The 144179-nt window shown below is 43.8% G+C and overlaps 7 protein-coding genes, 1 long non-coding RNA gene and 2 pseudogenes across 9 annotated transcripts; 7 read left to right on the top strand and 3 right to left on the bottom strand.

The window, feature by feature from the left end:
- Positions 1 to 13006: 13006 nt before the first annotated feature.
- LOC140223567 (uncharacterized) lies at positions 13007 to 15603 on the top strand (annotated as a pseudogene).
- A 9361-nt stretch (positions 15604 to 24964) lies between these two features.
- On the top strand, positions 24965 to 31654 carry LOC117834409 (disease resistance protein Pik-2). Its single transcript, XM_072290274.1, is given in 5 exon segments — positions 24965 to 26459; positions 27971 to 28053; positions 30205 to 30240; positions 30383 to 30549; positions 30552 to 31654. Coding segments are annotated over 5 exon segments (2235 nt in total). The 5' UTR covers positions 24965 to 25613.
- A 20465-nt stretch (positions 31655 to 52119) lies between these two features.
- LOC117866751 (disease resistance protein RGA5) lies at positions 52120 to 59680 on the top strand. Of its 2 annotated transcripts, none has more exons than XM_034751032.2 (5): positions 52120 to 53240; positions 55741 to 57727; positions 58411 to 58686; positions 59171 to 59238; positions 59333 to 59680. In XM_034751032.2, exons 1-4 carry the CDS (start codon positions 52384 to 52386, stop codon positions 59201 to 59203), a joined length of 3153 nt encoding a protein of 1050 aa, XP_034606923.1. In that variant the 5' UTR covers positions 52120 to 52383; the 3' UTR covers positions 59204 to 59238; positions 59333 to 59680. The 2 variants fall into 2 exon arrangements, with proteins under 2 accessions (XP_034606923.1, XP_034606922.1); XM_034751031.2 differs by having other exon boundaries at positions 52121 to 53240; positions 59330 to 59680.
- A 22581-nt stretch (positions 59681 to 82261) lies between these two features.
- On the top strand, positions 82262 to 84586 carry LOC117866587 (bidirectional sugar transporter SWEET14). The gene is made up of 6 exons (XM_034750829.2): positions 82262 to 82483; positions 82989 to 83025; positions 83121 to 83331; positions 83441 to 83602; positions 83731 to 83850; positions 83988 to 84586. The coding sequence occupies exons 1-6, from the start codon at positions 82432 to 82434 to the stop codon at positions 84294 to 84296; spliced, it is 891 nt and encodes a 296-aa protein (XP_034606720.1). The 5' UTR covers positions 82262 to 82431; the 3' UTR covers positions 84297 to 84586.
- A 16004-nt stretch (positions 84587 to 100590) lies between these two features.
- LOC117866586 (bidirectional sugar transporter SWEET14) lies at positions 100591 to 102699 on the top strand. The gene is made up of 6 exons (XM_034750828.2): positions 100591 to 100825; positions 101174 to 101210; positions 101328 to 101538; positions 101654 to 101815; positions 101908 to 102027; positions 102116 to 102699. The coding sequence occupies exons 1-6, from the start codon at positions 100774 to 100776 to the stop codon at positions 102431 to 102433; spliced, it is 900 nt and encodes a 299-aa protein (XP_034606719.1). The 5' UTR covers positions 100591 to 100773; the 3' UTR covers positions 102434 to 102699.
- A 12055-nt stretch (positions 102700 to 114754) lies between these two features.
- LOC140220260 (uncharacterized) lies at positions 114755 to 118442 on the bottom strand (annotated as a pseudogene).
- Positions 118443 to 122580: 4138 nt separating this feature from the next.
- LOC117866595 (zinc finger BED domain-containing protein RICESLEEPER 2-like) lies at positions 122581 to 127797 on the bottom strand. Its single transcript, XM_034750841.2, has 7 exons — positions 127082 to 127797; positions 126448 to 126529; positions 124138 to 126085; positions 123975 to 124061; positions 123779 to 123861; positions 123535 to 123638; positions 122581 to 123164 (listed from the first exon to the last, which is right to left on the bottom strand). The coding sequence occupies exons 3-5, from the start codon at positions 125308 to 125310 to the stop codon at positions 123781 to 123783; spliced, it is 1341 nt and encodes a 446-aa protein (XP_034606732.1). The 5' UTR covers positions 125311 to 126085; positions 126448 to 126529; positions 127082 to 127797; the 3' UTR covers positions 122581 to 123164; positions 123535 to 123638; positions 123779 to 123780.
- Positions 127798 to 127813: 16 nt separating this feature from the next.
- LOC117866597 (probable serine/threonine-protein kinase PBL7) lies at positions 127814 to 129500 on the top strand. Its single transcript, XM_034750844.2, has 2 exons — positions 127814 to 127982; positions 128128 to 129500. Exons 1-2 carry the CDS (start codon positions 127953 to 127955, stop codon positions 129325 to 129327), a joined length of 1230 nt encoding a protein of 409 aa, XP_034606735.1. The 5' UTR covers positions 127814 to 127952; the 3' UTR covers positions 129328 to 129500.
- Positions 129501 to 133950: 4450 nt separating this feature from the next.
- On the top strand, positions 133951 to 135886 carry LOC117866270 (receptor-like cytoplasmic kinase 176). The gene is made up of 2 exons (XM_034750436.2): positions 133951 to 134606; positions 134752 to 135886. The coding sequence occupies exons 1-2, from the start codon at positions 134109 to 134111 to the stop codon at positions 135811 to 135813; spliced, it is 1560 nt and encodes a 519-aa protein (XP_034606327.1). The 5' UTR covers positions 133951 to 134108; the 3' UTR covers positions 135814 to 135886.
- Positions 135887 to 136136: 250 nt separating this feature from the next.
- On the bottom strand, positions 136137 to 140348 carry LOC117866271 (uncharacterized). Its single transcript, XR_011898884.1, has 3 exons — positions 139929 to 140348; positions 139077 to 139142; positions 136137 to 138802 (listed from the first exon to the last, which is right to left on the bottom strand). It is a non-coding gene; the product is annotated as an uncharacterized lncRNA (long non-coding RNA).
- Between the last annotated feature and the right edge of the window lie 3831 nt (positions 140349 to 144179).

Below are 144179 nucleotides of genomic sequence, written 5' to 3'. Positions count from 1 at the left end.
CTTCCATGCGCCCCCTTTTGTCTCGGTTTAAAGTTGGTCCGGGACAAAAGGGGACGCGCCACGGTAGGCTGGAATGGAGCGGAGCTTTACTCTTGGTTGGTGTTTGCAACTGGGACTAAAGGGGTTGTAACGGTCAGAGTCCAGGTGTCGGTGGTGTGCCCCTTTTATCCCGGTTGGAGCCTCCAACCGGGACAAAAGGTGTTCCCTTTTGTCCCCGTTGGTGTTACCAACCGGGACAAAAAGTTTAGTCCTAGTTTGTAATTCCAATCGGGATAAAAAGCCACCATTTTATCCCGGTTGGATTTACCAACCGGGAGTAAATTTCAACCGGGACAAAAGGTGTTCCTTTTTGTCCTAGTTGGAGTTTTTAACTGGGATAAAAACTCATCTCCCATTAAATCCCAAGACAGAGGCCTTTCTTCCTCCTCCAGCCAGAGCCAGTCCACTCCACAAAGACAGAGAGCTTCACCTACTCTCCGGTGGTGCCAAAGCTAGCCTAGGGGAGGTGCTGCCCGAATTTTTTTTCCCCTCATTTCCATGGGAATTTCACTCATCCAAAGTGTTGTGAATGTTAGCTACTTCATCCTCTTGTTATGCTTTGATTTATGCTTTATAGATGGAGAAAAATGAGTTTGTTTGTTAGAAAGAGGGAGAATGAAGAGAATTTGTATTTATACATATTTTTGAGCTAGAATGTGATGGATAGTTTTCTTGTTATATACGATTCGTATTAGTTAAAACAACTTGATGTGTAGAATGGAGATAGATAGTTTATTTGCTAGAATGTGAAGTAGAAAATGGAGAGGATTTTGAGCTAGAATGTGAGGGAGATTGGAGTGTAAATGTGAGGTAGAATTGAGAGGATTTCAATATTAATTATGAGGACAAAATTAGTATGTCATATGTGTCATATGTGTCATATATAGTATGTATTCTTACAGCGGTTTAAGAATGATGCTACCCTTGTTTAGACGGTTTATCTTGTCAAATTGAATATGGTTTTCAAATTTGTACTTGTTGAACTTGCATACCGTGTTCATCCCGGTAAGCGTGTTCTCCGCCGAGCAGCAACGGACGTCAAGGAGGAGCTCCGATTCTACAAGGAAGAGCGGCAATGGACATCATGGAAGACCGTAGAATCGAAGCTCTTCCATTGCGAAGTACGGTGCCGCCCAGTGGAGAACATGCTCGCCGAGATGATCACGGTCTTCAAGTTCAACAAGTTCTGCAGTGCTAAGGTATGAATTTTTGTATATAGAGATGGCTTCTGCTGCTGGAGGTAGTGGCGATGGTGGGGGCGATCGTCGTTCCTCTCATGGCAAGAGGAAAACCATAGTTGGCCCTCAAGATAAGCTGAAGAAAATGAGCACGTGGGAGAAATCAATGCTTTGTTTTTTTCAAAGACGTCATGAAGATGCTGCTGTGGTGGGTCAGGAACCTCCTTTTGGTGGTCGTTATGCTCCACCGTCAGTCCCGGGTGTTTCATGTCCACTTAGTACTACCGTTATAGGAGGTACAAATAAATCATAAGATGAGGCTGGGTCAACGAAAGCATCGTCTTCGCCGCCCAAAAATGCTTAAAGTCCTCCTAGATAATACTCAGTTGATGGCTTGTCATAGTGTATCATGTCGTTTGGATCTGAAATTTAAATATGTGTATTTCTATCTATATCTAAACTTTCAGCATTGTTTGCACTACAAAGTTTGACATGCTTTCAATCGTGAATAGCATGTAGATAAGTTGTAAAGCGTATAAAAAAAGGAAAAAAAAATCATAATCCATTTTCATGCATAATCCATTTTCAAGTGTAATCCATTTTCATGCGTAATACGATGCAGATGGACCATTAAGTTGTAAAGCGTGTAAAAAAAGGAAAAAAAAATCGTAATCCATTTTCATGCGTAATCCATTTTCATGCGTAATCCATTTTCAAGTGTAATCCATGTTCATCCGTAATACGATGCAGATGGACTAGCAATGGATGTGTAATCCATTTTCAGGTGTTTATTGATGGCTTGCATTATTTTCTCAAAGTGGCCAAAGTGAACAAGCCAGAGAATGGGTTCGTATTTTGTCCATGTTTTCAATGTAGTAACAAGAAGGACTATTCAAAGGATTCCTGGGGGACTATTCACAGCCACTTGTTTAGATACGGTTTCATGCCTAACTATTTGGTTTGGACCAACCACGGCGAAAAGGGGATTGTAATGGAAGACAGCAAAGAGGAGGAGGATGATGACAATATTCCGAACTGGGCTGCAGGCCAAGCTTTTGCAGATACTACAATGCGCGAGGCTGATGAAGATGAGTTTGCAGAAGATAGCCCTACTGATGACCTTGGTCAGGTGCTACGAGATGCACACGAAGATTGCGAAACTGAGAAGGAAGCAACAAAGTTGCAGCGCATGATAGATGATCACCAAAAATCGTTGTACCTAGATTGCCAGTAGGGCCATAAAAAACTGGGTACCACACTAGAATTTGTACAATGGAAGGCCAAAAATGGTGTGTTCGATAAGGCATTTCAGGGGATGTTGAAAATTGTCAAGAAGATTCTTCCCGGGAATAATGAATTGCCATCCACAACATATGAAGCTAAACAGATTATTTGCCCTCTGGGATTGGAGGTTCAGAAAATACACACATGCCCTAATGACTGTATCCTCTATCGTGGTGCTGAATACAAGAAAATGGATGCTTGTTCCGTGTGCGAAGCGCTGCGGCATAAGATCAGGCGAGATGATGATCCTGGTGATGTTGAGGGGCAGCCTCCTAAGAAGAGAATTCCCGCGAAGGTGATGTGGTATTTCCCTATAATACCACGCTTGAAGCGCTTGTTCAGGAACAAGGCGAATGCTAAGTTGATGCGATGGCACAAAGAAGAATGTAAGGAAGATGAGATGATGAGACACCCTGCAGATGGGGCATTACTGGAATTTGAAAGTGATGCAAGGAACATAAGGTTTGGTTTAAGTATTAATGGATTCAATCCATTCGGTGAATTGAGTAGTGGCCATAGTACTTGGCCTGTGACCCTATGTACGTTCAACCTTCCTCCTTGGCTGTGCATGAAGCGGAAGTTCATTATGATGCCGGCGCTTATCCAAGGTCCAAAAACAACCCGGCAACGACATTGACGTGTACCTAAGACCGTTGGTTGATGAACTTTTATAGTTCTAGAAGGAAGAAGGTGTACGTGTGTGGGATGAGGATAAACAAGAGATCTTTAATCTACGAGAATTGTTGTTCGTAACCATCAATGATTGGCCTGCACTGAGTAACCTTTCGGGACAGACAAATAAGGGATATCGGGCGTGCACCACTGTTTAGATGACACAGACAGCATGCATTTGAAGCACTGTAAGAAGGTCGTCTATATGGGTCATCGTCCATATGGGTCATCATCAATTTCTCCCTGCTCACCGCTAGTTGAGAAAGAGCGGAATGCATTTTCAAAGAAATGACAGATGATCGTAAAAAACCTGCACACCGTAATAGAAAATGTGTCTTTGAGATGATAAAGGATGTAATGGTAGTCTTTGGAAAGGGTCTTATTAGCCAACCTGTTCTGTTGGGAGTTACCTTATTGGGAAATCCTAGAGGTCCGTAACGCAATAGACGTGATGCACTTGACGAAGAATATTTGCGTGAACGTGCTAAGCTTCATGGGTGTTTACGGACCTCAAAAGATACATTGGAAGCACGACAGGACCTGAAAGCTATGGGACAACAAGATGATCTACATCCGAAAAAGAGAGATAACAGACAGCACTACTTACATCCTGCCAGTTACACTCTCAGCAAGGAAGAGTACGAAGGTCCCATCTGGATACTCCTCGAATAAACTGATGTGACCGACTTGGCTTGTCGATCGCTAGACTGTCCATCTTTATCTCGGACTGTCTACTTGAGTTCATCGCCGAACCCACGTGTAATCATCGAATCATCTAACGCCAAGTCGAACCTCCACCAAACTATTATACCTAGCCAGCTACCTTGTAGTCATCGATCGGTCGCCCAGCCATAACCCTGAACACTTTCGAGACCAAACACAAAAGCACGCAAGCATCCGCCGAGCAAACAAAAAATTAAAACAAGCCATGTACCAGAGAGATTGGCCACCGGCCAACATCCTCCTGCGTGAAAGCTCCTGCTCATTTTTTTTTACTTGATCTCAACTCCATGCATGCCTACCAGTCTCCACCCGTGACAAGGATATCCATGAGTCCTTTCCACCGCACGTGCCCAACACTCAAGCTGGGCTCCTCGGTCACGCCTCCACGTAAGACTCCGGCATGGTATCCAAGCAGGCAGCATGGTATCCAAGCAGGCAGACTCCACAAAAACCATCCGACTGCCTCACAAGTCACGACCACCACAAGTCCCGCTCGCTTCCCGAGGCCGTGACTTGCCCAGCCTCGTATATGGTACTCGACTTTCCTTTTGCGCGAACCCGCGCCAGCACATGCAGCTGCCCACCACCGGGATCCTTTCCATCGCGTGTCTACGCAATAGTCATGTCCCTCCACGACACGTGCTTCTGCACCTCGCGACGTCGATCCTGTCCGCAGCCCGTGACGATGCCTCCATAGCCACTACGGGATACATGAGCTCTACCGAGTGTTTCGACAAAGCTTCAAAAACATTCAGCAAAAAGTTTGCCGAGTGTAATACTCAGCAAATGACACTTGGCACCGATTTACTCGGCAAACACTTTTTGCCGAGTGTTTTTTATCGGACACTTGGCAAAAAAATTTTCGAATGCCAAAAACACTCGGCAAAGATTTTTCAGAAAAAATAAAAAAAACAAGTCGCCAGCACGCGTCGCCGTTGCTCATGTCGCTGCTGCTCGCCGTTGTCACCTCCTCGACCTCCCTGTGGCACCTCCACCACGTCCACGTGCTCATCTTCCACCTACCTGTCTCGCCGCCCAGCGTCGCGCTCCTCCTCTCCCGCCTGCTCCGTCGTCTCGCCACGCTCCCGCTCCGACCCTCGCGCATGCCGCTCCGCTACGCGGCCACTCTCTTCTCCTCCCTCTCACTGGCCGACCCCTTCCTTGCCATCGCGCTCCTCCACTTCGCGCACCTCACGCAGCCACCCCTGGAAAGGAGGGGAGGGGCGGAGCCGACGGGAGGAGGGGAGGGGGGCGGCTAGGGAAGGAGAGGAGGGGGCGGCACCAGTGAGAGGAATGAGGCGGCAGATCCGGGGCGGCGCGGCGGATTCAGGGTGGTGCGGGGCAGGGAGTGCGGGGCAAGGAGGGAAGGGGAGGCGCCGGCCGCCAGCAGGAGGAGGGGAGGGGGCGACGCCGACGAGAGGAGGGAGGTGGCAGATTCGAGGCGGCGCAGGGCAGGGAAGGGAGGGGCTGGGGCCATTCGCCGGTGGGAGGAGGGGAGGGAGGGGCCGGCTGCTTGCGGGAGGGGAGGAGGGGAGGGGCTGGGGCCATCCGCTGACGGGAGGCAGTGAGAGGGAGCGGGGGCAGGGAGAGGGCGTGCGTGTGAGCGGGGGAAGGAGAGAGCAGCCGCAGGTGCATGATTTTAGGGCGTGGGTGCGGGGCTTTACCGAGTGCTAGATCCAGGACACTCGGCAAAGTTTTTTTCTCATTTTTTTCCCTTCCCCTTCTTTTTCAGGAATTTTTTTTATTTCTTTCCCGAGTGCGAAAGAACACTCGGCAAACCCCTTGTTTGCTGAGTGTTTTTTTTGACACTTGGCAAACCCTTTGTTTGCCGAGTGTTTTTTTTTTTCCGAGTATTTTTAGCTCAGCACTCAGTAAAAAGCTTGTTTGCCGAGTGTCCGAGGGAATACACTCAGCAAATATAAAAACACTCGGCAAATTTGAGGATTCTGGTAGCGAGCATTGCATGTGGCGTCATGTTCTTGACTCTTCGATGATAATACCTGGCTAAAAGTCGAGCCGCCGCTGATGCCAACGCCCCACCACAGCTCTAGCCACAGCCATGCTCCATCTTGCGCCGTATCCGCTCTGCACCAATTGTGCATTGCAACGACGCCTTGTAGATCTTCCAGGTGATCTTCCGCACAGCCTCTAGATCCAATCCAAACTGATGAGGACATCCCTCCATTAGATACAATCCCTGTTGCAAATCGTACACCAACATTAGAAGGACCAATTATAAGAGCACATGTTCATCGCTTGAATTATGAGTTGCACTCGTTCCTGATCGCACATGCTAATATTTGTGAGGATGGGATGCTACTAAAATTTTGTGATGCTTTTTTCTTAGGAACATGGGCTCAGCCGCTCAGCAACAATTACATGCAACCAACCCCTGCTTGCAGTATCAAGTTCTACTTCAAGAAACAACATCTACGCACACAAAGACTTAGTGTACATCAGAACTGCCTCAGCTTTCCGTGCAATCCAGTACGAACCTGTGACGTTTCATGGTGCATGTTATACATTGCTGAAAAGGATATGAAATCTATTTTTCAATGCAACAAACGGAGTATCAATTGGATTTCCTAATAAAGTGTTATGGCTGAATTACTGAAGACTGCACAGAAGGCAAGAAGACACGCGAGAACTCAAACAGACTTCATGAACGCAGGAACCAGTTGAACTTCCAACTCCCATCGTGGTGGCCTGCGCCCATAACTGATCTAGGAGGGTTGTTCCTAATATAAGTACCACCTATATACTGCTCAAACATTTGGGTTTTACTTAGAGTGCAACTGCACACTTTGTCTGTGAGATTTCGCCTATGTACCGGACCGACTAGGCTGCTACTTTGGTTTGTGATACCCCAACTTGCAATTTCAGATTGCCTTTGGTTTGTGATACCCCAACTTGCAATTTCAGATTGCCTTTACTGTTCTTGCTTGTGTTCTCGATTCACTTGCAGGAATTAGCCATCTTGGCAAAGTCTTCGGGTTACTTGCTTGGCTGATAACCATTGGAGCTATAGTGTTGTGATTGCAAGGGTATTGATCTGTTTGGTCGGAGCCCTAGATCATCTTTGTCGAGATCTCCACAATCAACTTATCATCTACCTATCAGAAGATCAGGTCTAAATTCCCCGAACCATAGCTGTTGATACCAATTGTTAGAAATTAGCTCTCTGCAACGACGAGTCGCCCACTAATCTCAACAAACTTGCACGATCACAGATGACAATGGAGACACGATCTTTGTTAATAAGGTTCGGCCGAAGCCTACTTCCCCGGGGCATGACTACAAGTGCTCCTCCCCAATACCGCAACACCAGTCACTGTGCGGTCCCGGCATCGTGCCGCCTCTCCCCTGCGAGCCTGTCGCTATGTCATCATGATTACAACAGTAATGCTCCTCTCATATTTATGACGAGGCTCGGATTATAGAGTATGACACGGACTCTATCATATATTGCTACATACAACACAAGTCCCATCATAACCGGACTCGTACAATTGTTCGACACAACATCTAATAAACTCCACCTTGGTGAATATTTCGGCATCTTGAAGCCGTCATGCACAAACCTCCATGTACACCGTACTTGAATTATCACATCTGCCGCTCTCGCAAGAGCCGCCAAAGAAACATTGCTCTCCATTCAATTCCCAACTTCGTGACTCCACCTGCAACTGTTCACCCTTCTCTTCTATCACCACAATCTCTACCAAGCAAAATTAGATTCATCTCCAACCAAATAGCAACTAAATCTAATACCTTGCTCAAGCTGACAGCACAAATGATATGGAGAACCTCACAGTCGTTACCGAGTCACATATCGAAATTACCACACTAGCATTGCTCTTCCGTCACTGCTGCCGAAACTTCTTCACACCCTTCGATCCATGCTTCAGAAACCCGTACATACATCTTGAATCGATCCACGCCTTTGCTGATTTGGAAGCACGCAAACTCCTATACGCAAACCTTTATTTTGAGATCGCATCGCGTCATGCCATAGAGAACAACAACCCCATCAGCCATCATGTTCCTATGTCGTCATCGCTGATCCTGTCGTCACCATTGACCCGCGGTCTGACTAGCTTGTTGTCGCCAGTCTCTCTGCCGTGCACCATGGTATGTTCGCCCTCCAGGTGAACTGTCTGCCAGCCATCCTCAACTGTCCGCTATGTGCCCCGCGAACTGTTCGGCACAGTCTATCCATCGTAGATAGACCACCAATGAGCTGCTCCATAGCTCGACCATGTCAGCCTATCACTGACCCGTCACTCCTAAGCACTAAAATGGAATTTAAAGGAGTAACTTGAAAATTGAATCATGAAACAGGAATAAAATCATGAACATGAATTTCATAGACACGTGATCAAAGAACAGTAGCTCAGAAAACTGCCGACAAGCAACAGACAAGTTCGTCATGCACTTGGCTTAACCTTGACGAGAACCTGGTGTATCACGCTCGGCTTTAGAGCTCCCCAAACCTGCGGAGCAAAACCACACTTAGGCACTAGTCCAAATTGATCACAAGTCTAAATACTCGAAGAGATTGCTTGCCTAAACCCCAAGGCGTCTCTTCACTGATATTCTGAAATTTCGACTAAATTAATGCAGGACCTACTGTTTTGATCATAACTTTTGATCTGCTTAACCAAATGCAGCAAATAAATACACCTTGGATCTCTACAAGGAATTTGCAACAACTTTTCTATGGACAAGCAGGACGAATTATGGCCTAGCATGGACGAACACAACTAAACAGATTCCTGCGCGCAGTTTTTTCCTAACAAGACAGCATCACAGTTTTGGACATATCTCCGAAACTGCTAATCCGATTGGAGTGAAACAGGTGCCGTTAGAAACCGCTAATCGTATCCACAAAATAATGAAATCTATACAGATTAAATGATTAATGCCAGAATTTGAATTAACACTGCTGTCCAGAAATTCAGTTTATCGATTACGAAAATCAGTGGCAAATCGAACTCCCTAAACCATCTACAAGCATCAGCGGACTAACTGAGAAGATCTGGATTTGAGAGGAGATTAATTAATTTCTTTTCTCCTTCCTAAGCCCTGGCTGTCCCCTTTCCTCTCTCTCCCCTTCGTGCTCCCTGTCTCTGTCCCTGTCCTGCTACTCGTCAGGCACCCAGCAGCAACTGCATGCATGGTCCCAGCACCAGCAGATCACGCACAGCACAAGCGGCAACACCAGCCCATCAACAGCAAAGGGAATCACCTGTACAAAAAGCTAAGCCGGTGCTACGGGACAGCAACGGAGTGCGGATTGGCATGGAAAAACAGCAGCAAACCGCGGATGATGGAGCAGCAACCCGCAGTTGACGACCGCAAAGAGGAACTTATCACACCCGGTTTTAAAACAAAATCGAGTGCCAGCTATATATATATATATATATGCTAGGATCTAATTTCATACATACAGTGACATTATTAGTGAATAATAGCAATAATATCATGTAAAGGAAACAAATAAAGAGTTACGAGACTATATGAGATACACAGCTTAAATATTGGAAATGGAGGCTCCAAACTTCACAGGCAGTCGACTGGGGTTGCGTACGCCTTAAACTCAGCATCATCTTCTCAACAAATTTGTAACAGCTTTTTCTTCTGAGCAACGTTGGTTATAGCAAAGGTGAGCACATGTCGTAGTCAGCAAGTGTGTGAAAAATAATAATGCAAGGCTTAAACATGAAAAGGCTGACTGGTTGACTGTATTAAGTATTTTTAGTTGATCAAATTTTATTAGCACCTGATTACTAAGGTATAAGTATATACCAACTCACATTTAACATTAACATAAACATAAGCCATAAGCATATGACACAACTATAACCACGATTTAAGTCCATCTTCAAGTATATTAATCATGTGAGGGTTCAGGTCGCTCTTGATCGTGAGCACGGCTGATCGATCAGTTTTTCACTCTGCAGAGGTTGCACATCTTTACCCACAAGTCGCGTAAAAGTTCAAAGAACTTTGGATCCAACCATGCTGTGTTGATCAGGCACTCATCACACTACCGAGGTGTGACTACATAGGGACACTACAAGGCCTTTTACAAAGATTCACTAGTAAGTGGTAACCCGCTAAGATTTCCGGATCAGTAGTAGGGCATAAAGCTCCCTAGTGGGCATAGTGTCTTAGCAAAACCCACTTCTCAATAGGACAAGTCTATACCCCATCTGCCGCCGACCCTTTTGCCCTTTTGGTTAGGGCTAAAGAGCGTACTAAAGGTTAGGGCTCGATTCTAAGATTGCGCGAACGTAAGGAACGCTTGAAACGAAACTATGGTTGAATAGATAAAGCTATCGAGAGATTTGAATTGTAAAAGAAAAGTCAAGAGCTACATGCTTCCTTTATTTTAGTTGAGAAAAACAATGTAGAAATATCCTTAGTTGGAATTAATCAAGTAATATTTATATTTTCAATAGAAAAGACGATGTAAAACTTAGTCCAATTTTTTTTATAAATATTTAAATACAATTTATGTAAATTAACATTTGAGTTTAAAAAGCATGTAAAAGTATCTAAGCGTATAACTTTATATTTCGAGTTCAACTAAGCAGATTATATTAAAAGCACATTTGTATTTATATTAGCCAAATTAACATTTAATTATGAAAATCAAGATATAACCTTTGTAGCTTTTATTTAGAAGACAATTTGAATTTAATTTATGAAAAACCGAGGTATCTCTCTAATTACCTTTTAATTGGGAGAATTATTTAGATAAAGCATTAATCATATTAACTTTAGTTTATGAAAAACTAACATATAACCTAACTGGCGTTTATTTAGAAAAGGATATGAAGTAAGCATTAATCAAATTGATATTTATTATGAAAAGCGGTGTATAACTCTGAGTAGATTTTATTTAGAGAAGAAACACGTTTATCAGGCATTAATCAAATTAATACCAAATTTATTTTCAAAAACATGCATGAAGAAAAACATCACCACTAACGTATAATTTATGTTATCGTGAACCTGACGCAACTTGAACAAGGTTAAACGGAGCTTAAACGTAGAATATATGAGCTAAACAAGATTGCAAGGACCTAATCGTGATTAACTGTAGAGTTCAGGGCAAGCAAGGAAGATTCCCGAGACACATGAAATAGTGCTCGCGAATAGATCTATGCTCAGGGTTAGATCTGCAAAAGATGATGGCTTGGGCTGGTTGCAGGGACCTAATAGATCTAGGGGCTTATCTACAAGTTCGCCAAAACAAAGAAAAGAGAAAACATTACAGGGTTCTCTAGGGGGCTAGCCGCAAAACTGGCGGCCTTCTTCTTCCTCTCGTCGGTGTCTCTGGCCGGTTCAAATCGGCGGCGCTCTAGCGAGATGGAGGCTTCGGTGGGTGGCGCAAGGGAGAGAGGAGGTCAAGGGGATGGCGCGCATGTGCTTACTGGCGGCGGAGAGGTGCGGTAGCTGCTGGAATTCGGTCGGCAGCGAAATAACACGGCGAATGACTTCCTTATGCCGCGGTGGAGCTCTAGTGGACGGCCAGCACCAGGAACCGATGGCGAACCTGCGACTCGGCGAGGGGAATTCGCGGGTGCTGCTGGCTCACTCCAGTTGAGGAAGGAGGCGGCGAACGGATGAAAACCGGCGGCGGCGGCGGCAGCTCGGCAGGCAGGGCGTGCAGGAGCTCGGGCGACGCCTCAAATACGCGTAGGGCTGCGCTGCCCTCGGTGTGCACGCCAAGGAAAGCCGGCGGCCAGGAGCTCCGGCGTACGGGACCCGATGGGCCTTGGCCGGGCCAAGCAGGCTGGCTGGGCGGGCCGAAGAGGGTCGGACCCCAAGGGCTCGGCCGAAAGGATAGGGTTTATTATTTCTTTTCTAGAATTCATTTCCCCTGTAACGATAAATCTAGATAAATCAATTAAGCCACGAAAAATACTCTACAAATTTTAAAAATTGCAAGAAAAATCCCAGAGATAGTTTGGGACACGAGGAGTCCAAATAAAATACTTGAAGATCGTGAAAAAGATCCTAGAGTTTTTCAAAAATTGGAGTTAGCTCTAGGAAAAAGAAGAATAAATTATAGAAAAACTAGAAAATTCTGAAAAGGATCTGGAAATCGTTTAAACGCATTTTAAAACTTTTGCACTTAAGAAACACCAAAATGCATCAGCATGAATACACAGACACAGAACAACCTTATTTAATTTAAAAAAACAAACAATTATTTTTTCTATACTAAATTTCCTGTAAAGAAAAATAAATGTTGGTAAAATTTTTAAAATTATGAGAAAATCATTGTTTATTTATTCTTTTTTATCACATCTTGAAATTTCAAATTTTCATGGTGTGACAGAACTGCAGGGACTCGTGGCAGCAATAAGGTAGAGTAGAGTTGAGGACCAAGCAGCCCAGCAGGACTCCAAGACAGGGGCGGACCCACAGGGTATGCTGGGTGGGCCACGGCATACCCTGAGGCCCAGCACTTACCTGGTAAGTAGAGGTCAACGGGAGATGATTCTGCTACTTTGACGCTTGATTGCAATGATTCAAGCATTCAGCTACCTGCGAGACAGTGAGAGACGGCCAAACGGGCGATGATTCAGCTACGCCTGCGAGGCCGCAAGTCCACCACAGCCCACCAGCCCACGAGGTCCATGATCCCGTCCTCCGACGCGGCGCGCAGCTATACGTGCCCGAGTGCCTGGTAATCTGGTATACGAATACGATTTGCCCACGATTCGACGCGCCGCACGCGAGTCAGGCGACGTCTTGAGTTCTCGACGATCCCTCCGCCCGTCCGCCGCCACGATTCCTCCGCCCGCCACACACCACGATTCCTACGCCGCCGCACCAGGCCTAGCGCGTCTGTGCGTGGTCAGAGTCTTCTTCCGCGGACTGCGGCAACCAAAAGCTAACGCCAGAGCTTCGTCCACAAGGAGGTTTAAGATTAATATGTCTTCTATTTTTTTTGTTATTTGAAAAAAATTATGGTCTTAAATATTTTTATTTATTTATGTATGAGTGCTTTTTTATTTGTTTTGCTATACTGTCTAGGTAGTTGTCGTACTTACATTACATAGACATTGTTTTTTTTTCAGAACGGTTAGATTATGAAGAGAGGCGGAGATATTGCATCTCTTTTTCAGAAACACGCAGCAAAGAAGGCAGCAGCTGCTGCTTCAAACACTATCACATCTCAGTTTGAAAATTTTGCGGAAGAACAGAATCAAGAACATGATGGAGTGGTAGTTGAAAAAATTATGGATCCTGTGCCCTCACCTCCGCCATTGCAACCAGCCGCATCACAGCTGCCGGTTTATGACATCAATCGCCCTCCACGTGATCCAAGTGAAAGGCATCCCATTGAAAGTTATCATGTTAATGATCAAGATGCAATTCGAAGAGCATATATTATTAAAGGTCCATTCAAACCTATTAATCATGATTTTCCATCAAGAAAAATTGGAGATAGGGATCGCCAATTCAATTTTGTATGGATGTATATTTATGAGTGGCTTGAATATAGTATCAAGAAGGATTCTGCGTTTTGCTTTATATGATACTTGTTCAAGAAGGGTACTGGGTCAAATACATTTATTGTTGGTGGATGGAATAATTGGAATATAGGAAACAAAGCACTTCTCAAACATAGTGGTTCTATGGCACACAATGCAGCTCAGGAGAGATACATTGGTTTTATGAATCCCAAGGTAGCAATTGATTATCGCATTGAGAAGTGGACTAATGAGGATCTTCGTCTTTATAAGAAAAGGTTGACATGTTCACTTAGATGTATCAAGTTCCTTTTGCATCAAGGATTGGCATTTCGTGGACATGATGAAAATGAAGAGTCTAGCAACAGAGGAAATTTCATTGAACTTTTGAAGTTTCTTGCAGGAAATAGTGATGAAGTGAACAAGTATGTCTTGAATAATGCTCCAGGTAATTGCACCTTAACTAGCCCAAAGATACAAAAGCAAATTATTCATTGTTGTGCCATAGAAACTAGAAAGAAAATAATTGAAGAACTTGGTGATGAGCCCTATGCAATTTTAGCTGATGAGTCTAGTGACATATCACATAAAGAACAACTAGCTCTTTGTTTACATTATGTTGATAAACTTGGAAGGCCTTGTGAACACTTTATTGGAGTTGTTCATGTAGATGATACTACCTCTTTGTCACTTAAGGAAGCTATTAGGGTTTACTTATTAGTCATGGATTGACTATGACTCAAATTAGAGGTCAAAGTTATGATGGGGCCAGCAATATGAAAGGAGATATCAAAGGGCTAAAAACATTGATCTTGCAAGAATCACCTTCTGCGTATTATATTCATTGCTTTGCACATCAACTCCAACTAGTTCTTGTTGCTGTTGCCAAGAGAAATACTGATTGCAAGAGCTTTTTTGATCAAGTATCTATCTTATTGAATATTATTGGAGTTTCTTGCAAGCGTCATGGTATGCTTCGAAATACTATGCTTGAGAATATCAAGAAAGCACTTGAGTGTGGTGAGCTTGAATCAGGGAGTGGATTAAATCAAGAGATGAGTTTGCCTAGGCCTGGTGAAACTCGATGGGGCTCTCTATACAAAACTATATGCAACATCATTACTATGTATTCCTCAATCCATGATGCTCTCATTGATCTTGGTGATGATATTTCACATAAGGATGATTGGACAAAGATACATTTTGTGCTTGGAGCATTTGAAACCTTTGAGTTCATTTTCTTTGTGCACTTAATGTTTGTTATTCTTGGATACACAAATGAGTTATCCGAGTATTTGCAGAGAAGGGATCAACATATTCTTAATGCAATCTCCCTTGTTAATGTGGCAAAGAATAAAATGCAACAGTTAAGGTCTGATGGTTGGGACCACTTCTTTGAGAGGGTCACTTCTTTTTGCATTAAACGGTGATGTTGAAGTTCCTGCTATGGATGGTGATTATGTGCCGTATGGAAAATCAGCGAGGTATGCCCGAGCTCGAAACCAAACAAATGATGATCATTTTAGAAGAGAAGTATATATTGGTGTCATTGATCAAATTAGTCAAGAGCTTCATAATCGGTTTGATGAAATCAATATGGAGCTACTTTCTTGTATGTCAGCCTTCAGTCCTTCCAATTCATTTGCTTCGTTTGATGCACAGAAGATACGTAGATTGGCTGAATTTTATCCTAAGGACTTCTCCAACAATGATTTGCTAAAACTTGAATTGCAACTTGATAATTATATTAATGACATGCGACGAGATGATAGCCTCAAGGGTCTAGACAACATCGTTGATCTCTCAGTTAAGCTTGTTCAAACACGGAGGCACAAAGTATATGATATGGTTTACTTGCTTCTCAAATTGATATTGCTTTTACCAGTGGCAACGGCGAGTGTTGAAAGAGTATTTTCTGCAATGGTTAAAGTGAAAACAAAATCAAGGAATAAGCTCGGTGATAGTGTTTTGGATGATTGTCTAGTCACATTCATTGAGCGGGATATTTTCTTCCAAGTCGACGAAGAAGATACAATCAAGACATTCATGTCATTCAAAAAATGGCGGGTAAATAAAGCAGATAAGTAATATTGTAAGTTTCTTTTATGCTATATTTCGAACTATTTATATTGTGATTTGTTATTGTTTCTAGCTTAATCTTTGAATTTATCAAATTGTAAATGATTTTATCGAATTGCATAAAAAAAATTTCGGCATACCCTGTGGTAAAATCCTAGGTCCGCCACTGCTCCAAGAAGGGAGTGGTGGCACTGTTCAGTCCGGGGAAAATTGAGTCGGATAAAAGGAAGATAGCAGGAAACCTAACTCATATCCGATGGCTTAGAATTATCGGCTTCCCACGAGTTCACACGATATCCTAATGTGACATGTGAGTAGTCGAATAGATTCGTTTCGCCGAGCTCTACATATCCACAGTCTCCGATCATCTATCAGGACTACGGTTCAAAAAGTCAACTTCTTGCCTACACACTAATTGATTGGTCAACACTAAGAACCGGTACGACCAATGCCTAGGAATTCTACCTTTGATTAGTAATGACTGAAACTAGCCTGTCAATCCTGACAAATATGTACTCTAGAGTAATGATTCTTTTTTATTCGCACCAAAAGGTTGTTTACTAACAATCTAAAAACTAAAAAAATCTAGTAGTTCAGTGGTTGATGATAGATAAGATTCTACGCTGTTGATGTCCGTTTGAGCATAACTACTTTCCGTTGATATCCACGTTGCATGTAGCCATGTACGCATGCAGTCTGCAATAGTATAAACTTCACTTGACATACCTTGCTCTTCATATTGTGATATATTTTTGTATGGCTCTTTGAAACCCTGACCCAGCCGGAGTTCTCGTTGAGGTTGTGTTCGTGGCCCTTCGGCGTATGCTCGAAGCCGTGGTTGCATGGGATCAAATCAGTGGCGGATCCAGAAATTTTCTAGAGCCTAGGCGAACATTGCAATTAGCAACTGATAGTTTGGTTTGGTTTTGAAACTAAAATCATCATTGAGTAGACTCAGATTTGCACTCCTAACCTGCTCTTGAATTTTGGGAGCATAGTCATAGATTTGCTTCCTACCCGTCGATCAAGTATAACCATTCAGTAAAAATCAAGTGCAAGAAATTAAGTATTCAGTTTGTTTGTCTGAGTTTCTGCATGACGCAAACGTGAGTTGGTGCTCGCCATCGCTTCGTCTTTTCGTCTCGTGGTTTCTTTGCTGTCGTGACCGTGGCAAGTACCTCTCCTCTTTGCGTACAAATACCCCTTCTCAGGAACCGACCTACTCAAGCCCTGGTAGTCGATGAGTTTGCACCCTGAAGTAGATGGCATAACTAATGCTCTGGTCACTTGGTAGATAGGGAGAATCTAGTTCCCCATTCAAGTACCCTCTCTACCCTCGTATCATCTCTCTCTCTCTCTCTCTCTCTCTCTCTCTCTCTCTCTTATTCATGGTCACTCCACTCCATCCGGATGTATTGCTAGCTATTGCAAATTATAATATAAATTAAATTAAACACACAAGATTAATGACCATGTGAACCGGATACTAACGTATTTATTTTATATGGCGAATAAAGTATTTATTCGAGTCATGATGATATCCTAGACTTGAGATACCAATCCACTAGTGTATGATTTGATATGACTTAAATCTACAAATAATTATTAAAGTGACTCACCAAATCCAAATCTTAGATACCAAAAATACTTTTGCAAACTAGTGCATACAGGAGACATGAAGTTTGATACGACACATTTATTCCAGACGAGGTATTCTTCTATAAAAGCACCTTCTCCGCCTCGCAAGAAGGAAACTAGGGAAGGGTACAAATATTCCTTGTTGTACATCAAGACCAGCATGGGAGGGATTGCATTCCTGATGGCTAGTTCCTTCTCTGTTCTTCTGATCATTTCTTCTCTCTCTCCGTCCTGCCATGCGTCATGTACGTTCCCTTACTTTGAATCCCACAGCTTTTCAGATTTCAATATTATACTGACAAAATTAAATCCTGTTTAGCTGATAATACATTGTATATGTAGGCATCGGCCGCCTGTGTCCACCTTGCATCAAGCCTCCGAGTTACAGAGACTGTAACAAACATTACTGCCAGATTCTTTGCCAAATGATGCGTATGCCGTCGGATCATGCCTACTGCCGAAATCTTTTAGTTCATTGGACGTGCTGCTGCCCACAGCCTTAACTGATGCAACAATGCAGCCATCCTGTCTGATGGAAATTAAATAAAATTTGTTTGTCAGTTTGGAAGTGCCTGTCCCAATCTGTAATATACAGCGTTTTCCACGCCTATAGCAACCTACGTATAGTACTACAAGAAATCTGTTAATCTGTGATGAATTTTCTATGACATTTACAGAAAATGTCATAGATTTGCCAATGATCCATTCGAGCTCCAATTTGGGTCCATTTTCTATGACGACATGTGAATTTTCATCACAGATCTGCAAATGGCCCGTTCAGGCTCAAATTCGGGTCCAGTTTCTGTGACGAACATCGGTAACCATCATATATTGAGGAAAATTGTTACAGATTTGAAGCTACAATTTTAACAAAACAAATGTGTCACTTACTTTAAAGAAAATAAGATGCATTGCTATTTTTCTTATAAAACACGGGTGTTATGCTAGGTAGGGAAAAAGAAAAAAAAAGAAAAATGAGCTTCCATCTATCCAGAAAAAAAGAGCTCGGGTATTAGATTTGTTTTAAAGTAAAAATGAGAAAAAACCAAAAATAAAAAAATAGTGGGAAAGGGATCAAACCTCTGATCTCTAGGAAGAGAGGAACAAGTCTTCACCATTGAGCTATTGTTGCACTTGTGGTTGTTGTGGGTATTTTCTCAATTTTGTTTATTTCTTGTGTGGCATGCATAAGACAAGTAATCCAAAAAAGTGGAGGTGAGGAGGATTTAAACCTGCAACCTGTCACTAAAGATGAGCATGCCTTACCACCACACCATGGTTGCGTTTGTGATTTTTTTTTTGGCATGTTTCCTTATACAAACAATCCAATCATTTGAAATTCAAAGCCGAAAAAAATATGGACTGGGCTGCACGCTTGCGCCTCGTCCGAGCATGGCCTAGCTCTCACTCGGTCCGCTTCCTCCCCTGCGGACCAGCAAGCAGGCCACGTGAAAAGGGCCGCTCCGCGTGAGCTGGACTGCTTCGCCTGGTGCACGGCCCAGCTCTCGCTCGACCCGCTTCCTCCCCTGCAAACCAGCAAGCAGGCCACGCGTCGCATGGCCTAGCCCTCGCTCGGTCCGCTTCCTCCCCTGCGGACCAGCAAGCAGGCCACGTGAAAAGGGCCGCTCCGCGTGAGCTGGCCTGCTTCACCTGGTGCACGGCCCAGCTCTCGCTCGACCCGCTTCCTCCCCTGCAAACCACCAAGCAGGCTGGTACTTGCCTTGTAATACATGCACTCAATCGGCTCGTCAGCAGGGCCCTGGTAGCAGACGGGGCTGTCACTGCAAAAGGTGAGGCACACCGTGGAGAGGTAGAGCGTGCCGATGACGGGGCCCGAGGAGGTGGATATGTAGCAGGCGTAAGCCTTGCGGAGCTGCTACCCGGGCATGGCGCCGAACGTCTGATAGAAGACCCGGTCGTGGCCGCCCTCAGCGTACACCTTGGTCCCCTGTGACAGCCGTGCCACCGCCGCGGCGCGGATCCGGTGCGGAGAGGTCTGGAACTGGTGGATCCGACGTGTGGAGCTTTAGAGGCGGTGGATCCGGCGTGTGGAGCTTCGGGGGTGGCCGCCGGCGTGGAGGGGGGAGAAGTGAGCGGTGGGGGGCTTGTGAGGGGGAGAGTGGTGGTGGGGTAGGAGGACGCGGCTGCCGGCGTGGGGTGGGGGGAGCGAGCGGCGGGGGGCGTGCGAGGGAAGACTGGCGGTGGGGGGCGTGCGAGGGAAGACTGGCGGTGGGGGTAGGAGGGCGCGGGGTGAGGGTGCAGGGAGTAATGGGTGTCCACAGAAGATTTTAGTTGGTTTTAGGAGGAGGTAGGAGAGCTAGAAAATTTTAGTCACCTAAAATATTGTAGTTACCTTTTAATCAGGGTGTTTAAATTTTTAGTCACCATTTAGTCGAGATTTTAGTCCTGGAAAGGAACAAACACCCCTAATGAATGGCGGCATGCTTTGACACGGCGGGAAGCTCCCGGATTCATCCTCCCTCGACATCTCCGACATTTGGAGCTGCCACGTATTGAATTCTAAAGTTTGCCAATGTGGATCCACTCCTCCTATCTTGCAAGGCTCACCACCTTGTCACTGAAGGTCCAATATTTAAACTGCAGTGATATGAGAACCCTTGGGAGGTTGCCAGAACTCTACTTCCTCAAATTGAACCTTTATTCCAATCTACAAGTGTATGGAGGTGACGGCTACTTCCAGAAGCTGTGGTATTTCTCTCTGTACTGTCACCTAATCATGTTTAGGAGGGACAAGATCCGGAGCACCAGTTATGCCAAGCCTAGAAACTCTTAACTGGACTTCCGTGTTCGGGAATCCATGGATACTTGCTTTCCGCCTAGGTCAGGACATATCAGTCTCTCCTAATATTTAGGGATTCAGATTTATTTTAAACTCTCATAGGAGGTAACCGGAGTACCTTGGCACGCACCCTCAGCTCGCTTCGTCAGGCTTTCTTTGCGGAAAGATAAAGTTATTTCAAAGGCTTGGTGTTGTCCTTCGGCAAGCATCTCCAGCGCTGGGCAAGTTTTGCTTCAAGTTGATGTCATGTATGAGGGTAACTCCTGCATGATAATTGTTCGAAGGACGTTTGGTTAGACACTCCCTCAAACGATTTAAGCCGGATGGGATCGTTACCCCTTGGGAAAGAATATACTGGACTATTGTCACGAAGTCCTTCGTCTCCTCCGACGAGTGAGGCGACCTCGCAACTGCCTCCTCCGGCAGGCGGGGCGGTGGTGCCCGCAGCTCAGCTAGCTCGTGAGTCGTGATGCACCGCCGACGCTAATCGCTACAGCTGGAAGCTTCTCCGCTGAGAGAGAGATAATAAACGTGGAAAATGGATTGTCTTTGACTCACGCGAATGGACAAGAACAGTGAACCTGCTTTCAATCAGTGAAGGCTTGGAGGCCACAATAATCAAGAGCAGTGAGCAGAACTGTACAAGTAGACCGACCATGCAAGCAGCTAGATCATGTGGCAGCATTTAATTTATTTTAGAAACCAGCTTTTGGGAACTGTGGGAAGAGGAGGGTTTTTTATCCTCCCAATAATTTTTGGCAGTACCCAAAATCAGTTATTTTGCACTTTATTTTTTAGGCATTCTTGGAGGTGCTAGGTAACCGCAGAACCTTAGCATGCGTGGTGGGCCGGGTGAAGAGAGTCCGAGAGGACCGCGATGCCTTGGCACGCACTCGCTTGGTCGTAAAAAAATTAGGTGCAGGAGTCCTGCAGACCCCCGCGATGCAGAATGGTTTCAGATGTGCGACACGTCGATCAAAAAAATACCTGCCGCCGTTGCCGCTCGCTCGCGTCCTGCGTGACAGCCCCGCTCGGCTCGCAGGAGGCCCGGTACCTGCATTAGTTAGGGCAAAGTTAGAATCCACTAGCCGTAAACTAGTGCGAATGCAATGTTATTAAATTCGATTTGCATAATGTATATTTCTAAGTTGATATATATGAATGGCGACCTGGCACGAACAAGCCCCTTGCGCGCGTGCCCCTCGAACCGACGGAAGACGAGCCCGCACCAACGACTCGATTTCCTAGTCAGCAAACAGTGATGTGGGATATTCTATAATCTGAAAAAGGGTTAAATCTAAAGAGTGCTATGTGGAAGTGATTTGTACAAAATAATGACAGGTCTATAAATTGTGATGTGATTGTTATCAAACAATATAAATGAGTTACATGGTACCAATTGACATAATACAAATCCAAATAAAATTATGTGTAATACGACAAAGGTTACATGTTTTCTTGATTTTGCATTCCACCAAAATTTAATTTCTTAAAAGCCGACTGTAATGTGGCAGCTCAATCAACTCCAATTAAGAGATTTGTATATCCTCCTTGGATATAAGGAGCACCCACGGTAGAAGAATCTCTGTACATATTAAATTGTGGTATTATGACATTAGCATATCCACCTTGGATCAATGGAGCAGCCATGGACGAAGATTGTCCATACACATCATTTGCAGAGTTTGGCATCATACTGTTAACATTCTAAATTGATCTAGATCAGCGCCTTCGTATACTTCGTATCTATTTTCTTCTGCAGTTGTTGAATCTTGTCCTATATTCAAACATATCAAGTTAACTATCCTCGCATATAATAGATAAAAACATGTAGAATTGATATGATTAGTACCTTTCTTTTTACACTTTTCTTTTTTTCCCCTTTATTCTTTTCAAGGGAGATGGTCCCTCGTTAACTCTTTGGACCTTTTATCACCCGAGGAATTCTAAAAGATATTTTACCTCTTAACATGTCTGTAACACAATTAGTTGAAACTAGAGGGATCTCACTGGCTTTTTGTTGCATCATGCTTAGAGAATTATCTGCTTCCAAGTCCAACTTATCTATGGCATTCTCCAAATCAACAAGAAGTTCTTTGGACAATGAACACTTCAATGCAATGGATGTCGCCTTTCATGCAATACGTGCAGCATGCGTTTTCAAGCTTTCCTTCTCAAATCCTTATTTCTCAATATAGAATCCTCTCTTTGCATATTTTGTCCATGTGTTCAATATGTATTGAGATGGCAACAAGAAAACATCGTTTGCATTGAAGACTTTGAGGGCATGCTTGGATAGTAGACCTATATGTGGATATCATATTTCATTAATTTGTATAATAAACTATACTATTGCAATAAAAAATGTTGTATGTACATATGGATTCGTATTTTCTGCAAGCACATGTAATGGTAATATCTGCTTTGTTGAATACAACCGTTGCTCCATAATCAGAGTACATATGTGTAACCGTATATGTCAAAATCGACCCCTCCGTGTGTAACAATTTATAAGAGAATGAAAATTGTTCATTAAATTCTTCCTGAGACTCTTTATACATCCGGCTTGTATATGAATCGGTCGCGGTCTTCAATAAAGGTATGTGTGCAACTGGGCTCTTTCGACGTGATTGGAAATCTTCATCCAACTCATTATTACGAAGACTACAACAAATCTTGTCACATTCTTCAAGTAGTTCAAAATACCCAGTTTCCTACGAAATCTTTTCTTGAATACGTTATTCATACATTTGCTTCTTTGAGTGGAGTTCATATCAGCTGTAAATGAGTCACGGTATACAGCAGCCCACTTTGTCCTCAAATCATATAGGTTTAACATCCATTCGTTATCCTTAAGGTTGTACTCACACAACAATTTATCCCACTTCTTGTTGAAGTAAAATTCAGATCTATCTTCATAGACACATCCCTTAAAATCATGAACAAAATTCTCTAGATCCTGCTGGATTACATGACCAAGATGTTTAGCAGCATTTAGATAAATATGCCACAAACAAAGACGATGGCTTGTGTTTGGAAATACATAAGCAATTGCACCTGCCATGGCCGCATCTTGATCAGTGAAAATTGTGCTGGGATGCTTACCTGACATTGCTGTTAAAAAGATTTCAAATAGCCAAACAAATGATTCAATAGTCTCATTAAACAATAATGCAGCCCCAAAAATTATAGTCTGCTTGTGATGGTTGGTTCTCAGGAGTGGAGCAGAAAGCATTTCAAACTTATTAGTCTGAAACGTGGTGTCAAAAGATACGGCATCACCAAAAACATGTGTAATCCATGATAGATTGACCATCCGCCCAAAAGAAGTTAGCCATCCTGCCATCTTCTTCATCTATTTGAATGGCATAAAAAAATGTTGGATCCTCTATCTGCTTATTTTTTAAGTATTCCAACAATATTTGTGCGTCATTGGATTCTAAGTACTTTCTACCCTGCTGACCAATCTCATTGTTACAATCAATCTGTGAGAATGGCACTTTGTCAGCTCCTCCATAAAATTGCACCATAAACTCAAACACCTGGGCTGGCTTCATCCCGCCCTCCCTCATCTGATCAATTAGCTTCTTGTCTGCTTCTTGAACACGTCGTTGGGACCTAAGCTTCTGTTTTTTATTTGGACTTGCAAGGTAATAGTTGTGATCAAGCACTACCTTCTGCACCGACCAAACCCCCTCCTTGCTGACACTAAACTGAATACGAGCATCGCAACCTGTCCTTGTAGTGTCCTTTGATGACTCAATTTGTCGATGACCTTGACTACTGCAAACTATATATTTGAGATAGATACTGCCATCTCTCCGATACTTTGTGTCGCTCTTTCTAATACTGAACCCAACCTTGCCTGCATAGGTGTTGTACATATCATAAGCTTCCTCCTTGGATTGAAAAGACATTCCAACTTTAGGAACGATGAAATAATTTTCCGCAACTTCATCAACCACCTATTGTACAATGAGTCGAGAATTAAAGGTGTCTTACAACAATACATACTATTATAGTATCACTTCAATTTGTTATTCACATTCCTTCAATTACCTCATCTTGCCCTTGTTGTACAATGAGTCAAGAATTAAAGGTGCCTTACAACAATACATACTATTATAGTATCACTTCAATTTGTTATTCACATTCCTTCAATTACCTCATCTTGCCCTTGATCACCGCTATTGTTCATCGCTCCGTCCTGCCGGCACCGCTACTGTCGATCGCTCCGTCACCGCCGCCCGGCAGGGCATGCTCCAACGACTCCGCCTCCAGACCCGACGCGCCATATGGATCGCTCCGTCACCGCGACTTGATTCTGCACGCCCCTGTCATCGTCGTCTCCGTTCGGCGCTGCCGACAGCCTCTACGCGTCGCCCAGCCTCTACGCAGCACGGCGCCGATGACGGCCTCTACGCGTCGCCCGGCCTCTACGCAGCACGGTACCTACGAGGCCTCTACGCATCGCCCGACCTCTACGCAGCACGGTGCCTACGACGGCCTCTACGCGTCGCCCGGGTCGTCGTCTCCGTCCTGGGATTATGGAAGGCCCCAGATTCTGCATCTAACTACCCTAACTAATGCAGGTACCGAGCCTCCTGCAAGTCTTGCGAAGCCTACGAGCCGAGCTGAGCCGAGCGGGGCTGTCACGCAGGGCGTGAGTGAGCAGTAGGGCCCGGGCGCGCTTGCGAGAGCAGGACGCGAGCGAGCGGCAACGGCGGCGGATATTTTTTCGATCGACGTGTCGCACATCCGGAGCCATCCTGCACCGCGGGGTTCTGCAGGACTCCTGCACCTAATTTTTTTTCGCTTGGTCAGGCTTTCTTTTCGGAAAGATCAAATTATTTCAAAGGCTTGGTGTTGTCCTCCGGCAAGCATCTCCAGCGCTGGGCAAGTTTTGCTTGAAGCTGATGTCATGTATTAGGGTAACTCCTGCATGATTATTGTCTAGAACTTTGCATTTTTAGTCATGACCCTTCTTACGGGAAAACGGAAAACCACGTGCAGATTCCTAAATTCTCGAAGTAACAATAGCGTGGCGTGGAGCAGATGACCACTATGACCTGTTAACACAATAGACTAGACCAGCTCTTGGCAGGCACGTGGTGCGCCGGGTGAATGAAGCCGGAGAGGTTGATGCCATGGCGTGGAGCGGCCGTCGCTTTGTTCGTCAGGCATCCTAGTGGTCCGTGACACGCACTCGCTTCCGCTTTCAACATGATTAATGCACGGTGTGTTTGCAGTTGGCCCAAGAGCCAAGTCAATATTCGCCACCAGCAGGTTTTAGTCTTGTGTCTCCACGGCGTCTTCCACCCCCAGTCACCAGGAGCAAGCTATCATTTGGCTTCTCCCACTTGTTTCTCCCATTGTTCCTTGAAGCTCCCACCTCCAGCTCCATCTCCGCCGGTACCTTGCTCCTCCACCATCACCTCCAAGTCCATCGATCCCTTCTTTTCTCCACGGCAGCCGAGGGTGCCTCCCATCACAGTCGCCATCACCTTCCATTACTCGCCATCGATCCCTTCTTTTCTCCACAGCAGAGCTCAGATGTAGTACTGCAGCAGTATCAAACTCTAATTAAACCCCATCTGGTTCGCTCGGTGCGGTGGTTTGTTTTTGCCTGGGGAACTCGCTCAGCTTAAAAGGCGAGGAACAGGAGTCTACCTCAGAGATTTAGCTGACAAGGCAGGCTGATCATATATGAACTTCGGAACGGGGGCAATCAGTGCCCTCATCCCCAAGCTTTGCGAGCTCCTAAAAGATGAGTATGACCTACAGAAGAGCGTGAAGGGAAGAATCAAGTTCCTCAGGTCTGAGCTCGAGAGCATGCAGGCTGCCCTCAAGAAGGTGTCCGGCATACCTGCACAGCAGCTTGATGAGAACACCAGACTTTGGGCCAGGGATGTCCGGGAGCTGTCCTACGACATCGAGGACAGTATCGACAGATTCCTATTGCGTGTGGAGAGCAAGAAGCCAGGGAAACCACACGGGATCAAAGAGTTGGTTGAAAGGATCTTCGGCTCACTTTCCAATATCAAGAGACGCCACAAAATGGCCACCGACATCAAGGACTTCGAGTGCCTCGTCAAGGTGGTGAAGGAACGGCACGACAGGTACAATGTTAACAGCGCTGTTGCTAGTCCTGTGGTAACACCTGTTGATCCCCGCCTACACTCTCTTTACAAAAAGGTGACTGAGCTTATTGGTATCGACGAGACAAGTGCTGAGCTCATAAACTTACTTAATAATGGGGATGACATGTCAAAGAAACACCTCAAGATCGTCTCTTTTGTTGGAGTTGGGGGATTAGGTAAGACAACTCTTGCCAAAGCAGTGTATGAGAAGCTTAAAGTGGAATTCGAGTGTTGTGCTTTTGTTTCGGTGGGTCAATATCCAGATGTGAAGAAAGTTCTCAAGGATATTCTCCTTGAGCTTGACAAGCACTACGGGAAAGCTAAAAATTGCCGAGTGTATTTTTTTTGCCGAGTGTTTTTTTGCGAGCACTCAGCAAACAAGCTTTTTGCCGAGTGCCAAGCCAAAAACACTCGGCAAAAAAAATACACTCGGCAAATCGGGGCTTTGCCGAGTGTCAAATAAAAAATACTCGGCAAAGCTCCCTCTTTGCCGAGTGTCAAAATAACCACTCGGCAAAGAGGGGGGTTTGCCTAGTGTTTTTTTTGACACTCGGCAAAAAAATAATTTTTTTTCCTCTTTTCACCATGAAATTTTTTCTAATCCCCACATACAACATGTGGTACTCCATGTTAAAATTTGGTATATTTTTGGATTTATTTGCTATATTTATTTAATTAATTGCATTTCAAGGAAATTTTTGGTATAAGTCAAATTTGAACTGCAAGTGATTCAAATTATGGAACAAAATGAGTAGAAAAATGATGTTCATGTTATTCGGCCCAATTTGAGACCTGACCTATGAAATGACAAGAAATTTCGAACATCTTGTTCAGGAAACACGACCACGAACGTGTGACAGTGGTATTTTTAAATTATAAAGAAAATAAGGAAAGTCTGAAAATCATGAGATTTGTCATGATGTGATGATATCATAGGTGGAGGCTGTGGAAAAAAATTGAGAATGTTTTGCACATTTCGTCACGTACGATGTTTACAAACCGAAGCATTTCAGAAGAAGAATAGTAACGTTGAGAAGGATTGCATAAGATTTAGAGTCAAAATGACGGTCGAGTTTTGATTTGACTACAAAACTTTTTGTACAGTCAATAGAGAATATATATTATTTCATGTAAATTTTTGACAATTTTTTAAAACTGTTAGATATTTTTTAAATTTTTTTTAAAATATCTTTGCCGAGTGTTCTAGGTTAGACACTCGGCAAACAACCGTTCACTGAGTGTCACCCTAGGACACTCGGCGACCGTTCTTTTTTCCCACCCGGCCGCAAGCCTTATCCCGGCCTTATCTCCTCCTCACATCTTTCTCTCTCCCCCCCGCCCCCGGCCCCGCCGGCCGCCGCCCGGCGCCCAGCGCCCAGTCCCCGTCCTCGGCGCCGCCCGACGCCCGGCCCCCGGCCCCGCCGCCGCCCCCTTCTTCCCCGGCTACCTCCCCTCCGGCCGGATCCGCGCCCCCTTCTTCCCCTCCGGCGCGGATCTGGCGGCCCCCACCTCTCTCCCCTCCGGATCTGGCGCGTGGCGGCGGGTGGCGGCGGGCGGGCGGCGGCGGGCGGGCGGCAGCGGGCGGGCGGCGGCAGCGGGCGAGCGGCGGCAGGCGGGCGGCAGCGGGCGAGCGGCGGCGGGCGGCAGCGGCGTGGTGGCCGTGGCCGTGGCTGGCGGGCGACGGCCGGTGGTCTGTTTTTTTTTTATTTTTTCCGAAAATGTTTGCCGAGTGCTTTTTGACGCTCGGCAAATCATTTGCCGAGTGCTCGATGTTCGACACTCGGCAACTCCACGTTTGCCGTAGGAAAGTTTGCCGAGTGCCGTTCGCCGAGTGTTACACTCGGCGAACTCTTTGTCGAGAGTTTTTCGGCCTTTGCCGAGTGCCTCAGGCACTTGGCAACCTTATTGTTTCCGGTAGTGAAGGAAAAGTATAAGGACATCCACAACTTAAAAAGGGATGAAAAACAACTGATTGACTTGATCTTGGAGTTCCTTGACAACAAGAGGTATTAACTACACATCAATTATACTTGTCTGATACTCATTCAATTATGGTAGTTATATAATAAGTAAACAAAAAAGCTGTAGGCTTTTAAAGCAACAAATTCTTTGCAAGCTATACCTGCCTTTTTACGCCTACTGCATATGTCGGTGTTTAGCATTCTGCAATGGTCCACCTCTTTTCAAATTGACTGAGTTACTTTCCGATTGCATTAAATTAAATTGCCAGTATATCTTTCTGCGAGTCACTTAAAATTAGGATTTTATGTGAACAATGCTGTTTTTTCCAGTTCTTTGGTGGTAGTTGGTTCCTAAACAGGTGCCCAATGTTCTCCTCAAAACTAAGAATGTAATAGAAATAATAATAATTATATTTGTAGGAATTCACAAATAAAATTAATCTAATCTTGTGTATTAATGGTAAATTTTAATGCATACTTCAACTCATAACTAAACTAAAGTTTAGCATACAACAAAATTTTAATGTATAGTGCCACATCATTCTTCCCCGGTCATAGGAATAGTTTATATTGGTGCATGGCTGTGGCTGGAATTGTCTTGAACTTGAGATGACCCTAAATTGTGTTAAACTCATCAGCGTGCTGTTCACCCTTCATTCTTGGGTCCAAGCTAGATGCCCTGGTGTATTTGTAATTGGACCTTTTATCTCTCTCTTGATACATAATACACAGCTCTTCGGTGTATTTCAGACGAAATCAAAATATTTTTTGATTCTCAGATGTGAGTTGTTTTAAGTAAACTAAATAATTGTTCTAGGTTTTAAATGCTACAAATTCTGTGCAACCTATATATGCCCTTTTACCTCAACTACACATTACTTTGTTTTTCATGATACAATGGTTTACCTCTTCCTGAATTGATCGAGTTATTTATTGATTGCTTTGTCCATGTAGAATTTATCAATTGCTTTATGGATCAAATTGTTTTTTTATGTGCTTGCATATCTTTCAGTGAGGCACTTAAAATTAGGATTTAGGTGACTAATGCATAATGTTTTGAATTTTGAGATGAAAACGTAACTTAATCCTATCTGTATACATTATTTTCATGTTAGTTGGTTCTTCAACATGTGCTTAAAGTTCTCCACCTTTAATTCCTTTAAAAATAATTAATTTGGGACAAATATGAGTTGCAACTAATAATGTAAAAAATTAATATATAAATAAATTTGTACAAAATCAGAAAATAAATTACTCTGATCTTCTGTATTAATGGCAATTCTTATCTCACACAACAAGTCCAAAAGTAAATTGCACTTCAGCACAAATAAAATTTAACATATCATGTCATATTGTCTTCCCATTCATAGGAGTTGTTTGCATCGGTGCATGAGTGTGGTTCCACTTGTCTTGAGAGATAAGTTGACCTACATTACATGTGCGGGTTATATTTGATTGTTTGATTGATACTTGAGTTGACCCTGATTCAACTAGCGAGTTGCTCACCTACCTTTTCCTTGAAACAAGATTGTATTTCTTATTTTACAAGTATTGAATCAGAATATATTAAATCAATCCATTTTTGTAAATTAGTAAAACATTGATACGTTCAATAACACTTAATAGTCCTGAAAATTGGATTTTGGGAAGAGCGCGTATATTCAATTCAGACGGAAAAAATTATACTCATGGTCTTCAGACTGTTGGGTAACCTCAAAGGAAGTTTGGAGGATAAGAATGTTTCATTTGCGTTTTGGTATATTGAAACATGAGGTATAACCCCGTGTTTCATATCTATGCAATTTGGATAAATTGTAACATGCAGTCAGACCCTGTGTTTCCAATTCCTTTGAGAATTCAATGCATTTTCTCTCTCTTTTCTCTCCCTTTTTAGTAAGATATTTGTCATCCTTGGAGAAAGATACCAAAAGGTACCTGAAAAAGGATGGGAAAAAGCTATCCTAGTAATAAACATATAACTAAAAATGATGTAGTTTTCTTGTAAAGAGAGCAACAAAACTCTTCATATGTAGTCTTATTCAATATGATTCAAGAAGCAAGGCATCTTCTCCATATAGTTCCAAGATTGCTAATTGAATATGTTTTTCTAGTTCTATATATATTGCATGCTTCTTGCTTGCATTTATGCTCGAGATGATTTATTAACTCATGTCGAATGCTATGTTGTGTTGATAGGTACTTTATTGTTATTGATGACGTATGGAGCATTCAGTATTGGGAAATAATCAGATTGGCTTTGGTTGAAACCAACCTTGGATGTAGAATAATCGATCACAACCACTCGTATATTTGACGTTGCGAAAGGAGCTGGAGATGTTTATGAGCTACATGCACTTTCTTATGAAAACTCCAGAAAGTTATTCTATTTGAGGATTATAAGTGGTCAAGGAATATGTCGACATGATGAAATGGATGATGTACATGAGAAAATATTGAAGAAATGTGGTGGCATACCACTAGCTATCATTGCAATGGCCAGTTTATTGGCAGGTAAACAAAGGGATCAATGGTTTGTGTGTATGGTTCTATAAGTTTCAGTCGTAATGGTAACCTGCATGTGGAGAACACTATGAAGATATTGGCTTTCAGCTACTATGACATGCCTTTTCATCTAAAAACATGTTTACTGTACCTAAATGTATTTCCGGAAGACTATATTATCGATAAAGATCGATTGATATGGATGTGGATAGCTGAAGGTTTTGTCCATGCGAAACAACAAGGAGCTGGTAAACAATTTGAACTTGGAGAGGCATACTTCAATGAGCTCATGAACAGAAGCATGATACAGCCACTGGAAAACAAATTGGAGCATGGTATGATACGTGGTTGTCGTCTTCATGATATGGTGCTTGGTCTGATCCGTTCTTTGTCATGTGAAGAAAATTTTGTTACTATATTTCACAATGAGCAGAACGCTTTTTCAGAACGGCAAGTCCGCAGATTATCCTTCCAAAGGAGAACAGTAGGAAACATCCCTAGGGTTGAGATGGGAATGCCACGCATACGGTCACTTGTAGTGTATTGGTGTAGTTCTTTTCAGGTGGTTCCACTGTCGAGGTTCACTGTTTTACGAGTGCTTGCTTTGGAGGATTGCCCGGACATTAAAGCCTCTCATCTGAAGCATCTTGGGGATTTGCATCAGTTGAGATACCTGGGGTTAAAAGATACGGGTATTTCTGAGCTTCCCGAAGAAATAGGTGCCCTAAAGTTTCTGGAAACATTGGACTTAAGTGGCAATACACATCTGAGAGAGTTGCCGTTGAGCATCGGCTTGATAGAACGACTTCTGTGCTTGCGTGCTACTGATTTGTATATGGAACCCCAGGTGGGGACTATTGGGAAACTAACGTCTTTGGTGGAGCTGCAGATAAGAGCTGTCCCTGATGACAGCGAATCAGCATGCAAATATTTTTCCGAGCTGGGCAACCTGAGGGAACTGAGGGTGCTCAAGATTGACAATTTTATACATGAGCTGCACGCGAATGCAGTGGATGCTTTGTTGGAGTCTGTACGCAATATGGAGAAGCTCCATCATCTCCAGACTAATGAATGGGGGCATGCTTTGACACAGCGGGAAGCTCCAGGATTCGTCCTCCCTCGACATCTCCGACATTTGGAGTAAATTGCATGGCCGGTCCTTAAACTTTCTCGGGTGTGTCACCCTAGTCCCTAAACTTGTAAATTGCAAATTTGGCTCCCTAAACTTAGCTTCGGGTGTTATCCCAGTCCCCGAACTCATAAATTGTAGATTTGGTTTCCTAAACTTAACTTCGGGTGTCATCTAGATCCATATACTTTGAAAATGCAAATAACTTCCCTGAGCTCAAGCACGCGTATGGCATTCACCAAAGGTGAAAATAGAAGGTAAAATTTGGAAGTTAAACTAGGATTTGTCTATGCGGTTTCGAAGCTAGGGATGATTGTTTGAGGTCCTGGGAGTATATCAAAAGTACCTAGAGCCCGGCATCATCCACAGAATAGCAGTGCCTCAGGTCCAGCTCAATTAGCCTAGTGCAACCAACAGAGATGGAGGTGATCCACGAATTGTAGTGGTGCACTATTAGAGAAAAACTATACACAATTAGTGTCTCTTAATTACCCTAATCGCAATCAATGAGGTTAATGTCATTAAGATGGGAGCAGAGGTTGCAATTTACGCTAGTCGCTTCTCATTTTAGCACCAAATCAGCTTTTGAGAAACAATAGATTTAATTTTTTCTTGTTAATTAACATGTATTTTTAAAGTATATGAATCTAAATGACACCCGAAGCTAAGTTTAGAGATTCAAGTATGCAATTTGCGAGTTCGGGGATCGGGATGACACCCGAAGATAAGTTTAGGAAGCGAAATATGCAATTTACGAGTTCAGGGAGTAGGGTGACATACCCAAGAAAGTTTAAGGACCCGCCATGCACTTTACTCTAGTGACCAAAGTGTGTAGTAAAAGATGTTTTGACAATATCTTCCTCTTTCATTCTGATCTGATGATAGCCAGACCTGAGGTCTATGTTAGAAAATACTTTGGCTCCAAATAGTTCATCTAACAAATCTTCTATAATTGGTATAGGATACTTATTCTTGATAGTGTTTGAGTTGAGTTCCCTATAGTCAACACACATACTTTTTTCTTCACCAAGATCATAGGACAAGAGTATAGACTGATACTGGGCCTAATCATTTGAGAGTTGAGCATGTGTTTGATCAGTACCTCCATGGTATTTTTCTAGTGAAAGGGCAACCTGTATGGCCTCTGATTCACTGTCCTTGATTCATCCAACAAAGTCATAGCATGATCCACTGATCTTTTGGGGGGAAGGTTCTTTGGTTCCTGAAATATATCATCATATTCTTTCAAAAGTGTTGTCACCTCAGGATGTTTATGCAGCTAATATACTGTTGTGTCTTGTGTTTGTCCACTATTCAAAACCAGAACAGCTCGAATAGCTTTTTTTCTTGAGTAGTTTGCAAAGCTTCTTTGTACTAATGAGCACATTCTTGTGTGGCAACGTTTCATCAAAAAATGTGACTATGTGTTTGCCTTCTTTGGTGATTGAAAACTCTCTTGTTTTCAGATTAAGGCCAACTTGGACTGTGGTGTATATATAATCTGCTCCCAAGATAAGATCATATCCTTGAACCTCCAACAATCTGAAGTCAGAAGTAAAATAATGGCCCTGAATACTGTAAGGATAGTTCAAACATGTAGTTTTGTTAAGCATTTTTGTCCCATTTGCTGTAGCTACTTGCACAATGGATACAGTTGAAATAGCATTGTTGGTCTTGATTGCAAATTTTGCACCGATGAAAGAGGCATCACTACCATTATCTACTAATGCAGTGGCCCAATGCTTTCTTATCTGCAATTTCAGTGCGAAAATGTTCGTGGGATGAGTTGTACCAGATAAGGCATGAATGGACAATTGCATTACTGGGATTTGTTGAGCATCAAAATATTCCCTCTCTTCTGCAACAGTAGTGTCTTAAACCATAACTATTTCTTCCTTTCCTTCAGCATTCTCCATTACAATGATAGAGTAAACTTGTTTTCCTTTGCATACTTTGGCATGACCAAGGACCCATGCTTCCTTGCACTTAAAGCATTTATCAGCTGCCCTAAGTTCTGCAATGTTGTTGGCTTCTTTAGGTTCAGGAGACTTTGCTTCCTTCTGCCAAGGTCTCTGTTGTTTAAGAGTAGTATTGAAAATTGGAAATTTTCTAGGTAGTGAGTTAGCCTGCTTCAAACATTTTGCAAACCAAAAAGCTTTAGCTAATGATGTTGGTTTGTGGCATGGAAAGTGATGTTGGATTTGTTCTCTCAGCCCTGAGAAAAACTGCAAGCGAAGTACTCATCCTACAAAGATGGATTATCCCTTTTTACAAATCCCATAACTCTTCAAATTGGCTATATAGTCTATTCCAGTGCCTGTTTATTTCAGTGTGTGGAATTAGCCTATTGCTTCATAGGTTGAGACTTCATTGAGTTTGTCTCCAATCATTCTGCAAAACTTGTGCCATGGAACTGCTGTGGGAGTACAACCAGTGCTTCTCCACCAGAATTTTGCTTTGCTCACAACATACATCACAACCATTTGAATTCTTTCCTCATTTGGTTCTCCCACCAACTCAAAATATTTTTCAGACTTCGTTATCCAACCATCAAGATCTGTGCCATAAAATTCAGGAAAAGATAACATTGGGCCTCTACCAATTTTTCTCTGTTGGAATTGCAACTGTTGTTCAAATTGGTTTTGCTTGCTTCCATTCACTTGCTAGTGGAGGTACTTTGGTGGGGCTCTAGCTTCTTGATGGTGGGAGCTCTGGTTAGCTTGTTGTTTTAGCTAAGAATGCTTCATATTGCAACTGATCTTGCTTTGGATCAAAATTTTCATTGGCCTGAATGAAAACTCCTCCAATCCTTTTTTATTCCAAGGATAGTCATCAAATTCACTGTCAAAAGTTCCCCCCTGCTGAGCCATTATGGACCAAGCATTACTTTCTGTGTTATGAAATTGAGCTCTGCTAATTGCTGGAGGTGCATGAAACATGTGTTGGGCTCTCATGCCACTGTCACCCATATGAATGGATTTGTTGGCCATATGAACTTGCGGAAGAGAGGGATGGATAGGTTCCACCACAAGGAGTTTACCTTTGAAGTTGGAACATTTATCTTTAGTTAGTGATGGGTCTTCTTCACCAGTGAGTTTGTTAAGACTTGCTAAAATCTTGTCCGGGATGATTCCAATGCCTTGTTCTGATCTTCTTGCTTCTGGATAAAATTCTCCACTGTTGTTTCAATCTTTCCAACTCATCAGCAGTGGCATAAACCACTTCACCAGAATTTTCATTGTTCACCATATTCTCCAAAACTTGTGAATTCGGTTTGAGCAGAGCTCACTATACCACAGCCACAATGTAGGGACTTCGTTTTGGTCGGTACAAGCCGTTGTAACGATGGATCATCGGTCGTTATAGCGTTATGCCGACCGCAGCCTTTAGTCGTTATAAGTGGCGTCGGTATAAGGCTATAACGACCGACGAATTTATACCCACCAATAGTCGGTTGCTCTCTACGCATTTATACCGACCAATAATTCAATGCTCTTACGAGTTTATAGCGACCAACAGTTCAACAGGATCGTTTGGATATATCAAAAAAAATCCAAAACAAAGATTAATCTAATATCCATGTACACACATAAATCACAAAGCAAGCGACCATATTAGGTATAAAAGCTTTCATTCAATTAATGGAACCACATAACAACATCACTAGCTCATCATGTCCATCAATCATACACAGCTACAACTTCTTAACATCATTAAAAGTCAAACATCCAAGCTCAGCTTACAGCCAAAATATTTGAGACCATTTCTGCATCTACTATTTGAGACCAAAATATCAAAATTCACTACAACCAAGCTCAGCTCACAGCCAAACATCCAAGCTCGCAGCCAAGGTTGAGTGCAAAATGTCATCTATACATACTCCAAAACAACACAAAATCAATGAACACTTGATTAGCTTGCAACCAGCTTCAAGGGACCCTTCTAGCATTTCTTCCAAAACTGCCTGAAAGCAATGTCATGGAATCAGTGATAATTTTGAGCAAAGTAGCAGAAAAGTAAAATGTCATATCATCAAAGTAGCTCATACAGCACCCAAGCATCTCTATGGTTTTAGAAGATATGGTACAATCCATGCTTCTTCTATGTTTGCAAGGTCATGCTTAATCTAAATCATAAGTATGTGACATATCATTAGTTAGCAACTATAAATACCTGCACTAGCTGCAGCACCCTGGAAGGATTTTGATGCATTGCTAACTTTCAACTACAACACATACCATCAGTTAGCATCTTGGTCAATCACCAGAGATGGAAAAAAATAAACAAAGACAAGTTCAGGTGATTACTTTTCTATATGGCCATGCAATTGACATCATTTGAGCATCAGCCATAGTGCTCATTTCAGCATAGGGTTGAGGCAGAATTGCATCCCTTTTCAGTACTAAATTCACAATAACTTCACAATATTGCTTTCCAAGTACCTGACCTCCTACCATGGTGTTTGGATTAGTTGAAATAATCGTCCCCTTAGCAACAGGTAGCTCTGATCTCAACATGGCATATAATATCACCTCCTTTCCAACCTGAAGCAAAAAATTGGCACTTCATATGATGTAACCACTATAAAAAATCAGAATTATAAAATTCATATGTTGGATGAGAAGATTACAAGTTCTTCATGTGGCGAGCAAGTGACATCATTCCTTGGAAGGGTTGCTGGGGCAACACTGGTGGGGCCACATTGTTGGGACCGAGGAGGCTGCTGCACTGATGGGGCTGCTGAACGCCTATTGGCAAGCAATAATTCCTATATGTATGTCTTCCATCTAGACTCTTCCTTATCGCTTTCCACCGTGAAACCTTGCATTTTGGGCATGAATTTAAATCTGAATCCTTCTTCCAATACAAAATGCAATCATTTTCACAAGCATGAATACTATTATACCCAATTCCTATTGACTTCACCAATTTCTTAGCTTCATGAAAATTTCTAGGTAGTGCTGAACCCCCAGGGAGTGCATCATTAAGAAGATCTAGTAGCAAGTTGAAAGATCTATCGGTCCACCCTCCAAGGAGTCTGAGGTGTAGTAATCTGACAAGGAAATGCAGTTGTGTATATTTCTTGCAATTAGGATACAACTCTTTGCTATTCTCTTCTACCAATTTTTGAATGGCAACCAACTCAGGACAAGGTTCCAGATCAGAACTATTGTCATCAAAATCATCTCTATCATCTAAACCAGCAGCTAAGTCTCTAAGCAAACCAGATATGTCATCATCCTCATTAGACTCCTCTATAACCTCAACACCTTCAAAGTTGTCATGATTCATGGATATAGGTTCTCCATGTAAGTTCCATATTGTGTACCCTTGTAGAAACCCATCGCATATCAAGTGCTCTCGTATATCACTTGCCTCTCTCCAAAATGAGTTAACACACTTTCTACAAGGGCATAATATCTTGTTGCCTACTGCTGAATTCCTAAATGCAAAAGCTAGGAAACTATTCACTCCTTGCAGATATTCCTTGGTGTGCCTACACGTAACTTTTTATGTCAAATCCCATGAACTGATCGACCATTTTAGTGAATGTGAAATAATTGTGACATACCTAGCATCATTGTTGATCCATGTTTTATCCATTGAGATAAAGTGACTTTCACACTAAATATTTTCACAGAGAATACAACTACACAACACATCAAAAGCTTAATTCAAAAGTTTAAGAAAGGCACTGACAGTAAAGCATATGAACTAGAGAAACAAATTCATACCTTTATACAAGCTCGTTTACTCCAATACTTCCAGCTATTGCCTGATAGTTTCCAAATGCTTGTAATAATATAGCAACTCACTGTTTCAAGAGAATAATAACATCTGCTTTAATAGAAAGAGAGGAAAGCTACATTTTTTTCCTATGTGAAAAGACTAGAAAAAGCACTGGAAGGAACATTTAGGCATGTTTTTTTATTTTATTATACAATGTTTGCAGTTGATGAGATTTCAAGTGACGGGAAAAAGTGCAAAAAAGGAGTTCTTGCCCTTAGCAAATTTCTACTGCAGAAGCAATCCCCCCGAGTGGATAAAAGGGTCCCCCACAAGTTAATACAAAAGGATAGCATCCCCTATATAGTCAGATGTGGTGTGTAGGTGGGATGGCATGGAAGCTACGCGCGAGGCTGGAGGTTGTGGGTTTGAATCCCACGCAGCGCGCACGCGCATATTTCGCGTGAAAAATCGCGTGACTTGTGACTTGTGACTTTGCGACGTGCGCGTGTGGGGAGCCTCCTGGGAGCTCGGGATTTTTTTTTGGCAGCGCCGCATCTGTACGGCTTGTGAAAAGAGGCACAGAAAGGCACTAAAAGCTACATTTTTCCTATGTTGCTCCATTTTTCACCACAACAAAATTGCTAAAGAGGAATGCTAGGAGGGGCGCCTACAGAGGAATGCTCCATTTTTCAAATGCCCATGTTGCCCCATCTGGAACCAAAGAGGAACGCTAGGAGGGGTTCTGCTTACCTGCTGGTGGAGGGCCGCCGCTTGCCTACTGGTGGAGGGCCGGCGCAGGTCGGCGCAGGAGTCGACGGGTGGAGGGGCGGCGACGGTCGGTGGGTTGAAGGGGTGGCGCTGGTCGGCGGGTGGAGGGGCGGCGCAGGTCGGAGGCGCGCCGGCGGGTGGAGGGGCGGCGACGGTCGGCGGGTTGGAGGGGCGGCGCGCCGGCGGGTGGAGGGGCGGCGCTGGTCGGCGGGTGGAGGGGCGGCGCTGGTCGGCGGGTGGAGGGGCGGCGCAGGTCGGAGGCGCGCCGGCGTGCTGGCGTGGTCGGCGGGCGCAGGGCCAGTCGGCGCGGGAGGAGGCACACGCGGGAGGCCGATTTGGAAGAAGCGGGTGAAGGATTTTTGCTGGGTGGCGGCGGGCGTGGGAGGAGATTTTGGAGGATTAGGGTTTGCCACTTCTGACCGGTGGGCCTGGGTAAAAATTTTGTGCGGGTTGGGCCGGAAAAACGCGGGAGCGTTAAGTTTAGGCCTGCGTGGTACTTAATCCGACGGATGGGTGGATGCCATTCTTGGGCTGTACCGACCGATGACTCAATGGTACATGTAAAAAAAATATAACGACGGATCATGGCTTGTAAAAGCCTTAAGTACCGACCAATCATTCGTCGAGATGCGATACCGACCGATCTTTCATCGTTACTTTTGCACTTATACCGTCGGATGTCCGACGGTAATTTTGGGCTGTGGTATAGTGGCTCTCCCCTTCAGATCCACAAGCTGTTCTACTGACGTCTGAGACTCCGAATCAACTGAGGAATTTTACATAGGAACTTGTCATGAAACCCAAATTGACAATGTCTCCCTCCAACACTACTGCAACTTGAATTGATGCAGCACACAAAATTTTACACATAGATAATTGCTCTGCAACCTTAGCTGGTACTGAAACAAGTGGAAGATTTGGGGAATTTAGGGGTTGTTTCCTCAAATCCGGGTGGGGGTGGGGATTTTTATACAAGAGAGCTGCAACTATCTCTCACCTTGCCAATCAGATAGGAAATGATGAACTGGTTGTGGAAGTTAAAAATTTTTGCCAAAGGAAATGTGGCTCTAGATACCAATTGTGAGGAGCGACAAAACGAACTGGAAATCGAACAAGAATTGAACGAACTACGGAAGAAAACAACATGAACTCGGTAACCTAGGTTTACGAGTTCATCTCCTTCGGTAACCCTTATAGATGATGTCCCCCAAGATAAATAACAGGCTCAAGAAGTAAAGTAAAAGCTTGTTTACAGCAGGCATTTACTATTACATGTCTGAAAAGGGGTAAGAACATAGTGTAGCTGCGTGAATCGATGACGAGTGTCAGGTGGCTGACAGATGGCATCGCTGAAGTCACTGGACCATTTTGAAGGGTGCTGAATTGCTCTATCTTGCTTAACTGATGAACTGAAAGAGGAAATGCAATTGTTCCTGACACTCCTCTCCTCCTCCTCCTCCTCCCTCCCCCCTCCTTGTCCTGAGTTTCATCTCACGTGGTGTTGTTAGGGTTCCTGAGTTCTTCTCAGATCTCAGCAGTAGAGAGGAGGGGATCAAGGATGGCTGCTGAGGGAAGGGAAGATTGCTGGAGCCTGTCTAGGATCTGGTGGAAGGTGAATCGACGAAGGGAAGATTGATGGGTGCAACAGTAGGGGCAGGTCAATATTCTTATTGTCTTTCACTCATTGTCGGATGGTATGGAATCACATGGTGGAGGTGGATTGGTATTTGCTCATTGTTGATCCTGCTATTATGTGTCAATTTGTGCAAATTTGGTGAATCTGATTAGTAGTTCTTTTAAAAAGATCGACTCATTGGGTGGTATGATCAATTAGGCTATAATTTAAAGTAGGAATGAAGTAGATTCCTTTAGAATGTTTTTTATATTATGTGCATTTATTACATGTGATCTCTTTTTGTTCAGTCATAGGTAAATTAGGCATCGATTCATTGTACGATTCTACTAAAATTAAAGAAAATAAAAAAAATTCCCAAATTTTCATTTATATTGGAAAAACGACATATGCCTTTGTAATCTTGATTGGCCCTATACATACCAAGAGCAGATCATTTGGGAAAGCAAGAAAGAATATACCTTTGTAATCTTGATTGGCCCTATACATACCAAGAGCAGATCATTTGGGAAAGCAAGAAAGAAGTTAGTTGTTCCTATATCATGTTCGTGTTCATGTTCATGTTCATCTGCTACTCTGGGGAGCCTGGCAGTCCCAAGAGCTCGAGCTCCCAAATCCATGTAGCCACAACTTGCTCTGATTTGTTTCTGTAGCTACCATAACTAACTTAACTTTCTATCCATCAACTTGGTTGAAGAAAAACAATTATCATATATGTGCAGAAAAAGGCTTGGTTATCCGTTATTCATGTGCCTTGTAACTTTTCAACATTTTCCTAAATTTGTTAGGTACTTTCATTCACTGAAATGTTCTTTCAAGTTTCAGAACATGTTGACAACACACTTCCTCATTTGTCTGAAGCGCTGTGTGTAAAGCTTCCTTATTCTAGTTTCCATTTTAGTAGAAGTCAGAATTGTTTCCCCTAAAGCTTCAGTTTTTATTCTATCAAGTCATGTCATAGACCAAACAACCTTTTTTTTCCCAATGCTTCTGGACATGACAACATATTTTTTCTCATTCTTTGCTTCTGGTGATATTCACTAATTTGGACAAAAATATTTGTATTGCAGGGTGTTCTTATGCTCAATATCGTACTAATTTGGACAATTAGATCTATTTTTTCCCAATCAGTTCTTATCGATCTGCAATCTTAACCAAACATTGTCACTATAAATTGTTTGCGACTACATTAATGTTGGGGTTCTGCTTAAATGTGCATCACTCTCTTCTAGTTGCAGTTGTATTTATATGTGATTGTGTTACCAAAGTGCCATTGAGCCTTGAACTAGCTTAGCTTATGAACTGTGACTCGCATGTCAATCTAGTTCTGCATAATTAACCTTTTCAAAAAAAAGGTTCTGCATAATTAGTCAGTTTTTCCTTCCTATTGCACCAATCAGACCATTTTGAATTCACATCCTTGCTGTCCTGTTATATCCGAGCTTGTTCTGATTTTTTTAGCACTCTTATATTCTTCCATTGGCTGGTCAGCTTGCACACAGCAACTGTTAGATCAGTTGTACCATTTATGATGTGTCTTTGCTTTGTTGGCCAGTCAATAATTTCCCTATCTGACTGAATATATCCTTGTATTCTGAATGCTTGATATATTGTTATTTCCTTAGTTCTACTGTCTAGTACATCTTGCTCTTTCATTTCTGCTATTTATTAATTTACTGTAGAGATGCATGCCACCTAAACTTTGTGGTGTGCAGGAGAGGTTTTGCATGGAGAACATTCAATATGACAAGTTATTCTGATGGGTTTTGCTAAGGTACTCCCAAATGAACATGTGCCATAGATCTATTGACATATTACCTCTTAGGAGGTAATAGATTTAATGTTTATCAAATATAGCTTTAAATCTGAAAATAGGGAAATATCTTCTAATAGATCTAACTTCTATGCAATCAAATCTAAAATTTCTTTTTTTTCCTTTAACGTGACAGTTTTTCTTTAACGTGACAGTGGCTACCTACTGCTCCTTTTTTCCCCTCTCACGTTGATAATGGTCTGTTCCGTTTCAAAAAAAAAAGTAGAAGAAGAATAACGTGGATCTAGTCTAGTAAAAAAAAGAGTGTGACATATTGTATTCCATTAAATGTGACATCGGATGAACGCCTAGCCGCCTGGTTGTGTTGCGTCGAAGAGCCGCCTGGTTGTGTTGCGTCGAAAAGCCGCCTGGCTGTTGTTCAGCAGCGCCACCGTCTGGTCGTTTAGCGCCGGTGCTGCTCCACGCACTGCATCCATCTTCTCTTTCTCTCTTCTCTCACTAGTAGAGAATTGGCCTTTAGTCCCGGTTGGTAGGGTGCATATCTCCCGAAAATCCATCCGGGATAAACCAACCGGGACAAAGGGGGGAGTCTTTAGTCCCGGGTCTTTTAACCGTGAGTAAAGGTCCCCCTTTAGTCCCGGTTGGTGTCACCAACCAGGACTAAAGGGCCTGCCACACCAGGCGCGGGACAGGCCCTTTAGTCCCGGTTGGTAAAAGCAACCGGGAGTAAAGGGCGCCCCTTTAGTCCCGGTTGGGTTTCCCAACCGGGAGTAAAGGGTTACCCTTTAGTCCAGGCTGGATTCCAACCAGGACTAAATGGTGCCCTCCATGGCACCTGCCTGGCGCCTGAATTTTTCATGCATGCATCACGTACGTAGTACCGCGGCCCTTTTGTTAACCTTTAGTAGTTGAGATTTTTTTAGAATAAAATCAACTAGTATTTAAACGAATGGGATTTGTAATTATACAATTACTATATATATACACAATTCTTATACACAATTCATATACACAATTCAACTAGTACAAATCGATCATAATTAGCGTGTATTATATATACAAATAAATCAAAGTATCTATCTGCAATCTTCCCATCGAGGTGTTGCTGATCGGAGTGTCTAATTGTCGTCCATCGTAATAAAATTCTCCTTTTGGATCTACCACCTCGTCCATTAGGAATCCAATGAGACCTTCACATATTGTCGCTACTCTTTCTTCATTCAAGAGTCCTTGTTGAATATTTAACATCTATAATTTGGAAATTTGTGAATGTTACACGAACAAATACATATAAGGAGCTAGAAAATAATTAACTAGTAATAGTTTTATTTTACGTACTTTAAAGTTGTGCGGCGTCATCTTTAGTCCCTTGGGTCCCATAAAACTGTGCATGTGCTCACAGATGTAGTAGCCACATAGATTATTCCCGGGTTCCTGTCTTAAGCACTTCAGTGCGGAAAAAATAAGTTATGAAATATTCTTGTTATACAATGTAATAAATGTGCAGACTTCATACGTACCGGGAAGTCTGTGTTCCATGTAAGTTTTTCTTTGAATGGACCATTGTGTGTCCTTATGAATTGTTTCCATGCGCTGCGGATTAGAATAATGAATGATATAGTGCAACAGGGATAAAATTTAGGAAACAAACTTTTGCATAGAGATGAAGGTCCAGAATTATTACAAGCCTAGCATGTCTTGCATTTCTTGGTACTCCACCGGATCTTTCCTCAACGAATCGAAGATAGTGACGTGGCTTCTTTCAGGCTCAATTATAATAAGGATCCAGTGGAAGCTGCGTGCGTAAAATGTTCATGCATATTAGAGCTAACTAACATGTCGAGATAAGGAAAAAGACATCGAAAGTAGACGGTATACACACACTTACTTGAAGTTATATGGAAGTAGTATGAAGTCCTTGAATGTTTGTTTGTCTAGGAAATTGTATACTTCCACCAAGATTTTTTCTGGCGCTAATTATATCTGTTGTTGGTTAACTACAGATGGATCCATGAAGCCTATATGTAGGTACGCCTCTCGGCGCCATGTCTGAATTAGCATCCTACATGAAATGGAAGACGAAGTTAGTACGATGACGCACGCCAAAATTTACATGTAGAGATAAACGGACACTTACAGAACCCAAGCGCTGATCAGAGAGACGTCCAGGGCATCATGATGGTACACTTCGTATATATCCTTGAAGTCTAACCACAGCACTTTCTCGCCTTCGCTGTGAAAATCTATCGGTTTTACCTTCAGGCCGAGCATCTCCTTCGAGTCGGCGGATGCCATCATGTACCATTGATGGAATGCGTACATCTTTGTTGATAGCTTCCGTACCAATGAAGGCTTTACTAGAGGTTTGCCTAGCTCATAAGGCCATCTCGGCTCAGGGGGCGGTGCAGTTGGCGTCTCAACTTGCCCTAGGCATTCATCAAGTCCCAGACCTGTTTCTTGCATGAACTTCAATACTTCTGCATGTTGATGCAAGGGCATTGCTTTTACCCGTTGAGCGTCTTTTTTTGATAAATGGCTAAGGTCGGGGACAGCACCGCTGGAAGATGACTTTCCTTTCCTTTTATCCTTTTCATCAGCCTTTACTAAAGCCCGTTCGTAGTTTGATAAGAGTAGTATCCTTTTCTTGGCTCCTTCTTCCATCCTAATAAAAAAATATAAATCTCTTCGATTTACTGGCGGTGGCTCCATCTCCCTTGCTTTTTTTTCTTCGGCTTGTTTCTTGAACCACTCACTGGCCTCTCGTTGGATTTCTGCCCACTGTTCCGCATGAGACATTGCCTTCCAGCGTTCCTTACGAGTCACTTTAGGCTCCTTTGTTTTCTTCTTTCTCTGTCTTTGCTTGGGAGGCGGTGCTCGTGACTTCTTTAGTGGTGGTGCAGGTTCCTTCATGGGGGCCGCTCTTGGTGCCGGGGACGGTGATCGGGGAGGGGTGTTGTTATTGTCGTCGTCGCTCCCACCACCAGGATGTGGTGGAGATGGAGACCTTGATATAGATGGAAGGGACGGTCCTGGAGCAGGTTGTGTGCAGGAGATGACGGTCTCGAGGTATGAGGAGAAAGTCGCTGCTGGGGATCTATGGGGAGCGGTCTTGAGCTCTGAGGAGATGGCTCCGTGCCGGGAATAATGATGTAGCGTTTTCACCATAGAATGATCCCATGAAGCACATCTGCCAGTGTCTTTTCCCCGTCGCCTCCTGGGAGGTCGAGCTCTAGACCTTCATATTGGCTATCAACTATTTGCTCTACGCGGACGCTGGCGTAGCCAGGTGGAATCTCCATGCCATGACTGCTCTGCCCCACCAGGGTTGCTAACGCACAACCGTACGCTACCTGTACATATAGCAGAAGTAAACAAGTTGAACTCCGATCTCGAGGCGTGGATCAATTGACAAGATTGCATAAATATTATGTATAAGTATACCTTAATAGTAAGGTTGCCGACCGGTGCATGCAGCTCACATGAGGTGCGCTGCGTGATGACATCGACGGGGAACCGTTCCTCCTCCACGGGTAACCTGGGCGTCTGCGCATCGGGGACCCCTGTAGAAGCACAACTGCTCAAGAGGCGTTGAGAAGGGCTGGCATTGTTAGGATTCGGCAATGCTCCAGATTGGGCCAACTCCGCAACTGCGTGGGCCACTCGACGATTGATTTCCTCCATCATTCTTTGTTCTTGTGCCTGCACTTTGGATTCTAGCATCTGCCGCCAGCTCTCCTCGATCCGTTCCTTTCTTCGCTTCCGGCTTCTGTACGAGACGCTGTCGCCTCGGAAAGCAAACTTCCACGAAATGACCCTGAACCCTCGGCAACGTCCTGGGTGCTCCGGATTACCGAGGGCCAATGTGAGCTCATCATTTTCTCGGTCCACCTTCAACCTCCCAGCCTTAGAATCTTCAATGTTCTTCACAAGATGTTCGGCCTTCTCACGTATTGTGTCATTGAAAATCAACGTCCCATCCTCTTGGCTCAGGGAGCCTCCATGAGCGTAGTACCAATTTTTTGATCGTTCGGGCCATTCAATATTTGTAGGTATGATTCCCCGTTCAATCAGATCTTGTTCCATCTTCCTCCACTTGGGAATTGTTGAGCCATACCCACCTCGCCCCAGATGATGATGGTAGCCCTTATGACTAGCATTTGTTGTGTTGGTCATGATCTTTTTCACACCGTCTTCACTCCTCTTATATTCAACAAATGCATCCCAGTGGTCCCTAGTTTTTGGTGTCGTACCTAGTTTTTTATGGTCCTGCTGGCAATCTGGGTACAACAATTTTTGGTGATCATCTATCATGCACTGCAACTTTGCTGCTTCCTTCTCAGTTTTGGAATCTCTGTATGCATCTCGTATCACCTGACCAAGGTCATCAGTAGGGCCATTTTCTGCAAACTCATCTTCATCAGCCTCGCCCATTGTAGTACCTACAAAAGCTTGGCCTGCAGCCCAGTCCGGAATGGTGTCATCTTCCTCCTCCTCCTCGCCATCTTCCATTACGACCCCTCGTTCACCGTGCTTGGTCCAAACCAAATAGTTAGGCATGAAACCGTATTTAAACAAGTAGTTGTGAATAGTCCCCTAGGAAAACTTTGAATACTCCTTCTTGTTATTGCATTGGAAGCATGGACAACATACAAACCCATTCTCTGGCTTGTTCGCTTTGGCCACTTCGAGAAAATAATGCAAGCCATCAATAAACACATTGCTCCGCCTATCTGCATTATACATCCATTGCCGGTCCATCTGCATCGTATTACGCATGAAAATGGATTACACTTGACAATGGATTACGCGTGAAAATTGATTAAAGATCCAAACAACATGGTACAATACAACAACATGAAGATCCAAATACACATATTTAAATTAAAGATCCAAACAACATGATACAATACAACAAGCCATCCACTGGTTATTATCTAGGAGGACTTTAAGCATCCTTGGACGGTGAAGACGAAGGTTCCGCTGACCCAGCCTCATCCTTAGGTTTATTTGTGCCGCCTGAAACGGTAGTACTAAGTGGACATGAAACACCCGGGACTGAGGGTGGAGCATAACGACCACCAAAAGGAGGTTCCTGACCCGCAGCAACAGTTTATTCATGACGTTGCTGCAAATAACGAAGCATTGCTTTTTCCAGCGCGCTCTTTTTCTTCAGCTTATGCTGAGGGCCAACTATGATTTTCCCCTTGCCGAAATAGGAACCACGATCGCCCCCACCATCGCCACTTCCTCCAGTAGCAGAAGCCATCTATGTACAAAAATTATTACCTTAACACTGCATAAGTTGTTGAACTTGAAGACCGTGATCATCTCGCGAGCATGTCCTCAACTGGGCGGCACCGCACTTCGTCATGAACGAGGTTCAATTCTACGGAAAAGGGGACACGGTCATGATGTCCGTATCCACTCTTTCTCGTAGAATCGAACCTCCTTCTTGACATACGTTGCTGCTCGGCGGAGAACATCCTCGGAGAGATGAACACGGTATGCAAGTTCAACAAGTATGGATTTGAAAAACCTTATTGAATTTGATAAGTTCAACAAGTAGCAGAAGTCATCTATGTACAAAAATTCTTTCCTTACCACTGCAGAAGTTGTTGAACTTGAAGACCGTGATCATCTCGTGAGCATGTTCTCAAGTGGGCGGCACCGCACTTCGTCATGAAAGAGGTTAGATGCTACGAAATAGGGGACACGGTCATGATGTCTGTATCCACTCTTTCTCGTAGAATCGAACCTCCTTCTTGACATACGTTGCTGCTCGGCGGAGAACATCATCGCAGAGATGAACACGGTATGCAAGTTCAACAAGTATGGATTTGAAAAATCATACTGAATTTGATAAGATAAACCGTCTAGACAAGATAGCATCATTCTTAAACCACTGCAAGAATGCATACTATATATGACACATCAATCTCCCTCACATTCTAGATCAAAATACCTCTCCATTTTCTACTTCATCACATTCTAGCAAATAATCTTTCCATCTCCAAAGCATAAATCAAAGCATAACACGAGGATGAAGTAGCAAACCTTCACAACACTTGTGTTGGCTGAGTGAAATTCCCACGAAAATGAGGGAAAAAACTTCGGGCAGCACCTCCCTTGCTTCGGCACCATCGGAGAGTAGGTGAAGCTCAGCTCTCTCTGTCAATGTGCTGGACTGGCTCGGACTGGAGGGGGAAGAAAGTCCTCTGTCTTGGTATATAATGGGGATGAGTTTTTATCCTGGTTAAAAACTCCAACCGAGACAAAAAGGAACACCTTTTGTCCCGGTTGAAGGTTTAGTCCCGGTTGGAAGCTCCAACCGGGACAAAAGGAACACCCTTTTATCCCGGTTGGAAGCTCCAACCGGGACTAAACTTTTTGTCCCGGTTGGAACCTCCAAGCGGGATAAAATGGTGCCGCCACCGACAGCCTGCGACTAGCCGTTGCAACCGGGACTAAAGGGGGGCCTTTAGTCCCGGTTGCAATTACCAACTGGGACTAACTCTCCCCTCCATTTTTGCCTACCGTGGCGCACCCCCTTTTGTCCCGGGCCAACTTTAAACCGGGACAAAAGGGGGCGCATCGAAAGCCAATTCTCTACTAGTGTCTGCCCACCCAGATTGCCACATTCATATACTAGCATCATTCCGTTAGCTACTGGTTGTACTAGTAGCAGCACTCTCACATTATTTTTCGTTTGGAGAGAGAGATCACAGAGAGATCAGAGAGAGGGGAAGGAGAAGATGGAAATGACTGTCACCGTTTCCGAAGGCCGCGGTGCGTGACGTGAGGGACGAGCGGTTAATGAAGATGCGTAAGGCACAGCTGATTACTGGGATTTTTCTCTTTTTCTGATTTTCGTTTTAATCTATTCTAAAAATCAGTGATTGGTTTGTGGTCTTACCTCCTGGAAGGTAACGGGAGTACCTTAGCATTCCCCTATTCTGATTAAAATACCAGATTGTACTTTTTTTAATTCTCTTGACTAACTAGTGTTCTAAATCTCTGATTTAAAGGTTTCATCGGGCAAGTCTCTGACAATGGTGGTATGAAGAAAATGTCACGTGCTTCACCATCTGATATTGTGTAGTGTAATTAATAGCCATCAATTCTTATGCATCATCCAAGGCAAGAAGTTCTGTATGATAACTCTTTGGAAGCAATGTTATGCACAGTTGACTTCCAGCCATGGAATTTTTTTTCAGTTTGTGGTCAAATAACTAGCTGTAGACATATGGTGTACCGTAGCAATTTTTTTGGATAGAGAAAACCATAGCTTTGAATTTACAGGTGATCACATAATGTTGGTGTAGGATTTTTAAAATTTAGTGATAGGGCAATGATTTAATTATTTTTTATCAAATATCTCTTAATTTTCCTAGTTTTTTTCTGATTTTTGGGAACCATTTGTGCTTCTATGGATTTCTAGCCCCTTGCTTACCGAACAGCGACAGGGAATGTAAAGCCAAGCGGGAATTCCTTCCCAGGGAAAGTAATTGCCACCTAATTAAATCCCCCTTGGCGGTCTCCTTCCCTGGGTTACTTCTCTCTCGCTTCCAAAGGAGCTCTCAAAGGGTAGCTCGCTCGATCTGGTGAGCGACGAGGAGACAAGAGCGAGGTCAAGGGGAGGGCCGCCACAGGGTTGCGGGGAGGAGCGCTACTGCGGAGTCACATGGAGGAGCCCTGCTACTGCGGAACGCGGTACCCGTTCCTCGATCCCTTCGGACCGGGAACTTAGAATGTATCGATCCAGGTTCCGCATACCCGTTTCTCAATCCCTTCGTATCGGGAACTCTGTGACACTAAGTTCGACCTAGGGTCACCGGGGGTCGGTAGGGTCACGAACCTTTTGCTACTCTTTGTTTCAGGATCGCCTCGCTCTGATCCATGACCTGGTTTAAGAAGCGGAGCTAGCTCGCGAAAGGGTTAACCCGGACCCCTTTCATGCCTAGAAGAATACTAATTTTATTTTTGCCATTAGTTGAGCGATGGCACGGATATTAAGAACGTGACACGTCAGTTTTACCATCGGTGACGAGGCAGGTGCAAATGGGCCTTCGATACGGTGCTCGCTGGGCTTGTACGGATGGATCGACACGGATGAAGCTTTTCTGTGTACGCTGCACAATCGTAAAGTATTGAAATAATATTTGTGCAGTGCTTTTGCAATACTTTACAATTAAAACTTGTGTTCGTGCTTCAAATTTTTACAGAAATTAATTGATTTTTTAACATGACACAATATGACATTGAGCTATTTTGTTTCCAATTACTATGGCTATTTTAACATGTGTGTTCCACGTCGGAGTCTATATTTTTGTTGTGATTTTAGCACCCATGAATCTAGAAAGAAAAAAGAAATTCCCAGCCCGAGCCAAAGTCCTTGGGTTGCTGGCTGCCTTTTGCCCTCGGCTCGTTGAGCTCACAAGCTGCTCGCGAGCCAGCTCGAGTTGGCTCATTATTTTAAACGAGCAAAACTGCCAGCTCGGCTCGTTAACAAAATGTAACAAGCCGATCCAGATCGAACCAAGCCATACTAACGAGTTGCGAGCATTTTGTCCAGCCCTACTGGTAGGTTTCATTTGCCTCGTTTGCCGGCACTATGCTCACAGCCTCTCACAAATGCGTGAAAATGGAAAGATTATACTTGTTGCCTTATCTCTTCACAGTTCTCAGTCTGGGGCCATTAGATTTGGTATATCCATTAGATCCTTCAGGCTTGCTATGACTTGAACCTTGTTGGATTAAATCTATTCTGAACGCGCGCATAATTTGATTAGTATGGAGGATGCCAGCTGATTGGACTTTGACTATATGTCCAACTTGGCTCCAATAATGTTATCCACAACTTGCTTGTGGTCTCAAGACTGGGGTGCACGTTCCATTTCATCTGCGAACTGATACTTTCAAATTGCATGTCATTTTAGTATTTTTAGGTTCATAGATTTTGCTATCTATCTATGAACCTATAAATGCTAAAATAACTTACAATTTTGGGACGGAGGGAGTAGTACCTATATTTATATATGTTATAACTAATGAAAAATTACCGCTGTACCTTACTGGAGTACGTGCTAGACACGTTTTATAGTCATGGATATGACAGAGTTGTGTGCGTTGAAAAGAACAAAATTAGTGCATAAATGGGCGTGTTGAGCTAGCCTAAGAAATAAAAGTGGAGGATATAAAATATATACATGTTGAGCAATATGTATTTAGAAACTAAGTGTGAAAACTACGGCTTGTGTTTCAACATACCTTACTTCTTTATCAAATCCAGGCAAGTGCACCGCAGAGACCTTTCAACAATGGATGGAGGTGCAGGCCACGAACGAAGTTGTGACCCGTACAATATAATCTAAAAATTTCAAAACTTGTGTTCATCGGGACAAGAGTGTTTGTGTCCATCATGTCCTCACATTAAGAATAAACTAGTCTTATCCTTTCTTGGTTGACTTTGAGAAAAATGCATAGGCAAAAGTGGTGGATCCGCACTGGCTTGAGTAATAAACTACGCCAAGTTGCTAATTGTTCTCTTTTCTTGCAAAGATATAGTGCAATATAAATCATCACATTACCAGATTTTTCAATGATAAAAAGATTAACGACTAATATAACAATTTGATCTTACTAAAAATTTCATTGTAAAAATATTAAGCGCTACAACGATTTAATTTGATGTTGTTCAATTTCTTTAAAAGATTAAGCATCTTAAGGGGGTTTGTAATTTAACTTCATCCTGTAACAAATTCTGCTTGATTGGTTCTACCTAAGATCTCAAATTTAAGTGCATTTAATTAGTGTTGTTTCTTGGTACCAAGATTTTCTTTTAAAATCGTCATCATCTAATAAATCGTATAAAATTTGTAGTACGCGATTAATGATAATAGGTTCACCATGAAACTTACTTTTATAATTTATACATTTTATTTTCATAGATATTACAAGATAAATCGCCATAATGGGGACTATAGACATATATGACTAAAGTAGAGTAGTTTGCTTGATCATATTTGTATGATTATAAGAACCGATGCACATTATGTTCTTTGTCAGGAGCACACATGGTCAGCGGTCAACTAAGAGACTTTACATCAAGATCGAAGCAAGCCAGTTGAGCATTTATTTTAACGCCACTATTGGTCAACTATGACCATACAGTATGTCTAGTTTTTTACGCCCCTTCGGTAGAGCTTCAGCTCCTAGGAGCTCCACCAAAACAGCTTTGACTTCAGCTTCTCCGGTGGAGTGGTTTCTCCAGTGGAGTTGAAAAATATTTAGCAAAACGACTTCTCAATGGCTATGTAGGTAATTTTATGATCAATTAATACTTGGAGAGGGAGGAGAAGCTAGTGATGCCATTTTTTTTCTCCTCCTCTTTAGGACCCCTTTGGTAGAGCTCCAGCTTCGGCTTCTCCTGCGGCTCCAGATGAAGTCCTACCGCTTGGTCAAAAACAGCTCCACCCCTAGAACACTAGAGGAGCCGTAGCCGTTTGGAGAAACCGGAGCAAAAAAATAGCTCCTCTGGCCCTCCCCATTTTAGGAGGAGCTAGAGGCCAACCAAAGGGGGCCTTAGTGTAAACCGTTTTGTGCCTTCCTCCCGACTTCGGTGGTGGAGCTATTTTAAAGTTACCCTTTTTGTAAGACTTCACCAAAAACCAGAGGAGAAACTCTTTAAGAAGTCCTACCAAAGTGTCCCTTAGTATCTCAAGCAGCTTCTATGCGAAAATTAAGACGAGAACCAAGCTGGCCAGTAGCAGCCCCTCACCTGTATATGAGACAGAATTAGCTCACCACACAGAGAGAGAGAGAGGGAGGGAGGGAGGGGTCATGGAGTTCAGTACAGGGGCATTGGGCGTTCTCGTCCCCAAGCTGAGAGCACTCCTGCGAGAGGAGTACAATCTTCAAAAGAGCGTGAATGGAAGGATCAATTACCTCATGGCTGAGCTTGAGAGCATGCATGGGGACCTCGAGAAGGTTTCTAGTGTACCAATGTTTAAGCTGGACAAGAAGGTGATCGTTTGGGCAAGGTATGTCCAGGAGATCTCTTACGACATTGATGATAATGTTGACAATATCCTGGTCCAGGTTGAGGGGATGGATTCAGCCAAGAAGCACAACAATATTACCAGGTTCATCGACTGGAGCCTCAACTTGTTGTCCAGGGCTAGGATCCGTGCCAAGTTGCTGTCCAACGTACAGATCCGCCACGAAACAGCTGTTGACTTGATGGAAATCTTGGGCTATGTTAAGGAAGTGAAGGAACGTTGTGATATGTACAATGTTGACAGCATCTTTATTGGGCCTGCAGCAGCGTCCATTGATCCTCGCAATGATGGTCTGTACAGAAAAGCCACCGCCCTTGTTGGCATCAATGAGACCAGGGACAAGCTAATTGAAGTATTGTCCATAACGGGTGATGTGTCGAACAGAAGCTACAAGGGAGTCTCTATTTTTGGATCCGGGGGATTAGGCAAGACAACCCTTGCCAGAAAAGTGTATGAGAAGCTCAGAGTGGAATTCGATTGTTGTGCTTTTGTTTCAGTGGGTAACAATCCTGACATAAATAGAATTTTCAAGGATGTTCTCTTTGAACTTGATCAGAAGAAATATGAGAATATTTATAACACAGCAAGGGATGAAAAGCAGCTCATTGATTTGCTACGCAGATTTCTTGAAGACAAGAGGTACTCACCATAAACCCATGCTATATATAAATTAACAATTTTAAGAAATCTCCCCCTGTTGGCATGCTTATTTCTATATACTAATCCATCAAACTGTGCTCCTGCGCTGGCTAGAATTTTTAGGTGACATAAATATTAGTGGTTTTTGTTTAATTTCATCAGGGTGAATAATCAATCAAATTTGATACTTTTGGTTAATTTTCTAACACTTATGGCATCATAAGAAGGATAACAAAAATTTCGCAACACACTATAATAAATAATATATTAATGAGTGGTTGTCATGATTGGGAAGCGAGATCAATACAGTTTGAAGATCACCTTAAGGTTTTTGAATCGCAACTTGTTCAACTGCATCAGCAAGACGGTGCTGGATATAGTTTAGCTATTTTCTGCATAAAAGATATAGTATACAAACATGGAACTTTACAACCATTCGAGAAGAACAATGATCTTGAGAGATAGATTCAAGAGGAATATAAAAATTAAGCTATTTTTCTTTAGAAAAGTTATGGTATCCAACAAACGATCTGGTACACAAACAACGATCATATAAAACAGATGAGTTAATTGCACCCACCATACAACAACTTTTCAGGTGGGTATAAATTGGTCCAACAACTTGTAAAATACTCAATCTAATACAATAACTTGTCAGGTGGGTACAGATTGGTCCAACAACTTATAAAATACTTAATTTAGTGCAATAACTTAGCAAATTGGTGCATCTACAGTCCAAACGTTACAATGAGAATGTAATAAGCAAAGTAGATGGGCATGTTAATTCTATTCCATTCAATAATTCTTATTTTTTGTCAATAAAAGTAGTTGATCGTGACCTGTCTGTTGCTTTTCAATTGTGTACATAACTAATTTGTTCATTAGTTAAAATTCAATAAAATTTTACAATTACACCATTGGTATTACTGAAATACTAAAGTGCACAAGAGAGACGGGGACCTTAGGTTTCTTCGGTACTTGTGCTCATGTATTCAACAACCGTAGAGAAGCATGTATGTTTTGAGTTTCACTCAGTTTTACTTTATGAACAGGTACATGTAGCTTTAAAAAATATTTATGCCAAACTTCTAAAAGGTATTGTTAGTATGCATTAATATACTGGTTTTCTTAGCTGAACAAAAATGCATATAACCAAAATATGAAACATTGAGGATGAACTTATCAATATTGATATGAATTTAAATATTTCTAATTAAAATTAAATTATTGTATAAAAAATAATTAATACGAAGACATAACATTAATTTTATAAGCAATGAAGGTTCTAGTCCTAGCTAAATACGTTACTCTGGCGACATGAATATCAATGGTAAAAAATGCTCAATAACTTATTCAGATGTGAATATCCTCTGGCCCGTCATTAGCAAATATATTGCTTGTTACAACATTTGAACTACGGATGTACCGATTTACTAATTTAATGCACTAATTTGAGCATTTTACAAGTTCTTGGACCAATTTGTACCCATCTAACAAGTTATTATACTAGATTGAGCATTTTAAAAATTATTGTACCACTCTGCACCCATCTGATAAGTTGTTGTATCGTGAGTGCAATTTACTCAAAACAGATTCGGTATGAATAACAATTCGAGAAGAATTTTGTACCTTTCAGTTTGTGAAAGTACGTAGCAGCAGTCCAAAACAACAAACCGATGGCTTGAGTTGGCGTCTGACTTTCTACTTGATAGGAGTAATACAAAAGCATCGGGATTTTTTAAGAACGGCAGTTCTTTTCTATATATACATAGACGTACACGTGGTGTATCTTGTTTGTTAGTTGGATTAGCTAGCTACCGATCCTTTGGGATATATTCTCTCTCTAATTTACATAAGGAAGAGAGATTAAGGAAGAGCGAGAGATTATTTAGGGTAGATGTGACTTGTAGGATAGTTTTAGACATAATTTTTCGTAAATATTTAAATCAGGCCGGATGTGATCGTTAGGATATTGGTAGACTATTATGTTTTTTAATGAAAGATGCGGGTAGACGCGGATAGCCCACACCATTAATTATTTTGATGGAGAGGAGATGCAATGGATGCTATTTTGGATGAGGGATGCATGTTTATTGAGATCAGTAGTAGAGGATCACGTGGATTGAGGTGGAGCCGTGGAGGCCCACGGAGGGTTAACGAATCTTATCCTCCACGTGGGATTCATAGGCTAGATGTTTTGTTCATGTTTTTTAGACATTAGGATTTATTTATTTTTCCATGAGATAGCTTAACGGTGTCCTTGGTGAGCTTGCATAGATAGAGATTCAGGACTAAACTTTCTTTTCTTTATGTTAATGGCTAGATATTTCTAATTTTTGTGAGAATTTCTAGGATTTTTTTTTCAAGAATGTCTGCCTAGGATCCTAGGTGGCTTCATCTTATGGCTTCAAAAAGGAGCCTACAATTAGTAATAGTTAGATTGTAATTTCTCAAGACAGTTTTACTAACTCCCATCTATTGCAATGTCATATGTGGATAGGTACTTTATTGTTATTGATGATATTTGGGATATAAAATTTTGGGAAGCATTCAAATTTGCTTTTCTTGAGAACAATCATGGAAGTAGAATAATCTCAACCACTCGACGACTTGATGTTGCTAGAGAAGCTGGTGATGTTTACATGCTAGAACCACTTTCATACGATAATTCCAAGATGTTATTTTACACAAAGATATTCGGTGAGCTAGGAAGCTCTCCGGATGATGTGTTGGATAAAATTTTGAAGAGATGTGGTGGTGTACCGTTGGCTATCATTACGATGGCCAGTTTGTTGGCAGGCAAACCAAGGGAGAAATGGTTCGAAGTGTATACTTCTATTAGCTTCAGAGATAAAGATGATAATCAGTGCATGGATAATACGATGAGGATATTGTCATATTGCTACTATGATATGCCTTTTTATCTGAGGACTTGCTTACTGTACATAAGTGTGTATCCAGCAGGTTACACCATTAACAAAGATTACTTGATATGGAAGTGGGTAGCTGAAGGTTTTGTGCCCGAACAACATGGAATTGGGTTATTCGAGCGTGGAGAGAGGTACTTCATCGAACTCATGAATAGAAGCATGATTCAGCCAGTACAGGAAGAGAGGCAGGTAGGCTATGTGGATAGTTGTTGTGTTCATGACATGGTGCATAGTTTGATACGGTCTTTGTCATGTAAAGAGAACCTTTTTATCACCTTGGATCATGAGCAGGACACAATACCACAGAACAATATCCGCAGGATTTCGTACCAGAGGAGCAAAATTGAGGACAGCCCTCATGCTCAGATCGGTATGCCAAGCATGAGGTCATTCATTGCTTGTTGCTCTGAATTCCCTAAGATGGTCCCTATATCAAACTTTCATGCTCTGCGTGTTCTTGCTTTGGAGAAGTGCCACTTCTTGAAAAGCTATCATCTCAGGCATCTTGGAAAATTACTTCAACTAAGATACCTTGGTCTCGCAGGTACACCTATCTGTGACCTCCCGATGGAAATAATTGCCCTAAAGCTTCTACAGACACTGGACTTGGCAGAAACTGGCATCAAGCAATTGCCATCAAGCATTGGCCTGCTAACACAACTGATGCGCCTTCGAGGTATGTTCGCAACAAAAGCACCGGTGGATGGGACCATCATGAAGCTAACGTCCCTAGAGGAGCTCTGGATAGACCCTGCTGCTGCCAATGAAGACAAGAAAACTACAGAGAAATTCGTTACGGAGTTGGGAAACCTCAAGAAACTGAGGGTTCTAGCTACTAATATTCCTGCAGTTCTGGATGAGAGCTTAGAGGAAGCCTTGCTGCAGTCTATACGCAATATGCCCAACCTCCATTATCTTTTCGTCCAGTTTTTATCATCGGGCATGTCTCTGAAGCTGCAAGCTCCAACTTTCGTTCCCCCAAAATATCTCCGATACTTGTGGTTGGGGGGCATCGATTTCTTCACCATGCCGGAATGGATCAATTCATCTCTTCTTCCACACCTTTGCTTCTTAAAGGTGTGTATCCAGGATGTGGACTCCCAGGACATGTTGACCCTTGGAATGTTGCCAGAGCTGTGTTGCCTCCACCTGTTCACGACATCCTTATTCGCTATCAACTATGGTGGTGGCTACTTTCAGAAGCTGAGGAGTTTATGCTTAGCCAGAGCCACGTTCTCGCGAGACAAGTGTGGAGTACCAATTCTGCCAAGCCTTGAAGATCTTCATTTCGCGATCGATATTGCGGAGGTGAAGCAGGTCTGCACTTATTACGGTCAGAGCATATCAAGTTTCTTACCAACGCTGATTGCATTACGTAGCATCCCTATGCTAGTGAAAGTCCATGTCAAACTTTTCTGTGAGGGTGCTACAGCTTGGGATGTCGAGGAAATTGAGGCGGCGCTGAAGCACATTGTCCGCAGTCATGGCAACCATCCCATCCTTGAAACTCAAAGAGAGAATGAAGAACAAATGACTACATCCGACCGCGGCCAGCAGGTTTCTACTTGTCATTTCTGTGTGTGTGTTTTAATTTATACTAGCTGTGTATTTTCGTTAATTTCGGTCCTCTTTAAAGGAGAAATATGTCCTGGAATAGAACGCCTGCATGCTTTTTAACGATGATAATTAATATTAGTTTAAGTATTGATTTTCTAAATGAAGGATATAATAACAATTTTGTTTTAGAAAGTAGTATTTTCATTACCCTACTAATGTAAATATAAATTATTGCAAGTACATAAATATTCATGGGTCACACCGACCTAGAGAAGTCAACATATCTGAACAATAACTAATGGTGTGGGCACTTGAATCTCTATGGTAGCTGCAATTCATGTTATCATCCAATTACTAATACCACTGTTTATTTCTAACCATATTTTTATGTCGCATTTTATGATAATTGTTATTCCAAATACAATATTATTATCGAAATATCTGTCACATTGAGATTACACAAACAGTGTTATGTTCTCAGTATTTTTTTCAAAAATAACGAAATGGTCAACATTATACTAAATTGGAAAAAGTCCATTTTAGTCCCTTCACCAATCTACTGGTGTCTAAAACAACCTAGTCCGGACAAGTTACCTAAGCCAAAAAAAAAACGCCCATTTGTTTTTTTTTCCGTCATGCATGTCCGCTCTATGCTAATAATATTTTTACTGGTGTCTTCCCAGCCTAGAATGGACAAATACAGAGTGCTGGACTTCCATGTCCACGTGTACAACCTAAATGTTATGTGTTATGCTTTCGATTTCACAATTTTGGAGGATTTACCTTCGCTGGAAAAGGTCATTGCTCGCATCAACTGCATGGATGCTACACTTGTTGAGGTGGAGGAAGCAGAGGTGGCGCTGAAGCGGGCAGTCGCAGCTCATCCCATGCATCCCACCCTTAAAATGGAAAGGTATAGTGAAGACAAAATGATGGTACCAGGTGGCGAAAATAACCAGGTGTGTAATCAACTTCTCATTGCTTTTTTAAAATTCCATTAGACTATTCCCAGTGGAAGTTTCATAAAATTTTCATTCTCATTTAATAATGCGACACATCAGCAATTTTGATGACATGGCATGCTAGTTATGAAGAGAGACGGAAGGGGTTTGATCAGGATGAAACTTTTCCAAAACTGTGAAACCTGATGAAACTAGCATTGGGGACTAGAGAGTTTCATTTCATCTCATCACGTCCAATCACATGCCTCGTAATTAAATGGTATGTCTAGCCTATGAAATCGTGAAATGAAACTCTGCATTGGAAGACCTTGTTTCCTTCATCTACCAAACCTCTTTTGATGACATATCATTCTTGGAAACCGTGATATAAAACTACCCACTGGGAATAGCTACTATGCTTTTTATTTATGTCGATCTGGTCACATTCTGAAAAAAAAAATGGTGCTGATTTGTCCACTCTATTTATTCTCAACACCATCAGGACGATCATGGTGCTACCCACACAAGACCATGAGCCGTAAGTCTGAAGAAGAAGAGGTGCAGGTGCAGGTGGGGTGGTCTCCATATCTCTGTCCATCTCTAGTAACACTATCGATCAAAAGTTTTACTCACAACTGATTCGACCCTTTACCAATTACAGCAGACAATGCTGACGTTGCCACAGAGAAATATGATAGAGGATGTCACCTCCGTTTGCAGCAAAAGAAAGATGGAGAGAAAAAAAAGAGAAGGAGATCCCACTTACGGATCAGAACCATGTTCAGTATTTGTTTTATCTAAAATAATGTTCAGTATTTGTTGTGAAATTTTGAAGTCTGACGGAAGTTTCTTTTGAATCCGATCGACTCAAAAAGTTCTCACAAGAACCATTTTTTGTATTATATGTTCAGTAGTTGTTGAGGAAAAATAGTATATTCGGTGTCCGACCTACCTCCACGTGAGCAATGGGTGAGATGCATAATTAATGATTCGGTTTGGCTTGGTTTAGCAATTACAGTGATTTGGACCGATCTGAGTCGGTTTGGTTTGATTTATTGAAAAGATTCACAAACATGAACTTTACTATGGCTAGTCCCCCATCCCAAAATATAGTTATGTTTAAAATGTTTCAAAAGTCAAATCTTTGTTAATTTGACCAACAATACCTCTAAAAATAATTTATTTCACATAGAAAATGTTACATATTATAATAGTTGGTTTCATGATAAATATATTAATATTATTTTGATGTTATTAGTCTCTATGATTATTTCTCTATCTCAATCAAAGTTTAAAATGTTTGACTTTGAAAAAGTCTAAACATAGCTATATTTTGGGACGGATGGAGTATATGTGTTACCTATATCGAAATTTGTACTCTATAATTAAAATAGACTAAAATTGGTGTGTGGCACTATGTAGTGTTTTGACAAAATCAACTAAAATTTGTTTAAAATTACACAATACGACGATCAGCGTTGCAAGCCACATCAAAAGAACTAAAATAATGTATTCACACCTTAAAAATTTAGTGGTTGTGGTTCAAATTTGTTGAAATATCTATGAACAAAAGTCAACTACATCGTGTAGATTGGTGTGGCTGGATTTATATGTGGGTGCACATCAAAAGCTAGCTCTTGAACTAAATTATTGTGTTTACACTTTAAATTTTTTGCCAATTTGAACAAAATTCCTAGGAGATGTATGAGAACAATTAGCGACATTGTGCAGATTAGTGTGGGCAGATCTTTGTTTGGACCCCATATTGAAAGCCAGACCTTGAAACTAAAACCTTGTGTGTACATCTTAAAATTTTAGCAAATGAACTAAATTTGTTAAAGGTATCTCAGAATAACAATTAGCTATAGTGGGCCTAAGTCAATTAAAACTTCACCTTCACACCTTAAAGTTTTATGAAATATCACTAAAATTTATTAGAGTATTCTGAAAATGGCAATCAACTACTTTGTGGAGATCGGTATGGTTAGATTTACTATGAGGCTCACATTGAAAGTGGAAACCTCAAACTAAAAACTCACATTCACATAAATTTTAGAAACCAAAGTAAGAAACCGTGTAGAAGAGAGTGGTTTGGATTGGTTTGGGGTGAGGTTCCCTTTGGGCAGTGGCGGACCACCCAAAAACAATGGAGCCCCCCTTGAGTCCCCCCTCCATATTTTAGGAGAAAGGAGGAAGAAGAAGAGGGAGGAAGAAGAAGAGCCCCCTAGGGGCCATGGCTGGCTCCGCCAATGCCAGTCGGGTGGATTTTCTTTTGGATTTGGGCCCAATAACAATTTTAAGCGTGAGCAGTTTTCTGTCAAACAAGTGGGCCTCACGTTAAATAAAGCCTAGTGTTCACAACTTAAAATTTTAGGGAATGTGTCTAACAATTATTGGAATTTTCTGAAAATGCAATAAAGTATTTCTGCATATCAGTATGGCTAGATCTACAGGTGCGCCTCATGTTGAAAGCGAAAAACTAGAACTAAAAACTTATGTTCAAATCTTAAATTTTAGAAATTAAAGTAAGAAACTGTATAGAAGAGAAAGGTTTGGATTGGTTTGGGGTGAAGTTGCTGTTGGGGTCGCCTAGTCTGGTTTCAGAAGCGAGAGTGGTCAATTGAATTGGTTTGGTCTTTCGTACTTATAAACACAATAGTGTGGTGTAGATTTTGGCCCATTAACAATTTTAAGCGCAAGCAGTTTTCTGTGAAACCAGTCATGTTACCCACGCAATTGTGTGGGCATATACCCTGTTATTCAAGAAAAATCGTAGCAGCAGTATTCAAAGCATACCCACGTCTATTCTATCTCCTAGTAATTATGGCTCCAAATAGCACTAAACAATAGTTTACATCTTCCCAGATGAAAAACAATAGTGCTTAGATGCCCTTATCAAATTCTTAGTGCACTCAAGACCTCTCAGTTTGGACCTATTCGCCATTATGACATTATATTTTATGATGTTCTTATTAGGAACTACAACTTACTGAAAAAATAAGGTGTGTTCGTCGCTGAAACTAACTACTACCTCCATCCTAGAATATACTTACTTTTAACATTCAAATTTTGTTCCATGATATAGTTATTTTTAAGTTCCCAAATAGCTTATTTGGCATAAGAGATCTAAAATGCACTAAACTAGGTATAATGACATATCGTGAAGAAAGTTATTTTTTTTCATAAAGGCTATGACATCGTAGATATATTTTTCCGAAGAAAACAGAGAGTTTGTTGGACTGCTAGAGTGGGTCCTACTGACACCTTATCAAGTGTGCCCCACATGCCATTTTTTACATCTTTTGCCCTTTAGCCCTTTCTGTGGATCTGTCGTCTCACGAGATGCATTCTAAACTCCCACGTTGGTCTTAGACTCTCAGTGGCGCCATTTGGACAGTAGCAATGCGGTATACTTCGTCAATCGCCACTTATCGCCAGTGACAACGGACCCATAAAATGCCATCTGTGGCACTGCTTGCGCAATGAAACCTGAACTGCACCGGCGTCATGATTAGAGCAGCTAAAGAACCGAAGACATGGAGCGATCCAACTTTCGGTGACAGTGCAAAAATCAGCAGGTACAGAGGCGCCGAACAGAGGCGAAAAACATAATGGAGGTTTTGCACATGCCTGTTACCTCCCCATGCATCCACTTCAAGTAAAATAAGTTATGGTTCGCAAAAAAAAAATGTTCAACGCACTGCGCACATGACCGTTGGGGGCGGGTATCATGCATTGGCCCTTTGCGTCCTGCCCCGTTCCCCCAACTATCCCTTGTCCACCCCCCATCACTGGTAAAAAACGAGGCGGAAAGTGACTTTTAGTACTGGTCGTAACCTCTCTTTAGTACTGGACGTCTGATCGGTACCGCTTGTTCTAAAAAAATATTAGGTACTAAATACCGCCGTTACCGATCGGTACTAAAGGACTTTGCGCCTAAAAAATAAGGAAACAAATTAACGAATAGCCGGGAGATCCCAGCACATGTGCATCATCGCAAATCACAAGTCATGCGAATTTCACGAGTAATATGCGCATGAGCGGTCTGTGAGATTCGAATCCACAACCTTAAGCCTGGTGCGAACCTTACCATCTCACCTACACAGCACATGTAATTGAGTTAGATATACTTTCCTTTTGATGTAACCCGTAGAGAGGTCTTCAGTACTGGTCAATAACACCGACCAGTACTAAATGTCAGTACCGGTCGGTGTTATTGACCGGTACTAAACGGTAGTTCACGGGGTACTGGTGTTATTGCCCGGTACTAAATTGTCCACGCCTTTTAGTACCGGGCATAACACCGACCGATACTAAATGTCACCATTTAGTACCGGATGGTATTATTGCCCGGTACTAAAAGGCCTCCGAGGACCGAAACTTAAATTTCTACCCGGTACTAATTTTGTCTTAGTACCCGACAAAAAGTTGTCCGGTAGTAACATCAAGGATGAATGCTCATATTTCTAGTAGTGAGCAGTAGTCCCGATTGGGATGCCTCATAGATCTCGGTTTTCCCAACCAGGACTAATTAATTGGGACTAAAGGTCTCGACTTTTAGTTCCGGTTATTCCACCCGGGACTAAAGGCACATCTTTAGTCCCGGTTGGTAAAAAAAAGTATTAGAAATTCTTGGGAGGCTCCCACACACGCGCACATCACAAGTCACGCGAAATATGCGCGTGCGCGGTGCTTGGGATTCGAACCCGCAACCTCTTGCCTCGCGCATAGCTTCCTTATCATCTCACCTACCCTGCACATCTGACTGAGTAAAGGATGCTATCGTTTTGCTATCCTTTTGTATTCACCCGTGGAGAACCCTTCACTCACCTTTAGTCCTAGTTTGTGTTACAAATCCGGACTAAAACCCCTCAGGTCTTTAATCCTAGCTGGTAATACCAACCGGGACTAAAGGGTTCGCCATGTGTTACGAAATTACTAAAGCCTCTTTAGTCCTAGGTCAAAAACAGCTAATAGTTTTATTTGAGGATGGAAGGTTATTTCTGAGGTAAACCTGGTACTCAACATTTCAGAAGATTACATTCAACATTTTTTTTAAAAAAGATGAACATTCAGAAAATGTAAGTTCAAAAACATGTTCAACCTATTCCGAACATCTTCAAATAGTGAATTCAACATTTATCACATCTAAATCAACTTTTTGAAAACAAATTATTGTGTCTTCTCCGGCGGTGGAGGGCATGTGGCACCAGCCATGGCGGGGCACAAAGGGAGCAGGGCGCATCACGCCCGACGAGCCGCGGAGTAGCGGCGCATGGTAGCAGCAAGACCAGCAGTGGAGACCGGGGCGACGCGCGACAGCAGCAGGACCGGCGACAGGCTTCGGTTGGTGCGGCGCGTGGAGAAGGCGTGGCGGGGTGCGGGAGCGGCGGCGGTGGTGTGCACGCGTGCGTGCGGGAACCACAGCGGCGACGGGGTGCGGAAGTAATGGCGCTTGCGGAGCAGACAGGCATAGCAAAAGCCGAATCCAATGGTCATGATACCTCGCACGGATCTCCAACATCGGAAGCCTATAGTAAACGGGCTTCCGGAAGCTATATAGGTATTCCGTCCAATTGGAGTCCATAAATGCTATCTTATTGGGCCGGCCTGCAATTAAGGAGCCTGTTGTACAGTGGTGGCCTGGCCCTTCCGCTGTCTGTCTGTGAGCGGAAATCCTATTCATCTTTCGGAAAATAGATAGCTAAACATCTATAATTCAGCAATAGTTCTATAACTAGCCAACAAACTATCGCAACATTTTATATAAATTATTTCAACATTTTTTATGTAAAAAATGTTGAGCAAACAAATGTTGGTGGGTGTAAAAAAATGTTGGTGTATGTAAAAAATTGTTGAGCAAAATGTAAAAAGTTAGAGAAAAATGTTGGTATATATAAAAAATATTAGTCAACGTTATGAAATGTTGATAACAATTAAGTTAGATTTTAAAAAAAATGTTGATGAATATTAAAAAAAATGTCGTAGGTGGACTTTGAAATGATTCCGGAAGATATATAGGAGCTCCCGTCTGTCAGCTGCATTGTCTTGGAGGCCTTACTTGATTGGAGGCTGATCTAGCTAGATGGGCCTTGTGAGTTGGGAGGTAGTGGTGCACCAGCTCGCCAGGCCTGCGAGATACCCAGAGAGAGACAGAGACTAAGGCCTGTAGATTGGTCCCTTGCAAGTCCGTTTGTGGGCCATAACAAAGAGAGAGTTTAAGCAATGAAGTAAGGTTCCAGCCTTTTCATAGTGCGTGGCCCTATGTGCGTGTATTTGCCTCACCTCTTCACAACGCTGTCACCTCCTTCAATTCTCGAGGCATTACTACTTTACTCTATTCTATATATATACTATTGACAATTATGTCAATAAAACGGCTGAAGGGTCATATCACTGTAGCGGCACCACTCATATTGGTGATAAAGTTTAAGAAGCTGGAACCACATCTTGTCCTCATTTTTTGTATACTTGATTACCAAATTGACCAGCCCTGGTTCAGTTGGTCATCTCCATCTATTAAGGATCAGCAACTTGGGGGCGGTGCGTGGAGGGCAGCGGAGGGCAACCATCACGAGGGAGGAGATGGGTCATGGCAACGAGTACGCAGGGGAGCAGAGGGCAACGACCCGTTTCGTCGATTCTCTTGGAGAAGGCCATCCTAAATATTGAAAGAACATTCTCCCATGCCGGTTGGCTCCATCCTAACGCCCCTTAACAAAATAGGGGAGGGAATAGTTCCATCACAGCTTGTCCCTCCAAGGCTCCAACCAAAAAGTAATTTAGTTCTTGCCCCAATTTTTTTATGAATCACTGTTTCTTTCTATGTAGAGAGAAATATTGGATTGATGAGGAGAAAACATTGAATGAGAAGCAATTCATTCTGAATCATTATAAGCTAAGATTCTAGTGAAGTTGGTGTCTTACCCCTCTTTTTAGTTGAAGTTAAAAGGCATAATATAAAGTACGACTAGCATGTTATAAAGTACGGTGATTCCTTTATTCACCCAAGAATGGGATACCTAATGTTAAACTGAGTCATAGGATCATAAATAAAGTATTAGGATGTAGCAAAGCAAGTACCCAGACGATAAAGGATAAAAAACTCAAAAGTTCCAACAAAAAGACCATCTGCTGTATGTATAGTGGACAAAGAGAAAATAACTTTTAATCTGCCCAGCAAAAAGAACAGTAAAACCCAGATCGCAATCTCAGATATTAGATTGATAATGTCAGCACATATTCCTCTATAAAAGTTCATCTGCGTGGATCTCCATGATCCTCAGGTTCCTATGGTCTTTTGTCAATCTATGCTAATTAATAACACTCCACATCATTAGAGCAAAGCTTAAGTCCTGAACCTCCAAACAAATGAAGGCAAAAAGTCCTTAGTCAAAAATGTTTGAGCTTTGAATCAAAAGTGAACACTTGGTGCATAAGGGCTGGAGCTCGAATTGCTTTCTGCAACAAAATTCCGTACTCTCACCACATATACTGCTCCGGATACAAAAAGGGATGAATCATTTGTAGTTTTCTGCCTGGAAACAATATCTACACGACCTTTTCTGCAATATGGAGGTTACAGCATCGATCCTACTTGTTGTTTACTGTCACAAAGTGCAAAAGATATACTACATTATTGGACAAAGCAAAGCAGCAATACAGTGGTGATGTGTGCTAGTTGTAAACCACATACAATTGTTGCCGTAGTGAATCACGTAATCATGAGCGATGATCATAGGCAACGTTCAAAACTAGTAGTGGCTCTCAATTCAGCACCAACGCCACCTGAATTAAATCAAGTGTGTCGGACGCAGATAATGCACATTGTTAGGTTAAGAATCTAGCCATGGAAGAATCCTTGTAGCTTTGTGTGCATGCATACATATATATATGTTACACCAATAATGTAACTAAGATGTCAGTATCTGTGATAGCAGAGGAAAAAAAAAATCTATCGGTATATAATCTGCGCTTTTGCACTTTACAAAGGAACGAAAAGCCAATGAGATGACCTAACGTGCCAGGTTAAACTTTGTTGTTCTTGAAAAAATAGTGATCGTACTTCCAGATTAAAGCTCTCTATGGGTACAGTGGTACAGCTAATTTAAGAGAGTGCAAATGACACTACCAGGAGATAGTGGTTGCAGCATGCTCTAAGTACTTGTATAACAAGGGTTAAATCTGAGCCAGTCGCAAACCAAAAAAAAATCATTTAATGGGATTCTTCTGTCAAGCCTCGCATCTTGCAGGATCTAATGTACGGGTTGACATAAGCTTGTTTTTGCAATGGGGAAGAAAAGGAAGTGCATGGCAGTTTTCATGATCAAAGCTAAGGATTTCTTCGTGCTGAAAACTGAGTAAAAGTTCAGTGCCGTCCAAATGGCTAGTCGGTCTAAAGAAGACGACAACATTGTGGAAGTTGAACATTACATTAAAAGCTAGCTTTTGGTTAATGAGCAACATCAAACGAGCAATGTCCTTGTTTGCATCTCCAGCATCAGAAATTCTAACTGTATGTGACTTCGTAATAAAGAAGAAATCATGCTGCATATCTCAATTTGACTAGTTTATAGCGGCGTGCAACCTTCCCCCTGAAAAAAAGGTGCTCGCATGGTATATAGGACGTACTAATAATAGCTTTTGCTTATATATATGTAAAATGAAAGACATATTCGCTGACACTAATATCAATGATAATTGCAAAACGCCATTAAAGACTCATGTTTCGTGGTAGTAATGACCTGTATTCTGAATTGGAATTCGATTCTGTAACTTTTAATTGACACCAAAGATTATCCTATGCTCAGTTGGTACTGTCCAATCTAATTAAGAAGTGCATCTGGAACTATATTATCCATGCATGGTATAGAAAAGGAATTCCAGGGATCTTTGTGAAATTCTGAGGAATATCATAACGTAATACATTGAAATGGAATGAATTTTAAAAAGGTACAGGTAAAGTAACTCAATAAGTATTAATATTTTCATTCTACGGCACATATCATCATGTTATAATTAATTAATCATAATAGAAATGTGAATTGATTTATCGTCAGGTTCTCGTTTGCGTGGATAAGGTACAGGATTTATACTAGTAAAAATGCCAATACAAAATTGATTCTAAATGCAAGGCTACAGTATGATTTTCACACTACCTTGATATAGCTAATCGAGGTGTCAAAATAGTAATGCATATGTACAGTCACAACTAGAACGGACTGTAGTAAACAGTATGTACAGCAGGATCATGGCCGGAACCAATAGTAACAATAATGATAAGTTCAATTCTTCGCTAGAGCCAACTATATTGCAGTTTGTAATATGAACTAACCGTGACATTAAGCTTATGGCTGCAAAAATTGGAAAAAGAAGTTTCTCCCATCCAAGAACTCCCTCGGTTCCAAACTATTAGTAAGTTTTGGTTTGTCCCAAGTATACTTTTCTAAGTTTGTCTAAAGTTATTGAAAAATGTATTAATATCACTACTAGAAATATGAGCATTTGTCCCAAGCCTGAGTACCAATCATATTTTGACCCAGTACTAATGTTATCATTAGTATCAGGTCTAAATTTGAGGTCAGCGGAAGCCCTTTGGTACCAGTTCGTAACACCACTCGGTATTAAAATGTACCTTTTTGTATCGGGTGGTGTTAGGAACCGGTACTAAAGGGTCTCTCCACGGGTATCTACATCCATCACATGTGCTGTGTAAGTGAGATGGTAAGGAAGGATCACGCGAGGCTTGAGGTTGTGGGTTCGAATCCCACAGACTACGCACGTGCATACTGATATAGCAGTACCGGTTGCATAGCCGGTACTAAAAAGGATTTAGAACCGGTACTAAAGGCGGATTCTCTAGTAGTGTACAGTATCAAATAAAAATGCACTATATGAAAAAATATTTCATGGTCTATTTAGTGAAATTAGTTTGATGTTGTATATATTCATGCATTTTTCTATAAATTTTGTCAAAACTAAAGTAATTTGACTTAGAACAAAACTGAAATGACTAACAATTGGAATATTTAAAAATTCTATATGGACCATAACTGTAATAAGTGGTCTGAAGTGACTGGGATAATTTCTCGAGGCAATTTTATAATTAGCAACAAGAGATTATATGCACAACCAGCATCACTGTTGTCGAATATAAGAACAGCTCTAGTGCGTATTTGAATGGCAAGAGCAAGCTGTGTCGCAGAACCTAAAAGTACTGCAAAATGGAACCATGCATGCATAGATTAAGAGCTGCTTTTAGATTATGTATCCATGGTATTTTTTTAACATTTTTAAATTTATTTTTAAAAATAACCTAGGATAATGCTGCTGATGGTTGCTTTATGCACAGTATTGTGTAGCTTGTTAATTCGCTTAATGTCTTCAACCGTGAGCACTTAATCACTTGTTGATGCATTCCGTACTATAATTATCCACTTCATTCACTTTGCATGTTTCAAATTAGTAGGTTTATTGCGGTATATCAGATAATCATGAGGACCGTGTTAAACGACAGGAACCCTTAATTTTCTACATGCTGAGCTGCGTTGTGGTAGTGCTGCTGCTTTTGAGACAAATCAGCAAAAGTACGAGAAAGTGTTTTACTGCATAATTTTGGATAAAAGACGCGGGTAAGGTCTGATACAAGCCTGCAGAACAAAATGCAGCCGCTCTCAGGTAAAGTGGATATATTGCCACGCCAACCTATGTAGGGAACGGTGCTCATAGCCTAAGAGGGGGAGGGGATAAATTAGGCAACTTAAAATAAGGCTTCCACTACTTTGATTCAAAATACAAACTAGATCATACTATCTAGATGTGCAACCTATAGTTGATCTAGTGTTAAACCCTCGTCCCAAAATAAGTTTTGCAACCTATAGCCAATCCTATGAAGATACTACTCTAGGAAAGTAAAAGCACAAGCACACAAGTTGCCAGTATGAAATGCGAAAACGTAAGGAGCGGGTGAGGGGAAGCAAACTCTTGACAGAAGGATTTTTCCTGTGGTATCGGTAGGCACTAAGCCACCACTAATTCATGTTGTTGAAGCACTCACATAAGAGTATTGCTTCCCGGGCACCAGTCACTTCCAAGGTACCCCTTGACTTGCCACAAAGGTTCGGCCACTAAGGCTCACGCCAAGTTCCTCGGTCACCTTGATGCCGTCTTCACTAAGGAGCTTCTTCATGAAGGAAGGGGGTCTCCACGTCCCCCGCACACGGTCGTCGACGCCACTCCACACCAAGCCGGAGGGTTGAAGACTTGCCGATGAGCCACCAAGGTCCCAAGGTGCCGGCACACCTCTTGTACAGCGGTGGTTCGCTCTAGAACCTGATCAAAAAGTTGGCACACCTTGCACTCACTCCTCTTTAGACCTATCCTAGCACTAATCACTCTTATAAGCTTGTGCTAAGCTTTTGACGGATCACTTAAGCACTTTTGGTGGCATGGATGTGTTCTTGATGAGTCTTGGTCTTCAATGCATCCCTAGACACTCCAGCAACTCCAAATGGGCGAGTGGTGGGGGTATAAATAACCCAAGGGCTCAAAGCACCGTTGTTTCATGACTAGTGAAAAAGTATATCATTGGATGTTCCGATTGTTTATGTTTGGCCTGCATCGGAACATCCGGTGCAACTAGCCATTGGACTCCCCACACACAAGTCCCTCAGAAATTCATCCGACACTTTATCTGATGCACCCATCGGATCATCCCGTGCCACTTCTCACGTCACATAGCCGTTGGATCCCCCTGACATCATTGATGCGATGCTTTCTCCAATGGTGTTGTCGGATCATCCGGTGCTGAAAGCATTCTAGCCAAAACCTTTTGTGTGATCTCAAAGTAAATATGCTTCATCCGACAATCAACTACATAGGGCATCAGAACATCCGGTGCTATAGTGTTTCCTCTGCATCCTTAGTGGATTGCTCCGACACTTGTAAAATGACCCCCATCGGATCATCTTGTGCACTCGAGATTTTTCCCTATATTTCCGTTGTACCAATTGCTCCGATGGTTAGTCCGATACTTGTTTTGGTGGGTCATCAAAACATCCGATGGTGCATTTTTCCTTCTAACTCGTCCAAAGTAAGCACCAAAGACACTGTCAATTGGATGGTCTAGAATTATTCTCTCTAGATTTTCTCTATCATTTGGATGCTTCAATACTATAGAATAATCCTAGATACGTGGTCACTTAAATACCATAGCTTGGATACTCGAATAACATGGCTTGGATACTCGGATACCATCATTTGGACCTTACCATGATTAGGTTTGCATTCTTGGGACCTAGATAACCTACAAGATATATGCTAGACAAAGCATTAGTCTCAATGACTATGCTATCATTCAATCACCAAAATCATAAACTATGGCTTAATAAGGTCATGTTCGCTACAACCTATCAAAAAATCATTTCCTTAAAAACTAGAGGCATAACTAGTAAAAATCGCTTTTACTAAAAAAAAAGGTGGAATATGTATCCATCGGCATATAATGGTGGTTTCATTCTAAGCTGCACGAGTTGATAATTTATCTGTCACGGTTCTGTTCTACAGGGTTTACTGAATGCTTGAGAAAAACAAATTATCGATGACAGCATTACAGCAATGTGAGATAGAAACAATATCTGTCCAACGATGCTAATATTCACAATACTCTACAGGTTAGGTCATACTCTATCTCTCAGTGTCAAGCCTGTTTACACTTACACGGTTCAATGTGGCGCAGTTACAAATTTTAGGGCACACAAGCCCTTTTCTGCCACACATTGAGCAAAAAACCATTACATTTCCTCGCCCAACCAAACACTCCTTGACAAAAGCTATGATTTAGGCATGAACGATATCCTCGTTGTGTGGCTAATTGGTGGTGTAGACTGGTTCCCTGTAATTTAATTTTAATTTTTAGCCTTTTTCATCCCAAGAATCAAGTTTCTATCAACGTTTCACAAAAGTATATCCCCGACATGTGCAGCTAAGAACCACGGTACAAAAATTACCACCTGAGATGGGTTTTATTAACTGTGTGAGGCATTTAGCATATATCGGCTCAAAAACTGCCCCATATGATGTTTTTCGAGCTGTACAAATTTCACCTCTGTCTGTTGGAGTGGCTTTTCGTTGCAATGTCAGATAATGGCTAAACAATTTTATAATAATATTTAAATGAGCTACATCCCCCATAACTGCCATATATATGTTGCCATAGGAGGTTTTTAAAAAAGAGGATGCTTTTATTTTTTAATTAGCGTAAGGAAAAGTTTGTTAATTTTCTTATAATGACTTTAAAGGTGAGCTCTTAATCATTTCTTAGTGCTGCCTATTTCACCTGGGGGACCAGGATGCAGCAGTTAGTTCAATTTTGAAATTAGTAGGTATTATTTAACCTAGGATAATCATGAGATCTGGTGAAAGGCAAGAACCTACATCTAACCATGCATGTTGCAGGTTCATACAAAACGTACGGCAAGTTCAGCTGCAAGCCTCACTTTGAAAACATGGCGTTTTTAAAACATGGGGAAGTAAGAAATAAACTGTTTAAAACCTATGTACACCCACAGTATTTGCACAATGTATATAGCGTACAATCCTAAAGTATCGTTGTTGGCTTTAAAAATGCTAAGCAACATATTCAGGTATTTTATGTCCAGTATGTTGAAGTACTTCAAATTTATTCCGAGAAAAGTTAGAATAGCATGCATGCATCACAGGACACTAACTAAGAAGATAAGGAAGAGTGTCATCTCAAGATATGAAAAAAAATTTGCATCATAGATAAAGGGTGTGGATAACCCAAAGCATGCAAGAAAACAACCCAAAGTATGTAACCCGAGCAAACAAGATAATTAAGGCTGGAAAAGTTCATAGATCACAAATCTCCCTGGCAACAATATTAGGACCCAGTAGTACCTCTCATGTACACTCTTTTTGCAAATTTTTCGGCTAATGGAGTGCACTTTTTATGCAGCATTGAGACGTCACCGATTGGGGATCAGAAGCCATAGGGACCTTCTTGTACTAATTTGCCAAAACCAGCGCAACAGATATGTATGACATGCGTGGCAGCTGGATTAGATGGGAACAACTCCACGTTTACTCTGGCTACAACACATCCACATTGAGCCACATATCTTAATTCAAGCTTTCTGACGAATTTAAATGGGATGCTGACTTTCAAAGTTTAGTACTTCGATAATATCCGATTAAGAATCTTTGATCAAACAGTGGATAATGTTATGAAGGTAGCAGGAAACATCTTTCCAAGAAACTACAAATTTCATTTGAAAACTTATTCTATAAGGTAAATAGAAACTATGAGTACTCAATAGATAAATGTTGATAGACAAGTGATTTTTTTTTTCAAACCACGGTTCTTCTGATTACTATATATAAGTAGCATGGCCTAAATGGGGCTATACATAGGTCCTGCAGTTGTGATAATGCTTATCTCAGATGGGTGGGGCTGCAAAGTGCAAGCATTTGCAATGCGCGCTAAGGGGACAAGAGGACCCCCTATGTGATTTCACCGTGCTGCTTCCTTTGTCCCATTGTCTAAATTATGCGTGTCAATAAGAGGATCCCAATATGTAATGTAAGGTGTGGCTAGATAAGCTCAGGCATCAAGAGGGGCTTGGGGGCATACATGTTTAAAGTATGTTTAGTGATAAAGTAAATCACAAACAAAACAAAATTATATTTTGCTCAAACATAATGTCAACAGTGACAAATATTTGGATACGGAGGTAGTATAGCTGCACATAAATAATGTAGTATTACAAGCTAATGACCATTAAGTACCATATATAGTGGAGAACATATCGCAAAACTTTGCTGCTCACTAAAACACAGAACCAATTGCTTTTATGGATACCAGTATTGATCCTTAGGGATCGAAACTGAAGGTAACAAATGCAAAGAGATTCTAAGCTGGCAAAAGCTGAAAAGTTAACTAACACTGGCAGAGAACTCGGTATTAGGTTGGTAGGGTGCAAATCTTCCGAAAATCCTTCCGGATAAACCAATCGAGACAAAGGGGGGGGGTCTTTTGTCCCATTGTCCACAAGTCACACGATTTTTCATGCAAAATATGCGCGTGCGCACTGCGTGGGATTCGAACCCACGACCTCCAGCCTCGCGCGTAGCTTCCTTGCCATCCCACCTACACAGCACATCTGACTATATAGAGGATGCAATCCTTTTGTATTAACTCGTGGGGATCCTTTTATCCCGGTTGGAAACACCAACCGGGATAAAAGACCCCATTTTATCCCGGTTTGAAACACCAACCGGGATAAAAGACCCCTTTTATCCCGGTTGGTATTACAAACCGGGATAAAAAGCCCTCGACCCTTTTATCCCGGTTGGTAACACCAACCGGGGTAAAAGGGGGGGTCTTTTATCCCGGTTGGTGTTTCAAATCAAGATAAAAGGCCTCTCAGGATTTTTTTTCCACTAGTCTTTCCAACCGGGATAAAAGGTCCCGGTTGGTGAGCCCCCCGCCAGTGACCGAGCTTTAGTCCCGGTTGGTGAACCTTTTGTCCCGGGCCAACTTTAAACCAGGACAAAATGGGACGTATGGAAGGTGAATTCTCTACTAGTGTAACATGCTCATTTTTTTTTGGCACAACGCTTCTATTTGCATATACATTGGGTTCTGCTTATTATTTTTATAAATCATATATAATAAAGTAAAATTCTGATACAAATTCCTGAGTTATACTCTTGAAAATATCATATATGAAAAAGTAATGAAGGACGCATGGAGGGGCTAAATAAAGGCTCCATCTTTTGTTTAATTAAATTTGGTATTTAAAAATATGCATTATTGTCTTCTACATTGTCAACGATTAATATTTTTATATATCACCTCGGATCTTCAGCTAATAAAGTCGTGTCAAATATGACAACGTTTTCAATCAAGAAAATCTTGTCTTGTTGTCTCCCGCTAAACAAAAGAAACGTATAGTTAGTTCAATTATTATTTCTGATTACTTCCAAAAGATTGCGCTAGCAACATCTTTACAAGAAAGTATCGTGTGCATATGCCTCTTTTATAAAACAAAAGGTCTTTTGCATCACCTTTTTTCCCAATAGAAATTCTCTTACAACTGCATAGCTATGTCTGTCCTGGGTATCCAAGTTCTAGTATTTATTAACCACTAAAACAAGTTAAACATGTTCATAATTTTTGTTGGGGCTGAAACTATAATACTGTATATTTATCTTCTTTTGGAGAATAAATTCAGTGCGATAATTTCACAGTAACTCAATTTATGCATATATAAGACTTTTACAACATAAAACTTAATGAGGGGAAAGGATGTGAATCATGATACATTTTGTTCTTGCAGTATCGAATAGACATTTAATTTATTGGCCACGGCAATGTGCATTTGTTCACCTTCACTCCTTCTGGAAACATGATCGACGCCATTGATCTCATGCAACCCCCTCCTTTGCCTGGAATATGCTAGGAAACTCTTCACTTTTATTGTTTCTCTGTGATATCCTCCAATTATTTTAGGAACTAATATCCTTCAGGGTGTGATGAAAGCTAGGAGTCATTTCATCTTTAAAGCGTAACCACTCATCTTGTATGCTCTTTTTTGGCTCCAAAGTTACAGCACGGAGAGTGACTCCAGAAAGGGCTAGGAGATCAGGCTGAAGCCATGAAAGCAAAAGACTGTTTAGATGACGTCATAGGTGATAGTAGGCATCACTTTCGTTGAAGTGCCTAGATAAAATCATTTGAAAATAATGTTGATGAAAATTGATGTACACCTTTTGATTGTGACTGATGGGAGGCGATTCTACTCAAGTAATCAGACATGTTGATTTGATCTTGATGGCTTCAATTGACACGTCAAGATCCAACGGCTGAGATCGGATCCGCTGCAGTTGATGCATTGCCAAGTGCAACCAATGTAACCCAAAGTGCTTTGGAGATTAAAGGCTCAACAAAGGGCAGGCTATTTAGCAGTAGCGCACAAGCATCAAGAAAGGGACGGCGATCAGGTGATAGGGAGGGGGGCGAAAGGTTCCTGCTTTTCTTGCTGCTTCGCGCGACCATCGCGAGTGCGAGTGCGAGTGCGAGTGCACGCGCTTTCAGCCGACGGCTGCCGGAGAGCCTAAGGGTACACCGATGCTGCATCAAATATCTTCAACAGAAGAATATTCGCACGGCCATGTCCTAGTCCTCAGGATCTTCTTCGCTCTGTGCATGGAGGAATAATTTGAACAATATTCGGACAGGTTGTGTCGTCAGAGGTGAATTGAACAATTTGAAGGAATGACCTTTTTACGCATTTCATTATGACATATAGGCGTAATTCTCCTTTTTGGTGTAGCAGAATCTTTGGAATTGATGCAGTGAACCTGGACACGGCAATCATTCATGTTGGAGTGATAATTTAGGTCTTCTAAGATGTATAGCATACAAGGGCATGCTTGACCTTTTCTCAAGTTCCCTAACCATAGAACCATGTTTTCTTGTTTTATAGAATCTATTTACTTTTCTTTTTAGACTAGCTACTGGCTTGTAAGATTTTTTTTGATGAACCAGTCAGGAGAGCTGGTGATTATATTAAAAAGAAAAAAGATCCCAGACTAGGTACAACAACAGAACCACAAAAATAACTCCCAACGGATAGCGCTGACTCAACTCAACTCAAAATAAAAATGAACTCTGTGGCCGGTAGGATTAGACATCGACACAAGCCACACAACGCTAACGCCTGAGCACTGACCACCATGCCGGACCACCACCATCCAGCAGAAAAAGCCGACAAGTAGCCCTTATCGCAAGCGCCGTTGTTCTCGACGATGTCCCACACCGAACTAGCCGCTGCCACGCAGGACTAGCCACCGCAGTCCGCTGCAAGCTGTGTAGCTACTAGGGCTTCTCCACCGTGCCGATATTGTCCTCAGGTCACACACACGGTCTTGTGTTAGCCGAAGTCAATAAAGGAGCAAATTGCACCACACCGAAAAGGCCACCGCTCAGGACCCAACGCTAAAGCACCGCTACAGCATCGTACACACCAAATGACCAAAACACTGCACCAGATCCTAACCCTCCAAGGCAACTCAAAACGTGCGGGGCCTCGCCACATCCACCACCGCACACCACTCGTCAGACACATCACCTTAAAGCGAACGGGGGCCTCGCCACTTCCACCGCTGGACACCACACCAAGGATCTGGACTTGCTTTGCCATCGGGGGTGACATAGTGCCACCGAGCTACTCCAATAACTTCACCTCCAACTTGTTGCCGTTGGAATCTCAACTATACCACGTGTGCAGACACAAAGCTTCTCGCGATAATGGCTCACCACCTTGGCAAAATGTATCAAATGTCGACCAGAGGAGGGGGTGTGCCAAAACACCAAGACAACGCCTCCAAGGAGGGGAATGGTGCCCAAAAGCGTTGCCGTCGTCATAATCGGTTAAACCGACTAAGGCTTTCACTAGTGTTTGCACACAGCCCACCTCACACACAGCCGAACGCCGACAGCAACGCCACTCCACCACCAGTGTAAAGTAGATCCTCGCAACGGCACCACGCGAGCGGGCTTCGCACCGTCGTGGCACCACCATGGCCTCGTGGCCTTCGAGCCGCCGCACCTCCTCACTTCCGCGGCCTCTAGCCGCACATCCTTGCTGGTGCCGCCAAACCTCACGGCCTCCATGCGCCGCGCCAACCGCAATTGCATCCGAGCCGCTGCCGCGCGGCTTCCCTGGCCCTAGGAACGCTGGTCCCGAGCTCCCGCGTGGATCTACCGCCCTGAGCCGCCTGCCACTGCGCTCCGAGCCTGTTCGCTGCCACCACTCCATGCCGCCGAGTCCATGCTCGGAAATTGACGGCGCACATCAACACCAGCCCGCCGCCTAGAGCCGCGCTGCCGCATCCACCCCTAGCCCCAAGAGGACCGGATCGATCACTGGAGGACCAATTCCTCCGCCCCGAGCCTCCGCGCCGGCGGTGGCAACCACACGGCCATCCTCCAGGACAGCGAGCGCAGCTCCCTAGACGAAATCGCACCCCTACTCGCGCTGCCGCCACCCATGGCTGAGCTGCACCGCAGACCTCCCTACCGCGTCCGGCCACGGCGCCGTCTAGGTCACTAAGCGCCACCCCCCGTGCAGATCCTGCACTCGCGACCCCAGGGCAAAGCCCCACCGCCGCCGTCCTTGGGAGCCGCGCGAGCTTCCGGTGACCCCATCGAGCAGCGGTGAGGTGGGTGAGAGAGGCAGAGGTGTTGGTGGCGGCGGCTGCCGCCGCCCGTGGGAGAGCGATGCGGGGGCTTGTTTTTTGATACACACAATATGCTTTTGGTTGTAAGATTTGTACTTCTAGTACTAAGTATTTAATGAAGGCGAATATTTGAGTTCCTGACAATGTGTGATTAACTGTCACTGTCCCAAAAGGATTCTTCAGTGCCAGGGAACTACTTTTTACACAGTAATAAAGCGATCTTCCTTTTACACCTGACAGAGTCACAGTGCCTTTTGATAAAGTAGTGCTCCTAATATGTCTTGTAGGAAAACTGATATTCTAGCTAGCTAGTCCCTGCAAATCATCTGGATGCATTCATCGGCGTCGCAGAAAAACATATACTGATGTAATCGCTACTGTCATTAGGCACTTTCAGGGTTGGTGTTAAACACCAAATACGTCGACCAACTATGACACGGTTCTACCGCACATTTTAAAGGTCAATTAAAATTTTATCTCTGTTCACTGCTCGTACGTCTTCAACTTGTGATCTTTGATTCAGACAAATCAATGTGCAACTTTTCATGTAGAAGCAGCAGAGAAGCTGCTTGGGATGGACGCTTTCGTCTTTTGAACGCACTTCTGGTTCATCAGCACCGTTGGGCCCTGCAGCCATTAGGAGGGCTCGAGGCAATTAGCACGACTGATGGTCGAGCGGCCGACTGTCCGGCAACTGGGCAAAAGAAAATCTCAAATTTTAGTACGCATTTTAGTTTTGTTTTCTGGTATTTATGAACTTGACTGGTTGTAAATGTCTAAGGAGAAGAAACAAAAACTATGCATGATCTAACCTGTAAGTACCTTCTCCTGAAGAACATTCTTCTCATGGTGCTGTGTTGCAGAGTTTGCAGGTTGTCAGGGGCGGCTTCGGGCATGCCTTTGGTCATTGCTTGTTCAAATAGTTATTTCATTTGAACTGGCTACTTGTTCTAAACGTCATGTCATATATTTAATATTGATGAAGGGAGTTCTTGTTTTCTCGTTGCACCACACGAATAACAAGCGTTTTACAAGCCCACACTATTTTTTTAAAATTGTGGGCCTGATAGAGATTGCCGGGCTTGTATTAATTAATAGAGGCGAGAGTCACAAAGGCCTAAGCCAAGAAAAAGGAAGAAAATAATATATACAAAATTTACAAAATGGTGTTATGAAACGGCGATCATTCGGCGACGTGGCAGATAGAGCCTAAGTGCTTGGCTCCTGCTAGGATCCAACATCACACCTCCTCCTTGATTTTGGCGATTAGTTGATTGATGCTTTTGAATTGGCGTTGAAACACTCGAACATTACGTTCCTTCCAGATTTTCCAGGACACGAGAATGATAAGTGATCTGAAGCCTTTTTAGCAGGGTGCCGCTCGTTGAGCCTATTTGTGTCCACCACTGGCTGACAGATGAAAAAGTAGCCCAATCTCCTCTTGGCGGGACATGCGCAGCCGTTCACTCGAAAATTTTATCCCAGACTCATATAGTGTAGCGGCATTTTGTTAACAATTGCAATAGTGTTTCGTCGTGTGAGTGACAGAGCATACAAACTTTTTTGTTAGGCCATCCTCGTGTGATTAAGCAATCCGACATCCACAGTCTGTTTTGATAGGCGAGCCATGAGAAGAATTTGCACTTGTGTGGTGCCCAGGTCCTCCATACAAGGCGCTCCATGTCGGAGGGTGTTGAAGATTAGAATTGTGCCAGGTATGCCAAGGTTATCGTGTACTCTCCATGCTTGGTCAGATTTCAGGTGGAGTCACGTGTTCCTGGATTGAGCTGGACTGATCTTCAAGAACTCTGAGAGATATGCTACTGATGATACGATGGCCACGTTGATGTTCAAAATCCTTACAAGCCCACACTTATTAGCATGCAGGTAGCCTAGACCATATCACCATATCATGCAAGTCGGCAGAACGTAGATTCGCAGCATTATTACTGCTCGAATTCAAGATGACGAGATGTGCCCAAGAAGAGAAGAACATGTACAAGAGAGACAGGATGGCACATATTCTGGCAGGGTCGTAGCGATGGGATCGGTACGTGCCAATGACCCGAAAACAGCTGCAAAACATGCACGTTGCACCGTATACACAGTTAGGTCACGCATCAGTCTGTCAAGGCGACCACAGATTGATGAAGATCATTCCGTGCACGTTGAGCCCGCGCGTGCCCGACCGCGTCATGCCACACCAAACCTGAACTGTATCACAGCAAACGTGAACCTGAAATTTCTCCTGTTCGCTATAGGTGATGCATACAGGATAGTTTGACCAGTTAGGACCATCTCATAAAGACGCCAAAGGAGCCAGGGACGCCATCGGACTTTGCCTAATTGTACGTGTATCCTATTGTGGGATTCATCTCATCGTCAGAGTTCACACGCTGCATGGATACCAATGAATCTGTGGACGAGGATAGCAGCCACACGTTTGGCAAGGTGTGTCCCTACACATCGAATTTGGGTGAGGACCTAACTGATGAATGTGTGGACAATGTTAATCCAAGCTCATGTAATTGAGTACCTGGAGACCATATGCTGGTACCGTGGTACGTTTCTCCCTGCGGATAAGACAATGTCACGGATAAGTGATAGTCATAACAAGGCTCACAACAGGTCGTCCAGGGAAATCACAAGAATGATCTAACAAATGCGTGGTTTGGTGGGAATTAATCAGACTAGGAACTATGCAATAATGTTGAAGGTATTTAATTGTTTAACTAAATATTAAATAAAATTTCGAGTGATCGGTATAGTCCATTGGCCTACCCTTTAACTTTTCAAAAAATTAAACTTTTTGATTTTCAAAAATTGCAGAGGTTAGTTTTTGCATATGTATCTTCTCTTTCCTAAGTGCAACTAAAAAATCATATGAAATTGGTTTTTCCATGTGTACATTGAGAAGTCCTATAAAATGGAATATAGAAATACAACTCCATGGAAGGAAAGTCAGACTGAGAACTCAGACAGCTTGCTTAGGACCTAGGGGTTGTGCTGTTTCCTACAAAAGCATTCTTTCAAATAAAACTTGGGTTCCAAACATATGACATTTTTATTTTCGAAATAATAAGTTTACACCTAATTTGTCGGCCCTACTAGGGAATTATCCTCAACTGTATATCTAACAATTACTTTAGTCCAAATTAAGGGGCCCTATTCTTGCCTAATTTCACGTACGTTGTTTCTTCGTGCTCAGCGGCCACAAGGAACATGGCTACAAAGGACAGGTCAAGTCAGAGTGGAGTGCACCAGGTACAATGCAACCGAGACTTTTTTCCGAAAGGAAAGCTATAAGGCGGCGAGCTGGACAACTACAGCCGTTCTTTGCCTCGGCCAAAGCCTAGCTGTTTAATGGTAATCAAACCACCATCAGGGCCCTTTCGCATCCATGGAACCATGGTCAAAGCAAGTCCAAGCTAGCTGTTCTTAACCATGCATCTCCTAACGTACAACTTTATCGATATTTAATCAGATTTTGGGATGATCAAAGAGCGAACCTGGAGAAAAGCGGGTTTGAAGAAAGAAAGTGTATGATATTTCATCCCTAAATGCTGGAGGAAAGAAAGAAAACTGAGTTATGTGTTTTTGAAGTCATCGAAAATTATGCAAACAAGCAAGGCCCATGACGTGTCATTCATAGTAACTGATCCGCACTGAGGCCTTCTGGCTTGGGCCTGGCACACTTCTTCAGCTGGCTACTTAAGCAACCGTGTCCTGCACCTCTTGATAACTGTAGTTTGGATACTATTACGTGTTTGCACATTTTGAATGTACTAGATAACCTCAAAAGAACTTATCTCGGAAATCGTGCGATAAGCGAAGCCGTTATAAGACGCCGAAGAGTTTATCCTGTTTAGCTATCATAACGCAAATGAGATGTTGAAATTCACCATAGCCCACGTTCTCCGAGAAATTTTGATGTATGAATTTTACAAAGAGGAATTATTATCTAAGAACTAATTCACATTTCGTCTTAGGTTTGTTTGAGAAGTGAATTAATAATGCCCCTGACCTTTTCATTCCCCGTGGAACTAAGGCTCTTAGCTTTCATGCCTAGATCCTATCTAGGACAAGTTGCTGTGCACAGCAATTCTGAAAACCCATCCGGTGAGAGAGGAATTGCGAAAATAAAATAGTGTTGGCACTTTCTGTCATGGTGATGGTTATCTTGTTTCCTAGCTTATTCAATCTCATGGCTGTTGTTGATCAGGACAAATGGTTGAGTGTGCAATTGGTGTCCAGGGGTCACACACCATAAGGAATGTGTGCCTTTTTGGCATGAGCTTCCTTCCTAGCACTATATAAACCCCCTCCAAGGTCTCTGCTATATATCACCAAGCATTCAGGCAAGCAACTCAAGTAGTTGTCATCTCCTCCCTTCACACTGCAAAGAGGGATCAAGTGCTCATTAGCTCAAGCTAGCTAGGCTTCTGATCTAAAAGCTCCTAATCCTCCTCGCAATCTCTTATACGAAAGCGAAGATCTCCAATGGCTGGCCTGTCTCTTCAGCACCCACTGGCTTTCGCCTTTGGCCTCCTCGGTATATTTTCTCTCAAGAATCAACTATGGTGTACCTGTTTTTTCTTACATATTAAATGTGCATTCCGGAAAATGAATGGCTACTAGCTAGCAAGGCACATAGGGTGTCCAAGATTGTTACAATGGGGGCCATATCCAGCCAAGTGCTTGCCAAAACAAGGTTCCTCTTGTAGGATGATACTGATTCCCCGTTCCCCTTTTGCCCATCCATGTTCATGCAAGCTATTCCCTGTTTTTGTTCATTAGTTAATCATTGGGTTGGAGGGGAGATATACATGCATTGAAATGATGGCTGTCCATTCAGGCAGAAAGGGGAAAATTTGAGAAAATTTAATGGGGGGCTCCATCCAATGTCTTTGCCTGCCTGTGGTGTAGCGTGACATCACAAAGCTTGCAAAGAGCACAATCGTTATCAAAAGGATCGTTGCAGCGTACTACCATGTGTCATGCAAAGAGCTCCTCAAATTTCTAATGCTCCTCTTTACTATTTTGCTGTGCTGTTGCAGGTAACATCATCTCCTTCATGACCTACCTGGCCCCACTGTAAGTCTCTCTCTCTCTCTCTCTCTCTCTCTCTCTCTCTCTCTCTCTCTCTCTCTCTCTCTCTCTTAATGTGCTGATGTCTCATGGCATGACAGGCCGACCTTCTACCGGATCTACAAGAACAAGTCGACGCAGGGCTTCCAGTCGGTGCCGTACGTGGTGGCGCTCTTCAGCGCGATGCTATGGATCTACTACGCGCTGCTCAAATCCAACGAGTGCCTGCTCATCACCATCAACGCCGCAGGCTGCGTCATCGAGACCCTCTACATCGCCATGTACCTCACCTACGCTCCCAAGAAAGCAAAGGTCCGTCCATGCCACCTCACCTGACGACTCAGCATCATCGATCGATCTCCACGCGTCAACCTTTGCATAGCAATCATTAGCTGACGTGTACACACCCACCCGCATGCAGCTGTTCACGGCCAAGATCCTCCTGCTCCTGAACGTGGGGGTGTTCGGGCTCATCCTCCTCCTCACCCTGCTCCTCTCCGCCGGCCAGAACCGCCTCGTCATCCTCGGATGGGTCTGCGTCGGCTTCTCTGTCAGCGTCTTCGTCGCGCCACTCAGCATCATCGTGAGTATATAGCACTGCACAGCATCCATCCATTAATCTCAACCATGTCCATAGAGCTATAGCTACCGTGTAACACGTGAGCATGAGTATCTTACAAGCTACTGCACCCATGGCTTTCGTTGTTGCAGCGTCAGGTGGTGCGCACGAGGAGCGTGGAGTTCATGCCCTTCTCCCTCTCCCTCTCCCTCACCGTCAGCGCCGTCGTCTGGTTCCTCTACGGCCTGCTCATCAAGGACAAATACGTCGCGGTAAGAAACGGCGACCTTTCCTCCGCAGCTTAAGCTTTAATCAGCTAACCGCCAGCTAACAATAATTAGAAACTGATGACCTTTTTTCAAGGAAACCGATCACTAACACGTACCAACTGCTGCTTTAATTGTTGCAGCTGCCCAACGTGCTGGGCTTCAGCTTTGGCGTGATCCAGATGGGTCTCTACGCGCTCTACCGCAACGCGACGCCTAGGGTGCCAGCCAAGGAGGTCGCCGACGACAAGGAGGACATCATCAAGGTGCCCGAGCACGTCGTGACCATCGCCAAGCTTGGCGCACCGGCCGTGGAGCTCAAGACCCACGAGGTGCGCCCCGTGGAGTCTCCTCCCATGGAGGAGGAGGTGAAGCCGGAGAGCGGCATGGCTGCAGCCGAGAAGGAGCAGGACAAGGTGATGAACAAAGGTGGCAACGCCGATCAGGCCTAGATTCATGAGTATCCGGGTCGTAATTAAGCAAGGCTGCACGCTTCGTTTGGACCACGCGAAGTGCCCGAGCTGTGCGTGCGGAGGTGCACAAGCATATACATGATGTGAGCTATGAAAGCGGTCAAGATGAAAGAACGAGAGAAGGGAGAATCTTGATAGGGGTCGTAGTTCGCGTCTGCTCGCTAGCTGCTGCAGTTGTTTGATTTCATTATCCTGCATGTATTAATGTTTAGATTATGTTCTTGTAATAATAGTTCTCTGTTCATTGAAGAAGAATGTTTATTTGATCCCATTAGTGTGCGGAAACATTATATGCCGCCCACGTGGCAAGAATCCACCCAATAAACCCCCTCAAGTCCTCAAATTGTTAGTCATTTCTGTTAGGTAGATAGACTGATTGTTGGCCGAATTATCCATTCCTCGTACTCAAACAATGCAGACAAGGTGTTTTTTTTCGACCCATGATTGTTGGTTCGCCCATATATTGTTTTTCTTGGACAAATATTTTATTTCAGTTCAATAACTAGTTAAAAACAAGCCGCATGTATTAGTCTTTCTTGTGTTTCGCGATTTTGCAAGACTTGTTAAAGGTATACAAGTTGTAGCAATTTTTTACAAATAGAAAAGTCATACTAAAGAGTACTACCTCCGTTTTCTATTATATGATATTGGTTAGTTCATTTTTGAGCTAACCAACGTCATATATTAGAGGATGGAGGGACTATTTTGAATGATTAAGTTTTACAGAGATTATACATTAATCCAACCCTGTTTATGAAAAATATGCATTGCTCACAATAAGATACTGCGAGTATGCAACTTCAACCTGTAAAGAAATTAATCATTTTGCATATATGGTGTCACAAACTTGTCAACGTGCATAGCATGGGTTGTGCTATGAGCAATGGATTCTACGTCTGTGGTGGTAAAGTTTGCAAGCAATATATTCTGACGCTTTCTCTCCTATATTGTAAAAGTAACCAAAACTTGTACTCACAGTGGTGAGTGAACAAGATTCATGCATCACAAGGCACTAACTAAGAAGATAAGGGAAACCTTCATCTCAAGATATGAAAATGAATTTGTGACAAAGAAAGGGCGCGTGGATAGCCCAAGCCATGAACGAAAAGAAACACAAAGTTGCCACAGCACAGAAGATAATGGTGGATAGAAATAAAGGCCATAGTTCTCGCTGGCACAATCACATGACCCCAGTGGTACCTCTCAAGCGCATTCTTTTGGCAAATTTTCGGCTAATGGAGTGCACCGTTTATGCAGTCTCTGGACATCACAGATTGTAATAATAAGCCAAGATAGTAGCCAAGCTAACTGATTGCACTTGTGCACTAGTTTTTCAATTGAGAAGAAGCCAGATACTATGAGAAACGCCAAGCACCTTGGATTATGGAAGGAACAAATAAATGCTTCTCTTCTGTAAGTTGACTTACAGTACAACAGCTAAATTATGCCAAACCACCTAAATATTACATCCATGTCAAGTTTGAATGGAATATTAAACTTAAAATCATAATACTTGGGGAAGCTTGAAACACACTCACTCCGTTTTTAAATATATGTCATTTACCAAAACCTTGCTAGTTTCAAAAAATAATTCAACTAAAAACAGTGGGAACATGATTTAGTTAAAACGAGGGAGAGATTTGCGAAGCTAGTGGGACCCACTCCACACGTCCACATGCGCGGACACCGAGGATCGCCAGCCGTCCACCCCGCGCATGCCTGCGACCCTAACCATAATCCTAGTGCGCCCTGCGCCTAAATAAGCAACCCTAGCCTGGACCTCCCACACCAAAGCCGCCGGAGCTTTTCCACAAGATGCTGCCCCTGGTTGGTAAAGGAGAGAAGAAGAGGAGAGGAGAGGAGAGGAAGGGACAAGGGCCACGTAGTTGTTGCAGCAGTCGACCCTCAGTTGTACTAACCATCTTAGTTGTTGTCGAAGTCGAACTCGTAACCTGCAAACTCTCGAGCTATCCCTAAGGATTGGGATAGGTCCACGTCACCATCCGTATGCAATCTTAAGTGGCCTAATGCTAGTGGTCAAAAATATAGTCAAGGAATAGGCTCGGGTTTCCTATGCAACAGCAAGCATAAAGAATAAAACTCCATATCCATCATCCCAACCTCTCAACACATCGGGCACACCTGCCTCGACAGGGTTCCTATCACCAACATCCTAACTCCATACTAGGGTCGAGGCGAAGACTCCCTCTCTTTGCCTCTCAACAACTACAGCCGGATCCTAAAAGGAAAGGGAGCAACTTCCCCTCTTTCTGACTGCAGTTGCGGCTCACCACACATAAGTAGCTCTAAGAGGGAGGTAGGGATATCCCAAAACAATGGAGAGTTGTCGCAACACAAGATTCTCCATGACCGAGGACGTAGCTATACATATAGTTTTAACTCTGCAGAGCATGTACACCTGAACCCATCTCAGAGTGAGCCCAAACAGTCCGTCGACCAAGAGAATATCAACCTACCGAGCGAAGAACCTGGGAGTTATGATACCATCCTGTAACAGGCTCAGATACGATCCCCCACAGTGGATCACTCTGGTACTGTGAAGCACTCCCACCGGGGTCAATCGGGGGCAAAAGCAAATTAGGTGCAAAAGGTCAACACCACTCCCCCATACACTGATACTCTATCCTATGGTAGGTATGGTACCACACTTGCCAGTCTCGACCTAGGCCAAAACCCATAATTCGGTGAGTGGCGTGCACGTTTAACATATTCCCGTGAAGCATAGCAACCCACTTGATTTCAGACCAGAGTGAGCTCCTAACTTTCGTAAAGCGACTCCACCACGTGGACTACAATGGTATCCATAACAGGTATCATCACCAACTCCTATTCTCCTCAACCATGTACTTGCAACAAGTACCAAACAGGGAACGTTCGAGAATGAACACCAAGCCTCTAATCCAAAGATTGGGTTGTGTAAAGCTCACCCCCGTCAAATATTCCAAAAACACATTCTCCTACTGGTTTTAACCCCACACACGCTAAGAATCCTAATCACAATATCCCATACACATGCAAGCATAGCACATAGCAATATAGTAATATCGCAGTAGGTCGATCAAAGATTCAAGGCATAAAATAGGCTATGCAATGTTCATCATCATCATCATCACGAAGAAATAGAGCGCTAGCATACTAATAGCAATGCCTAATGGGTATTCAAATCGAATGGGCATGAACCTAAGTAGTCTTCCTCTTCATAGTGGTCCTCAAATGGTTCCAGCTTCGGATTCAGCTCCGAGTCTTTGGCAGCTCCTAATTATGCAATTTTCATAATTACCGGGGTCTATTTGCAAATAAGAACCAATAGGTATCCATATAAGCCCCAAACAAGAACAAGGACTAGTCTATGATGTTCTTCATGATTTTAAAAAAATTATAAAACTGGTTTCATAATTTTTGGAGTTAAGATGAATTAGTTATGAATTTTTGAAGTTGAAATCAATTTCTGGATTTATAAAATTAATTCGTGAAAAATAGGAAAAATCATAGGTGTGACCCATGGCAGCACCAGAGCGTGCCACGTGTCTTGTTGACATTGTTAACGGGCTAGGATGATGTCAACGTTGACTCGGCCAACGGGTGAACAGTCAGTGGGTCGCACGTGCTGACGTGGCACCCTGCTAGCTACAAGCTCTATAGGCTCGCTATTAATCCTAGATGGCGTTTGTAGCTAGCTACACGGTAGGTTGAGTCAGCAGGCATGTAGGGTCTATAGGTTGGCTATAGGCAACTATAGGCCGGCAGTTAAGCACACGTGGCGTCCCAGGTGGCACTAACGTGGTGGCTATAGGTTGGGTTTAGCCATGGGATTCTCTGTGGCCGGTGTGGCAATATCCGCATGTGGTCTTCCGTGTGGCTTGGCCCAAGGCCAAAGACTCGGCGTTCGTGAGGTGCTCGCTGGAAGGCCACTAAGGCATTTCCACTGTGGCACAGGGCGGCTGGGCTACAGCCAACAGCTTCCGACGACAATCACCGCCAGCAGAGCTCAGGCGATTTGATGGTGAGTTAAAGGCGAGACTTTTTGCCTCCTAGGGTTTGGGTTTTGCACACATGTGCATGCTAGTGGCTTGGACATGGTCGTGCCATGGCTACGCCAGTGTGCGGTGGCGGTGCGGTCCGGGTCCGCGGGTTTTGGCTGGGCAGACTCTGGCCGAAGCGGGGTTGGCATGGCCGTGGCATACGGTCCAAGGGCGAGCCTTTGGTCACGGGTGTTACGCACATGCAATGCACAGCAGCTTGTGGCCGCAGCGTGCCCGTGACATGTGTGCGGGCTCCCAGTTGCCCAGGTCCGCGGCGGGCACGACACCAAGGCGGAGTGGCGGCGACTACGCAGGTGAGCAGCACCTACAAGAAGAGCTCGGCGCAAAGGACGGTAGCGGCGCGGTAGCCTGGGGGCCAAGTGCCCCTTGGGAAACATCGCACGCGGGACTACGGTGACCGCGCCCGCGGTGCGTTTCGGTCGGTGCTCACTGGGCACTAGTGTCTTGGGCCCCCAGCACTGGGTTACTAGTCGATGGTGAGGTGGATGGGGAACTCACCATTGGCTTGGGGCAGCGATGGAGATGGCGCGGTGGTGAAGCGGAGCGGAGACGGTGGTGGCGGTTTAGCAAAGACGTTGCGATGCGGCTTCGGCATGCAGCGTCCTCCTCCTCTCCCTGGGTTCCTCCTTCCTTCCTTCCCCCTCTTCTTCTTCCCCGACGCCCTCTCCTCCTCCTCCTCCCTCCAAGGCCGGCAGCGGACAAGGGAAAAACCCCAATTTTTGTGGCGCGGAAACGGCAGGCGGCCTGTGCAGGGCTCATATAGGGTGTTGCTAGGGTTCGCACATGCTAAATGGATAGCGGTGGATGTGGTAGTACGGTGTGGCACGCATCGGCGATGTCCAGCGCAAAAGTGATTCGCGGCGTGAAGCGACAGTGGCACGGGGCGCACGTCACTGTCCATGTGCATGCGACCGGGGGTAGGAGAAAGGGGCACAGTGCCCCGGGTGACTAGCGAGCAGGCCCCGGTAGGCAGTGGCAGCGGTGCGGAAGCGTCTGGGCCGGTGATAACGAGTTGTTGGGCTGGGCTGGCCAGCTTAGCGGCCTAGCACCTTAGGTCGCTTAGGTAGGCTGGCGGTTGGTTGGGCCGGCTCGGGGTTTAGGTGGGTCGTCCAGGTTTCGGCCCAAGTTAGGTTAGGTGATTAGGTTAGTTTAGTTTTAATTCAAGTTTGAATCTAAAATTCAAATTGAATTTACTCAAGTTAAATTCCAAATAAAGACCAAATAAAATTCAAATGGCACACTAACATTTATTCAACCTAGGTTTTTAAAGTTTATTCAAGTTAATCTAGGAATTTTTGGAGAGTTCATAGAAGAAACTCTTATGGTTGAATTCTTCTCACCACTAACAACAAAAATTTTGAAATTCACATTTTTGCAAACACAAACATCATATAAAATTACTGGATATTACAAAGCAACTGGTCCCTGTTGGGGCCAGCAACTGGAAATGCACCCAGGTTCACTAAGGCGTGGGCCTCTTCCAGATATTCGTCTCCTGCCTATGTTGGACGCAAGATGAAATGCACCCAGCTTCGCTGTCAAATGGGTCCGATAAGAGCGCACAATCTTGTCAATGATCCCGCAGCAAGTGCAACTTACCAAATTTTCATTTCGCGCCCAGGAACTTGAAAGCGGGATCTTCAAATTTTGTATTCCCTCGCCTCCCCCAAATAATAAAAACATGGCTACTGCAGTGTCCCTCCAAACTCCCGCCTTGTATTTTCAAAATAAACACTCTCCTTTCTGCTCACTATAAAGTCCAACTAGATCTGCGGTGGCGGCTAACCTCAGCAACCGTGGGTACCTCAGCGGTGGCGGCAAGCTCCACTGGCGGCGGGCACTAAGGTGCAGCATGGGTAGTGGCACTCTTGGAGGAACATCTCAGCATCCTTGCAGCAGCTATGCCCAAGTAGGCGCAGCTAAGCAGTTGAGCGAGGATGTCGCGCAAGCACCGGCTGCCACGTCCAACCATGTGCCACTGCATCTTCGAGCTCCACAAGTGAGAATCTCATTTATTTTATCTGGAACCCCCTCCAATTTTCTGAATCTACATGTGCTTAACCGAAGAGCACTCTGCTCAAATTTATTTCTATCTGGAGCGGAGGCTAGTTACGTCTAGATGTAGCCACAGCCCCCATGCTGCTAGAGTATTTCTTCAGCGAACAGTAAATTTCACAATGTATTGTGTTAGATTTTAGATCCTTCTCTTGCCTTGGCTGGTCTAGATCTATCTGCCAAGTTGGCATATGCATTTCTATGGTCATGTTACATTCTGTTCCCTATATCTAAGACAATTGATCAAATACTTATTGTGGAGGGCCTAGTATCATGTTCCTACATTGCTAAAATTCAATCACATATCATGGTATGTAACTAAACAAGTGATTATCCTGCTCATGTATTCTTTACTTTATTTAGTTGCTTTGTTTATGATTGAAATTTGACTTCTGCTCCTTTCATTTGTAGACTGAAATATTGAAAACAATCCTTGGAGTTGCAGTACCAAATTCTAGTCCTCAAGAGTTGCAGTCAAGTCCCTTCCTTGATTATGTGTTTGTGTAGCCAGCCTTCGCTATAAACTCAAGATCTGAAGTTTCTTTGGGAAGGCTACAAGAAGCTGCAGAACTAAGATAACAAGTTGTTGAACAGGAGCAAATGTGGAGCGACTTGAAGATGAAGACACAAGCTTCAGATGCAGCAATGAAAATGCATTTTGAGGAGATTGAGATTTTGAAGAAAGTAGTAAGAGAAACTAAGTACCTCCTTCGTCAACTTCTAAACTTCAGAGGAAAGGTCAATGTGTATCTTAGGCACCTTCTCATGTCCTCCCAGCTGCTTGTGCTGGTTTGTGAGTATTGCTCAATGTGTTTCTAGACCAGCTTTGTTCTTGGTCATAGAAATATCATGTGTAGTGGTTTGTGATCTCTAATGGATAATATGCTTGTGCTTGTTTTTTGTCATGAATAATAATGTGTGAAGTGTGATGAGAAATATTTATTTGTACGTATGGTATGTATAGATTAATTGTGCTGTCAATTACATAATTGATTTGTATATAATATTAAATTAGATTATATTTTAATTAAGCGCTACCTAGGCTACACCCGAAAATAACTGGGCCCAAAATTTTGTGGGCTCACCTCCTCGGCCCATTATTTCGTAAGCGTAAACAAAGTTATGACGCCAACAAATGTTCGGCTAAATCCATTAAGAATTGGGACTCAACAAAGTTACAACGTTAGCATATTTCTGCCCTTGATCCAACAAAAATTGGGCATAAACCGAGTTATGATATCAACAACTATTTGGCTCGATCCAACAAGAATTGGGCTTAAATCAATCTATAACGACAGCAATTGTTGGGCTCGGCACAACAAAAATTGAACCTAAATCAATCTATGATGACAGTAATTATTGAGCTTGATCCAACCAGAACTGAGCCTAATTCAATCTATAACAAAACAGTTCATCACAACTGTCATCCCACATCAGACTGTGACGACATGTGGGACGAATTTTCATTCATCATTATTTTAGTGACGCACCGAAATAAGGATCGTCACTAGTCACGGTTTATGATGCTTGACTGGTGATGAAGGGTTTTTGTCACTCCCGCGTCATAAATCATAGTTTATGATAGAAAAAATGCACTTATGACACTTTTGGGTTTGTCATTGATCAATACATTTCTTGTATTGTGTATTTCCTCTTTTTGCAAAGCCAGGCGGGAGATTGTAGATTGATAATAACACTGGCCAAACGCTACTCATGTGGTCAAATGGGTTCATCCCATCTGTGCTTAGTGCAAACTAAATGTTTCTTGGATCATCTGAAAACTCTTTGTACTTAAAATCAATGATGTGCTATTGAGTCCCATCTGTTGGATGCCTTATGAAATCATCCTTATTGTGCCCCTCCTTGTGCCAATGTATTAGTTGTGCATCCTTGCTTGATGCAAACAAATGCCTCAGGCATGGTATTACTGGAAAATACCACTGCACCTTCTAAAGAGATCCATACACCCTCTTCTGATCATCCCCATCATTTCTTCATTTGTATCGAGGAGCTCCACACTTGGGGCATTCGGTTGCCTCTACATGATCGGCACGGAATAGGACGCAGTCATTCTTACAACCTCGAGTCCCAAAGGGAAAACATTCTGCTTGGCCTCATAGGTGGTCAGGGGTATCTTATTATTCTCCGATAGCATGTCCCTTAGCAAATCTAACAATGCCTTGAAACCATGATTGGTAATATGATGGGTGGCCTTTAGCTGGAAGAGCTTGAGTGAGGTGAACTGCTTTGTCCATTTTTGCTTGCAGCCTAGATAGAGTGGGGTCTTCATATCTGCTACCAGCTTTTTTAGTTTCTCCAATTCTGAAGTATTATACCTAGCGTACCCTAGGGAGTCACACACCATCTCCTCCAATTTGTCTGCTATATTGACATAATTGTCACCGATACCATCCAGGTCATCTTCACTAAGATCATGTCTGACTGCCACAGTTTGCTTCACCAGTCTGAAAGGTATGAATGTCAAGGACTCTTTCCTTACCATCCTCACCATTGTTCTACTAATTTTTAGAGATGTTGTCTTGACCCATACAACTAGCCTGGAGGTTTCAGTCATTAACTCTACCCTTGCCATGCATGTTCCAACATTTGTTGTCATCCATGAACCCCCGGATGACAAGATGACCATGCACATGCATTAAACTTGAGAAGTTTGTGACATTCTCACAATCAACACATGGTAGACTTGCTCTTATTCGACTTGTCCGCCCCTACCACAATTATGAATGACTTTAGACCATTTAAGTACTCTCACAAGTCCGGTTCTTAAGATACATCCAGTTGCAGTCCACCATCTACACAGTCATGCAAGAACATAATAAATATCCAAGCTTGTACTGAATACAAAATGAACTCAGATTTCACAATTCAGTTATCCTTTTACAAGTCAAGATGAATATAATTTATTATCTTCAAGTTTCTCATTGAGGTGTCTCTATGAGTTGTAACCAATTACATTTGCAATCCAAATTCACATATGCTCATCAGAAGTAATTGCATCCAATTTATTCGCAATCTAAATTCATATATGCTTGTTCACATAAAGTGGAAAAATCACCTTGGCACATGAAGAAGGCCAACCTTCTGGTTGTCTAGGAGGTGGAGTGGGAGGCTGCAATGAATGGCTGGCAGCGGCGCATGAGGTGGTGAGGGAGGCTGAGGATGAAAGCACAGCAACACACGTATGTGCATGTTAGGAAACGCGGTATGCTACTCGCTAGCACACAAAAATATAACCGCGTAAATAGGATCACTTCCGGGCAGATGATCATAGATTATACCTTCGCTCGTCACGCGTCGCAGCGGAAGTCTTGATGAAGCGCGAGTACTCGATCCATGGGATGGGACGACGAACCGAAGCATGCTAACACTCCACGGCACGTACTCGGAGATCCCCGCGATCAACCTTTGATCCAGGAGGGAGGACTGCAGCAGCGCACCAGGCAGGTACGTGTAGCGGCAGCGGCGCAACAGGGAGGCGTGCGGCAGGGAGCTATGCGGCAGGGTGCTATGCGATAGGGTCCTGGTGTGCAACAGGAGCCTGGTGTGCAGCTGGCCAGGGAACAATTAGTCGTAGGGTTAATTGATTTGTGACCGGTGATTAGCACTTATGGTACTTGCTTAATGGGCCAGCACATTATTGGGTCAGGCCCTCTTGGGCATCTCCAACAGTGCGCACATGGCACGAGCAAGGAGGTGCAGGCGGCTCTCGGCCGAGCAGTGCTGGCGGCGATCGAGCTAGGTAGGATGCGCGGGTGGCAGCTCGGAGCAGTGCATGGTGAGGAGCTGTTGGATGCTGGAGGGACGCTGAGCTATGCGTGGTGAGGCTCGGAGCGGTGATGAGGAGGCGGAGGCAGAAGGTGCAGCGAGTAGGTGGAAGGTTCAGCGAGGAGGTGCAGGCGTGGCGCGGAGGTGGAGACACGGCGCATGGCCGGCCTGCCAGCGTTGTGAGGAGAGCGCAGCGAGTAGCAGGCTGGCCGAATGGAGAGGGGTGGCAGCGGTCGACGGCGCGCGGGCGGCCTGCAGTGCTAGCTGTGCGGCGCGGATAGGTTAGCTGCTAGTGCAGTGTGTGGCCTGCAACCCAGTAGATAGGGCTGTCGGAGCTGCCAAGTCGGAGACACATTTGATTTTGGCGCGCGACTCCGATGTGCAAAATCATAGGAGACGCAGGTTTACAAATCATGTGTCCTATGATCTCACCATCATCAAAGATGCGCTTAATTTGTAAACACACATCTCCTTTGATGCTCCACAAAGGAGACGTGTACTATAAACCCACATCTCTGGTGACCGGTGAACTTGAAGACACGGGTTGATAAAATGTGTCTCCTATGTGTGTACATAGGAGACGCAGGTTAACCATGGGAGTTTTCGGCAAATTCATAGGAGACGCGGGTTATTAACACACGTCTCCTATGAGTAGACACATGTTGTTCCTGCGTCTCCTATGATGGCGTCTTCTTACGTAGTCTATGATGCTATAACTCTGTAGATTTACACATATTTCTGAGGAAATTTTTTAGAAACTTCAGTATACACGTTCATAGGCAGGTAAAAATATTAAAACAATGTGTCAAAAGAATGTAACGATAGTGTTTTGTTTAACTCACGGCATATGTTAAAGCTGGAACTTTATTAATGATCCTCTTTTTTTCCACATCTCTTGAATCTTTTTAACAAGCATATGGTGCTACTGTTATTTCCTCTGTCAACGGGTAATGTGTAAAAAAATGATCTGTGGACATTGGACGACAGCACATTTTCAACATAGAACATCATGCGATTTTGTCTTCCACTATAAATAAAAATGAACAAATGATTAGTCCAAGTACATCTTCAAAGTACTGCGCTAAACATCTTAAGAAAGTACTGTGTGCGTAGGCCTCTTTAACAAAACAAACTAAAAGGCCTTTCAGTTTAGTTTTTTAGTAATGGAAAGTTTTGCATTTGCATTAAGCTATGATAATCTTCAATGCATGGCCTAAAAAACCTGTTACATACAGAGAGTTTAGTGGAACTACAGATTTATTTGAAAATATCTAAGCATGATTTTAAACGATCAGAGCAAATGGAAGGGAAAATTTCACATTACTTAACCGTAAAGTATTAGAAAGTACAACTTTTGCTTCCTAGTTCTGTGTGAATTCCACAAGAAGTCAATGTGTGTATATGATATTCTGGCCAGATAATATCAAGGAGAGAGAAAGAATTCAGTCATGTTCCACATTTATTTGCATTGTAGCCCATAAAAAATAGAAAATTATAAAATTTCTTGGAAACATTATGATCTGATTACAGGCATGTCCGGATCATTCAAGAATAACCTTTACCTCGAATATGCATGAAAAATCTAAATTGACAATGTTTCCCGGGGAAATCCTCCCAGTTTTCTAGTGAAAGCTACAAGGCCTTTAATCGTGAAAGCAGGGCCACTAATCTTTTGCTGTTTTAGGTTATAAATTACAACATGGAGAGTGACATCAGACTGAGGATCGGATTGATGCAACAAAAGCAAAAGAAATAGAAAGGAATAGATGATGTCATGAGTTTTAGTAAGCAATCATTTTCGTTAAAGTGCCAAGATATCATTTGAAAATAGTTTTCTTGAAAATTGATGTACGTCATTTTGAGAAATGGAAATCAATACTAAATAAATCATGGCATGTTTCATGCTTGCCACTTAATGATTTTGATTTTTGACATTTCATTGCACACCTACACATGATGCAGATGTCATATTGATCATGCAACTATTATTCTCATCAAGCAGCTAGAAAAAGCAGGTAGTTATTCCTAAAAGTAGAAAAAGATGGGTGTCGTATTTCCTTTTACTTTCTTATCATCTGAGTTTTGATTCATGAATCAAGACTCCGATGGCTGAGATCTACTGCAGTAGTAGTTGCAGTTGCATCATGATAATAAGCCTGCTCCAACAAACTTTACCAAAGTTCTGTACCACATTGAAAATTTCGCCAAAATTTTTTGTTGGTCAAATATTCTCATAACTGGTTTCAGTTGTCAATATTAAAATTTATATAGAAATACCATAAATCTGAGAAACAGACCGACGCAGTAAACAGTTTTACAGGGCACAGAAGTTTAACGTTGAGCCGCTGAGGTACATTGCAATGTGCGACCAATGTTAACAAAAGTTCATCTCCATTTTTATATGCAGATATTTGAGCCAGTCAGAGGCAGGCTATTGTTAACAGTTAACAAGGGCCAAGAAAGGGACGGCGATCATGTGATGGGGTGCCTTTCTCACTCCCTTTCCTCGCAAGGCCATGGTGAGTGCCTTGTGCCCTTTTAGCCGACGGCTGCTGGAGAGCTACCATGATGCTGCTGCTGCAAATAACTATCTCGCGCATATTCGCACGGCCATGTCGTAGTCCCTAGGATCTTCGTCATTCTGAGAATGGTGGTATCTACTTTATTTGAACAATTTCAAGGAACAATAATGATCCACTGCAGGGCTACATGAACAATAATATAATGAGCCTACTATTTGAAATACATGCTGAGACCCTTGATACCACTTAAAGTGATATTCAGACATCATAAAATGAGTCTGCAAGGGCATTTTTGACATTTTCATGTTCCAAGCCGTACAATGATTTTTCAATTTTTGGAAGGTCTACGTATGTGTGTTGATTTTTTACGACCTTCCTAGAAGATTTAATTTATACCTCTAATACTATAATTACCTCCTGATGCTGCGTATTTTATTTCTAGACGATTTCTGCAAGGAAGAATAACTGACCGTACCCTAGGCATCTTCAGCGTCAAGAAACTTATTTTTCCACATGACTGCCACATATTGATGGTGCTCGATGTTTCCATAAAATTTAACTCAGTACATGTAGCAAGTTACTGTAAACTAAATATCCAAGCATGGTGATCACGCAAAAAAACCTGTTGATGTAATTGCCAATGTCATCAAGCACTTTCCATCTTGGTGTCAAATAACAACCGCAAATATCAAGCAGCTACGCAAACTTGCACATGTTAAATGTCAATTAAGATTTTTTTTTCCTTGGCTTACCAAACGGTTTCAAAAGGCTTACGGGTCAACTTGGTTTCCACTGCTCGTCGAAAAGAAGATACATCTTTGGTTCAGACAAAGCTAGAGTCGCTACACGGCCAGTGCAGCTTTAATTTGCCTGCACAAGCAGCGGAGAAGTTGCTTGTGATGGACGCTTTGGTCCTTTTGAGCGCACTTTGGACTCTTCAGAACCGTCGAGCTCTCACCAGCACTTAGGAGGGCTCGAGGCAATCACCACGACTAATGGTCGAGCGGCTGGCTGTCGAGCACATCGGCAAAAGAAAATCTCAGCTTTACCGTGTGTGTGATACCGCACAAAAGCTTTAACCTCTTGTGCTTTATGGAGAAGTCCGATATAACAATCAGAGATATTACCATAACTTTGTGTAATTCTAGTTTTGTCTTAATTCAAAATGGTACCGGACAAGGACTGTAAACATTGTGACCCCTGTTGGCCACTCATAGGAGACTCTCAGCAACGGCTGTGAGTGTGGGAAACGAGTTTTGTAGTGGTCACTGCTGCAAAAATTGCGTGATTCCAAACGGCAACGCATTAAACGTGTAGGATAACACAAGTATATGTATATGTATACATACATACATACATACATACATATATATATACTAGTATATATCAACAGGCAAAACGTAGGATTTGCAGAAGACATGTGTTAGGTACCATGTATTTATTGGCACGATACAGCTGCTTAGATGACACACGGAAGCAGCTGCAATTGAATGCAGAGATACAGATACTGGTATACGTCGACAGGATTACGTGCACGTTGAGTCGCCTGTCTGTCGTCCGATACGTTCGTCGATCTGGAGCACTAATCCATTCCAGGAAGGCATGCAGTGTATCATGTACAGACTACAGACCATACCTGAACTGTCCACAACAATGGGGCCTTGGCCCCGGCCCTCGAGATCCCTGGCTAATTTCTGTCCCTGTCAGCTGCACATATATAAGTCCCTTCCAACTAATTACTTAAATCTTTTTTTTTACATATACACAACTAATGCGTCGACAATATCGTCTAAAAAGTTGGTGATATTATGCGCATCATACCTTCGTCGTGTTAAACACTCAACGTCTTTACCTGAGCTAGCAGAACTCACCTTCTATCTAACCCTTTTCGTCCCGGTTGACTTTGGACCCGGGATTAAAGACTGACGGCCACCGACAGGAGGCTCTTTAATCCCGGTTGTAACGGCTACTGGACTGAAAAATCTGACGGGACGTTTTGTCCCGGTTGGAAACACCAACGGGACTAAAGGCCCCCTTTAACACGGTGGGTAATTCCAACCGGGACTAAAGATTTCAACCGGGACTAAAGCGCTCTCCGCCGGTGGCAGGCAGCTAGCGCTCCCTGGTTATCTCCTGCTAGTGCAGGCCTCCTCTCCCTTAATTTCTTCGCGCAAGTCTTTTCTCTTCATCCTATCTTCTCTCCTCCTCTCCTATCTTCCAGGCAGAGCGGCGGGCGGCGGGCGGCGGGCGGGCGCGGGCGAGCGGCGGTGGGCGAACGGCGAGGCGGCGTAGGCAGTGAGCGAGTGGCGGCGCGGAGCGGGTGAGCGAGCGGCAGCCGGTGCAGGCAGCGGGCGAGCGGCGGGTGGCTGGCGGGCGAGCGGCGGGCCGGCGGGGGCGAGCGGCGGGCCGGCGGGGGCGAGCGGTAGCGGGCGAGCGGGCGGCAGCCGGCGCGCGGCCTCTTTGTTTTAATTTTTTGAACTTTTTGTCCTGGTAGGTTTTATCAATCGGGACTAAAAGGGGTCTAGTCCCAGGTAAATGAACTGGGACTAAAGGATCTCTTTTGTCTCGAATAGATTAGTAGGGATCATATTTTTAGATTTTTTTGGGTGGATGGGAGGACAACACGAGAAAATGGCATGCATCAACTAACATACATGCGGTTTCCCTGAATCTGATCCTGGTCTTCTGCCAGATATCTGACCGGAACGCCACGTGTTGGCCTACTTATTTAGCAATTAACATAGAAACATACGTTGGAGTAAACACAATAGTATTTACATCTACTTCCTTAATCCTAAAAAGAAAGTCACCCTAAACCAACAGCCTCTTACAGTCATAGTAAGAATCAATACTACTCCATTTACAAAAGTTGCTCCAAAACCGCTAGAAATTCATTTTCCTCAATCTTAGCATGCTAAATATTTCAAGAGTCAATGTTATATTCACATCGATTGCTGGCATCAGTATCTCTTGCCTAAGTCGAACTAGTAGTATTTCCAGAGAGACATCGATAGAGATCCAAGATGAACACGGCTACAAAAGAGAGGTCAAGTGAAAGTGGAGTACGCCAGATGCAACGCAACATAGCGCAGCTAGGGGATCTTTTCGTAAAAGGAAAACTAAATTATGCCGGTGAGCTGGGCAACTCTAGCCGTTCTTTGTCCGTCCTAAAAGCCTATGCCTTTAATTTAGTCAAACCCGCATGGCCCTTTTGGTCGCATGCATGGAACAACTTTGAGATCAAGTGACATTGCCGGAAAAAAAATACACAAAAGGAGGGCGTCAGTTTTAGTCCCTAAATGCCGGAGGAAGGCCAGCAATACAGTGCCTCTGAAGACTTCTAACACTGTAGAAACAAATAATGGCAATGACATGTCGTGGTAACACGGATACTCACAATCGGTCGTCACGCTTTTGTGTCTTGCACACTTCTTCAGTCGTCTGCCTTAATAACTAGTCCGTTGATAAAGGAATTATTACTACTAAGTAATTGACATTTTACATACAAATAGTCCGTTGATAAAGGAAATATGCCCTTGATCTGTGACCGTTCATTGTACAGCTAAGGCTCCTAGCTAGTTTACATTCTTTAGAATCAAGATCCTACCTAGGACAGCAACTTAGTGCGCAACAATTTCACGAGGCCGTGCAATAGGATGTGTGTCGGCACTCTCTGTCATGCTGATGTTATCTTCTTTCCTGTCTTATTCAATCACATGGCGTGATTCATCAGAAGAAATGGCCGAGTGTTCTCTTTGTGTCCAGAGTCATACACCTTAAGGCTGCCCGAGTGCCTTTTTAGCTGGTGCTTCCTTCCTAGCACTATATAAACCCCCTCCAGGGTCTCTGCTACCATCATTCTTTCAGGCAAGCAACTGAAGTAGTTGTTGTCTCCTATCTCTTACAATTAAGAAGAGGGGTCATCAAGTAGTGTCCATCTTCAATCTTCATACGTAGCAAGCCTGCTAAAACACAAACAAATTAAACCAGCCTCCTTGTTAACTTTCGTATCAAAGCTAACATTTTCCAATGGCTGGCCTATCTCTTGATCATCCATTGGCCTTCACCTTTGGCCTCCTCGGTATGTCGTCTCTCAAAAGATTCTTTGTTAAATTTGGATTACATTCGCTTTTCCTCTTATTGTTTTTCCTCTTATTAGTATGGTTTCCACATAATTATGAATGATAATTTTGGTGTTTATATATAATGAGCCACGGCCAAAGTAATGCTTACAAGGAGAGAAAATGAGATACCAAATAAACTATGTCGGTCCTTCCAGTATCTTTACCAGCCAGTGGTGTATCTTGACGTCACAAAGCATGCCAAGATCCCAATCGATAGACATCAATCCTAGTACCTCCTTATGTCACAACCGCTGATCTGCTTCATTTCTAATGATTCCCTGTTTTCCTTTACGATGTTTTTGCAGGCAACATCATCTCCTTCATGACCTACCTGGCCCCACTGTAAGTCTCTCTCTCTCTCTCTCTCTCTCTCTCTCTCTCTCTCTCTCTCTCTCTCTCTCTCTCTCTCTCTCTCTCCCTCTCTCCCCATCTGCGTGCTGACGTGGTTTGGCATGGCAGGCCGACGTTCTACCGGATCTACAAGACCAAGTCGACGGAGGGATTCCAGTCGGTGCCTTACGTGGTGGCTCTGTTCAGCGCGATGCTGTGGATCTACTACGCACTTCTCAAGTCCGATGAGTTCCTGCTCATCACCGTCAACGCCGCCGGCTGCGTCATCGAGACTCTATACATCACCATGTACCTCGCCTACGCGCCCAAGAAGGCCAAGGTCCGTCCATGGCCACTATACTACCTTGTTATTCACCATATCGATCTACACATTGCTGGCTCTACCAGCATATGCCATTAATTAGCTGACATGAAACGTGCATCCCGGCCTGCAGCTGTTCACGGCCATGATCCTGCTGCTCCTGAACGTGGGCGTGTTCGGGCTCATCCTCCTCCTCACGATGCTACTTGCCGCCGGCGAGAAGCGCGTCGTCCTCCTCGGCTGGGTCTGCGTCGGCTTCGCCGTCAGCGTCTTCGTCGCCCCGCTCAGCATCATTGTGAGTAAACTACAAGCCCAGCATGTTCCTACTTGTACTCATATGACCCATGCGTCTCTCTGCTAACACGGTGTTGAATTGTGTGGTTGCAGCGCCAGGTGGTGCGCACGAGGAGCGTGGAGTTCATGCCCTTCTTCCTCTCCCTCTCCCTCACCGTCAGCGCCGTCGTCTGGTTCCTCTACGGCCTGCTCATCAAGGACAAATACGTCGCAGTAAGGAAACCTTTCCTCAGCATCTTAAGCTTTCGATTTAACTGGATAGACGAAAGAGATCACTAACAGCAGCTACTTTTTTCTGCAGCTACCGAATGTCATCGGCTTCACCTTTGGGGTCATCCAGATGGGCCTGTACGCTCTCTACCGCAACGCGACGCCCAGGGTGCCAGCAAAGGAGGTTGCCGACGTCAAGGCGACGGTGGTGGACGATACCTTCAAGGTGCCTGAGCACGTCGTGACCATCGCCAAGCTCGGGGCGCCGGCCGTGGAGATCTTGACCAGCGAGGTGCACCCGGTGGAGTCCCCGCCAACAGAGGAGGCCAAGAAGGAGGACGACGAGCCGTTGGAAGAAGAGCTGGGTGACGCGTCGAAAAAGGGAAGCAACACCACTGAGCAAGTCTAGAAGAAACATGCGTAGTCTGAGTCACAATTACGGCAACGCCACGCGTGGTCAAGCCCATGTACTGATGCACACACATAGATGTATGCAAAACGTATGTGAGCTATGCAACAAGGGAGCAAGACGAGGGAAAAAGAAGGGGACTAAGTCTGGACTGGAGGGCCACTGCTGGTGTTATTTTATTATAATCCATAGACTGTTCTTGTAGTAGCTTTTTCTGATTAGTATGTATCATTGGCATGGCATTTATTTGATTACTATTCATTTTCTGTCAAGCATTTAATCAGTTTTTATCCGGATTTCCACTATGTCTCACACACATGTATGTTCCCACCCAACCATATTTTTCCAACCATGAGCAAGCAAGCTCAGAGCATCACTGCTAGAAAAAAGTTTTTTAGGACCCGCCCCTTAAATGGTACTTGCATGGTACTTGCAGGCGTGGGTCACCCCTCATCCGCCTATAATAAATTAAAAACGAAAAACAAAAAACAGAGAAAAACTGCCGCTGGCTGGCGCATGCATGGGGAGCCGCACGAGCCTTGGCCGCCACCCGCGGGACCGCTGCGCGAACCTGCGCTGCCAACCGCCGCACCCCGCCAGCCGCCGGTCCCCGTGCGCTGCCCACTAGCTGCAGCCCTGCAGGCTGGTCCGTGGAGCAAAGGAAGGAAAGAAGAGAGAATGTACAAGGAGAGATAGAGGGGGATAAGGGGAAAGGGAGGTCGTGAGAAAAGGTTCGGCGGATGGGAGAGCTTAGTTTCGGAGGCGTGGGTCGCTGACATGACATAATTTATTTTTTTTCATAATTTATTTATCATAAATTGTTTGCAAATAAAAAATAGCCAGCTACAAAGTCTTAAATCTCGTCGAGCTCTACAATTTTTTATGTAATATTCATCTTCATCTGAAATCATATGAAAAAGTTATGAATTCATCTACAATTTATTTACTCCTACGTTCCCATATATACACATACATTCATACATGCTATAGAGCCCAACACGCATACTAAATATTCTATTTACAATGAAAATTTTATGAACTAGAAAACTTTAGATCTTGTTGAGGGCTATAATTTTAATATTGAGCTTCCTTAGCAAAGTCATTTGAAAAATCTAAAAATTCTAAATTTTAAAACTAGAGAAAGTGTAATGACATTTTCGAGTATTAAACAATTTCAAATGAAAAGTTCTCATCTAATAAATTTTAGGTCGTGTCGAGCTCTACACTTTTGATATAAAGTTTGTCTACACCTGAGATCATATGAAAAGTTATGAATTTATTTTCACGGGACTATTTCTAGGAGCGAACCATGTCATCACCCACCACCCCGAAATCATTTTCGGGAGCAAATAATGCCATCATCCATTCCTAGAAATGATTCCTCAGGGATAGAAAATGATCATTTATAGGGGTGGATTCCCATCACCTGCCCTTGAAAATAGGCACTATATTCAAGGGGCAGCTCGCCCATGGTCTAGTGCTACAAATGCTTCTCAAAGCTATTGTAACCACTCAATTTTGTAGAAGCGGATGAAAAAGCCAGTCCATCCGTAAAAAAAGAGACGTGCCTACAAATTATTTTTTACATGGAAATATATCAAAATTATTGCAGCAAATTAGTATCATCAAATTAATTGTGGAATATATATTTACAGTGCATTTATTTGGTGTCATCTGTATGAATATCTTTACATAAACTTGTTCGAGTTAGAAATAATTTCACTTAGAAGAAATATAAAAGTAGCTCATTAAATTAACGAACTTGCTCGCGAGCTACAAACAAGCTATGGAGCTTAGCAGCCCATGTAGCATCAGCAGGCCAGCAATCTAAGACCATGAGCAGAGCCCAAATTCAGCCCAACAAACACCAATTGCTCTCCACTCCACGTCTCAAATTCGACCTATCGATATCCTCTACTCCACCGGTCCCACCATCCTTCGTTCCATAGGGCTGTGAGAATATAACCATTTTAACGAGGACACACGAGGAGTTATATCCATTTTAACCATTCTCAACGTGAGAATGTAAACTTTCATATTTATGTTTGCAATAAAGCAATATAAGCAGTAGTGCATTTAGTTCACGGATGAAATAACTCACGTAATGCACTGTCATCTCTTGTTATTTTCAAAGTTATATGTAAGATACAACCTATATTGAAAACAGTGTACATCTAATCTCATCTCCATGAAATTAGTTTGCCATCCCATTTATTTCTGTGGCCTTAGTATCCACTTTAGAAATTGATTTGGACATGAATATCCATGTACATTGAAATTTTAGAGGATATGAGTATCCTATAATTCGGATCACTGCTATCGATTGTCCACCACCTAGGCAGGATTCTACGCAGTGCATGTCCATCAATGTGATAATGTCAAAAGTGAGGCCTTCTTCCGTGGGAGCTGAATAGCTCGGCGATCTTGCTTTTGCAAGTTGTATCAGGCAGAGACTAGTTGTTTTACAATAAAAATAACTCTATTTTATTGAATTGTAATTGTACAACTGAGGTTCATGGTCAATTTACATAAATATGTAAACTATGGGTAGAATCGACACAAGTGCTCGATGTTCCACAAGTTGTCGACTTCCACGCTAGAGAGAGTTTGGAGCCTATATAACCCAAGTCCAGTGACCTTGGAGACAATGTAAGGACCCTCCCATAGCGAATTTAGCTTGTGCAGCCCCTTGGTGTCTTGGATACATTTGAGGATCATGTCGCCTATGTTGAATGAACATTCTTTGACGTTGCGATCATGATATCGGCGAATTCCTTCAAGGTATCTAGCTGACTAGACGAGTGCTGCATAGCGAGCTTCTTCGAGGCTATCTAAGTCAAGACATCTTGTTTCTTCTGCCGCACCCTTCTCGTACTGCTCGACTACTGGAGATTTCTACATGATGTCGGTGGGGAGGATGACTTCTGATCCGTAGACCAGGAAGTAGGGTGAGTACCCCAGAGGACATTGCGTAGCTCCTTGAGCCACTTGCCACCTTTGGTGTTTCCAATGTCGTGAAGTCTTTTCTTCAGAGCTTCTAGTAACAACCCGTTGGCGTGCTCAACCTGGCCGTTGGCCCACGGATGAGTGACAGAGATGTACCGGACATCGATCCCGATGTTCTCATAGTACTCTCAGAACTCGTGGTTGTTGAAATTTGAGCCCAGGTCTGTGATGATGTGATTAGGAAAGTCGTAGTGATGGACAATTTCATCCAGGAAGTCGAAACCCTATTTGCCTTGGGGCAAGTTACCGGCTTCACCTCGATCCATTTGGTGAATTTGTCGATCGCCATGAGTACTCGGTTGAAGCCCCTGGGTGCCTTAGGCAGAGGGCCAATCATGTCTAGCCCCCAGCATGCGAAGGGCCACAAGGGTGGTATGGTGATTAACTTGTAGGCAGAGACATGTTGTTGCTTCGTGAAGAATTGACACCCTTGGTATCGACGAACTAGTTCTTCGGCATCAGCAAGTGTTGTAGGCCAGTAGAATCCTGCTCTAAAATCCTTGCCTACGATTGTTCTTGAAGATGCGTGGTTGCCGCAAATGCCTTTGTGTATTTTCTCCAATATGTCCTTGCCATCTTGTCATGATACGCACTTCATGAGTACTCCTGATGATGCGCCTCGTCTGTAGAGTTTGTCCCCAACTAGAACGTAGTTCTTGCTGCACCACGAGACTTGCTCTGCTTCTGTCTTGTTGGGAGGCAACTTGTGCTCCTTAATGTAGTCGATGAAGGGGATTCTCCAATCTACACCAATCATCATAACCTCCCAGTCTGGCACATCGTGGCCTCGATCGGTGGTTTTTGAAGGTGCCAGCTCCACTATGGATGCCTTGTATAGTTCATGAATGAAGACCTCAGCTGGAACTTGAGCACGAGTAGATCCGAGCTTGGACAAGACGTCCGCGGCTATGTTGTTATCACAAGCCATGTAATGGAACTCCCGACCAAAGAACTTGTTCTCTAGTTTGCGTACTTCTAGGTAGTACGCATCCATGTTATTTTTGTGGCGATCCCACTCGTCATTAACTTGATTTATGACCATAGTGAGTCATCGTAGACCAACAATCGCTTGATTTCTAGCGAGACTACCAAGCGGAGCCCGTGTAAAAGCACTTCATATTCAGCTTCATTGTTGGACACCTCCTAGAAGATTTGTAACAAATATTTGAGTCGTTCGCCTTTGGAAGAGATTAAGAGTACTCCTGCACAGGCGCCCTCGAGTTTGAGTGATCAATCAAAGTACATGACCCAATGCTCTGGGTGTTCTGCTAGTATGGGTATTTGATTTTCCTGCCACTCTGCCATGAAATCGACTAATGCTTGCGACTTGATGGGAGTCCTTGACTTGAATTCTAGGAACAAGGCTCCGAGTTCTACTGCCCACTTGGGGATTCTTACTATTGCGTCTTGATTGTGGAGAATTTCCCCCATAGGGAAGTCTGTGATGACAGAGATGTTGTGTTCCTGGAAGTAGTGATGTAGCTTCCACGATGTGAGTAGTATTGCATATAGCAGCTTTTGAACTGGTGGGTACCTGGTTTTGGAATCCGAGAACACCTCGCTGATGAAGTAGACGGACCTCTATACTTTGTATACATGGCCAGAATCTGATCTTTCAACTACAATCGTCGTGCTGACAAAATTAGTAGTTGCGGCGATATAGAGTAGCAAGTCCTCATTGGGAGTAGGCATCGTGAGGACCGGTGGCTTTGATAAAAAGTCCTTCAACTGTTGAAGGGCTTGTTCTGCCTCCTCGGTCCACTAGAATTTATCTTGCATTTTGAGTAGTTTGAAGAAGGGTAGTCCCCGTTCCATAAGTCTTGAGATGAATCTGTTGAGGGCTGCCATGCATCTAGTCAGCTTCTGGACATCCTTGATGCACGATGGGGTGTGCAAATTTGTGTTGGCGGCGATCTTCTCGGGTTTAGCCTTGATTCCTCAATGACTGATGATGAACCCGAGTAGTTTTCTGGAGGGTACACCGAACATGCATTTTGTTGGGTCTAGTTTCCATATCCCTCAAGAAGTTTACGTGGATAGGGAAATATTCCTTCTAATAGAACCAATCTCGGGTGTTATTTTATTTGTTTGATCAACAAGGTTTACTCTAATCTGTCTATTTTTTCTACAACAAGATGCACGCATGATTGCCCATATGGCTGACTTGCTGAGCACCAAACGATGGACCATGCATGCTCTATGAGCTCAGAGGTGAGATCGATGATACAACTGACAGCATCGCGCAACCATGGCAGTCCGACCTTCTGCCCCTACATCCAGCACCGCCGACTACTTCGACCGTTCGGACCCAACACTAGCTTCGTCAATAGCTGTTGACCAATGGCTGGCCGCTCAAGCGTGACGCTAACTATCCTACTCGGCCACAAATCAAGCTAAGTATTTTTATAATTAAATATTTTATGGCTTCCATATACCTACATATGCCTCAGCTCCTCCATGTCTTCGTGACTTTCACCGACCACCTCGGCTCCTCTGTGTCTCTGTGACTTTCACCGACCGCCTTGGTTGCAACCCAACTGCTTTTACAGCCTTGTCCGTCCACTACACGGACGGTCGGGGGCTACACCCCATGGGTGCCCAGCTCATGCTGGTGCTTTTCCGCACAGTTCCGGCTGCTTTGCGGCTTGTCCGTCCCTCTTAACGATTGCTAAAGTACTCGGGTAGCACATGCCTTAATCTGTGAAACCTTGACTCATCCTTCGCATCTCCTATATGCGAGCATCGGGTCAGCCCCAGCGCTATAGCCTGAGATAAGCCATCCTCTCTGTGAGCAGTGGTCAGCAGGGCTAGGTGCTTAAACGTAACAGGCTAACTACCTGGGGAAATTAACTGGCCTACAAGAGCAGGATGTGCAAGAGTTTACTTCTGTAGCGAATTAAACTTCTGAGATTTTCAATTATTCAATGATCTACATTATGCTACTTAATGTTTGTATTGTCCATTTACAGCTCAAAAATGACTCGGCGTGCCTCCCGTCGCTTAGCCGATTGAGGGATATGGGTACCCCATAGGTCCCCACTGACCAGGATACTGGCCGGACCTGACAAGTGGGCCCGCCCGATCAGGGCATGCGGGCCAAGGATACGAAGTTACTTGGGGTACACGACAAGACAACTAAGCTATCCAAATCTACCCAGATATTGTGGGACGCGTATTGTAATCCGACTTAGAATACCTTCCATGTAAAGACCGAGTAGATTAGATCTAAACCGACTTGTAACTCTTGATCGTCGGACTATATAAGGCGGGCAAGGGCACCCTCCTAGGGCATGGATTCCCATACCAAGCAATACAATTCACGCATACAGGACGTAGGGTATTACTCTATGGAGGTCCGAACCTATCTAAAAACCTCCGTGTCCCTTCGTGCCCTTGCGATTACCATCAAGTTCATGGTTTTGCGACCACCCTCACCTACAAATCAACCACTTGGGTTACCCCTGGTGAACTGCCGGATCTGTAACTCTGACAGTTGGCGTCCCAGGTAGGGGAATTGCAAAATCCATTTTTGTGACCTTGATGGCATCCTGACCCGGCGTTGTTTTCCCCAAGAGCATGAAGGACTTCCTCGACAATCCGGTCCAGATTTAATTCGGGACCATGCCGACGGATTCTGTTCCAACCACCTACTCCGTCGACTCGGCAACTCCCATCGACTCGATGACTTTCTCCAACTTGGTGTCCAGCTCCGGCTCGACGTCCCATTCGGCTTTAATCAGATCTGCTCTAGCAGAATAGATTATTCACCCAAGGATCGTCATGCCACTTGTCCAGCAAGTCGGCGAGCTTTCCCTATCTGAGAGGGTTCCAGATCTAGTTGTCGACCCCCTCCAACCCATGCCCTTTGACCTGATCGCGAGGCTAGATCGCACCAGTAACACCATCATCGAATGCATAGAGCTATCCGAGGTAGCGCTGCGTGGTTCCAAGTCAGCACAGGGTCCATCCCATGTCCCCTTCGGTCTACAGAACTCGGCCTTCGAGTACTCCGCTAGGATTGACCAAGCTTTTCATATCCGATCTGGAGACCCACCTGAAACCGCCCAATCTCCAAATTGTGGTGAATTTTAGGTACCTCGCATCGTCCTGACGCCAAACCCTTATGGAAGCGATGATGAGAGCAACTCCTCTACACCAGATCGAGAAGCATTCGTTGTCTCCATTGAAGAGCCACCTTGTGATGGTGAAACGGATTCTCAAGAAGAAGGACATAATGCTAGGAACCGAAACCACGCAGCACAGCATCGCCGCCAACCCGGATGCAGCAGGCGATCAACGCCTAGAGCTACGCAATGACCATGATAGTGCCAACCAAGGCAGAGCTCAGGAGAGATGCAGGTACGTCCCACGAGGCCGTAATCTACTAGCCGACCTCGAGCAAGCCATCCAGAATGTCTTCACTACACCCCAGGCCAACCTGGGGGCTATTGTCGCCGAGCTGAAAAATCTTCCAGATTCAGAACAGGTATAGCAGGCTAAAGCACGACTCCAAGCCAGGAACGCTCTAATCGAGGAAAAATTCAACGACCGATGTACACATTCTCGGTCCACGTCTTCTAGACATTCTCGGAGTTGGTCTGGGCATAGCAGATTCGACCGTCGCCAAGGCAAATGTGCGGGTGGTCGACTGGACGCAATCAACAAAGAGGAGGTGGAGCAAAACGTTGTCCAACCTGCCAACCCACCGGCTACTCAACCGGCTGTTCAACTTGTTCTCCAACCGGCAGCCCAACCCGCCCATGACAACACCAATCCCCCTGTTAACAACAATGTTAACAATGCCCACCAACAAGACAACCACGAAAACCAACCACGCAGCGGAGGCAATAATGGAGACCAAGGCCGACCATAGCTGATGAGCTCCGTGAACTCCGTTAGAACTGCGACATACGCGCAGACCTAAACAAATGCCACAACGAGCGCAACAAGTATGAAGTTCATCGACGCGCCGAGTATAATCGCGACTACGGCACTCCCGTACCCTACCGCGACGCAGCACGTGATGACAGGCGACGACAGGAAAATGAGATGCGCCGTCGCGCCGACTACGACCACGCATATGGCACCCCTGGAGGCGCCCATGATCTGTCAAGACGTCATTACGACTATAAGGAAGCATACAACCCACCCAGGCACGAGTACAACTACGAAGATGTGTACAACCCGCCCAGGCGCGAGTATAATTATGAAGACGCCTACTACCCGCCTAGACGAAACAATGGTGGACGATTTCCTCTCGACCAGTATTACCATGACGATGGTTATGATGATGACATGGCGATAGACGGCTTCGCTGCTTTTACACCTCGCCTCAGGGCTGTTGTTTGGCCACCCACGTTCAGGCCGGCCATCAACAAAAAGTATGACGGCCGTTCTAACCCCAGTATATGGCTCAAGACATACAGCACCGAGGACTACCAATGGCACCTACGACCAGATGGCTGCTTATTTCCCAAAGGTGATGGGATCTACTCTGCTCTTGTGGCTAGAAAATCTTCCTCCAAACAGCATCGACAGTTGGGGTCAACTCACTAGAGCTTTCACTCAAAATTATCATGCCACTTACAGCTGACCTGGCAATAGGGAAAAACTCAGACAAGTTCATCAGATAGAAGGCGAGCCACTTCGAGAATACGCCAATCGCTTCTTTGAGAATCGCAATAGGTTGGCTGGCATTGATGATTGGCATATCATTTGGTATTTTCATGCTGGCTTGACAAACCAGAAGATATTCAAAAAGTTGTATGAGGCAAAACCAAAGATGGTTGGACAGATGATGGGTGTTGTCAATGCTCAAGCTGACCTCAAGGAAGCATCCAAAGTCCAATTCCAGAGACACCGCCAGGCCGATAATTACAACCAGCCAATCCATGACGAGCCCCGAGCATGTCCAGAACATCGATTTCAAAAAAGGCCCCCGGAGGTCTACGCTGCTAAAGGTGATCCGACCAGACAGAGCACTCTCAACCAGGAAGAATTCGATGGAATCCTCAGTGGCCCGTGCCCTTTCCACAAGGATGCCCGTCATACTCTATGAGACTACATGGCTTTGAAAAAAGAGCTTGGCGCTCCGGTGGAGTATAAATGACCTTGCAGCAACGACTACCGTCGGGACAACAACAAGCATGATTACCGTGGTCGTGACGGTGACCATCGTCAAGACAATCGTGACAACCACCACAATGATGAACATGATGACCGCAACATCAGATGCAACGACTGCGATAGCAGAGAAGAGCACCGCGACCAGCCGCAGCAAGACATTCAGCGGCCCAATGCCGACCAAAATGGAGATTTCCAACGGCCTGAATGCCAAGTCAACATCATTGTAGGCGGCCCCAGCACCTTTTGCAGCAATCGCCAGCAGAAGCTTCGTTAGTGAGAGGTCCACTTCTTCTCAGTTCAACCAGTCCAGTATCTGCGCTGGTCCGAGCAGATCATAACCTTTTCTAGGCAAGATCATTGGGTCCACATCCCAGATGCCGAGTCCTACCCATTGGTGGTTTTCCCAACCATAGATCGGGCCCTGCTCCCAAAGGTGCTGATCGATGGTGGCAGTGGCCACAATATCATTTTCACTGAGACATTGAAGCGCATGGATTTTGATTTCAAGCAGCTCCAGCCTTGCGAAGAACGCTTCTATGGCATTGTTCCTAGAAAAAGATCCTATCCCATTGGCCGAGTTATTTTGCCGATCACTTTTGGCACAGAGTACCTCACCTTCGAAGTGGCAAACTTCAAGACCTCTTATCACATTATCTTTGATAGGCCAATGCTGGCAAGGTTCATGGCAATTCCCCACCATACCTACCTTGTCCTCAAGATGCCAGCCCCAAACGGAGTCCTTTCCATATATGTTGATGTGGAGACTTCATAAAAATATGATACTAAGGCAGTCCAACTCGCAGAAGCCCTTCAGCTCAGGGCCCACTTTGGCTCGGGGCGAGAGGCGACTCGGTGTGCCTCTACAACTCGTCCAGCTCCCAAACTCAGGAGCTGGGTGTCGCAGACGACTCGGCGAGCCTCCCATCACCCAGTTGACCTCTTTGGCTCGGGGGGAGGTGACTCGGTGTGCCTCCGCGACTCGTACGGCTCCCAGGCTTGGGGGCTAGGCGACGAAGATGACTCGGCATGCCTCCCATCACCCGGCCGACCTCTTTGGCTCAGGGCAGGATGCGACTCCGCCAGTCCTCATCCTCAGGATCTAGGCACCTAATTTAGGTCGGTGGGCCTCTGCGGCTCCGTTAGTCCTCGTCCTCGAGAGCTGAGCACCTATCTCAGGTTGGTGTGCCTCCGCGGCTCTGTCAGTCCTCATCCTCAAGGGCTGGACGCCTAATTCTAGTCGGCATGCCTACGTGGCTCGAGCTTTCCTTGTGTTCAGACACTTGGAATATCATTGAGATCAACTATTTCTTTTTTGACCATTGGACCGATTATACTAATCGCTTCAATGCTCGAGGGCTACTTTTATGTAGTGCATCTTGTGACGTCCTCCATATCCTTTGCTTTGATTTGCTAGATGCCAAACATCTAGCAACTCGGCACTCGACTTCACTCTGTGCGTTGGCTCTATGTTCGCTAAGATTTTCTTCTTTTTTGAGCACTATGCAGCCTCTCCATCTCCATGATGCCATCGTAGATTTAGCCGACTACATTCCAAGCTTAGCTATCATGACCTCAAGTTTCTGTTCGCCTACACATCGCTCGAGGGCTTGAGGGATATGGGTACCCCATGGGTCCCTACTGACCAAGATAATGGTCGGACCTGACTAGTGGGCCCACCCGACCAGGGCTAGCAGGCCAAAGACACAAAGATACTTAGAGTACAAGACAAGGCAGCCAGACAGTTCAAATCTACCCGGATATTTTGGGACACGTATTGTAGTTCGACTCAGATTACCTTCCATGTAACTACCAAGTAGATTAGATTCAAACCAACTTGTAAACCCTAGGTCATCAGCCTATATAAGGTAGCCAAGGGCGCCTCTCGAGGGCATTAGATCAATCTTGAGCAATACAATCTAGCATACATGATATAGGGTATTACTCTCCGAAGGTTTGAACTTGTCTAAAACCCTCGTGTCTCTCGTATTCTCATGATCACCTTCGAGTTCTTGGTTTCACAATCGCCTCCACCTACAAATCAACCACTTGGCTAACCCCCTGGTGGACTGCTGGGCTTATAAATCTAACACAAAGGTTTCTTCCAAATCCTCAATCAAGTCATCGAGATTTCTGGTCTTTGCGACCACATCATGCACGTACGCCTCTACGTTGCGATGTAGTTGTTTCTTGAAGAACTCCTGGATGGCTCGTTGGTATGTGGCGCCTGCATTCTTCAACCCGAAGGACATTGTAGTATATAAGAAAGCTCCATACGGAGTGATGAACGCGGTTTTGATCTCGTCTTCTTCCTTGAGAGCTATCTGGTGATACCCCGAGTAGCAATCAAGGAAACAGAGTAGAGCACATCCAGCCATCGAGTTGATGACTTGATCAATCCTAGGGAACCCAAAGGGGTCCTTTGGACAGTGCTTATTGAGGTCCGTGTAGTTGACACACATCCTCCACTTGTTGTTGTTCTTCTTTCCAATGTTTTTAAGGTGGTAAGTCGAGGCGCGGCAACCCACCAATTTGAGTCGACTAGGCATTTAAAGCGCGAGGCAAGGCAGCGCCATACACATGTCCTAACCAACAATGGAGCAGCAAAATCATACCTTGTTGGTGCTGATTGTAGAGCTCTCCTCTTTCCAATTGCCCTTGTTCCATGTAGCACACATGCCCCTTGCAAGTCAAAACATATTTGTTATATGATGAATGTAACAGAAACAAGTTGAAGTTGTATAATACTATAATCCAATGAATTAGCTAAGTAAATATGGATCAAGTCTACCTTGTTAATGTGACCTCTTTTTTCTTCTCCCAAGCCACAAGCTACAGGAATAATGAGGAATGCAGCACCGTTAGAAACAATGAGGAATGTAGCAAATATATAAGTTGTGTAAGCTAGGAATCAAATAACAGGACCATGGGTGAATAAAATATGGCATAAGTAGCATCATAGTTAATATGGTCCACAACCAACCAGCCACATTAGAATTTAGAAATAATCCACAACCAGTCAACCACAACCTAGTGAGCTCCTAGTGGCATAATTAAAAGTAGTCCACATCCACACAACATACATTACAAACGAAGCTTAAGGGTCTAATGAAGTAAGTGTAGAACAGAGCACAGGTAACAGAAAAGCAAGCTGGACTGAAATCTCTCAAAAGCTAACCACCACCCTAACAATCAATATCCATCATCAAATTCATCATGGATGTTTGCAGCAGCCTCAATGTCCTCTCCATTGTTGGAGCCATTAGGACCAGGAGCATCTTCGCAATCTGTGACATCAGCATCGTCATGTGGGTCTTGACTTGCTTCATCTTCTTCATCATCTGAACCAAAGTCATCTTCAACCAAACTTGGGCTAGAAGGTCTTGCATGGTTGCTGCTAGCATTCCTTCTGAGATTGCATCCTCGGAGCGAGCTTGATGCACCAAGAGCTTCATCAACATGTTCTCATCTAAGATCATTTGCATCACACCCATGAGCACCTTGACGGTGTACAAAAGAAGAGTCAGCCCACTCATTATCCCAATTGAACTCTTCAATGACCAAAGGATTAAAACTCTTTCCTTTTTTCTCACGCCTTATCTGAAACCTAGTCTTCATCTTCCGGGTGTAGGAAACAAAAACAATAGAATTCAACCTCTGATGCAGCAAGCGATTTCTTTTCTTTGTATGGATCTACAAAAGAAATTAGAGAAAATATTTATCTTGCTGAAATTAAACACAAACTGAGTAGTAGGAAAATCATAGAGAGTATTTAGTACTCACAAACTTGAATGTGCTCCAATTCCTCTCACAACCAGATGATGAAGCACATAGACTAAAAATGCGCCTAGCAAACCGTTGAAGCTCAATAGCACGACCAATATATGAACGCCACCAATCAACTACATTGTCAAATACAAAAATATAGTACAAATTAAGAATGGAATATACTTGCTGGAATTAAGTTACAGAAATGTAGACCTACTGAAATTACAATAGAAAACAGTACTTACAAGGGCTCATTGACTCAAGGTTTTGTTTAGCCAACTTATTTGAGAATGCATCTCCTCTAAGGGCTTCATAGTCCAAGGATTGAGCATCAATCTTGGCTTGAGTATCTTTATCATCCACCATTCTTCCAAGAACTTCAAGGAAGCAACCTCTTAGCTGCCCAATAGTGGCATCATCATCAGCTGTTATGAGAGGATGTAATTTCCCTGGGTTCAAGTACAATGCAGCCCCATGTAAAGGATGATCCATTTGTTTCACCCGACATTTCTCAATGATATCCATAATTTTCTTCATCAAGGTTTTCTTGGTTTGGATAGCAAAGCTTAGCTTGATCTTCTCTTTTTCATGATTCATAAGTGCTACAACCTCTAGCATTATGAGCTTCTCATCACCATCCACCACCCTAAGTACAATTAGTAGTGGGGCTGAAACTCTAAGGCAATCCTCAACTGAATTCCAAAACTCTGTAGAGAGCACAATGGCATGCACATCCATTCCGGCTGAAGTTTTAGCCAATTTATTGCTGGTCCATGCTTCACTATAAAATAAAGCCTTCAAAGCATCTCTGTGCTTAATCAAACTCTTCAAAGTGAGGAATGAGGTTGCAAATCGAGTGGCTGCAGGTCTAAAAGATCAGCGCCACCTGTCTTCTCTCTCATTGTACTAAGAATTCTCCCATGCCTATAGATGAAGGTTGTGACACGCCTTGCACGTGCAGAAGGCTTCTTAAATTCCTTCAACTTCCCTATTTCTTCTAGCATAAGGTCCAAGCAGTGTGCAACACATGGGCTCCAAAACAGTGAAGGAATTCTCTCCATTAGAAGCTTGGCCGCTGCCTTGTAGTTAGCCCCATTATCAGTGACAACTTGGACAACCTTGTCTTTTCCAATATCCTCAATTCTCTTCTCCAGCAAATCAGCAAGCATATATGCATCATGGACCTCACTTGATGCATCGACGGACTCCAAGAAGTAAGTCCCCTCTGGGCTATTCACAAGGAAGTTAATCAAATGTCGTCCCCTCCTATCGGTCCATCCATCTGACATAAGCGTGCAGCCATAATGCTTCCATGCTCGCTCATGCTCCTCCCTCATGGTGCTTGTCATCTTCATAGCATCTTCAAGCAATGGATTCCCCAGCTGATAGGGAGAAGGAGGCTTGTACCCTGAACCATACTGCGCTGTTGCCTTAATTGCAATCTGAAATTGTCTTGCTGTTGCTGTATTGAATGGTATGCCACACTCATAAAACTACAAGGCCCATTGCATATCAACATCATGTTGCGGCTCTTTGGTCCTTGTGTGGACTGAATTGTTGGCTGAAAACACCCTTTACGCCTTTCATCAACTAGTTCTTCAGGTGTTTTTGGAAGCATCTCAAGAATTGTTTTGTTCCCCTTTGGTTTTGCCTTTCATAGAGATGATGATATTCCATTTGTATCCATAATTTGTATATTGTGTTCATTGAATATCCATTAAAGGCTACCTGAATTGATTTGCAATTATGTAAATTGTATGTGAAACTCTTTACTTGTATGGTTATTCTAAAGTTGTCCCTAGTCGGAGTTTATGTGAGGACACACATGAATATTAGACTAGCATATGTATTAGTTGATGACTATGTTTCACAAGTCATAGACATGGAGATGTTGAACTAATAATGTGGACACATGTGGAGACATGTGCTAGGACTGACCCAACACGAGAAGTAGTTTTCTCTTTAAACCACATATACGCTTTGTCCTTAGACCTGAGATTGTCGCATGTATTCTAGATGTGGATCGACCTACTTAGGGGCTATCAAACGCTACGCCGTAACAGGGTAGTTATAAAGGTAGCTTTCAGGTTTGTCAAGAAGCATGCTATGAGACATGGTCAATCAAGATGGGATTTGCCCCTCTCTGATTGAGAGTGATATCTCTGGGCCCCTCGAGTGATCGGATCCGAAAATGCATGGCCATGCTACGTACGGTTAAGAGTTAACCTACAAAGGGATTCCGAATCACAGGATCGAGAAAGAGCGGTCGGCTTGAAGCTAGACCAAATATCGTGAGGCAAACGGAATAGCATGTATATTATGTTGTGATGGTTCGTCTGATATGATCTTCGTGTGCGTATAGGAGTTGGCACGTCTTGCTAGAGGCCGCTACCGACTATTGGGCCGAGTAGGAGTACTCGGGCCATGTCTATAAGTATCCGAACCCATAGGGTCACACACTTAAGGGGCTGGAAGCCCAATTCAGATCTGATCCGAGTTGGATTAGGTTTAAAAGTGCTAATGGGCCTCGGATCCAGAGGCCCGTCAGGAACCTCTATAAATAGAGGGGTGGGGTCGCCCTAGGGTTTACACCTTTTGGCGAAACACACCTGCCGCGCCTCCCACGCCCTCGCCTGTTGCAACTCGCGGATCTAGCAATCCGGCTTGCGACGCTTCCTCCCTGCACGTGTGGATACCTTAGAGGTGTTGCACCTGCAGCACTTGGACGAGCCGTCGACGAGCCACGACGAGCCAACGACGAGCCGCGGTACCGGAGGTGACCTTGCTGCACGTGGACGAGCTGCTGAGGAGCTGCTGGACGTGATCGACTACGTTGATCGACTACGTACGACTACGTGATCGTCTTCACTGCATCAACGCATATCTACATCTTCCGCACCAGTAGTGCGTCGAGTGGTAATCCCGTGATCCTTATACGGCAGTTCTTCCTGGTTATACGCGGTAGAAATTTTGATTTGCGCTAGCGTAGCCTACCTCGTATCCCAACAACTACCACATCTGCTTCTCCTTCCTGATCTTGCTGTTGCTGCTCATCATCGTCATCTAGGTACAATGGCCTTTTCCTCCTATTGGATTCCAAGTAATCTGTCATCTACTTTCTGATTGGAGTAGTGGTTTTTTCACACATTACGACATCTCCATAGCCACCAGCTAGATGTTGCTTCAGCCTTTTGATCCCTCCATGAACCATGGTGCCACACAGGGTACATGTCACCTCATCATGGTTTTGAAGATTCGCCCAATAGCCATACTTTCAACCAGGGTCCTTCGACTTGACCTTCCTTGCTGGATCATTCTTTGGATAATAATTGGCATTGTTGACAGAAGGTGGACTTGCCATTGTTTGCTGCTAGCTGTTACATGCAAAGAAGAGTTAAGAGTATAATTAAAAGATGGAAGGGGAGAGCATAGCATTATTCAAAGATTGTAGCAGTAGCATAGCATTATTCATAAAGGCACAGATCACATCAAGCAAAAGCAGAGTAGTAAAGTGAAGCACAGATCATAAATCATATCAGGCATTAGTAATAAAAAATCAACTAAGTGAAGTGACAAACAAATCAAACTAATTCATATCACGCATTAGGCACAGATCACATCACTACATCAAGCATGCATTAGTAACAAACAAATCATATAGGCACAGATCACATCACTAACATTTGACAACACAGATGAATAAAGTAAACTAAGTGAAGTGAAGCTGGAGGGAGAGGAAGAGATGCTCACATGTACCTGGAAGTGAAGCTGGAGGGAGAGGAAGTGGAGCAACGCAAGGAGCCGTGAATCCAAGGCACAAATCAGCAGAGAAGAGGGAGGGAGGCACAAATTGAAGCAGGGGAGGCAAATCGATGGAGAATAAGGGCGCGGAGTGGCTGCTCGCGGCAAGAACAGGTGAGTCTGCGCCGGAGAAGAAGAGGCAGAGGTGGAGCGGCCGCGCGCGCCAAGAACAGGTGAGTCTGCGCCTCTGCGGCTTTGCGCACGGGAGAGATGGGACAGGGAGCGGCCGAGCGGAAGCTGTAGGCCCGCGCCGCGATTTCACGCGTGCGCAACTGCCACAGCAGCGATTCCCACACGCGCATCTCCTGCAGCCGCTATTTCCCACGCGCGCAACTCCTGCGGCCAGCTCGTGCCAAAGCCCCTCTGATTCCCTCATGGGTCGTCCGCCTCAAGCCGCTCAGAGCTCCAACGGCGCCTAATTGCGCCTAGGCGACACCTTTTGCTGTGAGGCGGATGCCATACCGACGCTGCTCGTGGCGAGGCCGACGCCCAGGTTCAAATCGCGCCTGGACGCCTAGGCGTCGCCTTAGAGACGACTTAAAAACAATGCTTCTTTCGTACGAAGACAGAATTAGCTAGCCACTCTAGATGATAGACATCTTTTATGAATCCAGCCGCGAGTAGTTTGGCCAACTCTTTATTGATTGCATCTCTTCTGTCTTGGGCGAATTTTCGTAGTCGTTGTTGCTTGGGCGTAGCTTTGGGATCCACATTTAGTGAGTGCTCGATCAACTCCCTGGGCACCCCCGGCATATCAGATGGCTTCCATGCAAAGATATCTCGGTTGGCCTGGAAAAAGTTAACGAGCGCGCCTTCCTATTTGGGATCTAGCCCTGAGCTAATTAGGGTTATCTTGGAGCTGCCGCCAGTCTCGAGGTCCATGGTTTTGATATCAACTTCACTTGTCAGCTTGACCTTGGTTGCCTCCGACTGCTTCTCTAGGATGTCGTGTTTAGCCGGGGATAATTTTTTTGGAGGCAGCGAAGACTTGCATCATGAAATTTGGCACTTGAGTAGTCATTTCCAACTCCATGGCTTCTGTGTCGCAGTCGAAGGATCTTTTCAAGTCTCCGCGTAGGGAGAGTATTCCCTTGGGTCCCGGCATTTTGAGTACTAGGTATACATAATGTGAGATGGCCATGAACTTGGTTAGTGCAGGTCTTCCGAGGATAGCGTGATATGAAGTTTTGAAATCGGCTACCTTAAATCGGATGTACTTTGTCCGGTAGTGTTCCTTGGTCCCGAAGGTAACTGGCGAAACCACCTGACCAAGGGGTACAGCCGCGTTGCCTGGGACAATCCCGTAGAATGGAGAGTTCGTCGGGGTGAGCATATCCGTAACGTCTAGGCCCATCTTCCTCAAAGTCTTGGCGAAGAGTACGTTGAGATCACTACCGCTATCGATGAGGACCTTGGTGAGTAGAGAACCTGCGACTACTGGATCCAGGACGAGAAGATAGCGTCCTTGATCTGACAAATTAGTCCACTGATCTTTCCTTGAGAAAGTGACTAGCACCTCAAACCACTTAAGGAGGAGTGTTTTAGTCGAGGAAGCTTTAAGCTGGCCTTAAGCTCTCTCTCTCTACTTCTTTGTGCTGCTCTGTTCTCATGTTAGAATTTATCTTTTAGAAGAGATATGCTTCTATGCAAAAGAAAGAAACTTCTATTCGTGAAAGCTCTATTTTGTTGCTCAGGACCTTTTTTACTTAAACTATAGTTATGGTTTTATTAGATACATGTACTTAACTTTGTAACGATTATTTTGACTGTGTTTTATTAACATGAGTTTTCTTTCAATCCTTGAAATTCTTATTTATAACTTATGTTTTAATGTTTGATAATAAATTAATGATGCTGTATACTATAGTTACACAGGGTGTGCTTTTATACCGATGTAGAAGCATTGTTCTTTATCTCTTCTAGAAATTCATTGTTCTTGAATTTTGAAGTTCATAAGCTAATCTGGTATAGTTTATTTTTGTTTTTACTGTGATATGCAGATGTACACCACTTTAATATCATTTGTATCTTGACAAATATTATGTTGTATTTTGCAGACTAAGAGTTTACCGAGTGTTCTTGATATGAATGACGTGTAATGCATGTGTCCGAGGCACCTCCTTCATCGAAAAGTGTCGGTGTTTTTTTTAGTGTTTTGCACTTCGCTAAATAACTATGTGCGGCCATGTTCAAATTAAAAATCACAAAACTTGTAGAATTGCATCCTATGCAGCATGTTAGCAGTGTATTTTTTTTATTTGTACCATAGTTGGGAAAAAACTTTATATTTTGTTGGGAAACTTGTATCTTTTTTGTTTGTACAAAATTTTACCTCTAACTATTTTATTGGCATAATTTTATTGTAGTTTGCAATATAGGTGCAATTTTTCATTATGCAAATTTGTCCTTGAATCCATTGTTGTTATCAGAAATCAGTTTTATGTTCTATGTGGTACGTCTGAAATTCGTGTAAAAATGGTACGACTTGAATGTCGTGTGCCTGTGAAATCTGTGTGCGAAATGGAACAACAAAATATTATGTCTTGTACATGCACTATGTGTGAAATGGGATGTTAACAATCATCAGTCAGTGAGCTTGTAAAGAAAACAAGCTACATCTATATACCTACACAAGTATAAAAATATCTGTGATTCTTTTGAGGCACCTTTTCCTTTCAGAAATTTTATTTTCACACACAGTTTTGTTATCCCCCCACAAAACAATCCTATATGTGCTTTTTTTTTTGCATCCCTGATGCTGATGTACATGTGTTTTTCTTTTTTTTTCAACACGAAAATCCAGGAGGAAACGGATCACACAAGAAAAATAACACAGCAGACACAAACACCAGAGATGGCGAAGCAGAGCAAACCCACCTGTGCCCTCACCTGTTGTCGATCGGTACCCTGCTGCAGACACAAACCCCAACAACAGAGATGGCCCCCTCTTGTTCTGTCACCTTAATGCACAAATTTTTATGAAGCCCCGTTTCGAACTGGGCTGGCAACAATAGCCAGACCCCCAAAAAAAAAACCGCGGGAAAGGAACGGATGCTGCTGGAGCAGCTCGCCTAGTCCGACCTCATAACGGGCGCGCAAAATGGTTTTCACATACCCGGTTGCAAAAAAACACCCGCTGCCTTATATGTTACTAGCCGCTGGATCTATTATCAGCGGCATACACAAATCTCAATGAAAGCGTTAAACTTTTGTAAATCCTCTTCTTTTTTCTGGGCTGAGCCCTTTTATTGTCTTTGTCGTCACTTCGGCTTGTCTCCTCTTGAGCCGCTGGCCATAGCCCAGCCCCTCTATCTTCCCCTCCTCTTTCACTGCCAGGTGAACCGCACCTGTCGGTCAAACTGTTAATTGGGTTGGAACCCAAACTGTAACCCCACCAACCTATTCTCACAAATATATAAATTTAACCCACTCCAAATCAAACTTCCACCTTCACACACCATACCACCTCAAACTTTTCAGTGCATAAGTTATACAAACTGCTTGCCAAATATGGTTACAACCCAATAAGAACCCATTAGATAGCTACTAGTAGTCAAACAAGTTGCAAAGACCTATGTTACATATATATACTGTTCACGCTTGTGCTTGGTACCCTTTGGAACACCATTTGGGAGGAGTTGGCTTCAATCTCAAGGGAAGGAAACAGTGGTGCAGCTGGAGGTGTCATCAACCTGACAATAAACTGTTCCTTTTAGAAGCAATTCCATCCTATGCAAGAATACGGTTGAGGGTACAGGCTCGAGTTTAATCGGAGGTGTCATCAACCTGACAATAAACTGTTCCTTTTAGAAGCAATTCCATCCTATGCAAGAATACGGTTGAGGGTACAGGCTCGAGTTTAATCCTATCGTATCAGCCCTAAGAACAAAACCAAACTGGTTGCTCCCTGCTGTCACTAAATCTTGGACTGCTAACTGCTTGAGGAAAACACCAGCAAATTTTCCCACTTCTTAGTTTAATTCATCAACCTTTATCCATTGTCATAGTGACGTGTCACAAACACACTATTGTACTGCATAAAGAATAACAGGCTGTAGTTAGATGTTCTCACAAACAGAGCTTGAAATCAAAAGGATACAAGCACTGACATGGGTAATGAATAACACAAATCCTAGGTGTAAGTACAAGACTCAATTTTCTTCGCTACTAGGATTATCTAAATTCAATATAACTTGAATGAAGTCTGTGCTCATGTTCTAAGAGCACACCTAGCAAGCTATCAAATTAGAGTGGCCAAAACAAGGTACTAATTGGTAAATAGCAGGGCAGCTGATACAAGAGACAGGGTTTCTTTTAGTATCTATATTATACAAACTTATTTACAGTCAATTAGCCAGAACTGGGGTGAGATGAGTAAAGAGAAAGGCGTATGGTGTCCTCACCATTAACTGGTCGAGCATGTGGCCAGCGTTTCCAGCTACAGAAGCAGCAGCAACCCATAGTACATTCCAGAAATCAGCAAGACATCAAAGATAGTTCACTTCATCTAGTTCCAAGACATCAAAAATTAACATGGTAATACTTCAAAGAAATAAGGTTTTCTGTGATTCTCAACTGGTTTGATATATACTCTAGCTGTAGTACAAAAAGGAAAAATACAAAAGTTAAAGCATTTAAAAGAGAAACCTCTATGCAACAGCATCCAAGAACCAAGAGTTAAAGAGACCTGTGGTATTCTTCAAGAATTCAGTTCCAGAACATCTTGTGGCCTGCTCCAACACAACAGATACTATAAAATCTCAGAGTTCTGGACATCATTTGCAAACAACAAATAAATCGTCCGAGACCCAACCTCCAGTGGATACTGCTAGCATAAACAAACCTGAGAGATGTCGAAGTCCATTTCACTAGTCTGATGGAGTGACAAAGGTGACCATTTCACTAGTCTGATCTTCACTAATTTGTTGACCTGCAATATAATGAGCATATAGTAAGTAAATGAACATGGAAATATGCACACATGCCAAAACAGAATGAGGGTATACCTTCATTGTCTGCATCTTTTTCCTTGAATACCAGTCTTTCCCACACACAAGGGCTTCTAACATCTCTGGAGTTAGTGAGCTTCTTGACTCCCCAAGAATCCTACCTCCAAGACTAAAGGCTGATTCGGAAGAAACGGTACTAAGAGGAATGGTGAGGAAATCACGTGCCATAACTGATAAGATCGGGAACTTCTCAGCATGTGCCTTCCACCAAGCCAAAATGTCAAAGTTTTCAATGTCTTCCACACAATCTTCTTCAAAGTAGATGTCAAATTCAGATTTTGGTGGACGAGTCTTTCTCCGACTTGACTTGAAGTTTGCAAATTCTGATCCTAGCTGCCTTTTCGCAAGCACCGGTGAGCCCACACAAATGCTGCCCTCACTTGAATATGTAACAGAGTATGCATTAACTCTCCTCAAGCGTTGCTCATACTCCAGGAAGTATTTTTTCATCCAAACTAGAGCAGCATCAACACTTGAATCAATCTGATCTATATTGCTACAAATCTTCTGGTAGAAGAACTCTGCATATTCTGCTTTTCCCCTCGGATCTAACATTGTTGCAATAACAATTCCAAGGTTGACATCATAATCCTTTTTATTTCTGCGAGGAATAGGCTGGTTTGACTCATCAAAATCTCTACCCCAATACTTTTCAAACTTGATCCTCATGGCTGCAGCCAGGTCTTGTAGTGCCACACTTGTCTGCCAAGAAGGGTTATCCAAGGCATCCCAAATTGAAACAATTAAAGGCAAGAACATGTATGAAGTTGGTTTCCTATGAGCCGATATTGCTTTTGTAGCCTCTTCAAAAGTTTTAAGAAACTTACAGATTGAATCAGTTGTGCTCCATTCTTGTTCATTTGGAGGAATTTCTGCATGTTTATTTGCATAGCTATTTAGGACGGTCTTGTACTTGATTGCTTCTGCAACCATCTTGAAGGTGGTATTCCAACGGTTGGGTATGTCAAGAGCAATACCACATTTTGTTGGAAGACCATTCACCACTGCAATTTCATTAAAAGCTTGCATTCTTGAGGGCGAAGAGACAATGTGCTTCAAGAGCTCCCGAATCTTTTTTATCCCCTCATGAATAATTTTCATCCCATCTTGAACCAAAATATTCAGGATATGCGCACAACATCTCACATGCAAATGTGCACCCTCAAGCATCAACTCATACTTGTGAGTATCTACCAACAGGTCACATGCAGTGTTGTTGTTACTAGCATTGTCCACTGTGAGAGTAAACAATTTGTTCCGTATGCCCCACTCAGTCAAGCAGCTGCAAGTGCTTCTTCGATAGCAAACTCTGAGTGTGGATATTTGACCTCTTTGAAACTTATTATCTTCTTCTTGATCTTGAAGTCAGGAGTGATATAGTGAGCTGTTACAACCATGTAGCCTAAATTTTGGATTGATGTCCACAAATCCGATGTCAAGCACACATGGGAGTCTAGGCTTTCAAGTTCATTCTGAATATCTTGCTTCATTCTCTGGTACTTCTTTAGACAATCATTGCGAACAGTTTGTCGTCCCACAACACTTAGAGTTGGCTGCATGGACTGAACCCATGGTTCGAAGTATGGATCCTCAAACTTGTTAAATGGGATTTCAGCATGTATGACAAACTCTATCATACGCTCACGACTAAACTGAGGGTCAAACACAAAGTTCTCTATGGGCTTCTTTAAGGTTGCTATGAATCTGTTCCTCTCGGCTTCCCCAATTGCATGACAATATTGAGAAAGGTGGGTTCTAAGGCTACTAGTTCCAGATTTGGTGCTTAACTGCATTCGACAATACTTGCAAACAGCTCTAAAAATTTATCCACTTCCACAAGATTCTGCTCAAAATGTTCCCACACCTTGGACCTTTTTGCACGTGTTTGAGTTGAATTAGAGTCATCAGAGCTTTCCGATGTGTTAAGAGACATGTTGAAGAATCCCTAACAATTTTATGGCTTATCAGAACTTATTAGAGAAATGATTAGTTGCAGATTTGAGTACTGATTATACTAACAAGAATTAAAACAAACACATATGCAGGTTTCTAGAAGCCATGTTCAGAGGTTTGGTTATATGTTCGAGAAGAAGAGATTTGATTATAAATCAATTCACCAGTAAATTGCCACCTAAAGCAAGAATATACCTACAGCAGCATATAGAAATGTCAATAGATTGTCTGCCCAACCATGCATATAAGCACAAATGCATATTAACTTGAGCCATTTTTATGTTACAATCATCGACACGAATGCAAAAGAATGTACACATATAGGTAAGCTATATGTAAAAGGCAGATATTTACTTGCAGGGACGAAATAAATTGCAGGCGCTTGCTCGTGTGCACCTCAGACGAAATCTAGGAAGTGTCGCAATCCAGCGCGGTTCTGCATCCAATAGAGTAAAACATTAAGCATGCTAATAAAACATATTGCCATGTAACGTTTAACATATAAGAGTTCTGCATCCAATAGGATTATTGCCTATAGGAGGATATTGGTGGAAATACAAAGGATGAGATCTAGCAGCCGTTAGAACTGAAATTAAGCATATAAGAGTAAGGTCCATCAAATGTTATTCCATTCAATTCTAAAGTATACCTGTCAGTTCAAATGGTAACTGGAAAGTGACAACTGCATGAACAGATAAATCAGCAGAAAAGCGTTTTTATCATTTCATAGATACAGCCAAATAGCCAAACTATATTCTCAAAAGAAGATCCATAGATAGAACAATTACTGTTGACACCAAGAAATGTTAGAAAAGGTATCTACATTCTACACTTTCAAATCAAAGGTCCCGGGTCCTTTATCCCCTCTCATGCGTGGTCGAGAAAAAATATACAAGATTTCAATATGGAAGCATTGCCTTTGCACAGACGAAATGATTGCTCCGTTGATTCAGCAATCAGGAAACCTCAGAATCAGGAAGATTATTACCTTTCACGACATGATTGCTCCATTGATTCAGCAAACCTCTTGAATTCCGCTTGGACCTCAAACGAAATCTTCAGGCCCCAGCTCGTGTGCACCTCCAGATGGCAGTGCAAGAACCAGACCCCTGGGTTGTCCGCCCTGAACCGGATCGCCGTCCACCCACCGGCGGGCACGCCGACGGTGTTCCTCTCCGGCGGGTCGACGAGGTTGTACTTGGCGGGGTCCTTGGCCAGGTCGAAGTTGCCGACGCCCCTGCCGACGACGACGACGCCCCTGCCAGGTCCTTGGCCGGGATCTCGGGATGGGAAGGGAGGGAGGCGAGACGGAGGTGGTGGCGGCGGGATCTCGGGATGGGCAGGGAGGGAGGCGAGGCGGAGGTGGCGGCGGCGGGATTTCGGGACGGGGAGGGAGGCGAGGCAAGGCAGAGGTGGCGGCGGCGGGATCTCGGGAGAGGGAGGCCGGAGGCGGTCAGGCGGAGGTGGAGGTGGAGGCCGGCGGATCCTTTAGCAGTTGGAACCCACGGTTTCGACCCATTAGAACTCCAATAATAACTATCCCTCACCACACCACACCAAACTGCTAGGGAGGTGGAGCCCAAACCAAGTGAATTTGTTAGTAGTGTTGGCCCATTAGCACCCAAGGGAAGCCCAAAGTAAAATCCAAACTGTTAAAGTTATTTCAGCCCAAACCATTTGCAGGGTTACTGTCGGGCGTCTCCCAACCGGGAGACGACTGTCCCCCTAGTCGCCTCCGCGTCTGCGGTGACCAGTTGACCACATCCAACCATTCCACACCACTTCCAGGAAACTTCGTTTCTCCGGATCAGCCTCCGCATCTTTCCCTCGCCCTTCTGTTCTTCCGCGCCAGTTTCTCCATGCACCAGATCGCCGTCCAGGACTCCCAGGTACAGATTGTAAATTTGTAATGCATATGGAGCCTCAAGCTTTCAACTGTGCAATTATACTTTGGCTCCAGCCTCCAAAGGAAGCTTAGAATTCTGATTTTTCCTCTTTATTTCCCCCTTTTCGATATGTGCATCTCTATACTAGAATGCTCCAAAGATCGATTGGAAGGAAGCCCATCAGGTCGAAGTATTTACTTTTAAGGAGCTCGTAAAGGCCACCAACAACTTTGCTCCTGACAAAAAGATCGGTGAAGGCGCGTTCGGCTCGGTGTACATGGGATGGCTTCCTGACGGTCGAGAGGTAGCCATCAAGCGGAGAGAGCACGGCTCAATTCAAGGGATAGAAGAGTTCCAGGCAGAGGTGACCATCCTCCACTCAGTTAGCCACAAGCATATCGTCCGTCTCTTTGGATCCTGTGTCCCGCAGGAGAAGCGCCAGCTTCTTCCGAAGTTCTGGAAAAAGCAGAACGAGAAGCAGGGAGATCTGTTGGTCGTCTATGAGTTTCTTGAGAACCGCTCGCTCGACATCCACCTGCACGGCCAGCCATCGCCGTCGCCGGTGACGGCGTCCTGGAAGATGCGCATCGAGATACTGCTTGGCGTGTCCCGGGCCATCGAGTACCTGCAATCTTACGCCGAGCTGCCGGTGATCCACCGCGACGTCAAGTTGTCCAATATCCTTCTCGATGCGAGCTGGGCGCCGCGCTTGACGGACTTCGGTTTGGCACTCACATGGGAAGGCCCGGACCATACGGAGACTGTCTGCGGCACCTATGGATACATAGCCCCGGAGTACGCTCTTAGAGGCGATCTGAACCTGACGAGCGACGTCTACAGTTTTGGTGTTGTGATGCTGGAGGTATTGACGGGGAAGACATCAAGACATTTGTTAGAAGAAGAAAGGGAGAAGGAGATACGCGCCTATGAGGAAGAGAAGAAGAGAGAAGTACGGGAGTTGGAGGAGGAGAGAGAAGAGTGGGAGGAAGAGCAGCAGAAGAGAGACGAATGGAAGGAAACAGAGGAGGGAGACGAGTGTGAGGAAGAGGACACGACAGAAGAACGGGATGAGGAGACTGAGGAGAGGGCAAAGCAGGACAACTTTGCTCGCTACAACAGCTACACCTTGGTGGAGTTGGCCGTGCCACTGATTGAGGCGGGTGAGCTGTGGAAGGTGCTGGACAGGCGCCCGGCAGTGAAGCCAACGCCGAGACAGCTGGAGGCGGCGGAACTGGTGGCGCAGGAGGCAGTGCGCTGCGTGCGGCTGCAGTGGGAGGCCCGGCCGTCCATTTCGGAAGTCGTGGCCACCCTCGAGACGGCGCTAGAGCTGGCCCGTTGCGATGGCTAGTCTGGTTCGGGAGTCGGTGAATGTATCTCTCATGTAGAATGATCCATCATGATTAACGCTGTTGCTTTGTTCCCTCCTGCGCGCTTACACAATTAGGCATATCAATGTATCATGGTGAGATGGTGATGAAAATTGAAACTTTAATGGTAGCTTGACATTTGTATTCTTTGAAATAGCATGTACAACAAAGCATAGTTCCTATACTGCAAGAATGTCTATGGAATCTCAAAACTGAAACTTTAGTAGTAGTTTGACACTGTATTCTTGGTTGAGTTAACTATGCATGCCATGACTCCGAGCCCTCCACTAAAATTCTAGCTTGCTAGTAAAATGAGATTGAATTACAGTAAACAGGTGCTTCATAATTGTTATAGCAAGATAAAGGGGAAGACATCAAAGTACTAGTAGGTTGCTGAGCTTATATTTTTTTATACAACTAGGATCATGCCCGTGCGTTGCTAAATTTCATCAAGCATCATCGTGTGAAATATTTACTTCTATAAAAAAAAGGAATACAAGGCATTTGTTTTTCCTACACATATGTATTATGTTTCTGGAAGGTGTCAGCTAATTACAACACTACATTTCAATTAAGGCATAATTAAAATGTCAAATGCCCCAATGTGAAACGAAAGATCACTTTGCAAATAACATAAGCACTTTGCACTTGGATGTTCTTTATCTCAACTTGCAAAAGGAATAATCATATGATCAATTCCCAAAAAAAATATGACAATAAATAATATATACTATTTCTCCCTTTTAGACTCAATAGGTCGGTGCCTGTGTGTTGTCACATGAGTTGAATTTTTTCAACACAATAAGAGCACTCATTCAGCAAGTCAAGTGCAATTGCAAGCTTCACGTTGGGAGCCCATGAAAACCCATCTTCAGCTCGGTTCATTATACCTATCATATCTGCTAGTTGAGCACACACCTGAAATATCCAAATAGAAAAAAAGGCACAATATTCAATTTGACAAGAATAGTACCAATTTGACCTCAAGTTTCTATTTGCCTACACATCGCTCAAGGGCTTGAGGGATATGGGTACCCCATGGGTCCCTAACGACCAGGATAATGGTCGAACCTGACAAGTGGACCCGCTCGACCAGGGTTAGCGGGCCAAAGACACGAAGATACTTGGAGTACAAGACAAGGCAGCCAGACAGTTCAAATCTGCCCGGATATTTTGGGACACGTATTGTAGTTCAACTCAGATTACCTTTCATGCAACTACCAAGTAGATAAGATTCAAACCAACTTGTAAATCCTAGGTTGTCAGCCTTTATAAGGCAGCCAAGGATGCCTTTCGAGGGCATCAGATCAATCTCGAGCAATACGATCTAGCATACAGGACGTAGGGTATTACTCTTCGGAGGCTCGAACCTGTCTAAAACCCTCATGTCCGTTGTGTTCTCGTGATCACTTTCGAGTTCTTGGTTTCACAATCGCCTCCACCTACAAATCAACCACTTGGGTAACCCCCTGGTGGACTGCTGGGCTTATAAATCTAACACAAAGGTTTCTTCCAGATCCTCAATCAAGTCGTTGGGATTTCTGGTCTTTGCGACCACGTCATGCACGTATGCCTCTACGTTGCGATGTAGTTATTTCTTGAAGAACTCCTAGATGGCTCGTTGGTATGTGGCGCCTGCATTCTTCAACCAGAAGGACATTGTAGTATAGAAGAAAGCTCCATACGGGGTGATGAACGCGGTCTTGATCTGGTCTTCTTCCTTGAGAGCTATTTGGTGATACCCCGAGTAGCAATCAAGGAAACAGAGTAGAGCACATCCAACCATCGAGTCGATGACTTGATCAATCCTAGGGAGCCTAAAGGGTCCTTTGGACAGTGCTTGTTGAGGTCCGTGTAGTTGACACACATCCTTCACTCGTTGTTGTTCTTCTTTCATACCAAGACAGGATTAGCCAGCCACTCTGGATGATAGACATCTTTTATGAATCCAGCTACAAGTAGTTTGGCCAACTATTTTTTGATTGCATCTCTTCTGTCTTGGGCGTATTGTCGTAGTCATTGTCGCTTGGATATAGCTTTGGAATCCATATTTAGTGAGTGCTCGATCAACTCCCTGGACACCCCCGGCATATCAGATGGCTTCCATGCAAAGATATCTCCGTTGGCCTGGAAGAAGCTGATGAGCGCGTGTTCCTATTTGGGATCTAGCCCTGAGCCAATTAGGGTTGTCTTGGAGCTGTCGCCAATCTCGAGGTCGATGGCTTTAATATCAACTTCACTTGTCGGCTTGACCTTGGTTGCCTCCGACTGCTTCTCTGGGATGTCGTGTTCAGTCGGAGACAATTTTTTGGAGGCAGCGAAGACTTGCATCATGGAATTTGGCACTTGAATAGTCGCTGCCAACTCCACGGCTTCTGTGTTGCACTCGAAGGATCTTTTCAAGTCTCCGCATAGGGAGAGTACTCCCTTGGGTCCCGGCATTTTGAGTACTAGGTACACGTAATGTGGGATGGCCATGAACTTAGCCAGAGCAGGTCTTCCGAGGATAGCGTGATATGAAGTTTCGAAATCAGATACCTTAAATCGGATGTACTCTGTCCGGTAGTGTTCCTTGGTCCCGAAGGTAACTGGCAAAACCACCTGACCAAGGGGTACAGCCGCGTTGCCTGGGACAATCCCGTAGAATGGACAGTTCGTCGGGGTGAGCATATCCGTAACGTCTAGGCCCATCTTCCTCAAAGTCTTAGCAAAGAGTACGTTGAGATCACTACCGCCATCGATCAGGACCTTGGTGAGTAGAGAACCTGCGACTACTGGATCCAGAACGAGAAGGTAGCGTCCTTGATCTGAGAAATTAGTCAACTGATCTTTCCTTTTCTCAAGTGTTTTCTCAGTCAACTGATCTTTCCTTGAGAAAGTGACTGGCACCTCAGATCACTTAAGGAGTGTTTTAGTCGAGGAAGCTTTAAGCTGGCCTTAAGCTCTCTCTCTCTCTACTTCTTTGTGCTGCTCTGTTCTCGTGTTAGCATTTATCTTTTAGAAGAGATATGCTTCTATGCAAAAGAAAGAAACTTCTATTCGTGAAAGCTCTATTTTGTTGCTCAGGACCTTTTTTACTTAAACTATAGTTATGGTTTTATTAGATACATGTACTTAACTTTGTAACGATTATTTTGACTGTGATTTATTAACATGAGTTTTCTTTCAATCCTTGAAATTCTTATTTATAACTTATGTTTTAATGTTTGATAATAAATTAATGATGCCGTATACTATAGTTACACAGGGTGTGCTTTTATTACCGATGTAGCATTGTTCTTTATCTCTTCTAGAAATTCATTGTTCTTGAAATTTCAAGTTCATAAGCTAATCTGGTATAGTTTATTTTTGTTTTTACTGTGATATGCAGATGTACAAAACTTTAATATCATTTGTATCTTGACAAATATTATGTTGTATTTTGCAGACTAAGAGTTTACCAAGTGTTCTTGATATGAGTGACGTGTAATGCATGTTTTCGAGGCACCTCCTTCATCGAAAAGTGCCGGTGTTTTTTTAGTGTTTTGCACTTCGCTAAATAACTATGTGCGGTCATGTTCAAATTAAAAATCACAAAACTTGTAGAATTGCATCCTATGCAGCATGTTAGCAGTGTATTTTTTTTATTTGTACCATAGTTGGGAAAAAACTTTATATTTTGTAGGGAAACTTGTATCTTTTTGTTTGTACAAAATTTTACCTCTAACTTTTTTATTGGCATAATTTTATTGTAGTTTGCAATATAGGTGCAATTTTTCATTATGCAAATTTGTCCTTGAATCCATTGTTGTTATCAGAAATCAGTTTTATGTTCTATGTGGTACGTCTGAAATTCGTGTAAAAATGGTACGAATTGAATGTCGTGTGCCTGTGAAATCTGTGTGCGAAATGGAACAACAAAATATTATGTCTTGTACATGCACTATGTGTGAAATGGGATGTTAACAATCATCAGTCAGTGAGCTTGTAAAGAAAACAAGCTACATGTATATACCTGCACAAGTATAAAAATATCTGTGATTCTTTTGAGGCACTTTTTTCTTTCAGAAATTTTATTTTCACACACAGTTTTGTTATCCCCACACAAAACAATCCTATATGTGCTTTTTTTTTTGCATCCCTGATGCTGATGTACATGTGTTTTCTTTTTTTTCAACACGAAAATCTAGGAGGAAATGGATCACACAGGAAAAATAACACAGCAGACACAAACACCAGAGATGGCGAAGCAGAGCAAACCCACCTGTGCCATCACCTGTTGTCGATCGGTACCCAGCTGCAGACACAAACCCCAACAACAGAGATGGCCCCCTCTTGTTCTGTCACCTTAATGCACAAATTTTTATGAAGCCCCGTTTCGAACTGGGCTGGCAACAATAGCCTCCCCCCCCCCCCCCCCCCCCCCCCCCCCCCACACCCAAAAAAAATAAACCGCGGGGATGGAACGGATGCTGCTGGAGCAGCTCGCCTAGTCCGACCTCATAACTGCCTCTATCTTCCCCTCCTCTTTCACTGCCAGGTGAACCCCACCTGTCGGGGGTCTCCCAACCGGGAGACGACTGTCCCCTAGTCGCCTCCGCCGCTCCGCGTCTGCGGTGACCAGTTGACCACATCCAACCATTCCACACCACTTCCAGGAAACTTCGTTTCTCCGGATCAGCCTCCGCATTTTTCCCTCGCCCTTCTGTTCTTCCGCGCCAGTTTGGTAGCAACTAGCAACCAAACCATCCTGACAAGTTGCGAGACTGCCACTGCGAGAGAGATGTGGACGGTGCTGGGGCAGGCGGCGACGGTGGCGCAGCTGGTCGGGGCGGACGTCGGCGGCCTCATCTCCATGATAATCCAGGCAGCAGTGACGGCTCAGCAGAACAAGAAAGAGTGCGAGCAGCTCGCCCGCCGCGTCTTCACGGTCGGCGAGCTGCTGCAGCACCTGCAGGACCCGGAGGTGCTGCGGCGGCCCGAGATCCGGCGGCCGCTGGCCGGGCTCGACGACGCGCTCCGGGAGGCGCACAAGCTCGTGATGGCATGCCAGGACAAGAGCGCTGTGTACCGGTTGGTGCTGAGCGGAAGGCAGGCTGAGAGGTTCAGGGATGTTCAGAGCAGGATCGACTCCTACCTCCTCCTCTTCCCCGTTATCAGCCACATAGACATCACTCGTCGTCTCGATCGAATATACAACATCCTGGTTCCAAACGACGCGGCCGGGCCATCATCTACGCCTGCTTTCTCCATGCACCAGATCGCCGTCCAAGACTCCCAGGTACAGATTGTAAATTTGTAATGCATATGGAGCCTCAAGCTTTCAACTGTGCAATTATACTTTGGCTCCAGCCTCCAAAGGAAGCTTAGAATTCTGATTTTTCCTCTTTATTTCCCCCTTTTCGATATGTGCATCTCTATACTAGAATGCTCCAAAGATCGATTGGAAGGAAGCCCATCAGGTCGAAGTATTTACTTTTAAGGAGCTCGTAAAGGCCACCAACAACTTTGCTCCTGACAAAAAGATCGGTGAAGGCGGGTTCGGCTCGGTGTACATGGGATGGCTTCCTGACGGTCGAGAGGTAGCCATCAAGCGGAGAGAGCACGGCTCAGATCAAGGGATAGAAGAGTTCCAGGCAGAGGTGACCATCCTCCACTCAGTTAGCCACAAGCACATCGTCCGTCTCTTTGGATCCTGTGTCCCGCAGAAGTTCCCTGTGAATATCTGGAAAAAGCAGGACGAGAAGCAGGGAGATCTGTCGGTCGTCTATGAGTTTCTTGAGAACCGCTCGCTCGACATCCACCTGCACGGCCAGCCGTCGCCGTCGCCGGTGACGGCGTCCTGGAAGATGCGTATCGAGATACTGCTTGGGGTGTCCCGGGCCATCGAGTACCTGCAATCTTACGCAGAGCGGCCGGTGATCCACCGCGACGTCAAGCCGTCCAATATCCTTCTCGATGCGAGCTGGGCGCCGCGCTTGACGGACTTCGGTTTGGCACTCACATGGGAAGGCCCGGACCATATGGAGTGTGTCCGCGGCACCTATGGATACGCGGCCCCGGAGTACATTTGTACAGGCGCTCTTAACCTGACGAGCGACGTCTACAGTTTCGGTGTTGTGATGCTGCAGCTGTTGACGGGGAAGAGATCAGCATGTTTCAATGAATTAGTAAAATGGGAGGAGGGGGCAAAGAAGGACCACTTTGCTCGCTACACCTTGGTGGAGTTGGAGAGGGAAAAGCAGGACAACTTTGCTAGCTACGGCTTGGTGGACTTGACCGTGCCACTGATTGAGGCGGGTGAGCTGTGGAAGGTGCTGGACAGGCGCCCGGCAGTGAAGCCAACGCCGAGACAGCTGGAGGCGGCGGAACTGGTGGCGCAGGCGGCAGTGCGCTGCGTGCGGCTGCAGTGGGAGGCCCGGCCGTCCATTTCGGAAGTCGTGGCCACCCTCGAGACGGCGCTTGAGCTGGCCCGTTGCGATGGCTAGTCTGGTTCGGGAGTCGGTGAATGTATCTCTCATGTAGAATGATCCATCATGATTAACGCTGTTGCTTTGTTCCCTCCTGCGCGCTTACACAATTAGACATATCAATATATCATGGTGAGATGGTGATGAAAATTGAAACTTTAATGGTAGCTTGACATTTGTATTCTTTGAAATAGCATCTACAACCAAGCATAGTTCCTATACTGCAAGAATATAGAATTTAACTATGAGTGTAACACATAAGACTGAAAAAGAAAAACAAGTACTGAGAATATAGAGTCCAGTTAGCAAACTACTTGTTGAAGTTCTATAACCTGCCATGCCTTGGAGTAATCAAAATCATATATGTCAGCATTATTGAGACACTAAAATTTGTCCGTTGAAAGCTTTCTCAAATGGAAAATGCTTTACTGACCGAATTCATTATTGAAACAAATTCAGATCTCAAAGCCCTCGAGCAGTAAAATTGATCATAACTTGGCCATGTAATCGGCATTGGTCACATCAAATAGTCAAACCAAGTAGTAGGCATTGCCACATCGAGTATTCTCCATCTCAAGTAGGAGTTGACAAAAGCACCAGAGGAAAATATATATCTGCCAATGTGACGTAACACTGGTGTAAAATGCATCCTATGTAGACCAGTCAAATCATCCTATGCATCACATTGTTTGGAACACTCTAGTATAGTAAGACAAAGGGGAAGACATCAAAGTATTAGTACGTTGCTGAGCTTATATTTTTTATACAATAATAACTGAAGACATGCATGAACATTTCAGTTATCCAGCAGCAGTTCTTTTGTCCTAATTGGCTAGTTTTGCTAGTAATTTGGACTGACTTATTGGTAATTTCAATTGAAGTGTCATATTGCACCAGCCATCCAGTTAACACAATAGGATTAATATATATCAGGTAAAATGCTGCACACAATTTATGGGCAGCCGAAAAGTATCAATGCTCAGATAGAAACCTGATACAAACCATGCAGCATAAGTCCACTGGTAAGTGGTAACTGGACCTCATTACCTGCACCGCTATGAGGGTGCTTTTGCAAGTCTTCAATTCTTCCTTAGGGATGCGATTTGATGCCATGATAAGCCCCTTCTTTGATCACATTCACATATTGTGAGCACGCAGTTGTAACTGAAACTAGAGTTCACAACAAGTTCAATCTACTGCTACTTAGATTAAATAAACGGGTTGCATGAGTAAATAGGAAAAAAAGTAAAGTACTAGCATTTATGTGGCTACTACGATATTGCCTAATACTCCCTCCATCCCAAATTACTATTCATTTTGGCATTTCAAGATACATAGCTTTTGATATGCACCTAGGCAATCTAGAAAAGCCAAAACGAACAGAAATTTGGGACGGAGGGAGTATTAACTAATCTCCAGGCACTAACATTGGAAACCATGTGGACCAACAAATATGCCAAATCCTCATTTCATAGAAGCATATAAGACATAAAACAGGTAGCAAGATTCAGTTTGTGTGATAAGTCAAATAATTGCACAAGGCCTAATAAAGGAATTGTCTCCTGCCGATTTGAGTAATAAATTCACAAGGCCTGATTTGAGACATACATCAACAATGCACACTCAGGATAACTTAAACTAATAGAGCTTACGGCTCCTTATAGAGTAGTTACTCCTTCCCGCTAAAAAAAGTATCATTGAAAGGCCATCATTGGGTATAGTCAGCAAGTAAACTTATATCATGAAGTAAGACTAACTAGGACCATCAGAGTATTGCAAAGGTATGACATCCAACATCTGCATCAGAAACCAGTTAAACTTTTCTTCTTGTTTGCAGTTAACTATATCTTAGAGCAGATGAGTAAAAAAATATCCAAAAATGTGACTAGAATAGCTTAGACATGTGAGTCGTGACCCAACGATTTAAGCTGCACAATGCAATCGGATAAGGACAGATTATTCCTAGTTTTTCTTGGGGTTTTTTGTATAGGTTTTGCCCATAAAAACCTGTTCTGTAACTTTGGGTTTCTTTAAACCCTTTTCTTCTTAATATCGGATAAGAACGCCAGCTAATGATCCAGTGCACAATGAACCCGATTAGCCAGTTTAGTAAATGGTGCAAGGGTATTTCCTTTGAAAGAGGAAACTAAAGCACAGAACTTTGTAGAATGCACAATGAAGCACTGTGGAGATGGTGTTTTATAACATGTGGTGCAGCCTACAACAATCCTAGTTTCAATGGTATTACAATGTATTTCTAAAAGAAAAACACATGATCATTGCTGAATTGCATATAAATATATATATCATAAACTAAGTAATATTTCAAGTACATAAAAGTGATGCTTGAGTTTATATTTAAGTTAGGGCGGGTGGCAGTGTGGCACATACTGACAAATGCATTGAATTGGAATGGGATGGCTGAGGAGACCAAGTGGAACATAATTCAGTATCTTGTGATTCACAGCAAACATTTGTGAAAGAATTGCAATTGTGGCACACAAAAAAAGGGTAACCCCATCAGGCCGTAAAAGATGCCATAATCACGCACCACTAAAATGTAAGCCACATATAAGCTCAAAGCCAAAGTCTGAATTATCCATTATGTCCAATTCAGCATCCTCAAACTCTTTGAGCCAGCTTTATCACATCTCTTTGCAATTTCTCTATCAAAAAGAAGATGTCATGGTTTCAAAAATAAATGCAGTTGCAGTGACATGTATAATGAACAAACTTACATATTGAGATTGAGAAGTAGCTCAAACGCTACCACCATTGTTTCTCACGTTTGCAAAGAATTCTAGCCTGCATCTACCGTTTAAAAGCAGCATTATGAGTAGTATTATCCCCATTGACTTGATACGAATGTGGCTATTTGAATGGCGTTACTTTTCTAATGAAATACTGCCCAATAAGGGAATTTCACCTTTAGAGCTACATGGCAATGGGGCAAATATCTTCCTGCCAGAGAGGTTATAAGCATATTCTTTCTTGCTTCTTTTTGTGCCTGCAGAATAAATGTCATTAGAAACTAAATTACTTGGAAGCCTACAGTGAACTCAGACATTAAGGAATTACTTCAATTGCACATTTGAAGAAGTATGTTACATACCCAAAAGTCTATGTTGGTTTAAATTGAATGAAGGTCATGTATAGGACAGTTAAGCAATTGACAGCTTAATAGTAACGCATGGCAATGCAAAAATCAATGGCAGCTCCAACTGGCAATGCAATCAGCCAACAAGAAAAATATTAACAGGCCAAGGTACCAAGAGACATACCAGCTTTTTCCACTTCACGCTTCTTTGCAGCTTCTCTTCTTTGTTGCCAAGTTAGAGCAAGGTGCTCTACATTTGCAAAATAATAGGCAAAAAGATCATCAGTGCTTTGCAAGTGATCAAGCAACATTGTGATACCAAACAAAAATAGTACAACAACAAACATTTGGTGAAATTTAAGGTATCTTATACATAGTCCAACTTTGGTCAATGATATTGGTAAATCATTTGTCACTTTCCGGTTCCATCAACAGTACTTTCTGTGCATTACAAACATGCATGACCTCACGTTTCACACAGCTTGACAGGAATACAAGTATGACCTCACCTTTCACACAGATGTCAGCTGTCTTACCAATCTATACCATTACAAAACTAGTGAGCATAGAAGGACAGGAAATGATTAAAACATGTTAACAGAAGAAAACTTGTTATAACAAATTATCATAACAGACGAGGGAAAAGAATGTGAGTCCTCCCTGTGTTCAGGATAAGAACATTTTATGACCCACCACTAGGAGGCTCAGTAAATACATGGGAGTACAGTGCAATATTACTGGCCAGAGTTCATGCAACGGGACAAAGTACTCTTGAAAAATTTCATCTGAATGCTATCAATTAGCTAGAGCATCAACATGTGCAAGTAAGGGGAATCATAAGCCAAGCACTGGCACTTGCTGGGGGTTTAAACATACATGAATTAGCAGAACGGGTAAATATAGTAACCAACGTTCACCTGACCGCATTTACATTTCCACAAACAGGTAGCGCGCACATACTGAATAACAGCGAAGGAAATTAAATCCGCGACAGCAGGCATGGGTCAGCCAGCACAGAGGGGATGAGGAGGGATACCGAGCGCCGCCGACCGTTCAGGGAGTGGCTATGTGCGCCGCCGGCGTGGCAAGGCTCCGCACCGCATCCCTGTGGAGGCGCCGCGCGAACAGATCGAGCACTTGTCACGGCGCCGTAGCACCCGGCCGTCTGGCCCCGTCGTAATAAATGTGACTTATATTCAAACAGATAAAAACCTAACAGATCCCTTTACAAAAGAGCTATCACGGAATGTGATAGAATGTGCATCGAGGGAGATGGGTATGAGACCTATTTGAGTTGCCGGTAATCTAACCTGTGTGATCGGAGATCCCGTGAATTAGGATTTGGGAAAAAATAAGCTATCAGTTGACTAAGGAGAGTAATTATTAAACCCTCTCTATGTGAAGATGCAATACTTTCAAATGCTGTAAGGAAGGTTAGCAATATGCTTTAATGTGCTTCTATTGGCTTGATTAAGCGAAGATGCTACCCTATAGAGCATTCTTGAAAAAACACACCTATATGAGCCTGACTATAGAATGTCGCAAACCTCATGAAGAGACCAAAGAGTATGATGAATATGCTCCACCCGCAGGGTAGGCTACTGGCAGCCAGGTACTAGTTCCGACTTTGAGTGAAACTTGTCCACACAAAACTTGCAATTCAAGGCTTAGTCCATTGTTCAAGTTGTGGATGAATGTAGCTTGAAACTCTAGGCGAGAATTCAACTTAACAGTCCTTGCTGAAACAAAGATATATAAACAACAATGAGAAACAAGTAAAATCTCTGATGGACATATGAAATCTGGTGGGGGATTGATGAAATAATGGGCTTGGCCTAAAGAAATTCCAAATAAATCTCAAAGGCCCATGTGGGCATGAACAAGTGGTTGGAGTGGTGCAAACCTTTAGTCCCACATTGCTAATGGAGGAGCAGGATGACCAACATAAATATGGAGGTTGTCTCCATTCTTCCAAGCTATGTGTGTGGGGAGAGAAGTAAAACTCCACACGCACGTGCACGCTCACCATGCCACGCCTCGCCTCGCCGGGCTGACGGGCGCGGGTGCGTGACACCTGCATGAATGGTCCACCGAAATTCGGCCTCCAGCCTTGTGGTGGCGCGGTTTCCTTTTGCCATTTTATTTTTTAGTTATTTGGCCTTTAAGTCAGCAAGATATATGCAAGCCTAATTGGTTTAGATCACGATCGCGATATGAGATCGTGCCTATTGGCCTCTACCGAAAACACATCTAATCGAGCTAGGGTTTTTGCCTCTTCTCACTGCTGTGCCGCCACTCTAGTCTACTCCATCCCGAGCACCAGCGTGCACCGGCGAACGGGAGAGTAGGTCTCCGGAACCACTCGCTCTTGTGATCCTGCACCGGGAGAGGGTGAATAATATTTTTGGGAAGCGCTCTGTGCGACTGCTCAAGGTATTCAACACAGCTCGCCTTTCGTCCAAGTCTGACATTGTAGCGGACCATCGTCTTCAACGTCGTCTGCTGCGCTCCGCCCGCAACACCGTCATCGTTCTGTCAGCACCACTTGACATCACGGCTGTACTCGCTAAGTACGTACGCCATGATCTGATCTGTTATTTCAGCATGTTTTCTGAGAACATGAAGTTGTGCTTGTTGTTGCTGTTGGCGCTAGAAATCGGTCCAGCGGCCGACACACGACCCGGGAGAATCTGCTTAGCTCCTGTTCGGGTGAATGCCCTGGTGCGGTTCGCGCGGCGTGCCAGCCAATCTGACCTGTTGATTGGCAAGGAAGAACACGTGTCAAATTCGGTAACTACGATCGGCTAAGTTTCCGATCGAGAGGACAAATCGGCAGATCAGCCGATTTACTGTAGTAAAGTAACCGGCTACGAGAGAGCGCGATCCTTATAGCCTTGTAGACAGAAAAATACTAAAACAATCGGTACAAAGCTTATGAAAATAACACTAGGAAAAGATCTAATCGGCAACGAACGGATCTAACAACAGAAGGTAATAAAAGCCGATACTACCGATTCCTAGCGGGATAACTGGTGATAAAAGCTAGAAAAACAGGTAAAAAACCTATGAATCTAGTTGATATCGATAACTGGTGAATAAATCTAAACGAAACGACAGCGATACGCCGGAAGTTAAAGCTTAGACGTTACTCGATAAGCGGAACTTACAGAATCGGCCGGAGATCAAGATGATGCAGCCCTGCCAACCCGCACGAACTCGTGAGAAGAAAAAACGATGGCGAAGTCGCCTGCTTGAAAGTAGTATGAAGAATAAAGTAACTTGTTGTATTGATTGATTGTTGTCTTACAGATTTACAAAGGTAGCTATTTATAGCCCCGTACAAATAATCTTTCTTAACCGAGTAGGACTCTATCTCTAATTCAAACAGAAAACAAATATCTACAAGCACAATCCGTGTTAAACTAACTACCCCACGCTTCGTGGGCTGAACTCCACCTTATCTTTCCACCTAACCAGGCCCATATAGGCCTACTTTAGTCTTCCTTCCTGGTCGGGCGATTTCTTATCAGCAAAGGGCTGCCGATTGGGAACCTGAAGCGAAGCAAAAGCCACTTGACCGATTCCACACTGTAGCACCTTTTGACCGATTCCCAACTGTATTCTTTCGATTTCTTCCCTCTTTGACGCCGATTCTACTGATGACGAAATCTGACGTCAACACATGCCCCCCAGTTTCGGAGTAAAATATAATCTTTTATTTCGAAATTCTTCATAACTTCTCCTCCGAAACGGCCGCAGTGAAAATATCCTTCCGTTTCGCGGTCTCCCGGCTGATCATTGCAATTTTTTTGAAACGGGCGCCCACGACGGCCACTACCCCGAAAACTTGACGCGCCGGCGCGGTGAAAATCCCTTTTTTACCCTTCTTTCAGGCACCCTATAAATATCACTTCACCGCAACTCATCTTCAAGCTCACATCTTTTCTCCATCGCACGCACCTTCTTCTTTCTTCAATCTCGCCACCGAAGTCTTCCAGTTCTTCCCCTTTCCCTTCAATGGCGACCCCTTCCAGTAACTCCCCAGCACGCGACGCCGCAAGGACGACTCCTCCGGCGGAGGTAGCGACGGTCGTCACTTCTTCAACAGATGCAAGGGCTTCATCAGAAATCCCAATGGCGGTTCCCCTCACAGCCCCATCATCTGCGCCAACGTCGGCGGCTACGCCGATTACTCAGAACTTTATCCCGGAGGTAAATACCGAATCCGCCCCTTATCGGCAATGTTTTAGATTTACTCCTTATATTCATATACCCTCTTTTCCCTTTTTTAGGCGGTTAGAGATAGAATTACCATTCAACTTACGGATAGTCCCGGCCTTGTTTGTCTCGGTCCTATGGGAAACCCAGATCCGGCGATTCTTATAGATTCGGAAACTGACCGGATTCCTTTCAAACGGTCCGATATGAACTTGAATCAATGAGCAAGTACTTTTAGATCTTGGCCGAACGAAACCCCTGGTTGGAGGGAATGGTACCAACGGGTAGCCGCATCAAAGAGCGTTTCATGGGATGAGCTCAAAATCGGCCAATGCATCAACCTTTCTATGTCACAAATGGAGAAAAACGAGCCGCTGGTGATGGCAGCTTCCTATTTTTGGTCTGATGCCCTTAATGCATTTTTATTTGGCCATGGTCCTATGACCCCCACCCTGGCCGATGTGGTCCTCTTGACTGGCTTAGATGTATCCTCCCCTGACGCGCCTTATCAACTTCTAAACGTTCCGTCGCATCGGCTGGACACAAGAGGAATCGGCGGCTGGAAGGGCTTCCTTAGTGAAAACCAGAAAACGGGTACTGTTGATAACAGGGAGCACACCGCTTTCCTGTTAATGTGGCTTGAAAAACACTTCTTCTGTGGAAGAGCCGCCGGCCCAACAACCAACACTCAGCCTTTAGCCGAAGCACTGTCTAGGGGAATCCGCATTCCTCTCGGGAAACATCTTCTGGGTGCCGTGTATCACATGCTCCACCAAATCGGCACAAAACTTTCCAAAGGGGAACCAATCGGCAACCCAGGTGGGCCTTGGTGGTTCGTCAATTTATGGTTGAACCTCTATATGAGCAGGATCACTCGGCAGCCAGTGGACCGTATGTCATTTCCCAATATTGAATCGGCAGAAGACCCTACAGAGCGTCGCCGATGTATGTCTTATGGCGAAGCAGCGTCAGCTTTTCCAAGTTGTGCATATTCTGCCACAAAAGTAGCCGAATACTTTCGGTGCTTTTATAACGGATTCAATGAGGACGCCACTATCTGGTTCCCATA

This window comes from Setaria viridis, chromosome 8 (genome assembly GCF_005286985.2).
Source record: "Setaria viridis chromosome 8, Setaria_viridis_v4.0, whole genome shotgun sequence".
NCBI classification, from domain to species: domain Eukaryota; kingdom Viridiplantae; phylum Streptophyta; class Magnoliopsida; order Poales; family Poaceae; genus Setaria; species Setaria viridis.
Note: the sequence above shows the minus strand (reverse complement) of the source record. Positions and strands in the feature narration are given on the sequence as shown.

What these genes read in the sequence shown, in the direction of transcription:
- LOC117866597 (XM_034750844.2), top strand. Translation starts at nt 127,953, where the DNA reads ATGCACCAGATCGCCGTCCAGGACTCCCAG. An exon ending in TCGCCGTCCAGGACTCCCAG is followed by an intron (nt 127,983 to 128,127) that starts GTACAGATTGTA and finishes TCTCTATACTAG; the next exon opens with AATGCTCCAAAGATCGATTG.
- LOC117866586 (XM_034750828.2), top strand. Translation starts at nt 100,774, where the DNA reads ATGGCTGGCCTATCTCTTGATCATCCATTGGCCTTCACCTTTGGCCTC. An exon ending in ATGACCTACCTGGCCCCACT is followed by an intron (nt 101,211 to 101,327) that starts GTAAGTCTCTCT and finishes TTGGCATGGCAG; the next exon opens with GCCGACGTTCTACCGGATCT. An exon ending in ACGCGCCCAAGAAGGCCAAG is followed by an intron (nt 101,539 to 101,653) that starts GTCCGTCCATGG and finishes CCCGGCCTGCAG; the next exon opens with CTGTTCACGGCCATGATCCT.
- LOC117866751 (XM_034751032.2), top strand. Translation starts at nt 52,384, where the DNA reads ATGGAGTTCAGTACAGGGGCATTGGGCGTTCTCGTCCCCAAGCTGAGA. An exon ending in AGATTTCTTGAAGACAAGAG is followed by an intron (nt 53,241 to 55,740) that starts GTACTCACCATA and finishes ATATGTGGATAG; the next exon opens with GTACTTTATTGTTATTGATG. An exon ending in CATCCGACCGCGGCCAGCAG is followed by an intron (nt 57,728 to 58,410) that starts GTTTCTACTTGT and finishes GTGTCTTCCCAG; the next exon opens with CCTAGAATGGACAAATACAG.
- LOC117866595 (XM_034750841.2), bottom strand. Translation starts at nt 125,310, where the DNA reads ATGCTTGAGGGTGCACATTTGCATGTGAGATGTTGTGCGCATATCCTG. An exon ending in AAAAGATGCAGACAATGAAG is followed by an intron (nt 124,062 to 124,137) that starts GTATACCCTCAT and finishes ATTATATTGCAG; the next exon opens with GTCAACAAATTAGTGAAGAT. An exon ending in TGGACTTCGACATCTCTCAG is followed by an intron (nt 123,862 to 123,974) that starts GTTTGTTTATGC and finishes GTGTTGGAGCAG; the next exon opens with GCCACAAGATGTTCTGGAAC.
- LOC117866587 (XM_034750829.2), top strand. Translation starts at nt 82,432, where the DNA reads ATGGCTGGCCTGTCTCTTCAGCACCCACTGGCTTTCGCCTTTGGCCTC. An exon ending in ACGCTCCCAAGAAAGCAAAG is followed by an intron (nt 83,332 to 83,440) that starts GTCCGTCCATGC and finishes ACCCGCATGCAG; the next exon opens with CTGTTCACGGCCAAGATCCT. An exon ending in TCGCGCCACTCAGCATCATC is followed by an intron (nt 83,603 to 83,730) that starts GTGAGTATATAG and finishes TCGTTGTTGCAG; the next exon opens with CGTCAGGTGGTGCGCACGAG.
- LOC117866270 (XM_034750436.2), top strand. Translation starts at nt 134,109, where the DNA reads ATGTGGACGGTGCTGGGGCAGGCGGCGACGGTGGCGCAGCTGGTCGGG. An exon ending in TCGCCGTCCAAGACTCCCAG is followed by an intron (nt 134,607 to 134,751) that starts GTACAGATTGTA and finishes TCTCTATACTAG; the next exon opens with AATGCTCCAAAGATCGATTG.